General features: G+C 43.1%; 5 long non-coding RNA genes and 1 pseudogene across 5 annotated transcripts; 3 read left to right on the top strand and 3 right to left on the bottom strand.

Annotated features, from left to right (window-relative positions):
• Positions 1-30,052: 30,052 nt before the first annotated feature.
• Positions 30,053-35,601, bottom strand: LOC118496973. The gene is made up of 2 exons (XR_004899511.1): positions 35,414-35,601; positions 30,053-31,925 (listed from the first exon to the last, which is right to left on the bottom strand). It is a non-coding gene; the product is annotated as an uncharacterized LOC118496973 (long non-coding RNA).
• Positions 35,602-43,482: 7,881 nt separating this feature from the next.
• On the bottom strand, positions 43,483-45,702 carry LOC118496968 (annotated as a pseudogene).
• Positions 45,703-46,147: 445 nt separating this feature from the next.
• On the top strand, positions 46,148-105,267 carry LOC118496970. The gene is made up of 5 exons (XR_004899508.1): positions 46,148-50,594; positions 59,273-59,378; positions 66,980-67,096; positions 82,603-82,733; positions 105,094-105,267. It is a non-coding gene; the product is annotated as an uncharacterized LOC118496970 (long non-coding RNA).
• Positions 85,481-89,844, top strand: LOC118496971. Its single transcript, XR_004899509.1, has 2 exons — positions 85,481-88,026; positions 88,271-89,844. It is a non-coding gene; the product is annotated as an uncharacterized LOC118496971 (long non-coding RNA).
• LOC118496974 lies at positions 102,797-112,158 on the bottom strand. The gene is made up of 3 exons (XR_004899512.1): positions 112,146-112,158; positions 111,035-111,042; positions 102,797-104,893 (listed from the first exon to the last, which is right to left on the bottom strand). It is a non-coding gene; the product is annotated as an uncharacterized LOC118496974 (long non-coding RNA).
• Positions 106,234-126,338, top strand: LOC118496972. Its single transcript, XR_004899510.1, has 3 exons — positions 106,234-106,703; positions 108,936-108,948; positions 126,328-126,338. It is a non-coding gene; the product is annotated as an uncharacterized LOC118496972 (long non-coding RNA).
• Positions 126,339-144,179: the final 17,841 nt, after the last annotated feature.

The following is a 144,179-nucleotide window of genomic DNA, read 5'->3' as shown; positions in this document are numbered from 1 at the left end:
ATTAATGAAAAAGAGAGTTAATGGGTATTTTTAGCATATTAATAGTTAATAGTGGTACTGTAGGGTTTGTCATTCAAGTATGAGAAAATTAGTCCTTAAGATCAGTAAAATTTTTTTAAATGTTGAAGTCCAGAATACATTTTTTTTTCTTTCTTTATTTATTTTTAGAGAGGGAAGAGAGGGAGAGAGAGAAACATCAATGTCTGGTTGCTAGGGGCCATGGCCTGCAACCCAGGCATGTACCCTGACTAAGAATCGAACCTGCGACACTTTGGTTCGCAGCCCACGCTCAATCCACTGAGCTACGCCAGCCAGGAAGATCAGTAAAATTTTAAACCAAGTTACAAAAACAAGTATGTTTTATAATTACATGTAGACATTTAATTATATCATTCATCTGAATCTTCTTTAATCAGATAACAGTCTCTTCTTCATTTATTTTGAAAGAAAGACATTTTATTTATACAATTTTCCTTCTTTGTTCCTATGTAATTTTCTCCTAAAGAAACCATAGTCCACTCTTGTTATGAAATATATTAACAGATTATCATTAAAGTAACATTATGTTCTGAATGTAGACCTTAAAACAAAGTCATTGGTGAATGTAGTCATTCATTTGGAAGTGAAATTTTCTAATTAAAAAATGTCCCATTTGTCCATTTGAGTTCCATGGATTGTTTTACACTTCACATAAACTCCATCTGCATTTACAGCTCTGTGCCAGGCTTTGTGCTATGTATTTTTGTATACAATCTCAATTATTTCCTACAAACAATAACTCTATGAAATAGTTATTTTGGAGAGAGGTTAAGTTGCTTATTAAGGCCACACGAGAATGTAGTTGGGCACAAATCTTGTGTCACAACTTTTAAGTTTACGAACACTGGTGATTGAGAGCATTTGTAGCAGCCCTTGATTTGTGACAAGCTTTGCACTAGAAAGTACTGGTGCAAAGGCTGGTAGTCATCTGTGTTACTGTAAAGTCAGGGTTCTCTGCCTCCCCTACACACTGAAAGATGTACCGGAAGTACCGTGCTTCCTGTCGCAGCCGAGATGGTGCCAGCTGAGATGGAGCCCCTCTCACGAAGAAACCAACCAAAAGGCGTCAAGGAGAAGGGACAGGCCAATCTGTTCCTCACAGCAGCAAAGCCAAACTGGCTTTCTGCCTCAATCTTTTAATGCATTTAAGAAGGTTCAGACATCCTTTAAGCCTGGGAATACACAGTGTTTTGATTTGGTGACCAGCAAACTAAAAGTCAACCTGAGAAAGTTGATTTCTTGACCTATTTCCATCAGGGGTCACTTGTTTCATCCCAATGGACTCAAAGCTAAGAATTAAAAACCCCAACTTTAGTAAATTATATGTTTGAAACACCAAGAGTTCTAATTAGATGTACATCCCAAATGCCAGTAGAGCCCACTCTATTCATTTGCTCATAACTTCATGAAAAACTGTTTGTTTGGGATGTGGTTTTTAAAAAGCAATTTACCTTCAGGCTGAGTTAAAGAATGGAACATGTGAGAAAAGAATTTTCCAGCTTTTGTTGACTCAGTGATGAAAAGGAAAAATATGTTTATAAAAATTTGGCTGCTTGGTAACTAAAAAATAATTGATCTAAGAACCTTGAAATTTCGCACATTAAGGGCTAAGTCCAATTACAAATTTCAAACATAATTTTCCAGTGCAAACCCTTGTTCTAGCTTCTAATGCTACAAAATCATTGTGATGGACATCAGTTAGGCATCAAATTATTAACTATTCCTATAAAGTTGTGCTTGAAGTTACTACTGGAATATTTTATTTGTGGAAACACAAATACAGTTACACAATACCTTGGAAGTAGACTTGAACTAAAGGATCTTAAAAATAAATAGGAACAACAAAAATAAAACATGACTAACTCTCCTGCCACCATCAAAACAAATGTTTCCAAGGACTTGAAGCCAAGAACTAACAGAAATCCATAAACATAAAGGCCAAGATAATCTGTTGAATCTACAAGGTCTCTCTATATGTGACACATCAAAATTCTAAAAACCAAATGAAAACACCCACCTGCTTTGAAGGAAAAAATGTCAAAGAGCATTGACCTTTTCTGCTTCTCCGCCTACCACAGGAATCCCAACTTGCAGTTAATTTTAAAGTTACCGAATCTCCCAAAATTGTGGAAGATGGATGTCTTAAAAGTGCAGTAGGTTTGATCGCATAGGTCATATCCACATTAGTGAGGTTGTAATTACTGAGGGAAGGGTAATCTAGTTCATCCACTTTAATAACCAATTCTTTGTCAAATTTGCCACGGAGCCAATGCAACTTAATTATTAAGGCACACTCATATTAGATTGAACTATTTTTCAATCCAGGAGTTTTTATTACGGAGAGAAAGCTGGAGCAATGTAGGCAATTGCGTGCTTCCTTTCTCCTTTTCTGTATCTCCGTTCTTGTTTATGTAGAAGGTATTGAACTGAACTTCTTTCACTCTTAATGCTTCACATCTTGTTTTCTTTTAGAAAAAATTGAACTAGATTTTTAAAAGCTGCAGGGTAAGTGTTGGTGGCTTGCTCCCAGACTGCTGATCTGGAGAACAACAGACCAAATTCTGGCTGCCCAGAGAAACCCTGCATACACAACTAACACATCATCTAGATTTTATCGGACCTCTCCCAAGCACTTACTTGGGTGCCCGACCTCTCCTTGAATCCACGCACACACCATTTCTTTTCATTTGGTTGCAATGTTGCTAAAGGGCATGGTCACTTGAAAGGAAGCTGAACTTGGAGTCAGAATCCATGTGTGAGTTCCAGCTCTTCAGAGCACCAGTTAAAGGCAATTTAGTGCAGTGGGTAAGTGCGTGCCTGCTAAAGCCACTTTCTAGCTACGTGACCCTAGGCAAGTTATTTAAATCTCGTGCCTCAGTTTTCTCATTTATAAAATGGTGACGATATCAATAATGACCTCATAGAATTGTTGTGAAGGTTAAATGTCTTAATAGGGCTTAGAACAGAGCCTCAGGTATCCTAAGCACTCAGTAAATGTCAGTAATTATTATTACTAGCTGCATGACCTTGGGGAACTCACCTCACCTCTACAAGACTCTATTTCTTCCTACAAAAAGGGATCAGAACTTCACATGGTCTTTATGAAGACCAAATAAACTCACACAACATAGATGACAATCATTTTTAAAAACATATCCAAGTATCAGACAACTCTTTCAATCAACTAGAATTAGTTCCTTTCTGCTGTAGTTCTTAAAACATACACATGTAACACACACACACACACCCCCGCTGGAGCACTCATCACATTGTGTCATAAGAATTTGCTTACAGGTCCATGTCCCCCACTAACAGTGCATCCTCTGATTCCCCTCTGCACTGTCAGCGAGTTGGACATACCTTGTACAGGACAGGTACTCAATAAATATTTGTCCAAACGACTGAGCAGGAATTCTGAATGCTTTTGCCAAGAATGATGGATTATCACTTTCTGCCAAGTGTCCTCAGCAAACCACCCCAAAATGTGCTTGTTTTTCCTCAGCCACAATATATTGAGATTCTGTCATATCAAATGCAGCTGTGTGGTTGCATCCACTTATTTCTTTTACTTAATAAATAATTATTCAGCATGTATTGTGTGCCAGGCCCTATGCTGGGCTCCATATACTGTACCACAAGTGGCAAGTGCCCAGGCTAATTTAATTCCCACATACTGTATTGGAAGGACCTATCAACTATTGAATCCTTTACAACTGGAGATAAGTTCCTTGGTTTGACTACTTCCAACAGAATCTTAGGGTAGGAACAAAATGGTTTTTCAGAAGTGGTAGCCCTTATAGAATAATAAAGGTTGGGGATCTGACTTCCTAAATTCAAATTCTTGCTGTGTTTTGTACAGTAAATCCTTGGATAAATTACTTAATCCCTTTAAATCTAACTTTTCTTGTCTCTAAGATGGTGCTAGTAGAACTGATGTGAGTATTAATAGCAACCCATATTAATTGCTTATTACAATACCTACCAAATAGTAAGCACTTGCTACTGTAATTAATCCAATCCAATATACTGGTGTTTGAACTTCCATCACAAATGTATTCAATGAGTGGGGCATTCATGCCCAGCTTCTGCTTGAATTACCAACAGGGTTAGGACACCTAAAACCTCTAGCAGTTTTCTACTTGATTGCTGGGAAAATCTCATTGTTGAACATTCTAGTGGCTTGTAATATACATGCTTACATCTTTCACTCACGGGTCCTTGATCTGTCATTCAGGATTACCGAGGAGCAATCGAATCTCTCCTCTGCAGGACAGCCTAGCTCTCGCCCTCCTCCTCACACACCCACACACAACCTGAGCTCCTTGAATCATTTCTGGTATGACACTGATGACCAGATCCCTTAAAGATTTTATTTATTTGTTTTTAGGCAGAGGGGAAGGGAGAAAGAAAGAGAGAGAGGGAAACATGAATATGTGGTTACCTCTCATGTGCCCCCGACTGGGGGGACCTGGCCTGCAACCCACACATGTGCCCTGACTGGGAATTGAACCAGCAACACTTTGGTTTGCAGGCCGGTGCTCAGTTCACTGAGCCATACCAGCCAGGGCATCCTTTTTACCCTTCTTGAAAAATCTTTTCTTTATCAATGTCTCTCTAAAGGTTGAAGATCCAAATTCATGAAACAGAACAAATGTGGCCTGATCACCAGTGAGTACTAGAGAACTACTTTCCCACTTGCACACTCTGTTTCTATTAATACAACAAAAGATTGATTTTTTTGGAAGCTATATCACACTGTGTCAATTCATCATCTACTCATAATCAACGGGAGACTAAAGCTTCCTATGTGAGCAATTGTAGGCCATCTTGCCCTCTACCCGTACTAGTACAATTGAAGTTTGGGATCTATGAGTACTTTATATTTGTCCTCATTGACTTTATATTGTCCAATGTGATTCATCATTATATTTTGTCACGCTTTGCAGGGCAGGGGAATTCTGATTGCAGCACTCAACTTATTTGTTATTCCTTCCAGTTGTGTGTCATCTTGAGATTTGTTCAGCATACTGTCAATGTTATCATCTTTGGCAGCAATAAAACATTAAGGGGACAAGGCTGCAAAGCAGACTTGCATAGATCCCTAGGGATCCCTAGGTGTGCATCAGACTCTTAAATTTTTTTAAGACATCATTTATTTAATCAACAAATATTTATTGAGTGCTTACCATATATACCCAGTGTTAAGTACATAGTGGCAAAAAAAAAAACCCCATCAAAATCCCTGCCCCCATGAAGCTTACATTCTAAAAGGGGAAATAAAGAATAAACAAATAAGAAGAGAAATACACAATAATGATTTTTAAGTGAAAAACAAAGCAAGTAAGGGGCTAGAGAAGGTTACCAGCCCCTTAGTGGGTGGGTGGAGTGAGGGGTTGTCCGTAGGCAGTAAGGACAATGCAGAGTTGTTTGAACTTTGAGTGCCCCGCTCATGTCCTGCATTCCTAGTGTGCGTCTGGCCTCCAAGGTGTCCCAGAGTGGGCTGCAAGTCTTTCTAACTTCTCAAAACTCACTTTTCTCTATGTGTGAGTCATATTAGGAAAAAATCAAGAGATTAATGATGGGGAATTTAAATAGTCACGAAATAAAAAAGAAAATATGAAAGGACATAATTCCTTAAGAGACTTCACTACATTGCTTCACATGCATGGGACATTCAAACATTGTGAGGCCAGCTGGGCTAGCAGGGAAGCCAGTCACGACTCCTGATGAGGGCTCCAGAGAGAGAATTCTAAAATTACTGCTCTACAAGGATAGTATATAGTGGGGGGACTCAACAATAGAGGAAAAACAGAAAAGCTAACACTTACCTTACTCCAATCCCCATGTTCTCTAGTATCGACTGGGTTATAAATCCAATTGTTTGCAGAAAGTCAGGAGGATGGAATGCGTGGGTGGCGCAAACGCGGCTCAGCGAGCCTGGAGGTTGGCCTCTGGAAAAGAAGTCCATAAGGGACAGGTTTGAAGTCTGCCTCTATCATCCACTCTCTGCTCATGGTTCTAACGTTAATGAATTCTTCTAAATAGTTTCAGATACTCTCCAGATAGTTTACATGTTGGAGGGGTTTGATAAATCTTCATTTTGTACAATCCTAATTACACCCTCGGATTGGAAATTTATTTTATATTCTCACAATTAGACTTTTTTTCAATCACAGTTGACATTCAACATTAGTTTATATTAGTTTCAGGTGCACGGCATGGTGGTTAATTAATTATACAATTTAAAAAATGATCCTCTCCAGTATGTCTACTACCCACCTGGCACCATACAGAGTTATTACAATATCATTGATTATATTCCCTATGCTGTGCTCTACAGCCCCATGACTATTTTGAAAGTATCAATTTGTACATCTTTACCTCACCTTTTTCATGCAGCCCCGCCCCAGCCATCTCCCAGCTGACAACCATCAGGTTGGTTTGTCCTCTGATCTATGAGTCTGTCTGTGTGTTGCTATGTTAATTTATTTTGGTTTTTAGATTCCACATATAAGTGAAATCATATGGCATTGTCTTCCTCTAACTTAATTCATTTAACATAACACTCTCTAGGTCCATTCATGTTGTTGCAAATGGTAAGGTTTCATTTTTTTTTTTATGGCTGAGTGATATCCCATTGTGTACATGTACCACATCTTTATCCAATCACCTATTGATGGGTACTTAGGTTGCCTCCATATCCTCACATTTTAACATTTATAGTCATTCATTCCCTTACTGAGCAGCTATTTTGTACCAGATATTTTCTTGGTGCTTAGAATGCAAAGGCAACTAGGAAAATATGGTCCCTGCTTACAGGACCTTACAGTAGAGGGTAAGATAGAAACAGAAAAGGCAGCTCTAAGAAAGCAGTGTGTTATGAAGAGAAAATCACCCAGAGCTCTAAGGGAATCACCTAGCCCAGACTTTGGCAGAATTGGAAGTTAGTGACGTCTCCACGAAGATTTACAAGGCTGTGAAGCAGTCTGTCCAATCACCTAAGGGGTGAGGCAGGTCTCTGTCAGCAGATGCAAGTGTTGGAGGTGACAGAAAGGGCTGTGCATGCTGTGCATCTAGCACTGAAAATCATTCAGTGCAGCTGAGGCAGGGTGGTCAGAGAGGAGCCTGGAAGGTACATGGGACCAATTATTCATAATCTTACAAGCCATGTCACAGAGGAGGTAGAATCTACTGAAATTTGTGATTGCTTGAATGTTTGAGTTTTAAAGGGAAGGAAGTCAAGGCTGCTGCTCAGATTTCTGACTTGAACAGCTGTGTGGACAATGCTATTGCCTACTGACAGCAAAAATACAAATATAAAACCGAGGAGATCTGGAGGAGGAGAGGACAAGTTTGGCCTTGGTCGTGTTTGGTTTGACTCGTGGGGGACATTCACAGGGTACCAGTAGGCAGTTTGATCTGGAAGTCTGAGGATACAGGTTGAGGAATCACCAGGATACAACAGACAACAAAAGAATCTGCAGGGATGAAAGAGATACCCTGGGTGAATGTCGGGGAAGGAAAAGGGGGACCAGGGGAGGAACGCCAAAGCTTAACGGATGGGCAGAAAAGAGATCCTTTCTTTAACTCTTTATTTTATTTTTTAAAGTATATTTTATTGATTATGCTGTCACAGTTGTCCCATACCCCTCCCCCCTTATTCTCCTCTGCCCTGCACACCTTCCCCCACCTGCATTACCCATCCCTGCCTTAGTCTATGTCCATGGGTCATACACGTAAGTTCTTTGGCTTCTACATTTCCTATACTATTCTTAACCTCCCGCTGTCTGTTTTCCACCTATGATTTATGCTACTTATTCCCTGTAGCTTTTCCCCCATTCCCCCCTCCCCTTCTCCACTGATAACCCTCCATGTGATCTCTATTTCTGTGATTCTGTTCCTGTTCTAGTTGTTTGCTTAGTTCGTTGTTTTTTTTTTTTTTTTTTTTTTTTTAGGTTTGGCTGTCAATAGCTGTGAGTTTGTTGTCATTTATTGTTCATAGGTTTGATCTTCTTCTTTTTCTTGGATAAGTCCCTTTAACATTTCATATAATAAGGGCTTGGTGATGATGAATTCCTTGAACTGGACCTTATCTGGGAAGCTCTTTACCTGCCCTTCCATTCTAAATGATAGCTTTGCTGAATAGAGTAATCTTAGATGTAGGTCCTTGCCTTTCATGACTCTGAATACTTCTTTCCAGACCCTTCTTGCCTTCAAGATTTCTTTTGAGAAATCAGCTGACAGTCTTATGGGAACTCCTTTGTAGGTAATGGTCTTCTTTTCTCTTGATGCTTTTAAGATTCTCTCCTTATCTTCAATCATGGGTAATGTAATTATGATGTGCCTTGGTGTGTTCCTCCCTGGGTCCAGCTTCTTTGGGACTCTCTGAGCTTCCTGGACTTCCTGGAAGTCTATTTCCTTCACCTGATTGGGGATGTTCTCCTTCATTATTTTTTCAAGTGAATCTTCAATTTCTTGCTCTTCCTCTTCTCCTGCTGGCACCCCTATGATTTGGATGCTGGAATATTTAAAGTTATCCCAGAGATTCCTAAGCCTCTCCTCATTTTTTTGAATGCTTGTTTCTTCATTGTGTTCTGGTTGAAGTTTATTTCTTCCTTCTGCTCCAAATCATTGATGTGAGTACCAGTTTCCTTACTGTCACTGTTGGTTTCCTGTACATTTTCCTTTACTTCACTTTGCATAGCCTTCACTTTTCCCTCTATTTTGTGACCATACTCAACCAATTCTGTGAGCATCCTGATTACCAGTGTTTTGAACTCTACATCTAATAGGTTGGCTATCCCTTCGTTGCTTAGTTGTATTTTTTCTGGAGCTTTGATCTGTTCTTTAATTTGGGCCATATTTTTTTTTTGTCTTGTCTCGCCTGAACACAGTAAGGGGTGGAGCCTCAGGTATTCACCAGGGTGGGGCAACCCATGTCGTTGTATAGTGATGCTGTATGTGGGGGAGGGGTCCACGAGGGAACAGGGCCACTTGCTCAGCTCTCTGCTGGTTTTCAGTCACTTCTTCCACTAACTACAAGCAAATCAGGTCCTTCTGGTGCTGATTCCTGGGTGGGTGGGCTTGTGTACATTCTAGGACCCTGTGTGTCTCTCCAATGAACTCTCCTGTGAGGCTGGGAGTTTCTTCTGCTGCCGCCTCAACCCCCACAGATTTTTCAGTCAGAGGTTTTGAGGCTTTATTTCCCCTTGCTGGGGCCCTGGATTGCCCGGTCTGTCTCACTCCCCAGTTGTTGCTCCTGGTTTATCTGCACTTGAATGCTGCCTCACCTGGTCCACCAGCTGCTGCCTTACCCGCCCTGGTCCTCCAGCCGCTGCCTTGCCGGTCAGCCCTCTCTACCCGAGCTGCCCATCTCTACCCCTCCTACTGGCCTGGGTGAATGTTTCTTTTTTAACTCCTTGGTTGTCAGACTTCCATACAGTTCGATTTTCTAACAGTTCTGGTTGTTTTTTTGTTTTTAAAGTTGCTGTTGTCCTTTTGGTTGTGCACAGAGGCACAGTGTATCTACCTATGCCTCCATCTTGGCTGGAAGACTTCCCTCACGAAAAAAGAGATCCTTAAAAGAGAGAGTGAGGAGGTGCAGCCCAAGGGATAGAAGGGAAACAGAAAGTGTGAAGTATCACACAGGACAAGGGAAAAGCGGGTTTTAGGTAGATTTTGACCAACAAAGGCAAATGCTATCAAGGATCAACCAGAAGTGCCCATGGAGTGAGCACCAAGAAGATGTTTGGCCTGTTGGGCAGAAGGCAGGGTCAGTAGAGGTAGAAGCCAGGTCACAGTGAGTTGAACAAATGGAACCAATGAATGCAAACAACAGTTTTTAAAAATTTTCCTTAAAAGTGAAAGAAGGAATCCCTGGATTTCCTTCCCAATGATAGGAAAATGGGGCCACCATGAAGTCTCCCTCGCCACCTCTACACTGGCTTCACTGACTACGTGGCAATGCTTTTGGTGGGCGTGGCCTCTTTATCAGACAGGTGTCCCCAACCAGTGCTGGATGTGACGCAAACTAGAGTAAACCAGGTCTGCCATTTGTGCTCTCCTCCTAAGTCTTCTTCTGCACTCACCCCTCCACTGGGTCTATAAGGTCCACATAGACTTCCAGGACCGAAGGTCTACTGTGTGTGTGAATGTGCACCTGAGCAGCGCACCAACGAAATGATCTTCACAGGTAAAAATCTGGTCAGAAACGCTGTCGCAATGTCATTATCACTCACCTATTGCCATAGCTCATGTATCGGGATAGTCAGAGGGAGGCAAGAGGAGTTTTGGTCACCTTGGAGTGTGGAGCAGGCAGCTGGCCCCACAACTGGCCGGGCAACTGTCCAGGCAGGGGTGCTCTCTGAGAGCAAAATCCAGAAGCCAAAATAAATGGCTCAGGAGGAAAACAGATGACCACAACTGCGAGCAATGCTGAAGGTTCGTCCTAAGGAGTCAAGGTGAGCCAAGACATAATGGATGAACACTGTAAGGGGTTTGGAGGAGGGGGAGGTGCAGAGGGCAGTCCAAGCGCAGGGACCAAGAACCAGAAGTTGGCTGAAGCTGTTATGCATACACAGAGGCCAGGTGCAATTATGCCGGGCAGGTGTGTGAACCCCGCCAGCTCTGTTACCCTGCATCTTTCCCCTGTGCTCTTTCAGTTCTCAGGTCTTCATGATACAGAGTCAAGGATTCATCACAATCCCCCAAAGCATCCAATATGTGGGCCACCTGCATCCCAGGATGGCTATGAATGCAGCCCAACACAAAATTGTAAATTTACTTAAAACATTATGAGATTTTTTTGTTATTACATGTCGCAGTGTATTTACTGTGCGACCCAAGACAACTCTTCTTCTTCCAGTGTGGCCCAGAGATGCCAAAAGGTTGGACACCCCTGCAGCCAAAACCCTATTTTCACAACCATAACTCTGTCACCATGACCCTGTATTCCAAGAAGGTAGAAAAGCACCGGCCTGGGTAGTACCAAGAAGGTAGAGCACAGAAGCTTGGCAGCCACTAACTTGAAAAGGTCTCAGTGAGAGCAATCCCAAGCCTGAGAACCAGGAGTTGAAGTAAAGGCCTGACACAGTCCCTTTAGGCCCTGAATCAGTAACAAAACCGGCTGCGTGGCTTGATTAGTTGAAACACTATTTCTAACTTGTAATCATTCCAGGATATTTACGGTTTCTAAAATGCACATCGTGACTGAACTGAAACCTGTCTTCAGTTTTGAATAGAACACAAAGACAGGATAAGGAATAGTGGTAAACATCGCAGATGAACACAATATCTTTGGCTTGTGCATAAACTAGCTTAGCTGCATAAACTGAGTTTACAGCTCAATCTTTTTTCCATTTCATTCAAGTCAATAAGCATTTACCTGCTGGATAGTACTTAAAACGGAGTTTTCATCTAATTTTCATTTAACAAAATCGAAAAGGAAGAACTAAATAATAACACCTCATTTGTGTATAATTCTTGTATTTCAAAGAGGACATCATAACCCATTTTATACTATCTAATTTACAGTAACAACACTTTTATAATGTAAATACTAGCAAGGGCTATTATCATTTTACAAATTATGCATGAAAGGAACCAAAGCATGTGAGAATAAAATAGCTGGTTTGATGTAACTTCCATTTTAGAGGTGTAATAACTGTTTTCTTTTCTTTTTTTTACAATAAAGCCAAGCTTTAGATAAACATGTCTATTAAGGTGTATCTTACCCTTAAATTTTAAAATGAAAAAAACCTTGCTTAAGAGAAGTAACTAAGACCAAAATGTCTCTGTGCTCAACAGACCAAATCTCTCTCCCAAGTCTAGATCAAAAGCAATCCATCCCTACCACCCAGCTCTGAGTTTATCAACACCATTCTCACCATTGAGTGCCACGCATATTAATAGTCACCTGAGTATAACACTTCATGTGCCTTGGGCTGCTATGAGCCTGTCATCTCAAATTGGATTTGAAAAGTAACATTACACACATACACTCTGCATGTATGTGAAGTCACTGACACTTTATGCTCAGATTGGCTTCCACTTGGGGGTTAACATGTTTCTGATCTTTTCATGTATTTAGCCATTCATTCATTCATTTGTGCATCCATTCAACAAACATTGCATGTATGTCCAAAATGCACAAACACTACTCTAGATGTAAAAGATAAAAATAGGAAGAAAAGAATCACTGACTTCAGGAAACTCACACCTCAGGGAGGGACCCAGGTAGAGCGAACAATTGCATCTCAGTGCAGGAGATGTAGAGATGGAGCCACACGTGAAAATGGTTTGCAGAGCCCAAAAAGGCAATCAGTCTCTGTCTGAGAGGGTGAGGAAGACCTAGAGAAGGCGCTCCTAGATCTGAGCACGCCAGGAAGAAGGGAAGTTGTGTATTCCACATGCCTTCTGAAACTCTACTTGAGGAATGTCATAAGGAAAGCAACACAAAATCAAAGCTTGGGTCTGGTCTACCCAGGGTCTGTATTCTTCACATTTTATTACTGTTATACTCCAGGGAGTGAGGGTAAGAACAGACTAACTAGTTATCAAATATGTGTGATCTCTTAGCCCATCTCTGTTTTTATTTCAGTGTAAAAATTTTATATGGAAATATTACAAATATAGCATTTTCAAATGCATTGTGTTGGATGGGTCAGATTTTTTCTCTTCCCCTCTTTCTAACCATTCACAGTTGGCGCTGCCCAGACTCAAAATAATGAGAGCCAGCCTTATAGGCTTCTTAGCACCATCCCCACCCCACACACTAGCAACAGGTGTTTGGAAATAGAGTCTGAAAATCCTCCAACTAAGTCCCTGAAGGGACAGCTCTTCCTTGAAACCTCTGAGAAGTCCTGCATGAAGATGTTTGTGAACTGGGCCACAGGATAAAATGCAAGCACTTGAAAACTCATCCAGAACCTTCCCCCCAGACTAACCCCACTGCCTTGGGAATCCTACTCTGAATTCCATCATCTCTTAAGAAAAGCTTTGCATCCCTAAATCACATCCTGGTTTCTAACCGGAAAATTTTCAGAGTTCAAAATAACTCATCTATTTTGGTTCCTAACCAATTACAGAATCCTTCTCAGACATAATTTTTTCAATTACCCCAATACTTTACTCATTCAACAAACATCAACTTTCTCACTTCTGACTCTCTTGAAGCCAACCCTTCAGTCCTGCGTCTCCCATTACTTCACTGAAAACATATGTGAAGCTCGCAGTGACCTCTAGGTTGTCCTGTGCAATGGTCAATTGTCCAGCCTCATCTTACTGCCCTCTCAGCAGCTCCTTTGCACCAACACTCACTCTCTTCTTGTCGAGACATTTTCCTCACTTGGCTTCTTCATAACACACTGGCTTTTTTCTCTGACCTCATTGATTGTTCCTTTTAAGTCTTTTTTTTTTTGCTGTGTCCATCTTGATTTCAGAATATTGCTCTCCTTCCCCCGTTTACCATGTCATTGCACTTCATCCTGACCTCTACCCTACTCCCAAACCTGTATCTGATCAATAACTATGTATCCATGCTACTTCCAAGTCTCCTGTGGATTTGTCACTACATGCCATCCACTGGTGCTGCAGTGATTCACACCTTAATCCCTTCCTTAGACTATTACGAGTACAGTGGCCTTCTAATTGGTTTTCTGGGCATGGGGATCTACAGTTGCCCATCTAGCCCATTGCTTTAAATACCAAGCCTCTTTCCCTAAGTCTGACTTGGAAGCAGAAAAGCATTCTTCACCTAGAGTGCTGCAGTTTTGATTGGGCACTGAAGATGAGTTGGCCAAGGGGAGAAGATCCCTGGGGGAATACGATGAGAAAAGATGTGAAAAGGCCAATGGTGTTCAAAGAAAAGAGGAAAATATGGTGTGGACTAAAAATGACTGACAAGGTAAGTTGTAAGCATATTGAAAAGAACCTTGATTTACAGCTAAGGAATTTGGGCTTTATACTAAAAACAATAAGTATTGTAAGAGATTCTTAAATAGGAGACAGATGTGATCATTCATATTTAAAAAATAATAAAACTTCTGCAGCAAGATGAAAGCTAAAATAGAGTGAGGGGAGACTGGAGCCAAGAAAGCCTGTTAGAAGCCACTGTCCTTGTATTAGTCTTTTTAAAACATTTATTTATTTTTTAGGTATGAATCACCACAGCAGGGGTGGATGAAAAGTAGTGACAAATCCAAGGGAGATTTAGAAGTAGTATTAATACATAGTTATTAATTAGATATGAGTTTGGGAGGGGAGAGAGGTCAGGATGAAGTGTAATGACATTAAGGTAAACAGGGGAAGGAGAGCCAGTGTGGAGGGGATGGTGAGCAGCCAGTGGTAGCTGAGTCCTCAGAATGGATGGGACATCCTGAGGAGGGCAAACATGACAAGAATGCCAAGAAGAGTTCCCTGGGGGCAAAAAACAAACAAACATGCAGGCAGCTGTCCAAGGAGGAGGAGTCAGGGGAGAAGACTGGGCAGGAGCCTTTGGAGAGGCAGCAAGAGAAAGGGGCAGGGTGAGGTATACAAGGAGAAGAGACTTCAAAGAAGGAATGATGACCAACACTGCTACCTGGGGTAGGATGAGTGATAAGATTAGATGTGGTCATAAAACTGAGGAGCACAGTTTCTAGAGTTAGAAACCAGGCTGTAGCCCTGGACAGGCAGCTCAGTCGGTTGCTCTGTTGTTCTCTTACATCACGGTTATGGGCTTGATCTCCGGTCAAGGCAAATGCAAGAAGCAACCAATGAATACACAAAGAAGGGGAACAACAAATCGATGTCTTTCTCCCTCTCTCTCTCTCTCAAATCAATTTTTTTAAGTCAGGCTGGAATGGATTGAGTGAAGATTCCTCTTTGAACTTTGTGAGGGACACAAGTAATGGCTTGGAAAAAGGTGGAGTTGGGCAAAGTGTTGGATTTTTTTAATGGGATGGGAGTCTTTAGTACAACATACGGCTTCTGCTCCAATATCTCTCGGGAACTTACTACTCCACAGGACAACCATGTTGCACTTTTGAATGACAATTGAACATCTAATTCAGTTCAACATTGGACTTGGCATTTCAGTGCCTAGAAAATATGCAAGACAGTTATATTTTGGTCTTTCATTTATTGGCCAAAATCTGCCCCCCTCTAACCACAGTTCCCTGTCTCCTGGAGCCACAAACAACATAAGAAGAATTTCTTCTATGTAGCAGCACTTCAGCAATCTCAAAATGGTTTCAGCTACCTCTTGGGTTTTCTCACTTGTTTAACTTTTGTGAAACAATCCAGTCTTTATGTATGTATACCTGCATGTATGTATGTATATTTTTTGTTATCAACTGGCTGCTCTCCTCTGGAGATCCATAGCCTAGTCTATTCCTTTTAAAATGTGACACTCAGGCCTACCTGTGAACCAAAGGGTTGCCGGTTTGATTCTTAGTCAGGGCACATGCCTGGATTGCGAGCCAGGTCTCCAGTTGGGGGCACGTGAGAGACAACCACACACTGATGTTTTCTCTCCCTCTTTTTCCCTCCCTTCCCTTCTCTCTAAAAATAAATAAATAAAATTTTAAAAACGTGGCACTCAGAATTAATTGCAATTAATTACAATTAATTGCAATTCTCCTCATTTGGTATAAGCAGTGCACAAACCAGTAGGGGCATTCTCCCCCTTTTCTGGGACATGGTTCTTCCGCTAATGCCATCTGAGGCAGTAACACTACTGACTCATAGTACTTCACAATCAACCCAAATCCTGAGACCTCTTGCCCTTGAAATGTTGACTAGGTCTCCCAATTCTTATATTCATACCATTGACTTTTTAAAGCCAATTGAAGGATTTTGCACTTTTTCCCACTAAATACTGTATGTTTGTATTTGATTTTTATTAGCCAATAGTAAAAAAGAGTAAAGTCTTAGGAGTCAGACATAAACTCAAATTCAAATTCTGATTTTATTATGTAGTCCAGTGACCCTGGGTGTGTTGATTACTCGCCCATTCAACTTGTTTATTGGTGAAAATAGGGATAATCATATTTACATTATAAAGTGTCTCTGAGGCTTAAACAAGGGCAGTCCAGTGCCCAATTATTAGAAGAGCTCAATAAATTTTGGCTTTCTTGCCTTCCTTTTCTTCTGTTTCCTCGGATTTGTATTCTTAGCAGACATATGCATTTTAAGTCATGACTTAGGACTAATAAACCTCCCTTTAAATAAAAAAGAAAAAACAAGTTGAGCAAAACAGGAGCCAAGGGCCAAAAATACACACTTTAGTATAATAGTTAAGCATATGGGCTCTTAGGCAAATTTTCTGTGACAAGTCGCAGCTTTTCTACTTACTAGTTGTCTAATTGGAAGCCAGTTCATTAACTGTCCTGAGCCTTGGTTTCCTCATCTATAAAATGGGAATGGTAACAGTGCCTGCTTTTGTTGGGGAAGAGTAACTGGAGTGATGGAAAGTACTTTTTTGCACAGAATTTTGCATTTAATGAGTACTCAAAAAGTAGTTAGTAGTATTATTACCACTAGAAACCTGCAGGTAAACATAATGCTCTTTTAATCTATACCTTTTGGGTATAATCGTTTCGTCTACTAACAATACTGTGCAATATCCCATTCCATGTTCCATTACATATTACATGAGAGGATCCCATGAAAACCTCTGCCCAATGTCAGGAATGACCAACATGTCTGTAATCTTTCAGACTAGCTATGGGATCTTGGGCAAGTCACTTGACATCCCTGGGCTGAACCTCTGTGCAGTGGGAATGATAATAATACTCAGATGTCTTGGATGAGGATTACATGATGAAAGCACATGGGGGGACAAGGAAAATGAGTGTAGTTTGGAAGGACTTAAGTGGACCCATGCTACGTCCTCTTAATATTGACTTTCTTTTCCTAAGTCAATACAACTTACCAGTTTAGGTTCTGGAACCCACCTTTTTCTTTTCTAAAAACTGGTATATTTGTCTAGTTCCAGCCATATGGTACTTCTGTCCTCAATGGTTCCTTATAGCATGTCTATGACAATATCTGGAAGTTCTTTTGGATCCTGGAATGTTGTTTATATGAATCAGAAGGTTTGAATCTCATTTAAAAATGTGAAGTTCTTCCTTACTCTCTCATCATTCACCTTGGGCTCCATTTTCACCTTATATTTCTTTTTTATCCTGACTAGAAGAGCACTACATGTCTGTTGAGGTAAATATAAAATATTCAAAACTCACTAAGAAGAAAATGAATTGTAGGACTTCCGGCAAGATGGAGGAATAGGTGGACGCACTGTACCTCCTCGCACAACCAAGAATAGAAAAACAATAATTTACCGGCATAATTTCACTCAGAACTGTCAGAGGATTTATCTGAATGGAAGTCGGACAGCCAAGAAGTTGAAGTAGACCCGTACATCCAGACTGGTAGGGGATGACGAGCCGGGCGGGCGCGGGCGGGCGCGGGCAGGTGCGGGGCTGGCGCGGGTTGGTGGCGCGCAGAGGTCGGGGGAAATTTGGCGCAAAATCGGTGCGACAGCCATCTGGGGCGCAAGAACGCAGTGGTGATCCCTGAGTACGCGAGCTGCGGCTGGGGGAACCAGTGGGGCAGCAATTGTGGACCAGGGCAGAGTTCGCGGCCCAGGATCCCAAGCAAGGAAGTGTCTGAGCCCAGGAGAACGGAACTACCGCCATCGTTCCCTCGTCCCTGCTCCCACCCCTGCCCCCGCCCCTACATATAACGTCACAATCTAGCGACTGGGGTGCCCAGCCCGGGTGAATACCTAAGGCTCCGCCCCACACCGTAACAAGAGCGACAAGACCGGAAAAGAAAAAAAAAATAATAGGAGAGACAGGGAAAGACATAAGACATGTTTCCAGCAGAACGGACCAGTCTCCCAGGACTCATCCTTTTGAGCGACCAAGAATTAGCCAATCTATCAGATGTGCAGTTCAAAACACTGGTGATCAGAAAGCTCACGGAATTGATTGATTTTGAGTGCAATTTAGATGAAAGGAGGCAGGTTACCATAAAAGAGATGCAGGAAGATACACGGAGGAGAACCAATAGTGAAAGGAAGGAATCTGAGTCTCAGAACAATACAGTGGACCAGAAGGAAGATAGAATCAACCAAGCAGGAAAGCATGATGAAATAAGAATTCAAAAAATCGAGGAAAAGCTTAAGAGCATCCAAGACACCTTTAAACGTTCCAACATCCGAATTATAGGGGTACCAGAAGGGGAGGAGCAACAAGTGGAAAAGTTATTTGAACAAATAATAAAGGAGAACTTCCCCAATCTGGCAAAGGGAACAGTCTTCCAAGAAATCCAAGAAGCTCAGAGAGCCCCAAAGAAGTTGGACCCAAGAAGAAACACACCAAGGCACATCATAATTACATTAGCCAAGGTAAAAATGAAGGAGAGAATCCTAGAAGCAGCAAGAGATAAGGGGACAGTCACCTACAAAGGAGTTCCCATCAGACTGTCAGCTGATTTCTCCAAAGAGACCTTACAGGCAAGAAGGGGCTGGAAAGAAATATTCCAAGTCACGAAAGACAAGGACCTACATCCCAGATTGCTCTATCCAGCAAAGCTCTCATTTAGAATGGAAGGGCAGATAAAGTGCTCCTCAGATAAGGTCAAGTTAAAGGAGTTCATCATCACCAAGCCCTTATTTTATGAAATGCTAAAGGGACTTATCTAAGAAAAGAAGATAAAGAAAAGACATGTATAGTAAAAGGACAGCAAACTCACAAATATCAACAACCACACCTAAAGCAAAACCAAAAGAAACTAAGTAAACAACTAGAACAGGAACAAAACCATAGAAATGGAGGGCACATGGAGGGCTAGCAGCAGGGGGGTGGGAGGAGGAGAGAGGGGGAAAAGGCATAGAGAATAAGTAGCATAGAATGTAGGTTGAAAATAGATAGGGGGAGGGTAAGAATAGTACGGGAAATGTAGAAGCTAAAGAACTCATAAGTATGACACATGGACATGAACTAAAGGGGGGAACGTGGGTGGGAGAGGGGGTACAGGGTGGAGGGGAGAGAAGGGGGGAAATGGGACAACTGTAATAGCATAATCAATAAAATATATTTAAAAAAAGAAAATGAATTATAATTCCACTACTAAGATATCACCATTATTAATATTTTTCTATGTAACTGTCCAGTCTTTCTGAGAACATATATATTTTTATATTTATATATATTTTAATCCTTACATGAGGATATGTTTATTGATTTTAGAGAGTGAGGCAGGAGGGGGAGGGGTGGGGGAGAGAGAGAGATGCATCAGCTGCCTGTCATACGTGCCCTGACTGAAGCTCAATCTGCAATGCAGGTATGCTCCCTGACTGGGGATTGAACCCATGACATTTTGGCATAGGGGACAACACTCCAACCAGCTTAGCCACCCTGCCAGCACTGAGCAAATATATTTAATAATAAATGACCAAAACTTTCTGATGTCAGGACATTTTCCATAATTTGCTTTTTATGGATGCATAAATTTCATCATAGGTGTACATTACAATTTATGCATTATTTCACTTTGGACACTTAGGTGTTCAATAGTATAAAGAATGCTATACTAAATGTTCTTCTACATTAAATTTTGTAAGTGATTCTGGTTTGTTTTCTTAAGATAAAACCTTCAGTATGAAATTACTGTGTTAAATGGTTTGCATATGCTAAGGTTTTTTTTTTTTTTTTATACACGATGCCAAATTGCTCTCCAGAATGCTTGAACCAATTTAAATGCCAATATTGTAGGAGGGTGCTTATTCCCTGCATCTTTATCCATGCAAGATATCGGCTTAAATTTCTTGATAATTGCTAGGCACAAAGACATCCGGCTTTATTTTAATATTCATTTGTTTAGTTGCTAATAAGGCTGAAACTTTTTCATTTTAATTAACCAATTGAATCCCTTTTTTATTTTTGCCTTTTCATGTTCTTTACCCATTCTTCTTTTGAAATGTTGTCTTTGTCTTATAAGTTTGTAAGAACTCTTTATATATTAAGGATACTATCATATACATGTTTATGGTCTAAAATCTCTCATTTATCTTTTAATTTTGTTTGTGGTACCAATTCACTGGTTGACTTAGCCTGGACCACATGCCCTATCTCCTGAGATAAAGGAGGAGTCTACTTCCCCAGAGCTAAAAGCATATCCCAAAAGAAGGAGCGGCTGGGAAATGGGATATATATATCCCATTCATTCATATATATATATATGAATGAAGATAACTAAGGTAAGGAGTATATCTTTAGGTATCAAGATAATTGTTTTTAATAGAAAATGACAAATACTCTGGCATTTGAAAACTTATTCGTTTTACCACTATCAATGTGGCAGAAACTACAGTTAAAATCATGAAAAGACATGTTCCCTCCCTAGGTACTAACTTCTTTGCATTCAAGCTACATAAGGGTCACATGGGTGCATCATAGTTTCTATGGTCTAATCAAACATGGCTACAACCTTTTTCTCCATAACCAAATGATGTTAGGTTCTCTGAATTCCTTCTGTAATACCGGTTCCATAGACCCTGGAGGCTTAGGCCCCAGCTCCTCCTCTCTGCTGAATTTATTCTGGTAAAGTCTCTGTCTCTTGGCTACTTTGTTCTCTGGTTACTTATTTGGACCATTCCTTGTCTTTTTTTTCTTTCTTAAACTCAGGGTCTTACTTATATCACTTGGCAATGTCTTTGTCTGGTTTGTGACCCCAGACCAGTATCTTGATTTAAACATGTTCTCAGAGGAGCCCTCTGTGGGTCAACTGGAGCTACCCAAGCTGGGCCTCGGAGCGCTGGGGCTTTAAGTCAATCACAGCGGTGATTCAGAAGAGGCAGGACACAGTAGCACCCACATACTACACACCAGTCAGAGTTCACAATGTTCTGCCCAGCACAAGCCATTATCCCCCTGCCCCCATCTTAAACATTGTTTCTGAGTATCTTTGCAGCAGTTCTGTTATCCCTTCCTGCATCTTAGCCATGCCTGGTCTTTTTAACACACATCCTCTCCCTTTCCCAGATTCATATGTTGAAGCCTTAATCCCAGTATGATGGTATTAGGATGTGGGGCTTTGGGGAGTTAATTAGGTCATGAAGGTGGAGCCCCCATGAATGGGATTATTGCCCTTATAAGAAGAGACACCAGACAGATGATGTCTGTCTTCATATACGGATACAGCAAGAAGGTGGTTGTCTGCAAACCAGACACCAAATCTGCTGGTGCCTTGGTGGTGAACTTCCTAACCTCCAGAATGATGGGAAATAAATGTTTTTGATTAATTCACCCAGTCTATGGTATTTGTTGTGGCAGCGCAAACAGACTAAGACACATTCCTTCTGCCTTCTATGACAGTGATTTGGCTTCTGTGGGGCAGCCGTGGCCTCCTTTTACCCCTTCTTAGAGGTTTTGACCACAGCATTCCTGTTTCAGTCCTATCTCTAGTATTTGCCACTCTTCCATTCCTCAGTATGATCATCCACCCTTCTCAGCTCCTTCCATGGGCATCACACTTCTTTTTTTTTTTAGATTTTATTTATTTATTTTTAGAGAGGGAAGGGAGGCGGGGAGAGAGAGAGAGAGAGAGAGAGAGAGAGAGAGAGAGAGAGAAACATCAATGGGTGGTTGCTGGGGGTCATGGCCTGCAACCCAGGCATGTACCCTGACTGGGAATCGAACCTGCGACACTTTGGTTCGCAGCCCGCGCTCAATCCACTGAGCTACGCCAGCCAGGGCAGCATCACACTTCTGACAGTGGCCTCCAAATTACTTTATGACTCTCTCCTATCTTTGTTGGCCACTGGCACCACTGCCACTTTTAGAACACCAAGGGGACCCCTCATCTGCCAAAATAGAGTAATAGTAGAAGAGCCAAGTAAAAAATAATTCCATATTTCCTCTAAGACCAATTTATTGTATGATATACCACCATTTAATTGCTATTTTTAGAGCCCTCTTCCCTACAAATACTACCACATATCTATTAAAAATATCTATTGAAGATAACGATTTTAAAGCTACAAAAAATGTGAGGGAAATGCTACAGCTGAATCGTTCTGTTTCTCAGTTAACTATTAACATTAAGTATGCCTCATTCAGTAGCACTACCCCTTCTTCATAATATTCTTACTATGCCCATAAGCAAAAAACAAACAAAAACTTGTTGTCTTCAACACTCTCCACAGACCCTACTTGTCTCCACATGTTACCCCCATCATTATTTTCACAGGTTTGAGCACTTCTTTTGAATGAGCTCTTGTTATATACTCTAATTCCTACCTTTTCTGTGTGTCCTCTAAAAGTACATACTTATCTGGAACTTCTGACCAAGATAGAGGCATACATAGATACACTTTGCATCCTCACACAACCAAAAGAAGAACAGCAAACTTAAAAACAAAACACAGCTCTGGCTGGTATGGCTCAGTGGTTGAGTGCCAACCTGCAAATCAAAGGGTCGCTGGTTTGAATACTGGTCTGGGGACATGCTTGGGTTGCGGGCCAGATCCCCAGTGGAGGGTGCTTGAGAGGCAACCACACATTGATGTTTCTCTCCCTCTCCGTCCCTTCCTCTTTCTAAAAAATAAAGAAATAAAATGTCTAAAATAATTTTTAAAAATATTTAAAAACAAAAGAAAAACCAACTAGAGCTGCCAGAAAAATCAAACTGTATAGAAGTCTGAGAACCAAGAAGTTAAAAGAAGAGACACTCATCCAGCCTGGTAGGAGGTATGGAGGCTGGTGGACAGGGCAGGGAGGGCATGCAGCAAGGCGGCAGATCAGGCCAGGTGAGGCAGTGGCCTGGTGGACCAGGCAGACCAGGCAGTCCCACATATGCTTGATAAGCCAGGAGGAACAACTAGGAAATGAGACAGACAACACAACCCAGGGTTCCAGCACAGGAAAGTAAAGCTTCAAAACCTTTGGCTATAAAAACCTGTGGGGATTGTGGCAGTGAGAGAAACTCCCAGCTTCACAGGAGAGTTTGCTGGAGAGACCCACAGGGTCCTAGAATATACAGAAGCCCACCCACCGGGAATCAGCACCAGAAGGGCCCAATTTGCTTGTCACAAGTGGGGGAAGTGACTGAAAGCCAGCAGAAAGCTGAGCAAGTGGCACTGTTTCTTCTTGGACCCCTCCCCCACAGACAGTGCCACAATGCAGCTACATGGGTTGCCCCACCCTGGAGAATACCTAAGGCTTCATGCCTTACTGTGCAACAGGCGAGACAAGACAAAAAAATATGGCCCAAATTAAAGAACAGATCAAAGCTCAAAAAATAGAACTAAGCAACAAAGAGATAGCCAACCTATCAGGTGCAGAGTTCAAAACACTGGTAATCAGGATGCTCACAGAATTGGTTGAGTATGGTCTCAAAATAGAGGAAAAAGTGAAGGCTATGCAAAGTGAAATAAAGGAAAGTGTACAGGGAACCGACAGTGACAGTAAGGAAACTGGTACTCAAATCAAAGGTTTGGAGCAGAAGGAAGGAATAAACATTCAACCAGAACACAATGAAGAAACAAGCATTCAAAAAAATGAGGAGAGGCTTAGGAACCTCAGGGACAACTTTAAATATTCCAGCATCAGAATCATAGGGGTACCAGAAGGAGAAGAGGAAGAGCAAGAAATTGAAAACTCACTTGAAAAAATAAAGAAGGAGAACTTCCCCAATTTGGTGGAGGAAATAGACTTCCAGGAAGTCCAGGAAGCTCAGAGAGTCCCAAAGAAGCTGGACCCAGGGAGGAACACACCAAGGCACATCATAATTACATTACCCACAAATAGAGATAAGGGGAGAATCTTAAAAACATCAAGAGAAAAGAAGACCATTACCTACAAAGGAGTTCCCATAAGACTGTCAGCTGACTTCTCAAAAGAAATATTGAAGGCAAGAAGGGTCTGGAAAGAAGTATTCAGAGTCATGAAAGGCAGGGACCTACATCCAAGATTACTTTATTCAGCAAAGCTATTATTTAGAATGGAAGGGCAGATAAAGAGCTTCCCAGATAAGGTCAAGTTCAAAAGAGTTCATCATCACCAAGCCCTTATTATATGAAATGTTAAAGGGACTTATCTAAGAAAAAGATGACAAAAATGTGAACAGTAAAATACAACAAACTCACAGCTATTGACAGCCAAACCTAAAACAAAAACAAAACAAAAACAAACTAAGCAAACAACTAGAACAGGAACAGAATCACAGAAATGGAGTTCACATGGAGAACTATCAGTGAGGAGAGGGAGGGGGGAAAAGGTACAGGGAATAAGAAGCACAAAACAAACATGGGGAGGTTAAGAACAGCATAGGAAATGGAGAAGCTAAAGAACTTATATGTATGACCCATGGACATAGGTGGGGGATTGATGGAGGGAGGGGGCACAGGGCAGAGGGGGATGAAGGGGAGAAAAAATGGGACCACTGTAATAGCATAATCAATAAAATATACTTTAAAAAAAGAAGTAATTGCCAGTTACAAAAAGAGTCATGGGGGTGTGAAGTATAGCATAGGAAATGTAATCAATAATATTAAATAACTCTGAGTGGTGTCAAATGAGACTTATTGGGAGGATCACTTTGTAGGTTATACATATGTCTAATCACTATGTTGTACACCTAAAACTGATATAATATTGTATGTCAACTGTAATTGAAAAATTTTAAAACAATTTTAGAAGAAAAGGAACATTAGGTCAAAAAAGAGAAAAATCTGAATAAACTATGAACTATACTTCATTTTTTAAAATTAAATAAAAATATGAGCTTATCAGGACACTTCTTGAGCAGCCACATTGACCTATACCAGATGCTCCCTTTTCTTCATGGAAGTCATGGCTTTATAAAAATTTAAGTTTCAAGTCCTTTTACTCCTTTTGAGCTTTCTGTTTTAGTTCCTAGCCAGACAGACCCTCATGTCCATATCTTGTCTTAACTTACTCAATCAAGTCTTCCTTGTGTCAGATTAGAAAGTACAGAATCACCTTCTCTGGCTACTACAAGTTCAAGGATGCTGTGGTCACTGAAGTTGTTTGCCACTTCCACTTCACCAACACATTCTTCTTAGCTGGTTAGAATTGAGTACAGAAGAGTATCTCTTCAATAAGCAATTAGTTTAAATTTAAGTCATGCCAACTTGATTTGATGCTCACTTTCCTGCAGAATGAGTTTGTCAGTAGATGTTAGAGTTCTCCATTAACTCTAAATTATGCCCCTGTGCCAATAATTTTGTCATTTGCATTGGAAAAGCATTATTGATGTTGCCATAACATCACCAGGCTTGCTAGAACTAGTTGACAATGCATAGCCAGTGGGTTGAAAGTGTGAACCAGGCCTAGGGTTGGGAGTGCTCTCAGGGCATGGGCTGTGAATACAGAAGCTGGCTTGGATTAGAGCTGCTGAGCTGTGGAAGGCTTGATGTCTCACACCATGTAAAGTTCGGGAAGCCTTTAATGCTAAACAGTTGAGTGTGAAGGCTAAGTCACATGTGTACCATAGTTTAAGGGGTGTGAGCAGCAGAATACAGCCCTCTGGGGAAGAGGAAATGGTTAGAGATAAGCTAAAGATGTCAGAGTCATGGTGAAGTAGGGCAGGGTTCAGGACAGGGTCCCAGATCTACAGGGAGACTGGTATTCATGGCAGAATGACCAGAGACTGAAGCGTAGAGGTCAAGGTGGAAGTCCAGAATTGGACAAACACAGGAGTGAGAGGCATAACAGGAGGGAGCTGCAGGTGTGCCTAAGGCTCACAGCTAACCTCACTGGAGGGAAGCAAGATGCTGGGGATCATCTTCACACTGATGATCCACTTTCTCCCCAGTCAGAATTGCAGCTAAGTGCTGGGGAGGTTGGAGAGCTAGACCTATAGGTGGAGCTCCTAAGATAACCCAGCAGCTGGTCACTAAGGAAGCAAAGGCAATACAACTATCCAGCTGCCTTAAGTAAGCTCCTGTGACAATGTCACTTCTGCTTTTACTTTCACCCAAACCTTTTCTACCAGTCATCAGTCCTCAGGTTTGTGACTTTCCATTTGTGTTCGTAAGTTCTTCACTCACTCTGCTTTGCCTTTCGATCGTGTGCTTCTTTTGAACAAATGATATACCTTTGTGTTGGTGAAATACAGCAACAGCTCCCGTTAACTGATTATTTACCATGTACCGGGCACTGTGCTAGCTGGCTTACAAGCACTGTCTTATTTAATTCCCACAACTTCCTTAAGAGATGGGTATTTTTATTCCTGTTCTAAAAAGAGGAAACTGAAGCTTATATGGCCACACATCTGGGACACAAAAAAGTTCAGATTTAAACTTAGTTTTGTCTACCTCCCTATCTGTTGCTTAAGTGACTATATTTATACTGTTTATACTGTGATATATCCAAACAATTCTCACTGGTGCCTATCAGCCACTAGATTTTTTTATCTGTCTATCTATCTATCTATCTATCTATCCATCATCTCTCCTCTTTTATCACTAACTGCATAACAGTATGCACTATGAAAGAAGTAGATCACTATTAATAGTACTTACTAAATGAATTTAATGTAGTTTAAAAATGTGATTAGAACTCCTATGTCCTCTCTTGGTTTGGGTATTTATAAAGTCAATTAGTAAGAATTTTTCAGTTTGCTCTATAAAAATACTACATTCATGCACATTCATTCATTTCAAGGAAGAGAAGGGGCAAAGTGTTAAATGAGTACTAAACTGAGTAGACAAAGTTTATTTCCAAATAAATCAGATGTAGGCATATGTGTTGATATGTTCCAATACACTTGAGAAGTTAAAATAAATGGGGCATAGCTGTATATGAACAGATTACTTTCTTCACAAGTATGAATCTGAACATCTTTTTTTAAGACATGATTTCCCTGTTGTCTAAATCAGAAGGTGTCAAACTACTGTCCACTGGCTAAACCTACCCTACCCCATATCTTTTTATGGCCTACGAGCTAGGAATGATTTTCAGATTTTTAAGTAGCTGAAAAAGATCAAAAGAAAGATACTATTTAGCCCTGCCTGGTGTGGCTCAGTTGGTTGGAACTCTATCCTGTAGACTGAAAGGTCATGGATTCGATTTTTCAGTCAGGGCACATACCCAGGTTGTAGGTTTGATCCCCGGCTGGGGAGCAAATGGAAGGTAAGAGATCGATGTGTCTCTCTCACATCAATTTCTCTTTTTTTCTCTTTCTTTCCTCCTCCCTCCCTCTCTCTCTAAAAGCAATGAAAAAATGTTCTCAAGTCAGGATTAAAAAAAATACTATTTCATGACATGTGAAAGTTTTATGAAATGCAAATCTCAGTGTCCATAAGTAAAGTTTAATTAGAACAAGCAATGTTCACTTATTTAGTCACTGTCCATGACTGCTTTCACTCAACTACAATGGCAGAGTTGAGTAGCTGGGACAGAGACTGTACGGCCCACAAAGCCTAAAATATTTCCCATGTGGCCCTTTCCAGAAACATTTTACTACCCTTGGTCTAACTAAATAATACAGAATGTCATAACATTTTAAATACTGTTTCAACTACATCTGCTAATTTTAGTTTCTAATTCAAGGACATTGTACCAAAAGGTCATGGCATCTCTTTTGTTATATAGATTTCCATGTTTCCAGGACAAAGGCAGAACCTTTTCTCCTTTTGTATTCTCTACATTCTCTCCTAAAGCACCTTACTGTGGAAACAGTAACAGATTGAGAAGCTGGTGGTTTCTCTCAGAGGTAATACATCTCTTCCTGCCAAAAGTCATCATTTTCTCTGATGGGAAACTAGGGCTGGGCATCCTTATGAGCGGTTACTGCGTGTTACAGAAGCGTAGTGGTGCTGAGATGGATTCTCCAGACTCCATCAACTGATTTAAGGTGGGAGGACAGAGTTGGACAGACAAGGAAAAGCAAATCGCTCTTTTTGTCATCACCCAGGATCTAAATAAAGACAAAAATGACTCAGAGTTACCAGACGAAGGTGAATATTACTTCCCAAAATGTTTTCAGGAGGCACTGAACATCACCACAACATGGCACTGTGAGGGCTCAATCAGTGTGTTAGTTCAAGAGCAAAATCAAGGGAGCGGAACCTCCTTATTTTTCTAAGATCAGGTTTGGTTTGCAATAAAGTTCAAGGGCATCTGTCTTTTTATTTATCTATTTATTTACTTACTTACTCACTCACTCTTTGGGACCCAAAGACACTTCTATTATCTTTCTGTATCTCTGTCTGTCTGTCTCTGCACAGTATCTCTTTTTTCAATTTAACGAAATTTTGGTGATTATTTATTATGTGTGAGACACAGGACAAGCCCTGAGGATACAAAAATAAGTAAAATAATCCCAACTTTCAAGGAATTTAGGGTTGAGGAGAGAAACAAGTTGTAATGACCTTCTTGGACCTTTTGGCAACATTTAACTGTTCTTCTTTAACATATTCTTCTCTTGCTTTCTTTGGCCCCATAATCTTCTGGTTTAATTTTTCTGGTTTCTGATTCTCAGTCTCCATTGTCAGCTCTTTCTTTCCCCTCCAGTCTCTAAATGATAAGAGTTTAGTCCTGAGCCTGCTTTTCTTATGATTCCATCCACCCTCTTTAAACAATCTTCTTCCAAACTTATAAATCCAGTCCCAGCAGTTTTTCTGACTTAAGCCCTGTATTACAGGTCTGCAGAAGGCATCACTGCTTTTTTTCTCTCTTCCCCAGAACTGTGTTACTGTCCCAGGATTGTCCATCTTGGTGACTGACACCTGTACGCATGCATCTGACCTTGGACTAATTCTCAAGGCAACCATGACATTACTTCCCTCTCTGTAACTCACTGTTTCCATTGAATCATCAAGTTCTTCAAAATAACTTTTATTTTTTTTATTTTTTTGTTAAATATGTCTTTGTTATATTTTCCCATTGCCATTTAGTCTTCTTATAACCCCCTCCTCCAGTCATCACCACCCTCTTGTCCATGTTCATGAGTCCTTTCTCTTTTTTGCTCAATCCTTCTACCCCCAAAACACCCTCTAGCCTCCTCCCAACTCCAATTCTGGGAATATGCCTAAAGGAACCCAAAACACTATTTGAAAGAACATAAGCACCTCTATGTTCACTGCAGCATTATTTACAATCACCAAGTTATGGAAGCAGCCCAAGTGTCCATCAATAGATAAGTGGATAAAATGACTATGAGACACTTACACAATGGTGTTCTACTGAGCTGTAAAAAAGAAGAAAATGGTACCCTTTGCAACAGTATGGATGGACCTGGAGAACATTATGCTAAGTGAAATAAGCCAGTCAGAGAAAGACAAATACCCATATGATTTCACTCATATGTCGAATTTAACAAACAAACTGAACTAACAAGCAAAACAGAGACAGATTCATAGATAAAATAACTCTTAACTCTGATCATTCCTCTTCCTGTACATGCCACCGCCCCCAGACCAGGAAGACATCATCTCTGACCTGAATCACCGAAATACTGTTTCAACTGGTCTCTCCACACCTGCTCTCTCACTGCTCTATTTTCACTTCTCACAGACATTTTCAGATAAAAATAAGTTAATAATCTTTAAAAAGAAACACAATGCTAGCAAAATACATGGTGTTCTTCATCCTTTTTTTTAATGCAGCAATGTATCACGAAGATCTTTTCACATCGGTACATCTAAAACTGCCTCCGAAGGTTTTAACCACTGCCTACCTTTCACCTGTATAACTGTACCATAATTTATTTAATCACTTCTTTGTCAGTGGGCATGAAGGTTGTTTTGTCTTTAGCATAAAAGCTTCAGTGAAGATCCTAGGTGAGTCATCTTTTGATATGTGTGTGAATGCATCTATTGGAAGAATACAGAAAGGTGGAATTACTAGGTCGAAGGTTTTGTACATTTAAAAATGTAATAAATACTGCCATGTTGCCCTCCATAGAAGTTGTATCGATTTTCACTCCTACTGACAACGTTTGCCCTCTTCCTAGCATGGCGAACAAACTATGCTATTAAACGTTTTGATTTGTGCCAAAGTAATATGTAAAAACTACATCTCATTGCATTGTAATTTGTGTATCTCTTGTTATGAGAAAGTATGAGCATTTTTACATATTTTAAAGGTCCATTTTCATTTCCTTAACTGCAAACTGTCAAACACTTTGCCCAGTTTCCTAGTGTTTTCAATTCTTTTCTTATTGATTTGTAGGAGTGCTCTGATTTCTTCTTAAATAATCTAATACCCAGGGTCTTTCAGGAACTCTAGTATTTTTTAAAAGTCACAATTTGGCCATTTTTCCCTAATAATAATCAAATGTTAACTCCATTACAGGAAAGCCTACATGAAGAGATTGTCTGTAGAGGTTATAAATTGATTCACAGAAGTTCCTGACTTCCTGCTAATAGCTTGGCAAGGCTGCCTTATACCTATAACTATACTATTTAATTTAATTTTACTGATAACCTATATTCACAAAGTGAACCTCGGAAATATGAATGCCCAACGTCACACAGCTAGTAACTCCTCTACTTCTGGAATCTTAAAAGCCTAATAATCCATCATCCCCAGCAATTGCTCAACCACACCAGGCTTTGATCCTTGATGCCTGTAATTCTAATAATCTGTCCTCTCTTTTTCCTTCTATAAACACCCAGTGAACATTTTTAAGTACCTACTATGTGCCAGGAATCCTCATAGGGTTTAAACTTTAGAGGGGTTCTCAACCATAAACAATAAAAACAAATAGTAGTTAAGTTCTACATAGGATGGTTGGGAAGGTGGACAGAGAAGGGCAGTCAGCAAAGGCCTCTTTGAGGAGGTGACATTTAAACAGAGATTAGAATGAAGAAAAGAGTATTCCAGGAAGAGGAAATATCTGGGATGAGCCCTTTAAAACAAGAGCAAATCCAATGTGTTTAAGGAATAGAAAAAAGGCCAGAGTGATTAGACTCGAGGGAGAGAGGTGGGAGGCGAGATTGAAAAGGTGGTCTGGGTTGCCACCCAGGGCTCTGTAGGCCAGCAAAGGAGTTATTCCAAGTGCAATCAGGAGACGTGGAAGGGTTGCAAGAAGAGAAGCAGTAAGATCTGATTTATGTTTTATGCTTCCTGTCACTCTGGCTGTGCTGTGGAGAACAGGAGCAAGAGTGGAAGCAGGAAAACCAATTAGAAAGCTATTTACAGAAGCCCAGAAGATGGTGCTTGTGTTAGGGCGGTAGCGGTACAGATAGAAAGAAACAGATTGTGAAAATGTTTTGGAGGTAGGGTTGACCTGAATTCCTGATAGACTGGATGTGAGGACTGAGGGTAGGAGACGCATCATGAATGTCTGCATGTTCATTTGTTTTTGACTTGAGCATTGGATGAATGGTCACGCCATTTAATTTGAAAGAGAAGGCTTCAAAGAATAAAAAAATTTCGTGTTACTGTATTATTTCCTTCTTCCCCTACGCAGCCTTAACAGACCATGATTTTATTCTCTTCCCAATACCTTTATCCTCCCCCGCCCAGTTGCCCTTTAGACCTTCTTATCCAAAAGAACTTCCTCTACTCCTCAATCCACTGCAGTCTGGTTACCACCCCAGAAAACTACTTCTTGCCAAACACAACAATTGCCCTCCTTGTTGCTAGGTCCGAGGACTGTCAGTCCTCATTTTTCTTGACCTTTCTCTAGCATTTAATACTGTTGACAATTCCTCCCTTGGCTTCTCTTGGCTTTACTTGTTCTGGTTTTGCTACCGCTCTGGATGTTCTTCCTCTGTAGGTTTGTTTCCTCGCCTTTTGAGTGTGGGCATTTTCATAAGGTCCTCTGGTCTTATGCCATACTTTTCTGTTGTGGGTTTCATCTGCTTCCATAAACCATCACATTCTGATGGTTCTAGCACAGATCCCCTTTCTGAGTTCTAGACTTCCCTGTTCAATTAGGTCACAGAAAGCTTCATTTTGATGTCCCGTGGACACTTCAAGCTCAACATGTTTCAAATTAAACTAATCACCTTCCCTTCTCAACCTACACTTCCTCCTAAAGTCCCCATCTTGACACGCGGTACCACTAACCTCCCATTTACCTAGTCACAAATCTCCTTCTACTCCTAATCCTGCAGATATAATCAATAACAACATTCAGTTGGTTCTGTATCTTAAATACGTTTTTGAATCCTTCTCTATTTACATTCTTGCTGCCTCAGTTTAGATGTCCATCATTTCTTTCCTACAGTGCTGATCTCCTAGCTAGTCTCCCCGCCTATAGTGTTATTCACACTAACAAATTCTCCAAACTGCAGTGGTCTTTCTCAAATGGACAGACTTCTTAAAATTCACCAGTGGTCTTCCATTGGCCTTAACAATAAATGGAAAATTCTTAGACATACAAGACCTTGCTGATCTTTCTGGGTGGATCCTTCAGTACTTCTGGCATGCATTCGTACAATGTATTTACTGAGAATCTACTACTTCACTGGGCACGGTTCTTCCCTCTCACCTCTCTGGGTACACATGTTTACCTCCAGGACTTTATACATAGTACTCTCTTTGCCTGGAATACATTTCTCTTTAACTTGCCCATTTGTCGGGATTACTTCTACTTATCTTTCAGAATGCCTTTCCAAATTCACCTGCTATGGTTTGGGACCCTTACTATGGAAGTTATGGTTCGGTACCCCTCCAGTGATCTCTCTTGTCGGCATCATCTCACTGTTGTGTGCCCAATTCCACACTCATCTGTCTCGCCATTATACTGTCAGGGCCTTTGGAGCAGACTGTCTTGTTCATCTTGGTATTTCCAGTGCCTAGCACAGCACCTGACTCCGAGCAGGCACTCAATAATGAATAAATACGGTGGCAGAGTTGGGTTTCAAAGTCAGGTCTTTTCTCTCTGGCACAAATCGCACATTTGTTTATGCTACTTCTTAATATTGTGAATCTGAAAATTTCAAAAATCTGTGCTAGGTATATTTTTGCCTATCCCTAGTGAAAATACCAGTAAATAGATTATTAGCTGCAGGAGGATTCTATTGATTATTTCTTATGTAGCCCTTCCTCATCATTCCATTGTTTTGCTTGTAAAAGTATTTTGGGTTAACTAAATCTGAAATGACTGAAAGCCCTCTCTATACAATTTTATATCCTTTCTGTTGCTTCTACAACACCACCACATAAGCAGAGAGGAAGTACATTGAGAGTAAGTTCAATGTCATTGGATTGTCTGGCAATTGACACTAAAAAATGATGCATCAACAGCAAATCATTTCCCATTTCAATTTCCTCCAAGGTCTCTACGGGTAGATATTAAAGTTTCAGTGTCAAAATTTAACATCGCAAAATCCAACTAAAACTGAAATTTTTATGTAGTGAGTTCAGTCTAATCACAGAGTCTGGTAAACAGAAGCTTGGACATCTTTTAGTCCGTCCAGTACTGTTGTTGAGCTTCTATGAGGAATCTGCCAGGAGAAGACCCGGACTGGCTTGTCCAAGGTCATAGGTCAGTAGAAGTGGGAGCGAATTTCCTAACTTTCAGTCAGCTGACTTTTCCTCAATGCCATATACACTCTATTTTTTCCACCTAAACAAATGATCTACATCAGAACCCACTGAACTGTTTACATAATGCTTATCTTTATGATATTGCCTTTGTGATATCCTTGTTATAAAGAGGAAGGAACTGAGAAAAAAAGAGCAAGGGACATAGGGCATGGGTAAAAGAGACAATTAGTACTCAGAGTGACGGGCTCCTATCTCTAGTGCACCCTGTGATCACACTGTTCTCGAGCGCCCCGATGCTAGCTCAAGCTTATTTGTGCTCCTGGGGCCTGGATGCCATCCAATTCTGTGCCTTATTTGGTCTAAAAGATTTCCCCAGCTTCAATGTGTATTTTTTGAGCTTCATTTTAGAAATATCATCCTTAAATTTCTCTACTTCAGTTTGTTTAGTTTCTACTGCTGAAGAATGAAGATTTGGGGCAAAAGATAATAAAGATGCTGGGTTTTTCTAGGCTTTATATTTCAAGGACGATTTTTTGCTCAAATGGCAACTGTCAGGCTACTTTATTCCTCAAATGATGCCGTTTTCCATGGGAATTAGTATTTAATTGGGCTAATTTGTTTTCACTGAAAGCAGATTTCTTTCCAAGAGGATCCGTGTGATAATGTTTTACCAGCTAGTGCTACGAGACCAAATATAAACTAGTTCTGAGAAACAGGAAGTGAACCTGACTGGTCTGGTCTGCGTGTCCCTGGCAGTGACGCACATACAGAAATCGAATTAGGAAAACAAGATGTGTGGGTGTGAGGCAATCGATAATAATCCAGGAGGCTACAACACAAGCAAGAACACTTTTAACCAAATGCCATTCATTTTAATACACCCTGAGAAGTTTGACTTCCACGGAACATGCTAATGATTAGAAAGCAGATGAGCCTGAGTTCCCTAGCAACAGCATGTGCTTTTGAGACAGTCATTAGCCTTTCTGTTAATCCCACCAACCCTTTCCTTTTCCAAACATATGACTGACATTAAAAAAAAAGATAGACTTTAGAAAGTTCTTTGAAATTTCCAGGGTGAAATGAAAAGGAATAATACTAGTAACAGAAAGGTTTCCCTGAGAATTGCACTCAGGAGAAGTTAGTAATGTTCGGATGTGCCCAGCCTGTCCCTGCGTTCACTGCTCCTAGTTCGCTCTGTGTTTCTGAGTCCCCCGTGGCAAAGGGCAGCGGAGGTGAAACTGCTCAGAGTCCTGAGCAGTCCCCTCATGCAACATGAGTCACGGTCCGACAGTGGGGTGAATAGCGGGGTGCACAGTCTGTGTTGGGTGGTGAGGGTGTAGGGGAGGGAATAGACTTGCATAGTCTTTCTCCTTTAAGCAGAATAAATTACCCTGGTTGAAGGAGGATGGTGAGGGGAATGAAGCTATTTTTCCTATTGATTGTTTAATTGCACCAGTGGCTGTTTGTCTGAGGGCCCTGGCCAAGAGCATTATTTTCATGGCTAAAGTGAGGCTGGGCAGGTTTCCATACCCTTCCCCAGTTTTAAACAAGACAACTCATAAAGCTCAGCCAGGCTAGAGGAATTGGTATGGTATATGTTGAGTTTTGTTACCCAGCTTTACCCTAAAAGCCAGGGCTGGTGGGATGATGGGTCTCAGACCCCAAGTGATTGCCTCTAGGTCTGTCTTGGGTTCAGGATGCACAAGTCTTCTGTGTAGCCTGAGTCAGCTGCGGGCCGTTATTCGAAGGGTAATTATTGCTGCGTTTTTCTGGTCATCCTTATTATGGCCTGGGTTCCTTTCAGCTGGACACTGGGATCCTTCAGTTTGGCCCCAGTGACTCCTGGTTCTCCCCACCTCCCCACCTAACCCCCCTGCGCGCTCCCTTCCCAAGGCGACCACCTGCGCCGCCCCACTTACCATCTGCCCCGCGGGGAGGGCCCCCCGGGGTAGCGGAGCCCTCCCTGCTCCCGGGCGGCTCTGGGGGAGCTCGGTGTTTGCCTCCAGCCCTTCGCTACCGGAGAGATCAGGTTCCTCCCCTCCTCCCCCTCCAGCTCCCGCCGCCCTCCTTCTTGCATGACACAGCAGAACCGCAGCTGCTGCAGCAAGTCCCAACCATCCGCCCAGGAAGCGCCGCCACCCGGGCTCAGGAGGGGCGGAGGGAGGCGAGGCAGGGGGCCACCGCGGAGGGGGGGTTCTTGCCCCCACTTTGCACCACACACTCCTTTCCCCGCCCTGGGGCACGGGCACAAACTCTGGCTAAAGCCGACCAGGCCGAGCAGTTGAGGAATGCTGGGTTTGGCGTCAGAAGAGATGGGACCGGAGAGAAGGGTGTGAAGGAGACCCCAGTAGGGACAGGGTATTGCAGGTAAAGAAGGGGACGAAGAGGCGGAGAAGTCAAGGGCCAGGCTGTGAAGGAAATAAAGGAGGTCAAAGAGAGGTAAGGGGGTAGAGCCTCCGAGAAGGGAGACCCGGCTGGAAGGGGTGGGGGGCGGTGGAGTGGGGGGAACTGCAGGGGAAAGAGGACTGGGAGGGAGTTTTTTTTTGGGGGGGGGGGCTGAGCTGAGCACTTAAGCAACACGGGGGCTGAATTGGGGGGCAAGAGCAGAAAAGGGGAGAGGGATGGGAGAATTACTCATTGGATAGGAAGGTACAAATTGGGGGATGTATTATGGAGTTTTTGGAAGGGATGTAGTGGGGCTCATTCATCACGGCTGACCAGGTGGGAAGGGACACAGTGAAGGCAAAGCCAAGAGACAGGGATGATCTTCCACCCCAGTCTTCACTTGTCTGCGAAGTTTTAGACAATTCTGCCAATCCAAGCAGGGAGTTTTCCTTATAAATGGAAAAGCATGAACTGAAGCATAGAAATAGTTATTCAACTTAGATTTACAGGATAAAGTCTCCGTGGTCCACACACACTTTAAGGCAGAGATTTGAGTTATAGCCACCAGCCTACAAAGGGGCTGTGAGTCAATGATACCAAAGAAGCTCAAAAAACTGATGTTACAGTGTCTGCACATCGCTGGACTTGAGTAAGTCTTTCAAAGTGTTTGCTAAATGTTAGGAGTGATGACAAACTTATTGGCAAAAATGCTCATGCTTTCCTCTCTTTCTACACACACACCCCCCTATAATTTCTAGTGTGTAGCATGTGAAGTATGATTAAGGGAAAATATGTTTTTGTGATTATTCTATTTCCTACCAACCATACTCTACGCATTTTACAGCAGACCAGCTGCTTCTCACCATTTCAAAGAATGTGGTCAGAAAGTAATGAAAAAACTGCCACTTTGGTTTTGTCTGTACCTTCCAGGTCATATCTTCGTACCTCACTTCCTGACACAAACAAGTTTTCACTGTTGTCAGCAACAAAGCCCTAATATAGCTGCAGAAGAGAAAAACTGCATCGCATTTTGCCTCCTGCAAGCATCATCCACAGTTACCAGAGGAATGTAGTTCCAGAAAGCTTTAAAGCTGGTGGTGATGGTAATTATGTATCCGATGCCTGATTCTATTTCTGTTATTATTGTTTTGTCATTTCTGTTCTTCTCCCCAAGAGCTGGCTAAACTTACACAGGTACAGATCCGGCTTTTCTGTTTGATTTGGTAGCATTTAATCAGACCTAATAGAGAACTCATCGCTCTACTGGAAAATAAAGTCGGAGCCACGAAATGTCATTTTAACAGAGCGTGGGTTTTGTGACTGTGGAAAAGGATTTAAGGACGCTCCTTCTGTTCGGTATCCTATGCAATAAGCAAAGGCTGCGCGCACGCACAGACGCCACAGCTCCCGGATGCCCTGGCTGCCTTATCTGGACTTGGGCAGCGCCAGAAGCCTCTCCGGGATGCTGCGAGGGGCTCTCGGTGGGTGGTGGTACAAACGCCGCGTCCTCCGCCGCCAGTCCTGCTGCTGTTGTTGCCGCTGCTGCTGCAGTCACGTGGGAGCCCCTTTAAGTTTCCATAGAGAAGCCTCTCCGGTGTCACATGATGGACATGATATAATGAAACAACGTTGTGGAGAGGAAAGCATTAGGGGAGCCCAGGCTACGAAAACAAGTGAGTGAGAAGAGGTGGGAGGAAGAGAAACTACGCCACCTCCCCTGCAGCCGAGCCGCGCGCAGCAGCAGCCCGCGAGGAGAAGGGGGCGACGCCAGTAGGTGGAGGGGGGGGCGCGCAGGGAGAGCGGGTCCTCAGCCCCGTCCTGGGGACCCCGCCGCCCACCGCGGAGAGAACAACTTTTAGCCGGCAGCCTCGGCCAGCACTGCACCTGTCTCCGGAGCCTTCATCGCTCCCCGTGATAACCAAAGGGAAATTCTAGAAGAACATGCTCTACAAACGTACATGCGCATCGTTTTCCCCCTTGCGTCTCGCTCTGGAGGAAGGAAGGAGAAAGGGATTTAAGCAGCAGCGTGGGTTCAGCCCCAAAGGTAAGTTCTGAAGGGAGGGGAAAGCCCGGCCCACGGCAGGACTTGGGGATGGGAATTCTGTTCTCCGCTTAGACCTCTCGTGGGGAACGAGGCGTCCGCTCGCTGCCGGCGAGGAGGATGGGTCCGGTGGTCCAGCAGAAACATTTCCACTGCGGACTCTGTTATTTCCTCTTTCGCACGCCCCAAGGTTCCACCCTCGGGCTCCCCGGGGCCCCCTGCCGCCCCTCGGGAGGGGCCCGCAGGTCACGGCCGGCCGCTCGGGAGCCGGGCGAGGGAAGGTAGGGGTCGCAGCGTCTCCCGGGAATGCCGGGGCGATTTCGCCATGTTTGTGTTGCCGAGAGCACTTTTCTCCCCTTTGAGGTGGCTAGATGCCACATGGCTCCTCCGGAGCTGCTGCCGGGTTGAGAGTGTTTTTTTTTTTTTTTTTTTTTTTTTCAATGTCCGCATTCCAGCTAATGTTGCGCAGATAAAATTCAAACTTGAGGTAAACAGAAGAAGAGGAGGAGGGGAGGGAGGGAGGCTGTTTCCATTTCGAGATCCCACCTCTTCACTCCGCGGAGACCAACATCCCGAACCTCGAGAGCACTCGCTCGCTTCTCCCACCAACCCCACCTTGCTGTCTACCAGAAATAAGGCGGCGCGCGCTCGGGGGTGGGGGGTGCTGACAGAGGACGCGGCGCCTGGGTTCTTAAAGGGAGAAGCACCCGGCTCTCGGGCCTCCGGCTACTCCTTTCGCTAGGAGGGACGTAGGATGCCTTGCTTCGCTCTCGAGCTGCGGGACCGGAGGACTGCGCTCCCGGGCGGGGCGGGGTTGGGGGGGGGACACCTGTCCCCTCTCACTCCCTCTTTAATTTGGGGAGCCGGACGGTATAGCTCCCACCTCGGCGGGGCTCGGGCTCCTGCGGGCGGGCTGGGTGGTTCTCCAGGTGTCCAGAGGGCAGGTGGAGTAGCAGGTGTGTGGTGGGTGGGCATTTCTATTTGTAAATCGCATTGGGTGGGACGAGGGGGGGAGTCGGAAGGCAAGCGCAAGGGCAGAACTGCGTCTCGTGTCTTGGCGAATTAGGGAGACAATTCAGTACGTTCCCACCCTGCTGCTACCCCGGTTTAAGTATCTGATTTAGCTGGAAGCTAGGCTGAAGGGTGAGTGGGGATGTTTAAGGGTGAAGGGAGCTTCGTCATGTGGAAAGCTGGGCTTCTGACAGCTTCGTAGGCATGCCCCCTCTACCCCGTGAGAGAGGTGGGCTGGGTGGTTCCAAAGGGGTGGCGTCCCACGGGGTGGGAGCGGGCTCGGGGTCCCGAGGTGCGTGAGGGTCCGCAGCCCTTCGCGCGGGGGAGTGCCGTGGCAGGAGGCGGCCACGTGAGGGTGGTCTGCGGAAGCGCTGGAGCTGAGACAGGAGGGTGAAGTGCGTAGCAGAGTCGTGACGGGGGCTGACACGGAGCCGCCGTGGGCGGTGGGCTGAGAGGGAGCGCGGGCTCGCGCGAGCCCGACCCCAGAGCTGTGGCGACGGTTTTATTTCGAGCAGCGTCCTGGTCCGCGGGTGGGTGCGCACTCCGGCCCTCTCCCGGGAGACCGTTTCCGGGCGGGGACCGCCCGGAGCAAGGGCTGTAAACAGGGTGGCGCCCTCTGCCCTCACGCCCCTGGTTTGCCCGGGCGCGCGGCCGGCGGCGCTCGAGGCGCGGCCGCGGCGCCGGGCAGTGGCGGCGGGGGCGCGCCCGTTCCCGCCACCCCCGCGCGCCCCGCCGCCGCTGCCGCCGCCCCGCTGCCAGGCCTCCTCTGTTTTTGTTTTGTTGGAGTCCGCGTGCAGCTGGCGCGTGTCGAGTCACGTGCCGTGGGCGGGAGGGGAGGGCGCGGTGACGCACGGTCCCGAGGGCCTGGCGACCGCGGAGGCTGCGGGGGAAGGGGCGAGGGGGCGTGTGCCGCAGACAGATCGCGATTGCCCCTGAGGTCACGTTGAGCCTCCCTGAGCAGTATTCGGACGTGGGTGTAAATCCCGCCGCACTCTTGAGTTCGTGGTCGCAGCAGCTAGGTGAGCCTTGTCCATCCGGGTTGGGGGGCTGCCTGCGCGCTGCTTCGGTCAGAAGAAATTAAGTAGACTTTACCCTTGTGTGTATCTCTGGGCTTATAGAGACCACCTATACGTGGTTCTTAGTCTTGGCTGCACGTTATAAACAACTCGAGAGCTTTGAAAGGACTGCGGTGCCCCACCCAGTTCAGACCAATTGAACCCAAATCCAAGTAGGGCTTGGACGTCCTGCCTTAAAAAAAAAAAACAAAAACAAAACTCTTCCGTAAGTGCTTGTGATGCACTAGGAGTGACAATTTACAGAGGTGGGTAGCTTGATGGAATAGTTGTGAAACCATCCATCTTTAGGGATGAAATGGTAAAAATAGCTAGCACGTATTGATCAGTGTCTATGTGGGGTCAGCAAGTGCGGGCATTGTGACTGCGCAAACACGGATGTATGTACTTGCTGTAACATTGTTTCCCCATTTTACAGTTGGGCAGATCGAAGCTCCCGAAGTTAAAATGGTCAGTGACGGTCTCTAACTTGTACCCAGGTAGGCTGACTCCCGAACTCATATTCAACCAACCATTATATATACTGCATTAAAAATATGCCTTTACTTAAGAACCACCCGTTTGTGTGACAAGGACTAATTATATGTTTGCCTATGAGCCAGAGAGTTTATGTAGATGTATTTGTATGTTTATGTATTTTTATCTGGAAAGTTTTGCTTGTGTTAAAGCAAGGAGAATCACTGGGTGAATCTGTTAAGGCCTATAGACTGCAAACATTTCAAAGAGTGTTTTTTTTAAGAGAAGAGCGAGGGGACCCCAGTAATGTGAAGAAAACACGTTCTATGGGTGTTTTTTTGTTTTGTTTTTGAGACTTGAACATACCCGTGAAGTGCAGGGTTGAGAGTCTAGAAGAGGCAGGTGTTTTCTGAGGATTTACGTGGGCAGACACAGAAGTCCTTCACGTTGCTGGACACGACACAGTTTTGGTGGTCGCAGGCTGGATGTCCCAGGAAGTACCAGGCAGTGTACAGAGTAGCGTACATTAGGCCATGTCAGTTTTGGAGGAAAACCACCATTTTGGTCTGCAGTACAGAAGCAAAGCTTCTCCAGCGCCTTCTCCCTTTGATTTATTTCATTTCTCTCCTGGTCAGATAAACTCTCAGGGGGACTATTTAAATACGAGGTAATCCATTTGTTTTGAAAATGTGTTCAGTGATATATTTTCTGGGGATATTCCAAATAAAACTCACAGGAAATACGGGTATTTCCCTGGCAGTGGAGGGTTTGGTGAAAATGTTTTTTAATTATTAAATATGTATTACTAAATGGTACTCTGTCACAAAGAAATGTCTTGGTGTCCCTGCTAGTGATTGCTATCTGATATTGTGAGTTGTATGGCAGGCTAAGCATATTACTTATCAAGTTGTAGGGATTGGTTTTCATGTTGCTTGCAGTTTTGGTGAGGAACGTTTACAGACCTGCGGAGGCAAGTCTGACGTAATCCTGAGTAACGTCATGTTGGAGTCTGCCGTGGAGGTAGCTAGCTCTACAGCCCCGCGGCCCTCGTCCCGTTCTCTTCCCCATCGACCACCAAAGATACTTTTCTCCAGCAGTTGCCAGATTGCTTGTGGTTCCTCTGCACAGCTCTGCCTAGGTTTCTCTTCTGCTTCTTGCGTACCTCCTTCAGGAAATTTCCCCTGGTTTCCTCTTAAAGGACATTTTAAAAATATCCTCCCCGTGTCTCCTCTACACCTTGCACACGCGTGCCTCATTGCCTGTGTCACAACATATCACACTGGTTTTGTTCCCGTGTTAGACACCCCATCTAAGTTGAGCTTGTGAAAGGTGCGAATGGTGATTATTTTATTTACTGTGTGTTACTGGGATACAGTAGACACTTAAGCTTATTGCGTCAGTCCAAATTGAATTTGAGTTGCATTGTTGGTGTTTGCCTGTGTCACCCATCTTCACTCTTACTTGTCCTCGCCAGCTCTGCTGCCAGTTACGAGGCTAAAACACATCCTTGCACAGACAACACAAAATACTGCCAGCGAGTTCTCAGGAAAGGAAGAGGAAGGACGGGGTGAAACCGGTTTTGCACTTGTTTCCTAGTTTCCTTCTCAGCTGACCAGTCGGCCAGCACGACTTGTCTTGGTTACTTGCATGCACTGGGAGAGAAGCTCAGCACGATCACTTTTCAGTTTATTTAGGAGGGAGGAAATGGCGCCGCATTACTGAAAGACCTGAAAGACGTACTTTTGTACTTTTCGTGCCTTAGCCAGCTGCAGGTGCTCCATCACGTTCCATTGCACTGTAACTTTCAGATTTAGTGTTACCAGAGGCATTTTCGAGGCAGCACTGTCCTGTAGAGTTGTCTCAGATGACAGAAGAATGGTTATAATGATACATTTTTAATGACTTAGCAGTGATGGTCACTAGCCACTGGAGGCTGTGGAACACTTGAAGGTTGGTTAGTGTTAGTAGGAAATGTATTTCTCATTGGTTTAAATGTAAATACACGCAAGTGGTTAGTAGCTACTATATCGGATGGGGCAGTTATAGATGATTTGTTTACGTTAGGTCTGGTGTTTGACAGGTAAACACTTAGGCTAAGGTGTTCTGCCTTTAAAAGAAAAATCTTGAATCATTTTTTAGGGCTTAACACGATGCTTCCCATTCCCAGGTGTTCCTGGATGATATTTCTCACTGTATTTGATGATGGATTGAAAAATAAAGTCCCAAGAAGATTCGGTGCTCAGGTCCTCCGGAGAGAGCTGGAAGTGTAAATCAGATGAGTAGTCGTCTCTGTCCTGTTGTGCACTTGATCATGCGTCGTCTTCAGAGATAAAATCAGGCACTGAACTCGGTTAGTTAGAGTTTGGTTTATAAAGTCGAAGGTAACTTACACATGTTCATGGAGTCTGAAAAGAGGACTGGAAATACCTTCAGTGTGCCGTGGCGTTGAGAAAACAGCGTCAGTATGAGAAACAGGACTGGAAACATTTATTTCTTAAACCTTGAAATCTTCGTCTGTGGTGATCCCGACACCCAAGTTATAAACTACTCGAAGAGGATATGTGAGACGTAAATAGAAACAGATGTTTAGCTGCGCAGATAACCGCCACTGGACTGAGAAATGTTTGTATAAAAAGGCACGAGATGCATCCAGCACCTGTTCAGAACAAGGGCCCTGAGGCCGAAAAGCACAGACTTCGTTTCATGTGGTCAGTGCTGTGTCGGCGGCGGGTGGATGGCGCAGCCCAGCCTGGGGTCCAGCCCGTGAAGGGGCTGATGCCCACTCTGCTCCCGCGCTGTACAGCAGGCTGACGCACCTCGTGGTGCTCTGTGTGGCTGGGTCACGGGCCTGTCCTTGTGTCCCGGACACAGGCTGGCTTCCTATTGTTCTGCCGTCAGTGTTCCACAGATGAAAATTAATTTTATTCTACAGTAAGTAAAACATAAATGGAAATATACATCTGTTGTTTAAAAATATGGTACTATGTATTCCAAGGTAAAAAAAATGTGTAGTTTTCTTTTTGGGGGTGGGAGAGATGTTACTTTCTCTTTTGGCAATTTCTGGCCTCTCTGTGCTTTATGATTGCTCTTTTACTTTCTCTTTTAGCAATTTCTGGCCTCTTAGTTCTTTATGACTGCTCTTCAAACACCTTTGGTGTGAACCTTTTGGTCGGGGAGAAGCCCACAAACCAAGAACAGGCTATCAAAAACATGTACTCTCTGAAGGGCTGCTGTTGCCCTCAAAACCGAACCAGAACAAAACAAAAGAACACAACCATAACAAGACAAAACCCACCACTGCTAATAGCAATGGTAGTTCACCCAAGTAACCAAACAAATAAAAAAGCCTGGGGGATTTGAGTTGTTGCTTTGAGGCCAGTAATGTGAAGTCTCTTTTTAGATATTTAATGTAAATTACTCATAAAAAATTGTACGTGTCTCTGACTGTATAGCAGTGATAGGAGAATTCACACTGCCGTGTAGATCTCTTCAGCCTAGAAGATCCTGTTGGGCTGCTCGGGTTCAGATACTGGCCAAAGAGTCATTTCGAAAGTTTATTGGGAACTCGCTAGTGACCTTGGTCACTAACCTGACAGCAGCATTGAGGGAAGTTGCTGGCTGCATCTCTTCTCGTCGGTGGAGTGGTTGGGTCGGAGGAGGAGTGGTGCTCAGGCTTCTGTGTGCGCTAGAGTCACTGAGCGCTTGCTAACACCCGATTGCTGGACTCCCACCTGGAGTTTCTGACCCAAAGGTCTTGGGGTTGGCGGGGGGGAGCTGATAATCTGCACTTCTCACAAGTTTTCAGGTGATGCCGCTGTTGCTGGTCGGGGGACTGTGTTTTCAGGACCCGTGGGGTAAATGTTTTCTCTGAAGTTCGGTAGTTTTGTACCTGATTTGCCCCGTTTTTGAGGAGCAGCACCTGTTCTTTGACGTCTGCAACGTTATGTCATTTAAAGATGACTGTCTGGCAGATGGAGTTTTAAAAGGTTGAAGTGGGTTGATTTTTTCGATGTTTGTTCTTATTTGTTATTCTTGGGAGACCTCACTTTTGCCTGGGCTCAGACTTAGAGGTGGAAGCTGTCAGAGGGGGACAGCCTGCCTCTGTTGGCAATCTGTTCCTGGCGTTTTCCTTTGGCCTCCTTCATTCTCTTAGCCAGGAATTTAGCATATTCTGCAGCCTCTTCCTTGTTTTTCTTCATATGTTGTTTCTTCAGAGCCGCAGGCCGGCGTCCCCATTGCAGGACACGTGGTGTAACAAGACGCTGAATCTTGGGTGCTTTGGTCCTAGGTTTCTTACCATCTTGGTACAGGGGCGTTCTTGCAGCATATTGGTGGACATCATCTTTATAGAGAGTGAAAAACTTGCGGGTTCTGCTCGTTCTTCTGAGCCCCGGGTGACGAGGCACATTAGCATCTGTGAGACCAGGAGTATCTTTCTCCCCGTTTTTTTTTTTTTTTGCAATGACCCAGTTGAGAACACTGAGCTTGGTGTTCACGATGCAATGCTGAACAAATTTGCGCTTTCTCCATCCTCCTTGGTCTACAGCAGAAATGCCCCTTACTGAGCAGCTGGTGGACGTGGGCCAGGACACCCTGCCCCATGGGGGAACCTTGTTTGTTGTTCCCACCACTGATTCAAATGACATACCCCTTCCATTCTTCACCTGGAGCGTCAGCAGTAACTTCTGTGTCCATGCACTTCTCATGAAAAGTACGAGGTTTGCACTCATTGTCCACCACAATGAGCTTCTGGCAGTCAGTGGCTGGGAAACAGTTGTTCAGCTTCATCGTGAAGCAGCCGACCATTTCCAAGGCACCACAATAAAGAGCAGGTTCGTTAATTTTATTTTGGGAGTTCTTAAGAACTGTATGTATTTTGCAAAAACTTGGGTCTCCTAAAACTCAGACTGCATATTTTTACCCAATACTAAGTAGACTCTCCAGTTAAAATACATTGAGATATTTCCGATGTTATTAAATAACAAAACTAGTTGCTGTTCCTTAAACCTAAATGTAGTGTCAAATCTAATCATGTAGATGCACAGCTACAGGGTGTGATGGGGGCACATTATATAATTGTGGGCTCACTAAGTAAAATGGTTATGCGTGGGTCCATGGTAGTAGACTCTGACAGCGTTAACCCGGACATCCTCTGAGGGGAGCTGCCTCCTAGAGTCATGGCTGCAGGACGGAGGTGCCCCTCGGGGGTGAAGAGCAAGTGAGGGCACAGCCATCCCCGATGTTGAGGACTTGGGGAACAGTGGAGGCTCTGCAGTTTCTAAATGAAGGGGCTGCAGGGCTGGAATTTGGTGGGAAGGAGGTGGAGATATCAGGAGATGTCTTAAAGCCACACTGTTCTTATCCAGAGTGTGTGCTTGTGGGGGGACCCTTCGGGGAGAGGTGCAGGGAGAGCCCAGGCATTCTGACAGGTGGTGCTCTGGAAGCACTCCAGGTTCAAGTAGATTCCCAGGTGCCGAGCGTCAGATGGACTCAAGGTTTGAGGTGAGTTGAAGTGAGGTTTGATACTACATTCTAATATGAGTGAATTTATTGGAGAAAAAGAATAAGAATTTGGGGGGAAGTAATTTCATCTGAGACAGGAAAATAAAAAAGAAGAAATGGGTGAGGCGTAGGGAATGGGAGGGTAAAAATGACAGATTTTAAGTTTTTAAATGTTCCAAAACTTTCCTTGTCATTGTTGCTGAATACTTCAAAATATCCAGTGCCGCTCTTTGACCAAAGTCAGATGCCTTTCCGGAGTTATGCCCAGGATTCACACTCCGTTCACTTTTTTAGATTGCTTTATGATGGTTAACTGGTTTAAATCAAATTTCTGGAAGGCACGCACGATGCTTGTTCCTGGGTGTGTTCCGTGGATTAGGAAACGTGACTCGTGTGGCACAGCCCACAAAGCTGGGCTGAAGCTGAGAGATCTCATGGCTTTTACATCTACTATCGTACCATTGCCTTAAAATTCTTGTTTTCTAGCTGCTTTTATAAAATGGTTGAACCTTAAATTTTAGAGTTGATTTGGCATCCGTGTATTTGATTTCAAACTACTTTTCATAGATACGGCCTTGGATTTTGAGCTCCTGTTTATTTCTTAGAAAAGTATTGATACTACAGGTGATTTGCTACACAGATGTGCAGCCCACCCTCTCTCTCCCTTCCCTCCCTTCCTTCCTCCCTTTCTTCCTTTCTTTTCCTCACCTGAGGATATGTGCATTGGTTTTAGAGAGAGGGGAAAGGAGGGAGAGAGAGAGGGAGAGCAACATCGACCAGTTGCCTCTCGTCTGGACTGGACTGAACCTGCGACCTAGGTATGTGCCCTGATGAGAATTGAACCTGTGACATTTTGGGCTACATGTATGACACTGCAACCAACCGAGCCACACTGCCCGGGGCTGCAGTCATTTCTTGACTCAAATGTCTGTGACATAATCTTTGTAACTAAATCTTGAAGCTGTTTTGAGTTTTTTAGACTCTCCAGTTTGAAGCTGAGGTTGGCCGTCTGTGTGACAAGAGTGCTGGGGGTGGCCCACGAGCCAGTTTCCACTGGGAAGCCGGAGGGAGGGAGGTTTGCTGTGTGATCCCTCTGCCCGTCTTTCTTGAAGTTTCCCCCCACCTTCCCCAGGACCTTTTAAGGCCTCTTGTGCTTTAGAGAGTTAAGACACTTTTCTTGGATGTAATCGTACTAGCACTTGACAACATCTTTGTCCTCCTGTGTCTCCTGGGGGTCCTTTCTTCCAGCTTCTGATATTTCTGTTTCTCTTACAGCCAGGCTTCTGGCTTCTGGAGGGCCAAATGTCCCTGTGGATTTCCTTTATGGTCGGTCCTGTCTCCACGTTTGCTGCTTCCTCTCCCTGTCAGAAGCCCTCTGTGCTGTGGTTGATCTCTAGTTTGGCGGAAAGAGTACTGAGGCAGAAGAGTGTTTATAATAATGACTGGTGGGTACCTGCCTTTTTGGATACTGTTCTAGTGCTTTCCGTGCTTCCCACTGTGTTCCAGCTCCCACGAGCGGCTGAATCGTGGGAGAGTGTCCCAGTCTGTGCCGGAGGCTGCTCGTTTGTAAAATAACGTTAGTGAGTTTCTGGCCCTAAAGCACTGCGATTGAGTTTGTTTACATCACGATATGATTGTAAATCCCGACCAGGAGTACCCTAGCTTTTTGAAGGATACCTGTTAAGCAAGACTAGGCTCAGTGTGGAGTGCTGCTTGAACCCCAAGATCAGGAGATCCAGGACTCCTTAATTAGACTGTCGGCGGGCTGGCTGGCCTGCTTTTTCCTTCCTTCAGGAGTTTGGGGTGGGTCTCAGGGGCACTCTTTGCCGTTCTTGTGCTGTCTGCCTCAGGAGACCCAAAGTTGAACCCGAGCACTCCACTTTGGAGAGCTTGTTGACCCCGTGTCTGGAAGATGCTGCTGCTTCTCATCTCCGTGATGGAGGAGCTGGGCTTCTAAAGCATCCTTTTCTTGATGGTATTTTCACAACTAGGGGAGTTTCTGGGAACATGCCTAATACTGCTGTTTGTTCTTAAACAACTCATAAAAACTGCTACCTCAGATCTTTCTCTTGCAGATTTGTGCACGGCCTGTGACCTTGAGTGCTTGCTTCCTATTTCTAGGGGAATTTTTGTTAGTGCTGAGTCTTGTTGTAATGCTCACGACTACACCAAGCTTCTTATCTGCCCCTTGTCAAGGTCACCGACGATTGTTTTACTTTGTGTGTTTATATTGATGTAACAGGCACTCATTGCACATAATGTCCATTTTCTAAAAATATATAATTTTTTGTTTTATGCTTCCAGAAAGATTACATATTTTTATCATTTTCTATTTTTTAGCATTTCAAAATTGTATAATGCCTACTTTTTATAAGCTCCGAAATGTGTTTTCTGCTTTATGCCTTTTAGTTTGTGCAAGTTTATGATGCTTGCTGCATTTGTAGACTTCTCCTGTTTTCATGGCAAAAGATACCCAAATCCCCCTTTGCTTGAATTTTAAAGGGTTCGGAATTAAGATTCCTTCTGCTACTAATCTGATTCTTCGGAAAAGGTGCATAGGAGTTTGGTCTTTGTCATAGATCTTGAGCAGTTTGGAACAAGGTTTTTATACGGTAAATGAATCAACACCCAATTTAGTCAATTCATGTTATCTGCAGAATGAAGATCCTTTGAGATTCTAAACAATAGGAATATCCCAACAACAGATTTGCTTTAAAAAGATTTTTAAAGTGATTATCCATCTGATTATCCACATAATAGCTAAAGAGCATTTGCTCTTGTGTAGAGGACGTGATAGTGGCATCCTGGGCTTGTTCTGTGTCCAGTGGGCCCCAGCCCTGGGTGGAGAGGGGCCCACATTGCTGGAGCAGCGGTGCCCAGGGAGTCCGACTGGAAATGTCCCCTTCTGACTATATTTTGTTGTTGTTTTTGGAGAGTACCAGTTGTTTGAAAGCACTGAATTGCAATTATATGTTATGAATATACATATTCCTTGCTAATACACCTTTTTGGACCACTGTGCTCTTCTGGAGTTAAGAGGTCCATGTGCTGGGAAGGTGACTGATCAGAAACATGCCAGGTCCTGGACATGCCAGGTAGACAGTCCAGTGTGGTTCGGATCGTTGCACTTTCTGTGTTACTTTTCACACGTTGCATGCCTCCTAATTCTCGACATGGAGTCTAGGAACAGGCACAAGTAAACATGTCCTTTCTGGGCAAAGTTTCTCTCCAAAACTGAACAGAAGGAAACAAACAGACAAAAGCACTTAAATGTGTCTGGAGTCCATCTGAACAGTTCGTGGGGTGCTGGTGCACTGAGGCCCTGGGGTGCTGATGAGGGTTCTTGGCCATTCCCTTCTTGCTGGCTTATTCTCTTTCCTTCCTGACTTCTTTACTCTCTTGATTTCCTTCCTTTTTCCTTTTTGGGTTCTTTTTTGTTTCTTCTGTTCTTCTTCCTCATTCTTCGGCTTTTCCTCCCGTTCCTGGTGTGGATAGCCCTGTCACATTCTATGGTTACCACAGGCATCTTTTTAGCCTACTAATGGCAGACCAGAGCTAAAGACAAGTTTTAAAACTCTGACATTTAAGGCTATTGTAGTCTGTAAAATTCCATGCTCGGGCAAACTCTTTCTAAAGAATTTAACGTGTTTACGAAGCGTATTACATGTTGAATGGAAAAGGTATGTGAAATGTAAAACTTCCCACACTCTTTGGGATATTTGAATAGACATTCAAATTGGTTTCAGATTGAAGTTCACATTTTGTGCAAAAGGCCATTCTTCCAAAATTTAGGTAATAGTAGTCATGTAGACAATGAATTCCAGGATTCTTTTGCTTACGACATTTTTGGTAAACACAGGTGGTGTTCCAGTTAAAATAATGCCTTTAGACTCCCTAAATTGTAACAGAGTTTGGTATAAAGAATGGAACAGCATCAGATTTGTTTTAAATACCCAACTATTACTTATGTCACCATCGAGGATCAGAATATATTACAGCTCTAAGAGGCTTCAGAGCTAGTTTAATTCAATCTGAGTTTATGGATGAGACAGTTGACGTAATGTTACACGCCTGGGTGATGGCATCATTGACCACAAGCAGGTCTTGCACTTTCCTGCCCACTCTGCTTTTTTTGGACGGAAGGTTAAATTTATGAAATTGAGAGGTAAGATGGGCAGAGAAGCCTGAGAAACGTATGGGAGTTCTAAACCTTGCTTGACCTCTTTAGCAACGAAATGTCGGACTAGGTGCTTAACCTCTTTGAGCTCAGTTCGGGAGGGTTGAACTCGGGTCCCTTCCAGGTCTGTGGCTTGTTCCCGGGAGAGGAAATTGACACAGACATGGATTCATGGATTCTTTCTATTGTGCATTTGTGCAGTTTCAGTTTGTGTCTGTTTCAAGTTAGATGTGGTTCGTGTGTTTTTAAGTAGGTGTCATTTGTAATTTTTGTTAGTGAATCAAGTTTTCCGAAGTGTAGTGTTCCTGGACACAAGTGGTTGTGGGCATGGCAGCAGCCTCTGGGTTCCGACGTGTCCAGCTTTATCTTGACTAACGGAAGTTAACGCCTTCAGAGGCAGGTCCCCCAGCTGCACACCGGTGGGCAGGTCCTGCAGAGGGATATTCCACAGACAGGTAATTGGCAGGTGCTTTTTTCAAATGGTTTACAGTTTCAGTGTCAGAGAGTCATGTCACATAAATAAAATTTCAGAGACTTTGGCTATTCTAACTTCGAGAGTGGCTTTATTTGGGGTTGTGAAACAGGTTTTTCCATTCTCAGTAGGACACTCTGTCATTGTTTGTGTCAGAGAGAAGGCAGTCGTGACCACGCGCAAGGGTAGGAAAGATGAGAGGAGTGCGGAGTGTGGAGAGCACGCTACGGAGACTGCAGGTGCTTTTCTAAGAAGACTGTAACTGAGTGTGGGGACCTGCCCAAGTGCTCGGGAGTAGTTCCCATGCTCTTTGTTTAAAAAAGCCCATTCTTTCAAAAAAAAATTTTTAACACCTATCATGTGCATCACATTTAGCTGGAAATTACAAAAGTGTTACTCATCATGAGTTTCCCCTGGGTAGTTTCCAGAGCGTAGGCCACAAAACGATAAGATGCAAAAATATCTGAGGACCCCCAGGACTGGTCTGGATGAGGACAGGGAAGGGGCGAGGACCCCTGGGAGCCAGGACCTGGGAGCAGGGTGCAGGACTAGCAGTTAAGAATAGGGAAAGAGCTCATTTTAATTTTCTTTTGGGAGAGTGCAGCGGATGCAGTTGGGCTATGTTAGGACATGGGCTTCAGAGTGGGGAAATGACCACTGTATGTTTTAAGGTGGCAAATGAGGGGACCCTGTGAAATACCAGAGCCTTTTTATCCCCCCTTTTTATTTGGAAAATTTCAAATCTGTAGAAAAATAGTACTCTGAACACCTATATGCGCTTCTTCTGGAGTAATCAGCTAACGTTTTGCTACACTTGCCCACACGCTATGTGCACGTGTGTTTAGAATCAGATGTGGTATGTGTATTTGTAGCTCTTAGCCACTTGAATATGAGTTGCAGGAATCTTGACATTGTGCCTTTAAGGACTTGCTAAAGAGGATTTTCCTCAGTATAACCACAGTACAGTTTCCGCATCCAAGGAGTTGAGCACTGATATCTCATAACAGGTCAAACTTAATAGAAAATCATTAAATTTGGGGGTTGAATGCATATTTACTTTTCTTTTTAAAAATCAGGCAGACTAGTCTGGTGTAATGTGTATTGAATGAATTGATGGGATGAGAGACTAGAGCACATACTGAAAAAGTAATGTATATAGCCATAAAAATAGAAAGAGGAAGTTTGTGAATATTCTGGTATGCTGTATTCTTAAAGATACAATCTTAAGTAAGGACAAGACGTAGAGTATAAAAAAGAGAATTTGTAAAGTGTTGCATGAGAATTTATAAACAGCTGTTACACATCTATGTCTACATGTAGATAGATAAAAAATGAACTAATATTTTATGCCTTTCAGAGAAGGAGGTAGGTGGCTGGTGGACAGGGAGACTTTTCCCTAAATACCCCGCCCCCACTTTTTTTAACCTTTTGAATTTTCAACTCTGTGAATTAATTATTCAAAAGTAAACAGTAGGCTCTGGCTGGGTAGCTTAGTTGGTTAGAGCATCGTCCTCAGACACTAAGGTTGTGGGTTCGGTCTCCTGTCAGGGCACCTACAAGAATCATAAATAATGCGTAAGTACGTGGAACAACAAACTGATGGGTCTGTCTGTCTGTCTCTGTCCCTTCCCCTGCCGCCTCCCTCCCTGCTTCTCGCTCTCTCAAATCCATATAAATAAGTAAATAGCAAATAAGCAAGCATAAATTTATGTTGACACTATTACTAGGTTTGTAGCACACAGGACACTTCTCTTTTATAAGGAAATTTGGAGGATGGGACCTAAAGCAAAGATGTGGAGGAAAATTTTTATCTCTTCAGTTTTGAAGGAAAAAGGATGTCATGATGTAAGATTTTTTTTAGAAATATATTCTTTTTCTAAGATTTTATTTATTTATTTTTAGAGAGGGAAGGGAGGGAGAAAGAGAGAGGGAGAGAAACATCAATGTGCGGTTGCTGGGGGCCGTGGCCTGCAACCCAGGCATGTGCCCTGACTAGGAGTTGAACCTGCGATGTTTTGATTCGAAGCCCGTGCTCAATCCACTGAGCTACGCCAGCCAGGGCAATGTAAGATTTTTTTGCAGGAGCTGCTGATGTGGAGAGGAGGGACGTGATGGGGGTCTGATGTCCAGGAAGTCTGGGGTTTCACTGAGAAAAGCAGAACGGAAGATGGTGTAGAACACTGTGTATTCCTCTTGGAGTGAAGGATAATTTTTCTTCCTCATCTCAAAATGAGAAACAAGGATTTGAATTTTGTAGTTTGTGTCAGTGGGAAAGTACAGAAGACAGCAAATGGGACTGAGAATTTACATTTTGTTTATATTCATATCACCTTTGATGATAAAATATAAGTACATTTAAAAAACTGCTAAGTGAAAACGAACACTTAGGAATAGTGTTTGGCTATTTTCTTGACATTTTTTAAAAGACAGATTCTTGGGTATTATGTGAAAAATTGTATGAAAATTTAAAAACCTTATTGAGTAAATATTAGTATTTTACTTGATAGCAATCTGATTATTTTGTGTGACAGTTTTTATATAATTATATGGTGAACTTGTGATATTTATGCTTAAAAATTATTTTGCAGTGTTTTGAAATACGTTGCGTGAAAGGTTAAGATTAATTTTGGAGTTAACTCAGCCATAGTTTATTTTCTGTTTTCATATGATTAACACAAAGTTATTGATTGGTACTTAGTGCCTTTTCTCTCGAAGGCCAGTGTTTATTAATCAGTGAGTGCTGACTTGCTCCCGGTGTCCATTAGGCATCCTGGGGTTAATGGAGACAGATGGTCTGCGCTTGACAGATGCTTCTGGAAAGTTAACATTTCAACAGCGGTAGTTAAATTCCTGTCCGGGAGGGAAGCCACCGATTGCTCAGGCCGGCCCTGGAGAGGAGAGGAGCACCGCACTGTTTGATCAGGCGTCTGGGGTGAGACTTTGCAGGTGAAGCAATTTGATTTTATCAGCGCATTCAGAGTTGACGGGGACTGTGAGGCTGAGTGAAGCTAACCAAGCTCCGCAAGTTTACAGGAGATTAAATATCCGAGTGTGTTAACTTACAGTGGCAGATGTCCTGTGGCCAGCTTGTTGGAAGGAGAAACTGTAGATAGTAACTTGACTTGGTGAACGTAGAAATAAGGTGGGGAAGAAATGGGCATTTTCAATCGCTATTTCCACCAAGATACACGAGCTTGATACAGAACGTTTTTTCACTCCAGGGCTGGCCTGCTTTTAAAAACCTGGTGCCTCATATCAGATCTTTACTAGAGTGTGGTGCTGGTAAACCGTGATGAATTCTTCTCCGGCTCCCTTTGTAATCCATTATCAAAGGCCCCATGCCCCTATACTGGATGTGTTTCAGTACAAGACAGAAATAACAGTAACAATAATAACGATGAATGTTTACCGTGTGTTAGGCACTTGACTAAGATGCTTTTATTTCTCTACAAACCCCAGTGACCCTAGGGAGTAGACACTGTTACCATTCCCCCTTTAAGGAGGAGAAAATCAAAGCTTAGGAAGGCTTAGGGCTTGGAGTCCAAATTCAGAGCCAAGTAGCCTGACTCTAGAGAAGCTAATGATCTTACCCACATGCAGCAGAATTTCTTCTGCAGGGTTTCACTTTCTTCCCAGTTGTGTTTTCCTTAGGATATAACATGGTCATTTTGAGTTATCTGACCTCTCAAATGAACGCTTGAGAAATACAGTTATTTTTAAAGTATGTTAAACTCTAACTCTTAAGGTAGTTTTTTTAAAGATTATTGATCTTATCTATTTCATAATTCTGAATAATTTTATTTAGAGGATGACCACTAAAAATTAAAAAGTTGCAGAAAACCTGAGGATAATGCAAAGAACATTTATTTTTACTTGTTAACATTTCCCCATTTACTTTATCATGTGTGCGTGTTTTCTTGCTGTTTATATTTATGTACGTATATATGTATATATTTTCTGTGAACCATTTTAAAATGTTATATGTATTATGGCCCTTTACCCCTAAATATTTCAATGTGTATTTCCTAATAGGGATAATTGCTTACCTAATAGTTACTACTTCATGAATTTGTATTCTTAAAATACTTTCACCTACTACGCTGTCTCCATCACAACCTTGTCACTTGGGCTGAGAAAGTCCTTTATCACAGTCCTTTTTTCCTCCTTATGGTATGAAATCCAGTCTAGGGTTATCTGTCACATTTAGTTGTCACATCTGTTTAATACCCTTTAATCTGGAATATTTCCACCATTTTTCTTTGCCTTTTATCAGATTGACATTTTTGAAGATGAGAGTACCCGGCCTTTTTATTAGTCTTGGAAAGTTTCTCATTTTGTGTTTGTCTGACGTTTCCTCATTGTTAGATTCATGTTATGCATTCTTGGCCAGAGCTTATTTTTCCCCCACCTAATTAAGTTTATTCTTCTTCTTCAATAAAGTTTATTCTTTTTCCAAAATTAGAAAGTTAGCACTGACACCACAATATTATCTAAATGCAGACCTTCGTCAGATTCCATCGATTGTTCCCAAAATGTCTTTACAGTGTGAGAGTCCTGGGTGACATGTTACAGGTGTTCTCCTTTTATCTGAAACAACTTTTCGGTCTTTAGGTTTCATGGCACTGACATTTGGGAAGAGAATGAGCGAATTATTACCAGCATGCCTTCAGTGTTGGCTGGTTTGGAGTTTCCTCACAGTTAGATTTGGGTTTTTGTTACCCAAGGGACATTGTGTTCTCAGGGCACCGGATTCAGAGGCACTTGACATCTGCCGGTCCGGTCCTGCTGCTGGTGACGTTAACTTGGGTCACTCGGTTGAGGCGCGGTCTGCCAGGTCTGTCCAGGGGGGGTCACTCTTTCCTCCCTTTCAGATGGTGCATCTCGTGGAGTAGTGTTTCTAGTTAACACCCTGTTATTCCTCAAACTTTTACTGGTAGGCTTTAGCATCCATGGGTGGTTCCTGCCTGAATCGGTTATTCTTACGATGATTTCCTGATGGCGATGTGAAATTTCATCATTCCCCCTTCATTTTTTCGTTGGTTTTCTTCCACAAAGAGGGCTGTTCCCTTATTTCTCATTTATTTACATCAGTGTAGAAGCATGGGTTCTTATTTTTTAAATTATTTTATTATCATTACTTATTTTTGATGTTCAGATTGTCCTGGATTTGGCCAGTGGGAGCCCCTTCGAGCCGGCCACAATGTCCTTCTGACACATCCTCACTCTGGCACGGAGCGGTCCTCTGTGCGTTCCTGGCCCCGGCCCCGGAAGCTGCCTCTCTCCAGGGAGCTCTCTGTGAGAGTGCCTGTTTCCCCGCGGCCTACCCAAGAGGGACTTGTTATGCTGTTTTATTTCCGTCAGTCTCGTAGGTGAGAAGTAGCTCTCTGTGTGGTTTCGATTTGTATTTCTTCTATGAGTGGAATAGAACATCTTTTCACATGTCTAAGGGAGAGATGTGTATGACGGTGTGTGCACAGGTATGTATGTGTGTGCATGTTCATCTCCCCTGCCCATGTTTCTGCCAGTTTATTACTCTTTATTTCCTCAATTTTAGTTCTTTATGTATTGTGGATTTTAGCCCTTTGTCTCTGATATGAGGCAGATATTCTCTCGCATTTTATTTATTGTCTTTTGCTAATAATTTTTTTTCGTAAAAAATGTTGCTGGAAATTTTACATAATCAGCCCTGGCCTCGTTGCTGGTCAGTTGGAGCATCGCCCCGTACACCAGAAGGTTTTGCGGGGTTGACACCAGTCAGGGCACACACCTAGGCTGCGGGTTTTATCTTGGTTGGGGCATGTACAGGTGGCAAAAAAAATAAAATTACATAATCTAATTATATAAGAATTTTACATAATCAAATTATGTGTTTTTTCTCCTGATTTTGATTTAGCACGTTTTTCCTTACATCAAGGTTATGAAAGAATTCACCGTGTTTCCTCTCTAGTGCTCGTGTGACTTCATTGTTTTACATCTAGATCACTTGGCATCTATTCTTGGGTGTGGTATAAAGTATAGATCTCACTATATCTTTTTCAAAACGGCTAATCAGTTATTTTAGCTGTTCCACTAAAAAGTCCATTTTACCCCAGTGATTTTTAGATGTTGCCTTTTTCCCATCTGTATTGAAGTTCCATTTGTAGCTAAGCCTGTTTTTGAACTTTCTGTGTAACTCCACTGGTTTGTCTACTATGGGTCAGTAGCACACTTTTCATTATTGAGGCTTTGAAGTATAATTTAATGTCTGGAAGGACCAGTCCTCCTCTCTAGCATTTAGTGTTTTTCTGGCTGTTTGTGTATGTGTATTTTTAATAGGTTCAGTATCAATTGTCTAGCATTATTATGGGGATTACATTGAATTTATACATCTTTTGATACTGACTTGTTCTATACCAAAATAAGAAATGTTTTTCTAGTTGTTAATGTTTATTTGTGCCTTTTCAGGAATGTTTTAAAGTTTTTCTCAGATGGGTTTTACACAGTTAAATATTTTCTTTGTGAAATTTTCTTTGTCTTTTCTTATGGCTTTTAAAGAAACCACACCCGAGGAAGGATATGTTTATTGATTTCAGAGAGAGAGAGGAAGGAAGAGAGAGAGGGAGAGGGAGAGAGCCATCAATGTGAGAGAAAAATATTGATTAGTTGACTCTGTATGCGTTCAGGGATTGATCTCAAAACCTAAGTATGTGCCCTGACCTGGGATTGAACCTGTAACCTTTTGATGTACAGGATGGTGCTCCAACCAACTGAGCCACCTGGCCAAGGCAAAACTTGCTTTTTAAATTTACTGTGTCGTAGAGGTCTGAACAGGTCAGTACCTGCAGACTTAGTGCATTTTTAAAAATGGATCCATGGCAGTCCATTGTACCCTAATTTAATTTTTCCTCTGTTGATGTATTCCATGTTGCTTCTGATTTATCCCTGTTACAGACTGTGGACAGTATCCTTGTGCCTCTGTTTTTGCTTACCTGTGTCATTGCATGTGTAAAACAGATTCCTGGAAATGGAATTGCTTACTCACAGACCATATGTATATATCTTTTGTGATATATTCTACCAAATTATCCCCTCAAACTGACACTTTTAAAATCAAGTAAATTTTATTACATGTGTTCATGGTAAAAGACATTTAAAATTTTTCTTGAAAGAAACTTCATGCAAGTTAATTCTAAATAAAAAGTGTATATTTGTTCATTAATATGGGGAAAATATAATGATATCAAAACCACGATTTATAGCTTATATTACTTACATATAGTTTTAGAAATCAGATGTTTCTTGATATGTATTAAAAAAAAGAAAAATGTCTTTGGTAAATAGGCTTTGAATTTAGACTAAAAGAAAGCATTGAATTTAGTTTAGTGGAGAGAAGCAAGAAGGACATTTCCTGTGAGATTAGGCAAAATTTTATCATGTCATGTGGGGTCAGTGGACTCACTGGCCTGACACTGAAGCAGTGTGTTTATTTTCAAAGGTAAAGTAAGGGCAGTTAGTGGAAGACCTTGAGTTCCTTAAAAGTGTGAGCTTGATCTACTTGGCTGCAGAGAGCCCTTCTGAATCAGTAATCTATTGCCATGTAACAAATTACCCTCAAATTTAGGGCTTAGAATCCCAACAAACATTTATTATCTCTACTGGTTTCTGTGGGGCAGGGATGTGGGCGCAGGCAGTGCTGTTGCCACATTCTGTGCTTAGAAGCAAGCCAGAGAGTTCAGTCCACGTTCAAGGGGAAGGGGGCTGGGTTCCTCCTTGAAAGAAGAGAAGTGTCAGAGAATCTGGGAAAATGCTTTAAAACTACCACACTTATCTGCGTTCTGAAGGAGAGGTGCAGTGGTATGATTTTGAAGAGGAAAAACCCATGGTAGCCAGCAGAAGATTAAACTGGTAGCAGTGTGGAGATGAACTGAAGACAGGGAGAAATGGGAGGTAGATCCTAGTGAAGTCATCCAGCAGTAAGGTAGTGATGGAGTCGGTGGAAGGAGATGGGAGAGGGATGGGTAGGACACAAGAGGGTGCAGCAGGATGAGAGAGAGGAAAATCAGAGTAAAAAGTAGTCTCCAGGCGTCCAGATCTGAAGAATGACCAGGCATGTACTAACTGGAAAGAGAAACCAGTTTGGAGGGGACTAGGGTGCTCATTTGGTTTTAGACACTTAAGGGGAAATCCCCAAGCAGTTGAAACTATAGAACCTCGGTTCGTGCTGAAATGTCTACCCAAAGAGGGAGAAGTTCACATTTGTCCTTCCAAAGTGATGGTTGAGTTCTGCAGGGGATGAGTATGCAGAGAGGCCCGAGCTCGGAGGACCTCGCCTTTCGGGAGGCGGTGGTTGGGAGGCTGATGAGGGGCAGGAGCAGGCTCTGCAGCCTTGGAGAGGACGGAGAGCCAGCTGTGTTCCTGTTGGGAGCGGGGAAGGTGGAGTGACCAGGAGCTTCATCTGTTCCAGAATCCAGAGAGACTGATGCTTGAGACCAGTGCATTTGCCTGTAAGATTATTAGAGGTGACAGCAGTTGAAGTGGAGTAGAACAATTTTGGAAATTGGATTATAACGTTTAATTTGATGATTCACTTTCTAAAAAGTGCTGGAGGTGGGAGGATGAGTGGCTGGCCTGCCTTTCACCACTCCGACTCGGAGAGCTCACACCCATCTTGCTTCCTTTCAGCACCACCAAGCCTACCTGGAACGGCAGTGCGGCTCAGCTCCTGGGTGGAGGGATGGAGGAGGACGTTACCTCTTGTTTTCTGGGAAAACACTTTTCACTTTTAACTGTAAGTGAAATTAACTTAGTTGATACATTTTTCTGCTTTGCTTTGAACTACTCTTACCTGTGCTCTTCCCCTCCCCCTTTTGTTTTCCTTCTCCCCCCCATTAGTATAACTTTAAGATCAGATTCCCGATAAAGGGTTACCTATTTTTTCTCTCCCTTTCCTCCTAATTCCAAGCACAATTGTATTATTGATATGCTTTGTTAATTGAATTTGTAGGGATGCAATGAATACATGGTAAGTGTTAAATAGTAATTGACAAATGTAAATATTGAATTGAAATATGATTTTCACTTTTATGTTCCATATCTGTACATGTATTTAATCAGTTTTTAAATTAGAAAAAATAATTGTCAATAATATGTAGCAAAAACATGAAAATATTTCAAAATTTACTTTATGTGATGTAGTGTATTTCAAGATTTCTATTAAGGTTTGAGATTACATGGACCAGGGTAATTATGTAGTAAAACAGTAACAAAGCCAGAAATTAAATACTGAGTTTTCACCGCTACGTGGATGGTGTTGATTGTTTGAGTTTTCTTTTCTGCTAGGGTTATTTTCTTTCAAGATAAAAACTTTAGGTCCCCCAAAGACTTAAACAGACTAAATCACAGTAACAGTAATACCTGTGGTTTTAAATCAAAAGGTAGACTTTATGCTGTGAAAAAAGAACTGCTGTTATAAATTCTTTTTAGCATGGAGAGGTATGCTTGTTCTCAGCAACGTCACCGTTGAGTGAACAGGGGCATGAACTGATCCAGCCTGGTTCTGCCGCATGCCTGGGAGGCGAGCGCGGGAAGAGCAGGCAGGGGTCAGAGGACAGTGAGCAGGGATTGGATGCGTGAGGCAAGCCCGAGAGACTTCGGTGAGGACAGCACAGAACGTGAGTGAAGGGGCAGTGAAGAGAGAGGCATGGAGTGCACACGTGCCAACATAGCCACGGAGGTTCTTACCAGTGGCTTCTGTTACATGTGTTAGGTTTTTCTGTCATTGGGTGTCAGACAGAGGACAGAAGAGAGGGAGGGAGAAAGGAGTGTTCCAGGTGATCCCAGACTGTGTGGTTTGTCTTCACAGTTCGAGATCTGGATATATTTGCTAAAAGTCGTGGTATGGTATGATACAATCAGGTACATATTATATCAGATGGATATTTATTATATTATGTCATGATTCTTACCACTTGTATGGGGGCATCTGACAAAAACTTAATGTGGTTAATTGGTATATTTGGCACTCGCTTCGGGTGCCATCAGGCCCAGAAGATCCCTCCAGGGGCCTTTTCTATCCTCAGCGCCTCACGCTTGCTGCATTAGCGGTCCTCCCCCCATGCCTCTCTGTCTCCAGAATGTCCTGGGATAACTCTGTCACTGGGCTTCTGCAACATGTCGCATGAACGTCTGCTCGTGAGCTTGTTTTCCCTGCTAGACTGGGAACTCTTTAGTAGGAGGGGTCAAGACTTACTCATCTGGGTATCCCACATCCAATACATGCTAGTTAAATAAACAGACGACTGATTTTCCCACACTTCATAGTAGACACACATAGTAGACACAGTCCATCGGTGTGGCAGTGAAGTCACTGAGCTTTGATGGTTGGGAGATCTGGGATGAGAGAGAGACACCAACCTCATGAGCCTCAAAGAATCTGGGGGGCGCTGAAAATGAGCAAGGACAGATCCTGGTCTTGGGGTGTTCCACTGGGTAGGTTGCGGTGACGGCTTGGGAGCAAGAGGCAATGAGTGGGATGCTGTGTGGTAAGCGTTGCCGCAGAGGCCTCGTCTACGGACTGCCCCGGAAACAAGTCACTAATTTGTCCGGGGGAGGTCTTTTGGAAGACTGGCATTTGAGTTGAGGCTTTGAGAGGATGTAGTTGCTCACCAGGTGGAGGAGGAGGAGCCTGTACCAAGCTGTAGAGGTATGCGGGTCAATTTTTGAGAAGCTGAGAAGCTCATGAGAGCAGTGGGGACATGAGAGCAGAAGGAGGCCTGTGTATGATGCTGGTAGCTGGCCTTTGCTGCGGTGGCCATGAGGAACTTCGGGGGGGGGGGGGTTAAAATCAGAGGAATGGCACAGGTTCACATCTTAGTTTTTATTTATTTAAAACATTTTATATATTGATTTTTACAGAGAGGGGAAGAGAGGGAGAAAGAGAGGGAGAAAGAGAGGGGAAGAAACATCGATCGGTTGCCTTGTGCATGACCCTAACCAGGGACCTGCCCTGCAACCCAGGCATGTGCCTTGACCGGGAATCAGACTGGTGATGCCCTTTCTGTTTGTTGAACGGTCCCCAGCCCACTGAGCCATACCAGCCAGGGCCAGATTCACACTTCAGTAAGATGCCTGACAGCCGTGTGAAAATTGGGCCAGAAGGGAAAACTAAAGAGAATAGACTAGTTAGGAGGCTTGTGCAAGAGTCCAAATGAGTGGGATGGAGGGCCTGGATTGAGGCATTGGCCGTGGAGATGTGGAAGAGAAGACTGTGGGGAATATGATTTTGGGAGGTAGACTCTGTGAAATTAGTGACTGGAGCTATAAAGATCAGTTGCGAGAGAAATGGGAAAATAGAAAACTGTTGTAGATTTTTACCTCTGGATAGGAGAGTACAAAGGAAGCCTTGGGTTTGGCCTGGATATTTGGGAATGGGGTGTCCCAATGGTAATAAGCAGCAGACAGTTGGAAACGTGACTGGAGTCGAGGAGTGAAAGGTAAAGAGTGCGCATCACGCAGCGAGCGGGTGATATTGCGAAAGGAGAGCTAGCTGAGCAGTGTCAGAGGGCTGAGCAATGGACTCCAGACTCCTCACCACTTAAAGGGCCCACTCAGGAAAAGACTGTCTGAGAACAGATTCAGAAAGGGAAGTAGTGAGTATCCTATGCCACGGGGGGTGGTGGAGAGGAGTGAGAAGTAAAATGAGGCTTTTGGATTTGACCAAGTCAGAGGCGCTCAGTGAGAATAATTGTTACCTAGTGTCATTTGAAACTTCCTTTCAATGAGGAAGCACAGTGGTCCTTAATGAGTCGAGACAATGAGCATAGACTACATTTTTATAAAAATGAACCTAAAATAGAGGTAGATTACAGATAAAGAGTAGAGGAAAGGTCTTCGTTTTTTTTAAAAAAATATATTTTTTAAATTTATTTTTAGAGAGAGGGGAAGGGAGGGAGAAAGAGGGGGAGAGAAACATCAATGTGTGGTTGCCTCTCACGCACGCCCTACTGGGGACCTGGCCTGCAACCCAGGCACATGCCCTGATGGGGAACCAAACCAGTGACTCCCTGGTTCTCAGGCTGGCACTCAGCTCACTGAGCGACACCAGCCAGGCGTGGAAGGTCTTTATTTTAGTGTCAGGCATGTGGCATAAGTACGCTGTGATGGTCTGAATGTGTCACACGTGGTTGGAATAGCCCTTGTAGGAATAGAGAAAGAGAGCAGAGTGGGGCCAGCTCTCAGGGCTAAAGTTTTTTTTTTAACCTATGAATTTTTTGAATATTTCAATCCTCTGTGTTGTGCCAGTAAAAGACATTTTCCTTTAAAGATCTAAGCAATGACAGTGACATATCAAGGATGTTTGAGTGAATGATCCTGACCAAGGAAAAAAGTCAGGCACAGAGCAATTACTTGTAGAACTTGGGACCCTCACGGGAGGAAGCCAGTGGGCTCTGGTGTCGTCAGACGGCTGTGCTTATCTCTGCAACTTCGTTCAGTGTCGTGCTTTGAAAGCTTTCAGCGAGTCTTTGAGTTTCATCCACATTCTGTGACCAATTGTTAAAGAAACTCAGAATCTTCAGTTCGTGTTGGTTTTAGAAAGTCAATCTCTGAAGCCCGTTTCTGGAAGGAGTTTAAAGAAAGAAGAGGACCAGAAGCCAGGTTCAGTCTTCTGGTGGATGCTTGGAAAGGGATAAGTGGCTTCTGGGATCAGGAGAGCGGATCGGATTACCTTGTGAAGTAGCGATGGAAACAAAGCATGCATCAGAGGGACTGTAAACACCCTGCATTCTTCCTTCGGGCCAGTAATACCATATCATCGATGACAGATAATTTTCTCTGCGTTTTATTTCTTTTGAAGGTTGGCAGAACTAGAACATGTTACAGTGGTACGTTTAAGTGTTTTAATATCCAGGTGATTAGGGAGTGCAGAATCTCTTCTGCTGTATTTTCAAGGCTCTTCTCTTGTTCTGACTGAATAAATTTAAAAGCAACTAATGTCTGTAGTGGAACATTTCTCACTGTAAAAGTCATGGACAAAGGTGGGGGGCGTTTGCCTACCTAGAGTTGGGGACTTAAACTGCAATCAAATGTTCAGGCCTTATTTTCTTCAAGTGTGAAGGAAAGAACAATGCTCAAGATACAGCTAAGGTATTTTTAAAGTATGCAATTTGTGTGACTCTTGCTGAGTCAGGTGAGTGGGTGATGCTGGCAGAGTCGTAGAAGAAACTGACTTCTAGCAAGGGATGAGAACCCACGCTAAACAGCACAGGAGTGGGGCCGAGAGTGTGCTCAAGGAGAAGGAAGACTCGGAGTGGTTTGATGGGGGGGCCGATGGCTGCGCAGTGACTCGAAATGACTGGACCTGGGGCCCAGAGGGAAAAGGACTTGCTCTCTTTACCTCAGGATGTGAGAGGAGAGCTCATCTTGAGTCTGGGAGTGGAGGTAGAGTGGCCTAAGAGAAAGGACTGACTCAAAAAAAGAAAAGAAAGAAAGGACTCACTCCAAGGAATTGCTGGCCGGAGGGAAAATAAAATTGTGGAAGAACAAGGACAGTCCTGTTAATGCTCTAGACCTACCATAAAATTGCTGACTGTGAGATTATTGTGCTTAAAATGTAGTCCAAATGGACAATAACATGTGTACCCCAGGTTGCACGGTAGTAACTGTCTTGGCGCATTTGAACAGACTGGCCGCCTGTTACTCATTAGGAGCACCAAGAAGGGGGTTCTTGCTGGCAGACAGGAGAGAGCAGGATCCAGTGTCTTCACAGAACAAAACTTCAGTGCATTTAAGGCAGTGAGGGCAACAAAACCTGGGTGTGGCATCTCTGGGGGTGGGGTTGGGGAGGGCTGGTAGAAAAGAATCTTTTTTTACACAGCATTTGATGCTTAAAGTCATTCTCTAATTGTCATTTCTCAGAACATGGCCGGTTTTGGCCCATTTAACCACAATATGTTCAGGAGGGGCAGAGACCTGGAGTTTATTTCAAAAGAAAGCCCAGTAGTTGATAGAATATAGGGGTCTGACGATATGATAATAATATTGATTTCCCTGTAATGTAGTTGGGATTGTCAAGACTAGGAAAGATATGAGGTATGCAGGTTACATGACTCTAGTTTAATTACCCTCTGGTTTTCATCTTCATTGTCTGCACTGTTAAGTTTTATGAAACTTAGTGCAGTGTTCTCTAGTTTAATTTGAAGCAGGAATTATTCTTTGATAATCAGGCAATATCTCAGCTAGTTTTCGCACTCAGAGTATATTAATCAACAGATAACTCTTGATAACATACTAAATACAAGTGCATTACATGCTATAAGCAGGTACTAAGATGAACCAGAGACAGACATTTATTTCTCACGTTGTCAGATCTAATGGGAGAAGAGGATGGTCTGTTGAATGGTGGTTGGGAAGTGGGGTTATGCAATCAGACCCAGCCCAAGTTCAGATCCAGGTTTCAATATGTATTGGATACATCACCTTGGAAAAGCTATTCAGTCTCTCTAAGCCCTGTCGAGTTATATATCTAGTGCCTCTCAGCACCAGGGTCTCTGTAATAGTACCTGCCTCAGAGGAGTGCAGGAGGCCTAGGAGATCATGGTTGTAAAGGATTTGGAACGCAGGAATTCCTCCATGAACACTGACAACACGCACAGATGGAGAGAATGCTGCTCCTTGGGCCCGCGGCATTACGACTTTATGGAAGTTCAGCGTTAGACAAATGACTTGGGGAGCTCTCTATATGGAAACAGTGACACGGAATGACATTCCCAAAGGTGAACATAAGAAATAACAGGAGAGAACAAAAAAATCTTATATTTTTTTAATCCACAAAAGTGGTATAGCAATTATATTTATTTTCTGTAGTGTTTTGTTTGTATTACTTTCTGATAACACAGATGTTAAAGGAGTTGAATCAGCCTGAATCGACAGGGAAATAACTCACCAATTCTTTTAATACACGATTATTGAGCCTGTTCTGCACACGTCTCGTGGATTCAGGCACTAGATGTAGTTTATCAGCACAGAAAATAAAACCGGTTAAGGAGCCGTTTCGGTGATTGGCTCTCAAACACAGGCATTTGGCTGACTGTTGAAGCCGGGCAGCTACACATGCTGGAGGATTTTCGGCCATGGATACCTCGACTATTTCTTTCGGACATCTCAACTTGAGTATCTGTAAATGTTCAATATCTCTGATTACCCTGTGATGTGATTTATTCTTTAACAGGTTATGTAATTGATAACATGCAAAAGGTTATATAATTCTATAAATTAATAGCACATTATTAATACATTAAAGCTGCTGTGTGAAGAGGAGCTTAAGTCATTTACCGTTATTATGGCTTACTAAAGATACATTAGTCAGTAATTAAATACTTGTTGAATGCCACCTCTGTGTCTCCTGTCAAAGGTCTGGTGATGGGCCTTGGGCATTTCTTGGTCATAGGTCCAGTATTTGGGGAAAAGAGCTGAACATGGACCAAAGGGGTGTGAGGGTAAGCGGGAACCCAGCAGTGTCTGTGTCTGTCACCACCTCTAACCAAGAAGTAAATAATGGCTTCAGAGAACAACAGCTGCTGATGTAGTTCCTCCTTTCAAATCTCAAGTACATTCTTCTTTTGGCCAACTCTGACCTAGAACCATTTATGGAAGGGAATTCTGGGAAATGTAGTTCCACCTTGCCCAAGTTACTATAGTTCAAACCTCCTTATGTTCCTGTACTTATTTGTTGTATTATAAATAAGAGAGACATTCAGAATTATTTATTCTTAGAAGATATCAGGATATTTAAGATATCAGAATACTTTAAAAATAAAATTTAACATGATTATACAATTGTTTTCTTTCCATTAAACCATGTCTTTATTTTCAAAGCCATGAAATAGCTTAAAAACAGGAGTAATATAAGCCTACCTTCTTCTGTTGCAAGAAAACATTCTTTTAATTTGCTAAGTTGGATCTGTGCTAAAAAAAATTTTTTTGAAAAAAGTTATCTAGTACAGTGCCATCTAGTGGTATGTTAATTTATTTTCTGGTTATTGAGAATAGTTCACTACCGCATTTTACTTCTTGATAAATCAAGAACTTTACTTTTAATCATGCCTAACTCATAAGACATAGGGGACTGTTTTTAAGTAAATCAAATATTTGTAAATAATTAAAGAGAACTAGAAAAAAAGCTGGAAAAGTGGTTTTCTTTTTCCCTTTAGATTCTATTCTACTTCATTTTCATACATAGCGAGTCACTATTTGTTCATTTATTTGATACCATTTGGATCCAGGAGGAAAGTAAGTTTTTTGTTTACGAAAAGAATAGGATTATTTTAGAAATGTGCTGTGGTGGAATGAGTATGGGTTTTAGAATCAGACAGGCATGGGTTTGTCTTTCAGCCTCACTCGGCTTATGTTCTGGCAAGCAGTGTTCCAAGAGCTTTATGTGAATCATGAAATATTCACAAAAACCCGATGAGGCGTGCTACAAGTGGGGAAACCAAGGCCCACAGAATGGTTAGTGTTAAGAGTGTGTAATCTCATTGCTTTTTGGTTGTGTGTTTACCTGTTTCTCTAACACAGTGACCTTTTGCAGGAGGATCTTAGTTCCGTTTTCCCAGCACCTCATACGGATTCATGTGTTCCCAATCCAGTGGGTGAATATTTGACTTTCTTTTTGCTTCCGTGAAGAGCCACAACAAGAACAATAGAAAATTAAATTGTAGATAAAATATCAAAAATATTGTTTTCTCTCTATTTTCTTTTTAAAAGGGATTATACAGTTAGAAACTCTAGGCTTTGTTCTCTGATTGGTCACTTAATTTAATCTCAATCTCAGTTACATATGCACAGGATTTCAAGAGCCTAGGAGTTGTACAAGGCTTGTTGCAAAACTCAGCAATCTCCCAGCTCTCACCCTCTTCACTCTCCTCCCCCAGTCCCTGCTCTTGGGGGTTCATCTTGGAGACCTGGTTCTTATTATCTCCAAATCTCTAGCTAGCTTGTTGTTCTTTCCAATTTTTAATTTTTTAGCCTTAGGCATTACCTTTGACGTATGGTAGATGAAGAGACTTTATCTTTCTTATACCCCCTTATCCTAGGTGAAGGGCCCTCCTCCATTCTCATTACAATTAAATTTTGCATAATCAGTGTTTATATTAGTATAACTATAAAACATTATTCACAGCGTGGTTACTTGTTCTTTCTAACACATTGTGTTTGTTTATTTTCCCTGGTTTGTGTTGTCTTTTTGGAGAGGAGGGTATTGTGTGTTCACTTAGATTTTCTGTATTTATCACTTACTCATCTTAAGCTATTTTCCAGGTGCCTAAATATAGTTAGGATATGTGACTTTGAGCCAGTTCAGCTCTTCTGGTAGAATATTTTGTCATTTATAGACTGAAGGGTGCAGAGGACATGAAGATATAGGCTGCTTGTATTCCTAAAACTTGACGGTTCCCTGGAATGGACACCTGGACGTTTTGTGCTGAGCATGTTGTTAATGGACCCCATTGCCAGTCCTTACCCAGCCTTCCTCTCTGACCTGATGGTCTTTTCTTGGGTTGGCTGGAACATCTCTGCCGCCTCCCAGAGGGGCTGGGGGATTCAGGGTCTGGCTGGAAGTGGAGCCCCATTTGTGTGGGACCAAGACTGCTGGTCAGCAAGTACACATAATGAGCTAGAAATGCCCCCAGTCCAGCCAGAAGATCAGAAATTCTTTGATTAGGAAGAGTTACTTGAGTCTTTTGACAGGTAAAAGCACTTATTTTTTTTATAGTGAGTAGTCATGGAGAAGCAAATGTACAAATAAAAGTTGCCAGGGGTGAAATAAAGACTAAATGGCATGTAAGATATGAGCAAGCAATAAGTAAAATCTTGTTTGAAACAAAGGTAAAACAGGAAGATCTCTAGCAGTAGCTTCTCATAGATTGCTGTAGAAAATAATAATGCTGGAGATACAAGCGTGAATGATCTAATGACTCTTAGCTTTGTAGATACTTTGATTACCTCCATCATAGCTTTAGCGAGCTTGTGAATGGTGTGTGAAGTGTTATTTGGGGGGATGTCATTATAACCTGATATAAATGTAGAAGAAAAAGTAGAGGACAGAATGAGTCTGTCTGTATAGGCAAACCTTGGAGATACGGCAGGTCTGGTTCCAGACCACTGAAGAAAGCGAATATTGCGATACAGTATTGTATCGATATAGTCTGCGATACAGACTATATGCTATAGTCTATTAAGTACGCAATAGCATTGTCTAAAAAGAAACCCAAAACAATGTACACACCTTAATTTAAAAACTTTTATTGCTTAAAAATGCTATTATCTGAGCCTAAATTTAGCAAGTTGTAACTTTTTTGTTGGTGGAGGGTTTTACCTTCAATTTGTAGAAAACTCAGTATCTGTGAGGTGCAGTAAAGCGAAGAAGCGTGATAAAAGGAGGCACTCCTACACAATTCTAAGAATTTGCTACTGAAGCTGTCATTCTAGACGGTGAGCACTAGGAGGCCACAGAGACCACGATGCTGGTGGACTTAGGATTAGCTGTGCACCTTTCCTGATGGAGCTGAAAAGGAAACCTAGGGCATAAAGCCCATTGAAGTGCTGTAAAAACTGGTTAAAATTCCGGATCACTTAAACTAAATTGAAGGTTACCCATCCTGTTTTTCATAATGTAGTAATAAGTGAATCTAAAATGCAACACTTTTTAAATATGCTTGTGACATTGCAAATAACATAAGTATGCATAGCCACCGCTTTGTAAAATTGTAACTTTGATTTTTAGTTCTTGAACCCCTGGATCAAGGCCCTGATTGCCTTTAATACCTGGATGATTTTAGTAGTTTCCCAATGGATGACCCTTTTTATCTTATTTTCTTCCAGTCCATTCTCGTTAAAAATAAGTTTTTCATCAGAAATAGTTTTGGTCGTACATGTCCTCTGATTAGAAACTTTCGGTAGTTTCCAGTCAAATAGTGCTCACATCCAAGCCCATCCATCCATCCATCCATCCATCCATCCATCAAATATGTATCAGTGCCTTTATACAGCAGGACAGGTAGTCGTGGGCGTGTGTTTGCCCATGCATTTTCTCAGTGTTCTCCACAGAGTCTCTCTTACAGCTGAGTAAACATATCTATTCATGCCTAGAATTTTACCTTTGTGCCTTTGAACATAAATCAGCCTCTTGGTCATTTCATAATTCCCTTCTTTCAGAACAGCCTCTGGTTATTTAAGACCGGATCTCCCTCGATTACTGTGTGATCTCCCAGCCTTTGTGGGACGTAGTTCACACTGTACTGGTTTCATTTATTTTTAGTGTTTCTCTGTTAAAATCTAAAAAATGTAAATTTGTATATGCTTAAGAATAAGGTGGTTTTTTTCTTTATATTTCTTCTTAGAGCCAAATACAATACTATATAAAAACGAAATACTACCTAATGACAATAGCACATAGCTTTCCCTGCACCCTTCAGCGCTGTCTTCTTTTCTGACTGAAACTCAGTTTTGTTTGAGAATCTACTCCTTTCTGCGTGTCCATGGACTTTGGGGAAGGCAGGCTGAGGCCCTAGCCTCTGGCGTCACGAGGGTTCCATTCTTGACATTTGACATTTGAGCGTGAGCATGTGACCCGGTTCTGGCCTGTGGGACAGGAAGTCAGCTGTCCTGCCGAGTTAACCTGGGAGTTGTGCCCACTTCGGGCTGAGCGGCGGCCGCCATGCAGGGACCCCACCCAAACACTGTCACCACACTGAGGAGGGAAAAGTAGAAAAACAGGAGGAACTTGGGCTTTGTCTGGCCTGACTTAGCCACCCTTCCTTGGTGTTTCTTGTTACGGGAAGAAAAGGAAGCTTGGTTGGTTCGGAATCCCAAGTCTCTTGTTTTCGACGAAGGCATCTGGCTAACTCCTCATCCGTCAGGTCTTGGTTTAGATTCCCAGACCTCTCCCAGCTCCTGTGACATCTCCTGCCACACCTGGCCACACTGTGTGGTGACGATTGTTTACGTTCCAGTGCCATGGCTGACGGTGAGCGCTGCAAGACTAGGCACTTCCTCTTGTTTACAGCTCTGTCCTTAGGAGCTAGCGTAGTGCCCAGTGACTGGTAAGTTTTTCATACGTTTATTTATTCATATTCTCCTGGAAGTCACCACAAGGTTTCTGGGGCAGGGACAGATTATTATTACAGCAATAAGCTAAGTCAAGAGTCTCCTAATTTATAAGCCCTGGAGTATCCCAGTGGCCCTGGTTCATCCTTCTGAAATGTAAGCACTTACTCAAGGGGGAGAGACCACTTACTTTCTCTTCAGTCATCTTTGAAGTTTTAAGGCTCATCCTTTAACCCAGGTCTTCATAAATGTGCCCAGAAAGCTCTTGCTGTGCAGAGGTGTAAGAATATTCTCTTTCTGACAATGACACACAGTAGGTGCTCAATAAACTATTTGTTGGGCATTCAACAATTTTAAAGAATAAATTTAACCAAGTTATTTGAAGTGGGGAAGGGGTTGGAGGCTTTGTTGGTGCAATGGGGGGGGTAATGTATCAGAACTATGAGGGGGGATTTTTTAAATCAAAAATATACTTTCCACTCAGAGATTCTGATCTGCTATTTCTATCATAATTCCTTCAGGATTTGTGGGGCAGTTTTGTTGTGCTTTTGTGTGTTTGTGTTTGTGGCCACATAGGAGGTGAGAGAACCCTGACAGCTTGCCCTGCTTTGGAGGTGCCCGACCCCCCCCCCCCCCGCTGCTCCACCCCCCTCCACCCCCACCCCCACCCCACCCTCACCGTGGCCTTCCCTGTAGGAGTCAGTGTCGGAGCCTCACGTGTCAGTGGTTAGTTCCTGCCAGCGGAGTCTTTGGTTTGGTGTTCACTAACATGGATTTGGTGGGATCTTTTTAAAAATAATTTTTTATTATTAATTAATGGCTTACTTTTTCTTACAGAGGATTTGAGGCAGTTCTACAGCAAAAACACATAAAATGACATATAAGTAGAAAATCAGAACTGAGAAAAAGTTTACAAATATGTTGATTGACTTTTCATTCAGATTTGACTCTGGTTTTTTTTAACTGAGATCTAATTGATATACAGATTATATTAGTTTCAGGTGTACAACATAATGAAGTGATCACAGTATGTCTAGTTAACATTTGTCACGATACACAGTTAGATTTTTTTTTCTCGTGATGAGAACTTTTAAGATCCACTCCCCTAGGTCATTTAAAGTGTGTAACACAGTATCGTTACCTATGGTCCGCACGCTGTGTGTTATAACCCCGTTGGACCCCTTCACCCATTTTGCCCACCCTCCCTCTCCCCGGTTCAGACACCAGTCTGTTCTCTCTGTCCACGGGCTCAGGGGTTTTTGTTTTGTTGTTTTGTTTAAGTTGCCATTTTTAAGTGGGAGCTTTTTCTGTTGAAATTACAAAGTAGCTGGGGTTTTTTTTTTGGCTTTTAGGTATTATATTATTCTTTGCATATATACAACAGTATTGATGAATTAATGTTTTATTAGTTTAAACAGCTTTCCTTCATAATTCTCCATATAAACAGTTAACACTTGGAGATTAAAAACAGTTTTGTCACTTCATTAAAATTTGTATATCTAATTTCACTTATTAAATTGACTAGGACCTCTACGTTATTAAATAGAAGTGATGGTTGTAGTCACCTTGATCTCATTTCCTGTTTTTTAAAGGAAATACTTTTATTATTTAATAAGTATGACTTTGTTTTAGGTTTTTGTAAAGAAAATTATTTTCTATTCTTGATGTGCTAGGAATACTTTTAAAATCATGAGCAGCAGCCTGGGCAGGTAGCTCAGTTGGTTAGAGCGTCATCCCAGTATGCCAAGGTTGCAGGTTCGATCCCTGGTCAGCGCACATACAAGAATCAACCAATGAATGCGTAAATATGTGGAACAACAAATCAGTGTGCCTCCCTACCTCCCTCTATTCCTCTTCCCCCTCCTCTCTCTCAAATCAATAAATTTTTAAAAATGTGCGATGGTTAAAGGATTAAGAAAGCTATTTCTCGACTTCCGGCAAGATGGAGGAATAGGTGGACGCATACTTCCTTGCACAACCAAGATTAGAACAACAATAATTTACAACAATAATTTACAGACAGAATAATGCCCAGATCTGGCAGAGGATTTATCTGAGTGGAAGTCGGGCAGCCAAGAAGTTGAAGTAGACGCGTTCATCTGGACTGGTAGGAGAAGACGAGACGGGCGGGCGCGGGGCGGGCGCGGGGCTGGCGCGGGTCGGTGGCGCGCGGAAGTCGGGGAAAGTTTGGCGCGAAATCGGTGCACAGCCATCCGGGGCGCAAGAACGCAGCGGTGATCCCTGAGTACGCAAGCTGTGGCTGGCAGACCCAGAGGGGTAGTGATTGTGGACCAGGGCAGAACTCGCAGCCCGGGAGCCCAGAGAAGGGGCTGAGCCCAGGAGAACGGAACTACCGCCATTGTTCCCTCCCATCCCCGCTCCTGCTCCCGCCCCTGCCCGCCCCCACATATAACGTCACAATCTAGCGACTGGGGTGCCCTGCCCCGGTGAACACCTAAGGCTCCGCCCCCCACTGTAACAAGAGCAACCAGACCGGGGAAAAAAAAAGGAGAGACGGGAAAAATATGTTTTCAATAGAGCAGATCAGTCCCCCAGGACTCATCCTTTTGAGCGACCAAGAATTAGCCAATCTATCAGATGCGCAGTTCAAAACACTGGTGATCAGAAAGCTCACGGAATTGGTTGATTTTGGGCGCAATTTAGATGAAAGGAGGCAGGTTACCATAAAAGAGATGCAGGAAGATATGCAGAGGGGAGCCAATAGTGAAAGGAAGGAATCTGAGTCTCAGAACAATACAGTGGACCAGAAGGAAGATAGAATCAACCAAGCAGGAAAGCATGATGAAATAAGAATTCAAAAAATCGGGGAAAAGCTTAAGAGCATCCAAGACACCTTTAAACGTTCCAACATCCGAATTATAGGGGTACCAGAAGGGGAGGAGCAACAAGTGGAAAAGTTATTTGAACAAATAATAAAGGAGAACTTCCCCAATCTGGCAAAGGGAACAGTCTTCCAAGAAATCCAAGAAGCTCAGAGAGCCCCAAAGAAGTTGGACCCAAGAAGAAACACACCAAGGCACATCATAATTACATTAGCCAAGGTAAAAACGAAGGAGAGAATCCTAGAAGCAGCAAGAGATAAGGGGACAGTAACCTAGAAAGGAGTTCCCATCAGACTGTCAGCTGATTTCTCCAAAGAGACCTTCCAGGCAAGAAGGGGCTGGAAAGAAATATTCCAAGTCATGAAAGACAAGGACCTACATCCCAGATTGCTCTATCCAGCAAAGCTCTCATTTAGAATGGAAGGGCAGATAAAGTGCTTCTCAGATAAGGTCAAATTAAAGGAGTTCATCATCACCAAGCCCTTATTTTATGAAATGCTAAAGGGACTTATCTAAGAAAAGAAGATAAAGAAAAGACATGTATAGTAAAAGGACAGCAAACTCACAAATATTAACAACCACACCTAAAGCAAAACCAAAAGAAACTAAGTAAACAATTAGAACAGGAACAGAACCACAGAAATGGAGGGCACATGGAGGGTTAGCAGCAGGGGGGTGGGAGGAGGAGAGTGGGGGAAAAGGTATAGAGAATAAGTAGCATAGAATGTAGGTTGAAAATAGATAGGGGGAGGGCAAGAATAGTACGGGAAATGTAGAAGCTAAAGAACTCATAAGTATGACACATGGACATGAACTAAAGGGGGGATATGTGGGTGGGAGGGGGGTACAGGGTGGGGGGGAGAGAAGGGGGAAATGGGACAACTGTAATAGTATAATCAATAAAATATATTAAAAAAAAACTATTTCTCATTCTCTAAGGAGAAATCTGACCTTGAATGAACTTTGTACTCATTTCCTCTGAATCCTGCTAAAAGTGGAAAGTCAATCATGTTACTAGGCAACATTGCTTGTGGTAAAAGTGATATTTATTTGGTAAATGTATTAGCGCTGGAAAGAACTACACATGAACCCTAAATTCTTGGTTAGAAGAAATAATAACTGGGAGCACATTTCAGAGGTGGTATAAACTTCGTGGGGACCCTGGAAGCTGTGGCTTGAACCAGCGAGGTACTGGTTTCTTTTGGGGACATAGGGCTTCCAAGCCAGCATGAGTCTGTACCTGCCCTGGAATTCTCGTTTCCTTGCACCTGAGCTCTCATCTGCATATCAGAGAGCAGCTCTGGATGGCCATGTGGACTCCTGGGAAAATTCTTCAAGCTGCCTTACTGTCATGCCTTGTTTTCTCCTTAGGTGTTTCGAGTAGATGGCTGCTGTGTGTGGCCTCTGGTAATTGGATTGCTCAGAATGTGTAGTTAGAAGCCCCACGTGGGCATTGCCCTGTGCATTTAATCACAATACAGAAATAAAGTGTTTACTGGGGTTAATCTAAGTTTATTACTCAGAACCTTCAATTTCTAATTTTTATTTTTGAAAAACTCAATCTCATTGACTATAAATGAATATTATAAACTCAAACTTATAAAAATGAATATGTACAGTTTACCATTTTTTTTGTTAGAGTCCATGTATATTTGCCAACCCAAAAATACATTAGCTATTAAAAAGAGTTTGGTAAGGTTTTAGACCTGTGTGGTCCAATGGGTAGATACTTGCTTTTCTAGTAAGGCTATTAAAATTAAAATTAAATATAACTAAAAATTCAATTTCTTGCTTATACTAGTGTTGTTTCAATAGCCACATGGGACTAGTGGCTGCCATATTGGAAAGTATAAATACAGAATGTTTTCATTATTGCAGAAATTTTTTCTTGGACACTTTTATTCATCCAGATTATCAACAGTTTTATATTTTTACTGTTTATGTTACATGCTATAAGAAACTGCTAAACTAATTAGGATATCTCAGGGACAGTATTGAAGACCCCATTGTATTTTTTACATAATAATCTGTTAGAGATATGTTTCTTGGATTTGCATACCAGAACAAATTCTGTTTTTCCTGAGACTTACCAATCCATCATGGCCAGTGTGAATTTTGTAATTGATTGGTTTTTACTTTTTGTTTTATCGACCAGACAGTGTAGGGCCAAATTTATGGCTAGATTAAAGAAACCTTCTGGCCTACGTAATTGTATGCTTTTTCATTGTCTGTATTTTTATATTTATAAAATATAATTTTATGGTAAAGTTTGGATTTTTATAGGCTGTTTCAAATGCTTTGTGAAAGGAGACAGTATAAATATGGTAATAAATAAATACCTTCAAGATTTTGATGGATACTTTACTGACTTGCTAGTCGGGTCACTTACTGAGAGCCACTTACTACCGAACGTCAGTGCTGAGAAAGGGGTGAAGGAGCTGAAGACAGTTCTTGGCTGAAAATGATTACGACACCCACACAGGGGAATGGGGGCTGCTTTCCAAGGGAAGTGACTTACAATGTACACCTGTCATAAAATCAGTTTGTCAGTGTTCTAAAATGCTTTTAGTTTTCAAAGTAATGTTTGAAGAACTTGCTTACAAAACATAGTTTATAAAATTTTCAGGCATTTTAGTATTGGTAGGGAACTTCAATCAAGGCCGTATCTGAGTATTTTGAGCTGGTGAACTAGGTTCCCGTAAATCGGGGAGGGTGCTGTTTTGTTTCTTTACGGAAACTTTTGTATTTCGAGGGTAGCAGAAAATTTAATTCTGGGCATTTATACCTTCTCAGTGTAAAAACACCACAGTGCTTTTCTTTTCCCATTTTATTCTGGAACTTACAAGCAGGTCGACATTATATATGTTGTTCATGTTTTGCAGCTTTTTTTGGTTCTGAAAACACTTAAAGCAACTTACCACATTTCAGGCCAAAAGATGAAGCAACTTTATTTAAAAAAATAAAGGCAACTTCATGTCAAAGAAGTTGAAAGATTAAGTGCTCCTGTGTCAGTTTTCAGAGTAGATTTGGTCATGTATTTGATTTTACCTTTTCTGCATGCTCAAGTGAGAAACAGAAACAGAATTATATCGTTTTCATGTACTGACAACCGGAAGCATATAAACATCTGCAGAAACCAAACATTTCCTGGAACTAAACTCGAGCAGAAATTTGTCACGTGAATCTTTGTTTAAAGAACCTGGTGAAAAATATCTCCAACCACAGTTACGTAAAAGGCCCAGGAGCAGGGTCCCGTGGATCAGGTCTCCAGAGGCAGAGGCGCAGGAGTCTGGGGCGCAGTGCTCAGGAGGTGCGTGTGCTGGCTGGCTCGGGGCCGGGGTGCAGAGCAGCTCGGGAGCAGGAGCCCAGCTCCTCTGCTGGTCTGAGACCAGACATAGGAAGGGAGCTTAGAAAATCACAGCCACCAGTAGGACCGTTAGATTGGCTTTTTTTTCCTCTAGAGTACTAGGTGTTGTCAGTGTTTTTTTGGTATAGGTGCCGATTTTACTCTGTTCATCTCAAGTCATCTGACAAACACCTGCAGTGGGAGATGGTTTTATTTTGATGACTAATGTGAAGCTTTTAAGCTTTGAAGGAAGCAAACAACATTTTTCATGGACTTTTAAGGGCTGGGCTTCTATTTTTGCCCCTTCGGAAGGCTAGTTCACTTTGGAGTAAAAGACAACAATGGAATCTTTTTTTTTTCAAGGAGCTTACGCCCATTAATATGGGCGTAACAAAAAGTAATGTAAGACTTCAGAACTTACATGACATGGAAAAAACAACTTTTGCCTGAATTATTTGAGGGAAAAATACAACAAACTGTCCACCTTCTGAAAACCTGAACTGGAAAACTTAAGTATGGTCATCATAGTGCAGTTTCTTTGAAGAATGTTTGTATCCTTTGAAGAAGAAAGTTTGCACACTTTCAGCCTACTAGGCTGAGTTAACTCAAAAAGTTTAAAACACTTTAGCCTGTCCTGTAGGTTTAACATTGATCTTTCCATATTTACTAGATACAATAGTTCTGTTATAGGCATTAGATATTAGCTCCTTATTTTGGTAAAAACAGACCAATTTCTTCTTCTTAAGACTGAGCCACATGTAGTCAGCATGTAAAAGGATGCACTGGTGGGATTTAGGGAGGCGCCGTGGGGGGGTTAGAAGTTTGGTGCTGAATACCTACCATATAAGGCTGTTAAAGGATTGTGTATGATGATATGGATAAAATACCTGGCGCATAGTAGGTACTTGATTAACATTGAGGATAACACCATCCTCTCATGTTATGGATGATGGCCATACATACAGTTCTAGAATTTTTATACGAGGTCATATACTTTGGCCATGTTGGGATTTATCCTCATTTTAGCAATGTTTTATATTGATATTTAAGAGCACTAACAGCATGTGTGGAAAGTGTAGTTTTTATTCAATAAGTTGTAGGTTGATAATGACTCAGGAAAAATGCAAAGGGTTTGGAATTGCTTGGTGAAATGAGGCAAGATTTAACAGTGTTCAAGGGGCAAATAATTATATTAGAATCCAGCTTTCTCTGGTTTTATCTGTGGACTGTAGTTCAGCGCATAAAGATGTTGCATTGATCAAATATTTCTGAGTGGGATCCACTAGGAACCTGGTGGAGCCCTGGAGTCTAGGGTGGTTTGGAGATGTACGAGTGTGCAGGCTGGTGCAGCCAGTGAGTCGTGCCATTCTTGGAAGACAGGCTCACTCATGAAGAGGACCTTGAAATCATTTGCCGGTAGGCTGAGAAATGTCTTTGGGAGAGTTAAGGCAATTATAGATATACTTGAGAAGTTTAAGGAAGAACCTTATAAAAAGATAGCAGCCACAGCCAGTGTCTCAGGCACTGTTCTTCTACCACGCAGGTTAAGCCTCTGCATGACTGCAAGGTCTCCCTACAGGTAGTGCAGCAAATCACGTGGTGTTGAGAGCTCCAGAGGGATTCTGCAAGGACAACCCTCACAGGCGAAGCGTTAGTAAATAACCATGTACCTTCCCAAAGGAGGGAGCGATCGGGTGACTGGAATGTAATTTGAGCAGTTGGAATTAAGACCCAGATGCTATATTCTGAAATACTCTATTTAACTCTGAAAGTTAGTAATATTCATGTAATACAGGAAAACTGTCAATAAAATATCAGTGGGAAATATGGTCATGAATGATAGAGTCATATGAAGATTTTGTGTTCAGGTTACTGTGCAAAACTGGATTCTAACTGCAGGGCCCATGTTCTTCAAGAGCGTTCTGATAAGAACCGTAGGGTCTGGAGATTTAGTTAAATTATCTGCCCGTGATATTCTCAACCATTCATTTTATTCATTAAATATACAACATATTAGAGATCTGTTATGTGCCAGGCATTTTCTTGCTGCTGAGAAACAGAGTATTGAACAAAACAAAAATTTCTTCCTTTATGAAGCTTAAATTCTATAGAGAGAAGACAGAAAAAGGTGTGGAGGTACCAAGTGGGGGGTGTTATGAATGAATGAGTGAGTGAGTGAGTGAATGAATGAATATAAACAAAAGTAAATCAGGGAAAGTGGAGTAGAAGGGGTAATGGTAGGGATGCGGTGTTACGTGATACCCAGTGGCCTCAAAGCTGCTCTTGAGTGAAGGTCTGAAGTCGGTGTGGGAGCACTGTGCAAGTGTCTGTGAAGATACACCTGAAAAGTGCTTTCTCCAGAGAGGGATCAGCAAATGCAAAGCCTCAGGCCAGGCCGAGTGTGTTTACATCCTGGCAGAGCATGAGAGAGCTGTGGGGCAGCATCTCTGGTGAGATGAGCAGGGCAGAGGATGGCAGTTGACGAAGTGGGAGATGTTACCGTTCCCTGGGGCCAGATGTGGACCCTGTAGAAGGCCTTTACAACACCTTTTACTCTGAATTGGTGGGAAATAATCGGTGGGTCTTGAGCAGAGGAGGGCCACGTCGTCATTTTGCTCTATCAGTATGACTCTGGACTTTTGTTTTGAAATCGGTGTGCAGTGAGGCAAGGGAAGAATCAGCTGGGAGGCTCTTGGGTACTCCCAATGGAGATGGTGGGGGCTCGAGTGGCAGTAGTGGTGGAGGAGGGAGAAGTTCGAGTTTAGACATTTTTAAGGCAGAACCAGCAGGATTTGCTGATGGCTTGGATATGGTGTGGGAGGAAGAGGAAAGTCAAGGATGACTTGGAGGATTGAATTATCATTTACTGAGATGGGGAATCTGGAGGAGCATCAGTCTTGGAGGGGAAGCATCTTTGAGGGGAGTTTGGACAGGGAATGGGAAGTGGGAAATGTCTACTCCACACACAGGGGACGATGACACGGAGGCAGCTGAAAACAGGAGCCTCAAGTTCAGGGAAGAGGTCCAGGCTGTTATCACAAGACCCAGTGAGATGGCCTCCAGGGGAGGAGTACAGGTGGAAAGCAGTTTGAGAGGTGAGACCCTGGGTCACTCCAGCACTAAGGGGTTTGGATAATGAGTAAGCTAAGAAGAAATGGCCAGCGACGTAGGAGAGTCAGGAGAGGGTGGGGTCCTGGACACCAAGCGGAGAGAGTGTTTACAGAAAGGGGAGTAGTCCACTCTGTCGGATACCGCTGATGGGTCTGGTAAGATGAAAACTGTTAGATGTAGTAAAAAGAGTCTCTGATGCTTTTTTAAAGTTACTGTTTTAGTTTCATGGAGAAATAATTGACATTTTAAAATATTCATCTAAGAATGTATTCATTAATGTCAGAGAGGGGTGGAGGGGGAGGAGGCAGGGGAGAGAGAGAAAAAAACACGGATGTGAGAAGGAAACATCCATCAGTTGCCTCTCCGTCTGCCCTGACCAGGGATCGAACCTGCTACCTTTTGGTGTATGGGATGATGCTCCAGTCAACTGAGCCACCCAGCCAGAGCTCTCTGATGTTTTTTTACTCAAGTGGCCTTGAATGAATTTAGTTAACCTTTCTCCGAGATAGCAATGGTACCTGCCTCATAGGGTGATCGCGGTGAGTGGTTTAAATGGATGAGATAATTTGTTTAAAGTGCTTGCCTCAGTACCTGGCTGTTGGATAGTTTGAGGTGGAAGTCATTGGTGGCTTTAACAAGAGTAGTTCCAGGAAAGCCGTGAGGACAAAAGCCTGATTGGAATGGTGGGTTCGGGTGAGAATGGGAGACAGCTCTTTGGAGTATGCCAGGAGAAACGGGACAGTTATTCCTGGGGATGTGGGGCCCAGAGAAAGGTGTTCTCTCTGTCTCTGTCTCACTGTTTATATGCAGATGAGACCCACCCTGTAGAGAGGGAAAATCAATGTATTTGGATTTGGGATTGTGAGGTGGTTTGGTCGTAGAGAACAAGTTGACTGAAATAATTGGATTTGTCCTTTGTTTCCTTGCCCTCTTCTGCTCAGTCTTTCATTCTTCCATTCACCAAATATTTATGGAAGGTTCAGAAGGTGCCAGGGACTGAGCTAAGTTCTGGGGAGAGAGTGGGGATAAAGGGGCGCGTTAAGTAGGAATGACCCTACGTTCTCAGGAAGTGGCTGTCGTTGGGTGAGGCTTGGCTTTCTAAAAGCACAAGTAAGTAAATGCAGGTTTTGATGAAGGCTTAGTAGGAAAAGTACAGGGTACTTTTGAGAGAGAGAATACCATGGTGTGATTTAGACTGGCGGCATTAGAAGGCCTCAGCTATGCCAGGTGGCGGTGGGTGAAAGGAACAGAGTTCCAAGCAGAGGGGACAGAACACACGGTGGCCCTGGAGCAGGGGAGAACTGGTGCTTTTGCGGATGGCCGCTGCGGCCCAAGAAGTAGGAGCAGACCGGTGGAGCGGAGCTTTGGTGCCTATGTTAAGATTCTGGGTTACACCCTAAGAGCCGTGGGAAGCCGCTGAAGAGTCGTAATGTGGGAAGTGACAGGATTAGATTTGCACTGGGAAAAAGCCCATCTGTCCTGCAGTGTGTCGTGGTCACTGGCTCGGAGTGGGCAACATTGGGGGGTGGGGAAAGAATACCAATCTAGGGGAGAAGATAGTATCTACGAAAATATTTAGACTGAAATATTTATCATTTTGCTATAAAAAAAGAATCTAAAATATCCTTCTCTTTAGTAGAATTTGCTTTGAGTTGACCAGGTTTCTCAGTGGCTGTGAAAAGAGCATTGCCTTGTTAAAAATAGTATCGGGGGCGGGGGGAGTCAGGCGAAGATTCAGTTTAACAAGAGACGAGACTTCGTGCTGGAGCCAGGTGGCGCAGTGAGTTGGAGCGCCATCCCGTGCACCAGAAAGGTCGTGGGTTTGCTTTCCCGTTGGCCACGTAAGGGAGGAAACTGATTAATGTTTTGATGTTTCTCTGTTTCCCCCTTCTCGTTCTCTAAAAATCAATAAACATATGCTTGGGTGAGGGTTAAAAAATATGAAACTTTGCAAAAAATTGTAGTAACTTTGTGAAAAATTAAAAGTAATAAGACCATGTCAACCTTTTTTTCCCCAGGAAAAATACCAGTGACACAATATTAGAGATAGACTCTAATAAGAAAACAGATTAAAGTATACGAATGTGTGCTAAGAATAATTAATCTGTTTATATTTTAAGTGTTCACATAACATAAAGAAATCTTAGAATTTTTGCTTTGATGTAGTGAATGTACATTATTTTTATTTTTTAGAATAAAGACAACGTATTAACAGTTTATTGGTTAATAAATAATCTTAAAAGTACCCTTTTTCACCTTCAAAAGTGTCTTGGTTTGTGTGATAAATTATATGGTTAGAGATAGAGGGTCTCACCAGATGAAGGGGCAGACTGGTAAAAAAAGTTGCAGTACAGGATACACATGTTATCGTGCTGATTTCAGCTTTTCCCCAAAGACGTTTCTTAAAACAGAAGGGCAGTTGTAATACCAAGTATTGCTATAGCAGGTCACCTGCAACTCCCGGGCCGTGAATTAACTTATTTTGAGTCCTCATTTTTAAAAAAGGAGAGAGAGAGAGAAAGAAAAGAAGAAACAGAAGTTATTCCCTGTCTAGACAGTCTACTTGCGAGAGTTCTGTCTTGGTTGTAATTCCAGTTTTCTTCCTCATGCAGGCATTTTGTAAACGCTTTCCAGAGTCGGAAGAGTTGGGACATTTTACCATCTGGAGTTTCTCTGCCTGGCTGATCTGAGCTCCAACCTGCCAGTTTGTGGGAGATGGTAGACAACACCCTGTAACAGCTGAGTAAGTAGCTGCTGCTGTGTGTTTTCTTGTTACTGTTTCTTAAAAGTGAAATTTTATAACTTTAAAGTTTTAAATATTATGCATTTTAATTGGGTTCTTTAAATTTTGTTGTTGAATAATCATGGCAATTATTATCATTCCAATAAGTGAATATTTGTAAATAATGAGATTCTGGAAGAAATTAATCCCTTGCTGATTAAAAAAATAAAACATTTCCATGCATAATACTTGAGCTATTAAGAAGCATAGTGAGGATTTAAGTGCATATATAAAAAATTTAAAGGCATTCTCCTTAGTGGTTTTTTTTTTCACTTTTATATAATGAAATGCAAAATTATTACTAAGGCAACTGTTCCTAAATTTTTAAATGCAACTATATACAACTATATCTGTCTTTTACACAATGTATTTTGGTTAACTTGAAATAAATACTGTTTTTAGTGTAAATTGAATTTTAATAGCTTTTTCTATTTGGAAATAATGACTTTTTCCTGCTAATGTTGATAAGAGCACAGAATTTATCGAATTTAACTTTATTACTGAGGGAATAAGGGCATTCATTCTTTCTAATCAGAATATCTGAATGAAATTTTTTAAAATCGAACCAGTTATTTTGATAATAAATTGTTTCTCAGAGTGGAAACTATTATTACTCTTGTTATAGCTGTTGAAACTGTTCTGACAAACGAGGAAACGATGAGGTGGCGGTACCAGGGCCTTGTTTTGGAATGTCAGGTTTAAAAACAGTAACGTACGCGATGTTCGCCACACGGGGTTATGTGATGGTTATCTGCGTCCTTGCTGCCCCGAGTGGCAGTCACTGGCCACGTGGACCTGTGACACGTGATGGGCAGCTAGTCCCAGCTGAGATGTGCTGCTGCACAGCACATAAAACACTGCATTTCAAAGACTTAGTGTGTAAAAGAAGCCTGAAATATTTTACTCATCATTTTTGTATGAACCACATGCTAAAGTGGTAATATTTTGGATATATTGGGTTAAATAAAACATTAAAATTAATTTTACATTTTTATGTGACTGCTAGAAAATTGAAAATTACTTGTGGCTTACACTATATTTCTAATGGACAGAACTGGCCTCTATCATCACATACAATGAGCATTTTTAGTCATCCATTATTCAGCCCTCTGTAGGCCTTTAATCTTCTGGTCCGTGTATGGATCAATTAACATAAATCTGTATTGTTTGAAAAATATGATTCTTTGATTTATCAAATGTTTATTGAGTACCTACCATGTGCCAGACACTATTCTGGGCACACTGGGATACAGTAGCGAACAAAATAAGCAAAACTCCCTGCCTTTATGGAGTTGACATTCTATTGGAGAGGCTAAAATAAGTAAAAAAGTAAAATACATAATATATTAGAAGGTAGTAAGTCCTCTGCATAAAATGTAAGAGAGAAGTTCACTTACTGAGAAGGCGATATTCAAGCAGAGAGATGAAGAAGGTGAGAGAAAGAGCCCTGTGGATGTTTGGGGGAAGAGCAGTCTAGGCCAGGGGTCCCCAACCCCCAGGCTGCGGACTGGTGCTGGTCGGTGGCCTGGTGGGAACAGGAACTGGGCCGCACAGCAGGAGGTGAGCGGCGGGCAAGCCAGCGAAGCTTCACTCGCATTACTGCCTGAGCTTCGTCTCCTGTCTCCCCCAGCCCCCATGTGTGGAAAAACTGTCGTCCACAAAACCGGTCCCTGGTGCCAGAGAGGCTGGGGACTGCTGGTCTAGGTGGAGGGAATAGCACAAGGAAAGACCTGAGGCAGGCGTGTGCCTGTCTGGTTGGAATGGTAGAAGGAGGCTCAGTGAGCGTTGGAGTGGAGTGAGTGACGGGGAGAGGAGGAGATGAAAGGTGATGGGTGATTGCATCACGTGAGCAGTGGTTATTTTAAGGGTTTCAGCTTTGAGCCAGATGAAAAGGAATTGGTGGGGTTTGAGAAGAGAAGTGAGACGGGTTTTCTATTGATGCTGCTGTGATTCGAATACTCTGGGGTGAGGGTGGGAGATGGCAAGGGTGAAGCAGAGAGGCCCAGTTCAAGGCTACTGCAGTGACCCAGTTGAAAGGTGGTTGCTCCTGAGACCATAAGCAAGGGAAGGGGTGGAACTCCAGTTACAGTGCGTCGCTGTGAAATTGCGCGTGGATGGGAGAGTACGAGTAGTGTCGGTGTCGACTCAGCTTTTGGCCTGAACCACTGAAGGACGGAGTTGCCTTTTATGGAATTGGGGAAGACTGGGGGAGGCATAGATTTGGGGCAGCACCAAGAGCTCAGTTTTGGACACATTAAATTTGAGATGCCTCTTCAGTCATCTAAGCAGAAAGATCAAGGAGCAGAGTCCAGTTCAGTGAGAGAGGTCAAAGCCAGCAGCATTTACAGCCCCGAGAAGAGGTGGGAGCAGCAAGGGCGTGAGAGTAGGTGGCAAAGGGGAGAGCCAGGGACGGCTGCAGCACTTGGAGGTTGAGAAATGACATGGGTTCCACAGAGGTTGAGCGGACCTGAGGAACGGACCGTCAGGCGAGAACTGGGGTATTCTAGTCGCCAAGGAAACGGCATTTCAGGGAGGCAGGAGCGACTGACCAGCCCGTGGGAATGCTGCCGGCGGGTGCCGGCCGGGTTTAGCGATGAGGAGGACGAGAGTGTCTCAGCAAAGCGGGAGAGACTAGAGCCTGAGCAGAGTGGATTGGAGGGAGAGTCGAAGAAAATGAATCAGAGAGGCGGCTGGGGGGTGGGGGGGGATGTACGGATTCTCTGTGCAGAAACTGTAGAGTCAAGAGGGGTCAAGGAAGTTTTGGGTTTAGTTTTTTCAAGGAGAGATATTACCTGTTTCTCTCAGTGCATGCATTAGGAAGATTTTAAGATCTTCTGCAATGACCCACCAGATTTGTGATACTTAACACCATCACACCATCACCTGTGTGTGTGTGGGGGGGGGGGTGTGTGTCAGTGTTTCCCACTAGGAGGGTTTCATAGAGTTGTGTTTTGTAGAGAATGTGTGTGTGTGCGGAGGTGGGTAGGAATTGGGTTAACGGTTGCTTTTGTAGTTGTTATGAAATTTGGCTTCATTTCTTCTTGCTCAGGGTCTGCATTCACATCCTGATAACTAAAAATTTTAAGGAAACAAATGTTAAGCTAGTTTACCTCCGCTGGAAGTGTTGAGAGAACTAGTGTTTGGGGGTAATTTCTTTCCCCCAACTTAAAGGAAGTTGCCAAAAGTATCGGAAGAAGTTGAGGCAGAGACACTCCCAAGGCCCTGAGACGAGACGTTGCCAGAATACCTGGGTCTCAGGTCTGATCAATAACTATGTGGAACACTGAACCGCTGTGTCTTTCGGTTCCAGCAGGTATAAAGTGAGGATAATATTTGCTCTACCTACTCCACGAGGTCTTTATGAGGATCAAATAGCATAGCGGGTGAAAGTGCTTCGCCAACTATAAAGCATTCTGTAAATGTTAAGTAATAGTGTTAAAAACAAGGTGGGCTTCAGGATTTAGTGACAGTATTTACAACAACTGGAGAAAAATGGGAATGTAACAAAATCGGGTTGAGAATAATTACAGTACATAGTAATACCAGTAGAATCTTCAAGAATTTGCCTTTTGTGTACGTCAGGCTTTGTTAGTAACACCCCAAGTCCGCCGTATTTGGGCCATCATAGAGTACCGTGGTCGACAGACGTGGCCGAGAGCCAGAGAATCAGTCAGCTTGTCCCTGAGGAACCTCGGAATCATGAACATCTGACTGTTTTGGCACATAAACGTTGGTTTGCTGAAACTATGTGGAAGAGCCACTCTCTTCATGGAAAATATTCAAACTATGATGATAAATTTGATGTCAGGCTTGAGAGCATTTCTATATTTGATACTCGAAGTGGAATCATGGTCATACTTTATTTTCATAAGGATTATGTGATGGGAAATTGAGAAGTTTAAAATGGGTAGCCAAGGTCACTCCCGTTGATGATGTGAAGACGATGAGCGATTCTCAACAAAACAAGTATAAACCTGGACAAAGTTGACAAAAACAATCATTTCTGGTCACTGGAAAAGTGGGTGATAAACATGTTGGTGTTCTGGGTGAGAAGAGTGGGAGTTTGTGGCCTCCTTGTGTGGGGCCTCGTCTGTTCCCCCACCCCCACCTTAGTTGGTGAGAATGGCAGTTTTGTCATCCTCCAGTTTTTACCGGAAGTGAGGGACTTGGTAGTGGAGGCTGGGGTTGCGGGTGAAAACCCCACAGCTAAAATTGGCATACTCAGTTCAGGAAGGATGGGGGGGACCTACAGCTTGGCCATCTCAGGTTTTCAGTCCTGGTTTGGGGCCACCAGGCAGAAACTGAACAGGGTGAGCCTGGCGACGGGAGAGCCATAGAAGGTCTGCGATCAGCTCTCCGCACTTCCTTGGTGACTGCTAAACTCTGTTGTGGCCAGGGGACGGGTACTCAAGACAGTCACACAAAAAGCGAAAGCCCAGAGAGGCCCCTCAAAAGCTTGAGTGCAACTTGGAATGCCCCTTGGCCCACAGACAACTCCATCAGCCGAGTGGGGAACCCTCACAGGTGCAGAGTGTTTGGGCACCACCTCTGCCCAGACCTCCGGCTGACGCTAACCTGGGCAGACACAGAGGTGATGTCTAGGGAGCCAGGCCAGAAACTAGAAATGAGAATTTTGGAAACTCAGCAAAATCATCAGGGGCTACACTTCATTGAAAGAGACAGGTTCTGTAGTTTAAGTTTAGACAGATTACTAAAAGAAGCATCAACCCTTAGAGCCCTGAGCTTTATCAGCTGATGAGGAGATGAATAAAATGTAGTATATCACATAATTAATACTATTTGGCAATAAAAAAGAATGAAGTACTGAAAGATGCTACAATGTGGATAAACTTTAAAAACATTATGCTAAGTAAAAGAAGACAGTCCCAAAAAGCTGATTATATGATTCCAATTATATGAAATGTCAAGAAAGATATCCATTCATAACAGTATCAAAAAGACCAAAATACTTAGGAATAAATTTAACAAGAGAAGTGTAAGTCCTGTATCCTGAACAGTACATTTTTCTGAAGAAAATGAGTGAGAATATACACTGAGTTTATAGGTTGGAAGACTCAATTTTGTTAATGCACCAGCTTTCCCCAAATTGATCTATAGATTCATCAAAGCCATTGTCAAAATCTCAGAAAAGATTTTTGGAAAAGAATATTTCTAGAAATTGGAAAACAGATTCTAAAATTTATGTGGAAATGCAGAGAATGTAGAACAGTCAACATAACTTTTAAAAAGAAGGGTACAAGCCCTGGCTGGCGTAGCTCAGTGGATTGAGTGCGGGCTGGGAACCAAAGTGTCCCAGGTTCGATTCCCAGCCAGGGCACATTCCTGGGTTGCAGGCCATAACCCCCAGCAACCGCACATTGATGTTTCTCTCTCTCTCTCTCTCTCTCTCTCTCTCTTCCCTCTCTAAAAATAAATAAATAAAATCTTAAAAAAAAAGAAAAAAATGTAAAAGGCTAAATATTTATATAAAAAAAAAGAAGGGTACAGTTGGAGGATTTAAACTACCCGATCTCAAAACCTACTGTAAAGCTGCAGTAATAAAAACAGTGTGGTATTTGCAGACAGACGTCTCAGTCAGTGGAGCAGAATATCCAGAAAGAGAACACAGAAGTGGTCAGTTGCTTTTCAACCGATGTGTTAATGTGGTTCGATAGAGATAGCGCTGCCTTGTCAACAAACAGCACTGCCACAGTGGAAAGCCACGTGAAGTGAAATGTACCTTGGCTTTTTACCTTACCACACACACACGCGGATGCACTAAAAATGGGTCGTAGACCAAAATGTGAAGACAGAAGCATGTCAGGAAGTCTTTGTGTCTTTGGGCTAGACAAAGATGTAGTAATAGGATGTAAAAAGCGTGAAGTGTCAGAGAAAAAATGATAAATTGGACTTAATCAGAATTAAAGTTTTGGTTTTCAAAAGACACCACCATTAAGAAAGTGAAAAGTCAAGCCACATGCTAGGAAAACATATTTACAAAATACGTTTGATAGAGGATTTTTATCTAGGAAAAAATCCGTCGTAAGACAGCAACCTGATGTAAATGATGTGCACAAGATTTGGATAGACATTTCACCCAAGAAGATGTATGAATGGCAAAGAAGCACATGGAAAGAGTTTCAGCATATGTAATTAGTCATTAGAGAAATGCAGATTAAAGCTGTAGATAAGATAATTGCGTCACAGTCACTCTAATCAATAAAATTAAAAAGATTACGATCCCTGTGTTTGTTGGCAGGAATGTGGAAACACCCGAAACCTCACACGTTGCTGGCGGGAACATAACGTGATGCAGTTGTGTTGGAAGACAGGCAGTTTCTTTACAAGCTTAACACACAGTTAAGCAGTTCCAATCCTAGGTGTGCTCTAAGGCGGGGGTGTCGAACCCATGTTCACCGGGGGCCACGTCAGCCTCATGCTTGCCTTCAAAGGGCCGAATGTAATGTTAGGACTGTATGAATGTCAGTACTCCTTTACAGTTAAGCGGGAGCTTGGTGCGGCTGCTGGGTAGAAACAAGGTGGAGGGCTGGATTTGGCCCGTGGGCCTTGTGTTTGCCCCCTGTGCTCTAAGGACAAATAACAGAGTGTGTTCAGATAAAGACTCGTATGCAGTGTTCATAGCAGCTTTATTTGCAATTGCTCAGTGATGAAAAGGAGTGGATTATATATATATATACACACACACGCACAACAATGTGGATGAATCTCAAAATAATTAATGCTGTATGAAAAATTCAGACACCCCCTCCTCCCGACGATGCTCCATTTAGGTGAAATTCTAGAAAATGCAAACTAATCTATAGTGACAGAGAGCAGATTAGTGGTTGCCTGAGGATGACTCGGGAGAGAAGGAAGAAGAGGATTCCAAAGGGAAAGGCACAGTGAAACACTGGGGGTGATGTATATGTTCCTTTTCTTGTTTATGCATGATAGTTTCATGGTGTATACATATGTCAAATTGTACATTTTAAATATGTGCAATTTAGTATGAAACAATTACAATTTAATAAGGTTATTCTTAAAAACATGCCCATTCAAAAACAAACAAACAGCATGTTCACAGCAGCATTATTCACAGTGGATAAAAACTGGAAGCAACCCAGATTCATCAACTGGCGAATGAGTAAAACAAAATGTTGTCCACACAGTGGAATGTTGTTCAGGTATGAAAAAGGATGAAGTCCTCCTGATGTATATGATAACATGGGTGAACCTCAGAAACATCATACCAAATGAAAGGAGCCAGAAACAAAGGGCTGCATATTACACGATACTGTTCATGTGAAGTTTTAGGGAAGGCAAAGCCGTAGAGCAGATTGGTGGAGCAGATTAGAGACTGGTACAGAGGAACTGTTGGGGTGCTGGACGTGTTCTTGGTATAGCCGTGCAGTCGTGTACATTCACCAAAACTCACCTAGGCTTTCATGGCATATACATCGTACCTCAGTAAAGCTGTTAGAAAATGTGTAGCCATGGAAATGTTAAGTTCTCTTTAATGTGACCATTCAAGAAATTGGAGTATATTGCTGATTTCATTGTAATATATTGATTTGGAATACTTTGGTGTGAGACTTACTGAATTAATGTTCTGTGTCACATACTCTTTAGGTTTTTCAAAAATTAAATTTATTGGGGTGACATTGGTTAATACAATTTAACAGCTTTCAAGTGGACAATTCTGTAAGGCATCATCTGTACATTGCACTGCTGTTCACCATATGTTTAACTCCCTTGACCCTTTACTGCCTTCTCCCTGCCCCCTCTCCTTCTGGTCACCAGCATTCTGTTGTCTGTGTCTGAGTGTGTGTTTGTCCGTCTTGTTTGTTCTTTGTTGCTTTCAGTTTTATATCCCCACTGACAGTAAAATGGAAATACTGTAGTTGTCTTTCCCGGAATTTTCTGATTGGTAACAGCTTTATTTCCTTTGCATATGAACATTGGTTTAGAATGATTGGTTTTATGTTTGATAACACTCCCTATTTTTTGTTAACACTCCCTATTAAGAGAAATGCTAGTTTCTTAATATTTATATTCTATTCGTGTAAAGTAGCTCAAATGTGTGGTGGGAGGTTGTCTTCACCATTCAGTTCTTCAGGGAGGAAATTGATGGCAGCTAACACCTTTGTCTCTTTTAGGTACAGAAAGGCACATCCTCCTAGGCCTAGGGTGTCCACTCACCTGCCCCCAACCCCATATATGTGAAGACATCGGGGAATCTGGGTGGGAGATCCTTGTGGGTGTGACGGTGCGGGGCACAGAGCGCAGCCAGAAGGGAGGAGCGCTTCTGGAGCACTTTCCAGCCGGGTCGAGCCTTGTTCTGCGGCAGACTAGGAGCTGGGGTCTCTGGGTCTAGAGGCTGCATGCCTTTGCTCCTGTATATCCTCCTACAGAAAATAGGAGATTGAATTTAACTTCCTTAGGTAAAAGTGAGCATCTTGTAGGCAGAAAATTTTTTTAATGAAAAATCAACAACCCTAGAAAAAGGTTCTAAAGAAAAAGACTTTTTGCTCATGATTCTACCCAAGTTCATGCAAATACAAAAAAACTGCAGAAACAACTGATTCCTTGACTGAAATTCATTAAGCCATTTTTCCAAATAAAGTGCCTGTTCTTTAAGCAAATTCTACTTTTTCTCCTTTCCCCTCTTCCCAAAACATATCCTGTACTCAACAAAGGTTTGTGGGACACTCGTATTTTTCAGTCACTCGGAAGATAAGACACACCTGCGAGGATAAAGAAGTGCAGGGTGTGACATAAGCGTCACATGCACTGGGGGGCACATGAAGGAGACAACTCACTATTTGGGAGAGAAATCATGATTTCTGCCATGTCCTTTTGAAGGGAGTACTTCTGGCAACAAGTAGATCCACAATACACAAAGCAATACCTTGTCTTTGTACTTGTTGAGAGTGTTGGAAATAATTGGGAAAATAATTCCTTGTTCTTATGGAAAGTTCTGCCCACTATTCACTTGCTTATTTTGTTAGTGATCATGAGGATATAAACAAAAAATACAACCTAAACTGTTGCTTTGAAACTACATCAAACGGTAAGAGTTAGAAATAGGTTCTGCTTACTGCTTCAGACTTACCTTTTTGTAATGTGTGGTCAGATGCTACATTAAATGTATTGGTTGAGCTACCTTGAGGAAGTCAGTTGCTTGAAGACATTAAGTACCTGCTCCACTGCTGGAAAACAGAAATGACTTCCTGGGCTTGAGTACCAGTGACAGGCAGTTTTCTTTTGTGCCACAAGAGGGCGTGCCTACGTTGTCATCAACCTGAACTTGTCTGAATTCCCTTCTAAAATGTGCCTGAAGAGTTAGGATCCAGGTGATTGCTGGGAAAATGCTAAAGAAAAAGACTTTTTGACAGTGTCAAGGGGCAGAAGTACTCAAAACATATAGCGATGAAAAGGACGAGACTGTGAATAAAATTCCTTTAAAATGGGAAAGCTTTTGTCAAACACAGATCATTACAGATTTCATTCCAGGTAAAACAGTCTTTTTTTTTTTTGCCTATATTTGAGAATTTTGATTTTTAAATTATGTTTTCCTCCTCCTTTCCAACTGTGTCTAGAAATCTTTTCTATCAAACAAATAATAGGACACAAAGTTTAGTTTCTTGGTACTGGTCCTGAATAATTACAGTTGTCTAAAGAAAAATTTAGATGGTTTGTGCTCGATGCCTTGAATCTGTATGAAACCTGTGTTGCCCTAAATTAGTAAATTAGGAAATCTTTGAGTTTTTCATCCTGCCCCCCACACTTTTTCCCTTTGTTCCAGCTTCTGAATTACTTTATGTGATGTTTTGCTGTCATGCATAGCTCAGAAGGTTGGGTGGGAATGTGGAAAGACATGGTTTCTGTGGACCAACTTCAAGGGCATGGACGTAACTTTAATATACTTGGACATTGGAAATGAAGATCAGAGATAAACAGAGTGAAGTTGGCAGCTGTGGAATTATTCTAATTTAGGGAAACAGTTTTATGTCAGCTATGTGAATGATTCATGTCAATGTGTTTTTTTGATTTAAATTATCCAGGACAGCTTTTTATTTTGCTAGCATTTGTCTCATGCACACATTGTGTTTTACATAATTATGATTATACTTTAGCAGCTTTTTAAATTGGGAGATGTTGGAATTTAGAAAGAGCAATTCTGGGCATCTCCTTTCATTCTGAATACTGCTTTTAGAAGTTTCCTCTGAGGCTGGTTCCTTGTTCACAGTCATACTGCCTTGATTCAGATTGTGGCGCCATTGTGTTTGAAGCTTGACAAAAGTAAAGTTACCCCTATAATTTTACTCTTATTCCCTTGAAATCTGATAATTTCTTAAGCAGGAGGAAGAGAAGTAAAATTACTATAGAAGTTATACAGGATTTTATCTGTGTAGGAGCCTATTTAGAATGATCATTGCTGATACACTAAGGAGTTTCCAACTTGTAAATGCTTTTGAGATTGCAACATGAAAAGAAGAAAGAATATAAAAAAGAAAAGAATGCTGTAGCTCTTTTTTTTATTTGCTTCCACCACAAAATTTGTTCTTATTTCAGAATTTGGTAACATCCAAACACAATAATCTGTTGTCCACATGAATGTCATCCCTCTTGTTCATCGTGGTAAAAAGACGGTAGAGCATAAATGGTAGAGGGACAAGTTGTTCTTTTCTTTAAAGTTACTTTTTTAAAATTACGGAATATTGCAGGCATGTGAGGAAAGCATAAGGAAGATTATGGAATTAAAATGTTATACAGCTATTAAAATATGATGTGTGTTCTTCCACAAGAGGTAACTCTCCTGAATTTGGTGTTGATCATTCTCACATATGTTTTTACACTTTTACTAAGTGCAGATGTATCCCTGAACGTAAAGAGAATGGTGATACTCTCTTTTACCTTCGTAAATTCCTGAGTGTACAGTACATTATTGTTAATGTAAGCACAATGTTGGATGGCAGGTCTCGAGAACTCTTCGGTTTTGCATGACTGAAACTTTATACACACTGAACAGCAACTCCTCATCACCCCTGGCAACCGAGGTTCTCCTTTGAGTGTCTGCAAGGGGGACTGCTTTGGGTACCTCATGTAAATGGAAACTCATGCAGTACTAGTCCTTCTGTGATTGGCTTATTTCATTTAGCATAATGCCCTCAAGGTTTCTTTAAAATGTCGAATGTAGCAGGATTTCCCTCTTTTTAAAGGCTGATTAATATTCCATTGTAAGTGTATACCACATTTTCTTTATCCATTCATTCGTGGATGGCTGTTTTCATGAACTCATGCCTAATAAGAATAATGCTGCAATGAACAGTGGTACAAATGTTTCTGAGACCCTGCTTTCAATTCTTTTGGATTGAATATATCCAAAATATAATTGCTGGATCATATAGCAGTTCTATTTTTAATATTTTGTGGAACCTCTATCTTGTTTTCCACAGCAGCCGCACCATTGTACATTCCCAGCAGGAGTGTACAAGGCTGCTGCTTTCTTCACATCCTTGCCAGCACTTGTTATTTATTTATCCATTTATTTTGGATAATGGCCATCCTAACAGGTGAGATGATATCTCATTGTGGTTTTGATTTGCATTTCCCTGATGATTAGTGATGTCAAGCATCTTTTTTTATACCTGTTAACCAATTGTATGTCGTCTTTGGAGAAATATCTATTCAAGTTCTTTGCCCATTTTTTAAATCATTTTACTTATACACTAACTATTGAATTGTAGGGTGGTGTCTTTATAGATTGTGGATAGTAGCATATCCATAACTATATATCCATATGTGGTTTGCAAATATTTTCTCCCATTCTGTGGATGTTCTTTTCACTCTGTTGATTATTTCCTTGCAGTGCAAGATCTTGTTGGTTTGTAGTCCCTCTTGTCTAATTTTGCTTTTGTTGCAAGATCAATGTCATGAAGCTTCCCCCCATGTTTTCTGCTAGGAGTTTTCTAGTTCCAGATCTTATGCTGAAGTCTTTAACCAATTTTTGAGTTGATGTTTGTGTATGATATAAAAATAAAGGTCTAATCTCATGTTTTTATTGTTTTTTTCAGATTTTATTTATTTTTAGAGAGGGGGAGGATAAAGAGAGGAGAGAAACATTGATGTGAGAAAGAAAGATCCATTGGTTGCTTCTTACCTGTGCCCTAACTGAGGACTGAACCCCCAACCCAGGCATGTGCCCTAACTGGGAATCAAACCAGTGACCTTTTGCTTTGTGGGATGACACCTAACCAACTGAGCCACACCAGTCAGGGCTCCAGGTTGATTTTTTAGCATGTGGGTATCCAGTTTCCTAGCACCATTTATTGAAGAAAGTGTCCTTTTCCCCTTTGTGTATTCTTGGTGCCCTTATTGAAGATCAGTTAACTGTATGTGTGCGCTTCTATTTCTGGCCTCTCTATTCTGTTCCATTGGTCTACATGTCTGTCCTTACGTTTGTACCAATTTAAGGAAAGTATCTTGATAGTTAAGGAAGGTTTCTTGATAGAAAAGAAGTATTTGATAGAATTCACCAGTGACAACTTTGGTTCTGGGCTTTTCTTTGTTGTGAAGTTTTTGAGTACCAATTCAGTCTACTTACTAGTTGTAGATTTGTTTGTTTTCTATTTCTTCATGATTCAGCCTCGTTGGTTGTATGTTTGTAGGAATTTATCTATTTCTTCTAGGTTATCCAACTTATTAGTATATAGTTGCTTATATAAACATTTTATTTCTGTGGCATCAGTTACTAGGTCTCCTCTTGCATTTCTGATTTTATTGCATTCTCTATTAGTCATTGTCAGAGTTTGTCAGTTTTCATCTTTTCATAAAATCAACTCTTAGTTTTGTTTTTTTTCTATTTATTTTCTACCCTTGATTTTGTTTATTTCTGCTCTAAAATTTATTATTTTCTTCCTTCTGCTAACTTTTGGCTTAGTTTATTCTTTGTTTTCTAGTTCACGGAGGCATGAAGTTAGCTTGTTTATTTGGGATCTTTTTTTTTATTGTAGGTGTTCACGTCTGTCAACTTCTCTCTTAGTGTTGCTTTGGTTGCATCCCATAAATTTTGGTATGTTGTGTTTTCGTTTTTCTCAAGGTATTTTCTCATTTCCCTTTTGATTTCTTCTATGGCGTATTGTTAATTCAAGAGTGTTGTTTATGTCCCACATGCTTGTGTATTTTCCAGTTTGTCTTCTGCTGTTGATTTCTAGTTTCATTCCAGTGAGGTTCGGGAAGATACTTGGTATGATTTCAATCTTACATGTGTGGGGTACATGTTTTCAAACAAGATATAAATCATATTTGTTGAAAGTTTACGAATTCTGGAACTTTCGGGTTGGAGAAGATAATCCCCAGATTTCTTTCTTGATTAAAATTCAAGACAAGGAAAGCAGTCCCACCAGGCAGATGCGCACCACGCATTTACTGTGCAAAGACACTGTTTTCTGTGTCGAGCAGTGCGTTGGAGGCTTGGCCCCCGGCTTTCCAGGCAGGCTTGTGTGGCGCCACCTGTGCCCGGGGTGAGCAGATTCTTGAAAATAGTCGGTAACATCTGCACTCCTGCTTTCCCCCTGATTTACCCTTTCTTAGGTGAAGACATGGTGCACAAAGCCTGCTGGGCGTGCGAGGGAAGTCTGTGTAACTCTTGTTCACAGGGCCTGGGTTCGGGCGGGGGTGGGGGCTAGTGAGGGGTGGGGGCTGCTTTTGTCCTGTGCTTTCACAGTGCCTGCGGCTCCAGGCCAGCCTGGTTAGCCTTTTGTCTTTTTTCTTGCATAAAACTGCCTGTTTTTCACTTCAGATGGAAGTGTTAGGTACTTCAGAGATGTTTGTTTTTGTCACATGCGTGCCATCTGTGGTCTCTTGGCAGCTTAGACAGGCTCCCAAATTGACTGAGGTGTCTGTTGGTCACTGCCCAGAACGGTCGGGATCCTGCCCTGTGTGTGTGGTTGTGAGCGGTGCTGCAACACACACGTGGTGCTGTGGGCTCCGTTTTTAAAAGTTGAGATAAACCCTTTATTTAAAGTAGTTTTAGGGTTGGAGAAAATTTGCGAAGGTAGTGCAGAGTTCCCATGGGTCCCTCACCCAGTTACCCCAGCTGCCGGCTCTCACAGTGTTCTGTTGCCTTTGTCACAGTTAGGGAACGAACTTGGTTGGGTACATTACTGTTAACCAAAATCTACACTTCCCTCAGATTTCACTAGTTTTTCCCTAATGTCCTATTTCTGTTCCAGGATCCATCCAGCCTCTGCTGTTACATTTTGTCATGTCTCCTTAGAGTCCTCCGGGCTGTGACGGTTTCTCAGACTTGCTTGTTACCGATGACCTTGACAGTAAGGAATGCTGGTTAGATAGTGTGTAGGATGTTCCTCAGTTTTGACTCTTGCTTCTGTTTTTCTGATTATTAGGCTGAGATTATGGGTATTTGAGAGGACACCACAGAGGTGAAGTGACATTCTTATCCCCACTGTCTGAAGGGAATATGAGACCCACTTGACCTTGATCTCTGGGCAGGGGAGTAGTCACTAGGTTTCTCTCCCACAACTCTGTCCCCTGCCCCCCTTTCTGTAAGTAAGACACCAGGTACAGTGTAAACTCGGTCTAAGAACTTTGTTAATTGTTTTGTTTATCTGTACCCTGTTGTGTTTGAATCATGGCTATACTCTTTTTGGCCACTGTATAGATTTTGTGTTTAAAGTCTTAGGAATTAATAAAAATAGTTAGGCCTAAGAAGGATTAGGTGGTAGTTAGTAGCTGTGTGGAGTCTTTCCTCCAGTCCTTACATGTTTGGTTTATTGGCTTTATTTTAGCATCTTTATACCCTGCGCAGGGCATCCTTGTGCCACCTGGGCCATTCTGCTCCTGGGGCTGCACAGCTGGTACTTAATTCTTCCAGCAAAAGGAAGTCTCGTCTTCCGCAGGTGGGGAAAGAAGGTTAGCAGGAGAATGTTTTATCCATTCTGAAGCTTATCGAATCAGTATAACAAAATATACTTAGTATTTTGTCCTTGTCAGCCTTAGAACCCAGTACTAGGGGAAAACGTTTAAAAAATTAAGAGAGCTTTGCTCACTTCATGGTTCCTTGGTGTGACAACTCAGAAACAGAATAGTGCTTTTAATCAACCATAGGGGAAGTCCTTTCCCTGGCCCCTCAATTCTGCTTTCAGTCACTTAAAAGATTCTTAAATTCATCAGGGGGATTCCCACGTGTTCTATAATAAGCCCCCTTTGAGGTTTTCATGTGTGCGAAGAATGTGGCATGGCGTTAACATCGCACACGTCCGATAGCTCCGTTGCGGGAGGGCTGTTCAGTGTGCCGTTACTGTGTCTGAATATTACTCATTCTTTTTTCTGTGTGTGGCTGTGTAAGAATGAGAAGAGCTGAGCATGATGAAATGAAATATGAAAAATGTGTTCTCAGGTAGGTTAAAGGCCCATTAGGTATCTGATCTTTGGTTATACCCTGGCTCTTTTTTTCTTCAGTAAGTAACGAAAACTGCAGAGCTTGGGATACAGTGGGCCCGTACCTGCCCTGTTCCACACTAAGTGTGCCCCTCTCCCACCTGCCGCCCCGCCCCGCCCCTCGAGCTGCAGGCTCTCCTGTCCTTCGAGCTCAGAGTCAGGCAGGATTCTGCCACTCTAATCTGGCAGGGTTACTGTCTGCTGTTACTGTAGAGGTCAGTTTCTTGACGTGGTCTTAAAAAAGAGGATAAATGTGGAGCAATTTTTGGGAAAATATCCTGGGATGAATCCCATGACATGGCGTGTGCAGGTAGTGTATTATGAAAAAGTCAGAAACCTCCAGTGTGGACCACCTGTGCTGTGCCTGTGCTTTCCGAAGCTTCTGTGAAGGAATGCCTGGCCTCTGGGGCTTACATACTCACCTGTCTCCCCAGGATCTCGGGGAAAACCCCAGCCGTGAACAGGAGCCTGCCGTCCGCCCACTCTACCGCTCGGCAAGCACACCTGCAGAATTAGCCACCCAATGGGTGTTTTCATAAATTAGAGGAAAACCAGTAACTGGTGTAGAGAATGCGGTGCCTGGGGGGTCATCTGCCTCGTCCTCTGCCAACATGGTGCCCAGGCTTCTGGGCGGTGTCTGTTGTTTAGGACAGTTTCCGAGAGAGAGGACTGACCGATCGGGGAAATGGGCGGGGACCAAGGCTGCATTCCCAGAAGGCTTTGAGAAGTCTTCCAACCTTCATCCAAAGCCAACAAACAAAAAAGTTTCTCTTGTGTTTTCCTAGTTCATCTCTCAGGCCTTTACATCTCAAACTTACCTGACAGTTTCATGGAAAACTGAGGTTTTATGTTCTTCTGCCAGGAAGATTCAGCTTTGTGAGGATACTTTAAAGCTGTTATCCATGTTTTATATCTCCCCCTTGAATTTTGCTTCTTCTGTAAAATACCCTGTATTTTCCCTCTGGTTGTAAAATTTCTTGAAATTTTACATCTGAATCACCTCCTGTTTGCCTGTCTGTGCTTTTCAGTGGACCCAAGTCAGCCCTTAAGGCCCGGCTCTGTGCGGGGTTTGTCGGAGGGCGCTGCGGGGGCGGTCGCGTGGGTTCCCGGCCACCCTGCCAGAGAGAGGCTGTCTTCAGAACCAGCCAGACTGAATCTCGGGGACGGTTTCTAGGCTGCGCAGTGGTGACCTCTTTCAGGACAACTTTTTTCAGCTTTGTCATACTAAGATGCAGGAACAGAGCCTTAAGATTAGATTATCCCATCTGATTGTGTCTTGGTTCTAACTCAGAGCATCTAAAAGTGGGGTTGACTTCAGACCTGAGCTTACAAACATTTATCGTGTGCCCACTTTGAGCCAGGCTCTGTGATGAGGTGGCAGGTACAGAAATACAAAGGCCAGGGCTGTCCCAGGTGAGCTTGGAGTCTAGTGAGACACGGAGCTTGCAGTGTGGCAGCGGCTGTGGCTGAAAAGCAGCCCAGATACTCAAGGCGAGCCGTTCTGGAGGCACCGACGCAGGGCCTGGCTTCGGGAGGGCGGCTGCCAGGAAACTTAGAGAAGATGGGGGTTGTGATAAGTCGGGGGAGACAGAACCAGGGGTGCCCTCAGAGCCCTCTGTCAGGTTCTGGGGCTGCTCTTGGGGGAAGTTGCTGCCTGTTCAGTGGCTTGTCGAGGCCGGAGACCCAGGAGCGTGCTGGAAACTGCAGGGTGTTAGGACCTACTTGACGTTGGGGTTGGTTAAGAAAACTTCTCAGACAGTTCAGTTATGAGCACGAGTCAGCGTTTCGTTGCAGTTTTGCAGCGCAAGGGAAGGGGCCCCTGGTAGGTTCACTCTTGGTAGGAACACCTTATAGGAAGAAAGAATGATTAAATCATTGAAAGGAATGTCTGGTTAAAAATCTGTTACTATTTTTTAAAAGTTAGTAATTGTGTATTTTTTCATGACAATTTGTCTCCCCTGTACCCCTCCCTCCTCCACCCACCCCTCGGCCTCCAGCAGTCACAACACTGTTGTCCGCATCCACAAGTTCTTCCGCTGTTTTCCTTTATTGCTCGGTCCCTTCTCCCTAACCCCTCCCCGCCCTCGGCTGTCATCCTGCTGTTTGTCTATGAGTCTTTGTCTACTTTGCTTGTTAGTTCAGTTCGCTCATTCGATTCCACACATGAGTGAAATCATACGGTATTTGTCTTCCTCTAACTGGCTTATTTCACCTAGCATAATGTTCTCCAGGTCCCCCATGCTGTTGCAAAGGGTAAAATTTTCTTCTTTTTTTTACAGCCAGGTAGTATTCTATTTCGTAGATGTACCATAGCTTTTTTAAATTCATTCATCTACTGACAGGCACTTGGGCTGCCTCCAAATCTTGGTGATTATAAATAACATTGCAGTAAACATAGGGGAGCTTATATTCTATCAAATTAGTGTTTTGGGTTTCTTCAGAGAAGTTCTTAGAAGTGGACTCACTGGATCATAAAGCAGTTCCATTTTTGATTTTTTGAAGTAACTCCGTACTGCTTTCCACAGTGGCTGCACCAATCTGCATTCCCACCAACAGTGCACAAGGGTTTCCCTTTCTCCTCATCCTCTCCAGCATTTGTTGTTTGTTGATTTATTGATGGCCATTCTGACAGGTGTGAGGTGATACCTCATTGTGGTTTTAATTTGCATTTCTCTGACGATTAGTGGTATTGATCATGTTTTCATATGTCTGTTGGCCATCTGCATGTCCTCCTTGGAGAAGTGTCCAGGTTCTTTGCCTATTTTTAAATTGGATTTTTGGTTTCTTTGGTCTTGAGTTTTAAAAGTTCTTTATAAATTTTGTATATTAATCCCTTATCAGATGTATTAGTGAATATGTTCTTCCATTCTGTGCGTTGTCTTTTCATTTTGTTGATGGTTTCCTTTGCTATATAAAAACTTTTTAGTTTTATGTAGTTCTACTTTTTAATTTTTCTTTTGTTTCCCTTGCCTGAAGAGAGATATCAGAAAAACTGTTGCTATGAGAAATGTCTGAGAGTTTGCTGCCTATGTTTTCTTCTAAGACTTTTATGGTTTTGATATAACATTAAGTTTTCAATTCATTTTAAGTTTATTCTTGTGTGTGGTGTAAGAAGGTGGTCTAGTTTCATTTTTTTTGCATGTATTCAGTTTTGCCAACACCATTTATTGAATAGACTGTCTTTAGCATATTGTATATTTTTGCATCCTTTGTTAAATATTAATTGAATATCAATTGAATATCAATTGAATATTAATTAACCACAAGCCTGATAAACCCAGGCTTATGAAGCATGGGTTTATTCCTGGGTTCTCTGTTCTATTACATTTATCTATATGTTTGTTTTTGTGCCAGTACCATGCTATTTTGATTACCATGGCCTTGTATTATAGTTTGATACTAGGTAGCATGATTCTTCCAACTTTGTTCTTCTTTCTCAGGGTTTCTGTTGCTGTTCCGGGTCTTTTGTGTTTCCATATAAAACTTTGGAATATTCGTTCTAGTTCCGTGAACCACTAGTCCAGGGCCTTCATTTGTTGGGAGTTTTTTGATTACTGCTTCCATTTCACTAGTTGGAAGCTGGACTCCAGATTCTCTGATTCTTCCTGATTTAGCCTTGGAATCTGTACATCTTTAGAAATTTATCCAGATTGTTCAGTTTGTTGTCATGTAGTTGTTCATAATATTTTCATACAGTATTTTGTATTTCTTTGGTGTAAAAGTTGTTACTTCTCCTTTTTCATTTCTCATTTATTTGGGTCTTCTCTCTTTTTTTTCTTGAGGAGCCTGGTTAAAAGTTTGTCAGTCTTGTTTATTTTTTCAAAGAACCAGCTCTTGGATTCATTGATCTTTTGTTGTTTTTTAGACTATTTCATTTATTTCTGTTCTGATCTTTATTATTTCTTTTCTCACTATTCACTTTGAGCCGTGTTTGTGGTTCTTTTCCAAGTTCCTTTAAGTGTCAGGTTAGATTGTGAGCTTTTCTGTTTCTTGAGGTGGGCCTGTGGTGCTATGAATTGTCCTCTTAAGACTGCATCCCTGTGTCTCACAGATTGGGGCGGTTGTGTTCTCATTTTTGCTTGTTTCAAGGTATCTTTTGATTTCTTCCTTGGTCTCACTGTTAACCTAGTCATTGTTCAGTAACATGTTATTTAGCTTCCATGTCTCTGTGTGTTTTTCAGTTTTCTTAAGTGGTTGGTTTCTATTTCATAGCATTATGGTCAGAGAAGGTACTTGATATTATTGCAGTTTTCTTAAACTTACTGATACTGTTTTGTGTCCTAATATGTAGGCTATCTTAGAAAATGTCCCATGCACACTTGAAAAGAATGTACATTCTGCTGCTTTGGGGTGAAATGCTCTGAAGATACCAATTAAATCCATTTGATCTAGTGAGTCATCTGAGGCCATTGTTTCCATCTTGATTTTCTTTCTGGGAGATTTATCCATTGATGTCAATGGGTGTTAAAGTCACCTGCTATGACCGTATTACTGTCAGTCTCTCCCTTTGTGCCTCTCAAGATTTGCTTCCCATATGTAAGTGCTCTTACATTGGGTGGGGCTATTGCTCCCCCCCCCCCGCCCCAGGCTGATGTGGTTTGGAGGGTAGTATTCCACCCAAGAAAGGTGGTATCTGCCATGTGGGAAAGTCACTCCACACAGGTATCCTGGTAGCTGTCCTTTCAGTTTTCTCCCAAGAGCTGTCAACCCCAGACTGTCCTCATGCAGCTCTAGTCCACTTTGCTCTTCCTCTGCTGGAGCCCAGGGTAAGTAGCTGCAAACAAAATTGTGTGCATTGGCTCTTTAAGTGGGTGGCTGCATCTTGAGCCATCTTGCCCTGGTGGACAGGAGCCCCGCGGCTTTTCACAGCCAGATGTTATGTTGGCGCCTTTCCCCGTTCTGGTGACCTAGACTGCAGAGCCCAGCTTGGAGTTTAGGCCCCACACTTCGCAGGGGGATCCCCCCTCTGCTGGGATATGCCTTCAGAACTTCAGCTGCTGCTTGTGGAAGCCCTGCCAGCCCTCTCGCGCCTCTGCATCTCCTACCAGTCTCAGTGTGTCTTCTGTAAGTCCTTTCTTTATAAGGCATCTCTCCAGCTAGTCTTCAGCTGGTGATTCGGGCTGCCTTCCCTATAATTTAGATGTTATTCCAGTTTGGTCCTGGGCGGGGGTTAGTGTAGCTTCTACCTCATTTGCTGCCATCGTGGACCCCAAAAAGCTTTAGACTCTAACTGACAATTGAGAGTTGAACTGGAGAATGGGAATGGGTTGTCCAGAACAAGCCTCAGTCTTCTTGAACTTCATTAGAAAATTGCTGTAGAAAAAAGCAATTTTATCTGGAATGCTGTTGATTTCTCCCCACTAGAATGCTACGAATTTTGTGGTAGGCAACTTGGTTCTGTTCCAGACCAGGTTTGGGGAAGTTTTTCTTTTATAGGTTCAAGGTCGTCATGGAGTGCAGTCAAGTTTTCAGCAGTCTGTGGTGAAGAGCTGTGTAAACTAAGCGGAGGAGAGTGTAGATATTTCACTCTGAGAGCGTCAGGTAGCTGCTGAGGGAATTTGGAAGCCCAGTCATTAGCATGGGGAGTGCACTAGCTGCAGTGTGAGGCTGGAGCGGCAGGGGTAGGTGTTAGCAGAATCCGTTAATTTTCCAGGGAAAAATGATGAGGGCTTTGAGTGCAGCCTGTCTGTCCCTTTGCCCTCTTCCTTCCCCAGCCCCTCCACCTGGAATAGCTCTGAGACAGGAGCATAGCTGGGGAGTGGAGGTGGGAAGTAGTAGAAGTAGTAGTTGCTTTTTCTCCAGAGGAGTAGGTTGTAACTTTTAAAATTGAGATGGTGATTGTTCTTACCACAATAAAAGAGAGATGATGATGTTAAGATGAGGATGAAAAGATGTTAGCGGAAGCAGCCAGACTGAGATAAGAGCTCAGAGAGAGGAGTCAAGGCCCTCGGTGGGGGGTAGGGGCAGGCAGACTCTGCCTCCAGCCCTGGGCCCAGCTGCCCTGCCCCCTCCTTCCCAGCTGATCCCATCTGTGTCCTGAGGTCCCAGGAGCAGTTTCAAGAGCAGAGGCTGCAAGGCAGGCCCCTTTTGGCCTGGCTCAGGACCTGTCCAAAGCCACTTTCTCCCTGTTTGATTTGTCTAAGCAGGCCCAGGGCCAGCCCAGATGCTAAGGGGTGGAGAAATACATTTCACCTTCTGATGGGAGGACTGCCCCGTGTCACACTACAAAAGAGTGTGGACACAGGGAGGCATTAAACAAAGCAGTTCTAGAACCATGGTATCATCTGGCCTTGGCCTTGGCCTTGGCCTTGAGGCTGTTCTCAGTTATTGCTGCTATAATTTGCTATAATTACGTAAGATTCTACCCTTCCTCAGAAATCTGCAGGCTGAATCTACTTTAGCCCTCTGCGGGGCATCTGCCAGGGTTAAGATAGAACCGTCACATGTGCCCTTGTCCCAGGTGACATACCTGTTGGCGCATGGTGATCTTTGCTGTGTTTTTTTTGTCACTGTTAAAGGATTTGGGGCAGAGGTGTAGCCAGGTTTCGAGAAACGTGAGGGAAGCTGACCTCAGGGTGCCGTGCGTTTGCAGTGGTTTGGGGGGTCAGACCCCTCAACTCACCTTTGGTTTCTCGATGGCCTTACTGTTCGATATTCTCTTTCATTGTATCACTGTCATGTTAACAGGTTGCTGTAAAAGTAACACTGCATATAGGTTGTGTGGGCACATTTGAGAACATGCCTTTCTCTCCTACACTTCATGTGGAGAGCGCATTGTCCTTAACTTTTATTCCTGTTAGAAACCTACATTCAAAATGAATAATTATTCTCATTTTGCTTTTCTAATGTCATGAAGGTTGCAAAAATATCTGCCTCTAAGGACTCAGGAGGACTTACTTATGGGAGCAAAGGTAGTGAGTGAGTCATACCTGCAAGCTGGGAAATGAGAGTTCACTTGAGCCCTTCATCCAGTCAGGAGGTTTCCTAGGCAACCATTTATGCAGTAATTAAAAGATGAGGAACTAAGAGGTATGTACTTGGAAATTTTAATCCTCGGATGCAATCCCTGTCAGATTGAGACATCAGTATTAATTTTTTTTCATTTAAAAGCTTAACACTTAATTGTAGAAAAACACACTACGAAGACTTGTGTGTTGTGCTTTGTCCTTCTCTTTTTACTACTTTTTCCTCTAATGGAAATGTTTATTAATGCTGGCTCATTTGGGGAAGCAGAAGAGAAGTTACTGCTGAAAGTGATTTCACTCAGCTGTGAAGTTATTTGGAAAAGCACATCATCTTTTCTTGTGCTTGTTCGAGTTTTTGTTGTCATCAGTAGAAATTCTAGGGTGTGGAGAAGAGAAGTTTATTCATCATTTGTTTGTTCTTTCAGTGCTTGAGTTGATACTCATTTATTCCAAGGGTTTAGTTATTTGAGTCTATCGTAGACAATGGAAACATACCGCTCCATGGCTTGGGAGAAAGGAGCAGGCTCGTCCATCCGCGAGCAGGAGTGAGGACTCTCGGCCAAGTACGCACCAACAGCCTGCATTTGCTGAAGGTTTTCCTTTGTCTCTTCACTCTCATCCTTTTTATATAGGTTTCTGCTTGGGTGTGGCGATTGTTTCTATTCCTCTCTGAAACACTAACGCTCTCAGACTTGATTTCACATGGACTTTCCCGAAATTCCCTTTTAATAAGTAAGGGGCATTAGGAAAGAGGAAACACCTACTAGTTATGTGACAGACTCATTTTCAGTAGAGCTGGAAATCTGAAAAGAACCAGAATATTAAAACGCTAACAGTGCCAGTTTTAAATAGGGTTGTATTATGACCCTAGACCAGCTGTTGTGAGGAAATGTGGAACTCCAGCTAAAATACAGCAGCAAAGGGCTGCTTTCTCCTGGAGCCTGGAGGAGCTGGCTCCCCGCTCAGAGCACCCGTGGGTCTCAGGAGCGTCTGGAGCTGGTGGCCACGAGAATTTGAATTTTCTTTTGAATGTCGCTGCTGCTTCCCTTCTATCACCAATGACTTTGAGACTCTCCGGCAGAAATGGGGCAGATTAAGTGGGTGAACTTCATCGTTACCCTCTTCTCCTCCTCCCTGGATCTGGGGAAGAAATCACAATAGCAGGTCCTATTCTGGAGCGGAGGCTCTGGACACTGTTCTTTCTACAGTGAAAGGGAAAAAGGTTTAATTCTTAGACAAACAGTGTGTGTGAATGTACGTACTTAATCCTAAAGAAAACCGCTTTGACGCTGACATTTTAGTGGCATCAATGATGCAGTTCTGCCCTTAATTTTAACTTGTTCCATTTAATTACACACTTGAAATGCCAGGCTGTAGTTTGTGAACGGCCTTACATTATTTTTAAACCAGGTGGGTTATAAAGAAGGTAATGCTTTGGCTTATGATTTTTAATATACACATTTTCACATTTTTGTAAGATAAACATCAGTTTATTAGATTTGTTTGCCAGTTACTGTACTGGGCATAGGGGAAACAGAGATGAAGACCTTGTCTTTAGTTTAGAGGTGCTGACAAGTCCAAATGGAGAGACATTTAAATAACTACTGATGGGAAGACCTTGTGCAGCACTCACTGCATGTGCCAGGCCCTGTTCTGAGTGCCTTGTAGGCATTGATTTTAACTTGTGAATGGATACAAAAACCCTGTTACTTGTTATTGTTATTTTCTCTATTTTCCACATGAATAAATTAGGGCCCAGGGAGGTTAAGTACTTGTCTGAGGTCATAAAGCTTGTTCTGGTTGACACCAAAATGTACTGAGTGCCATCAACAGAGCTGTTCTTGCAGGGGAAATGGGGAGGAGAGGTGCGGGTACCAGTGAAATTTCCCCAAAGGAGGCCATCCCTGAGCAGGTCTGTTCCTCTATTCAGAGGAAAAGAACAGCCATGAAATACTGGGGTGGCCAAAAAATCTATTAAGTTTTCTCCATGAAATAAAAGACACACTTTTCATTTTCACCAATAACTTGACTGATTTGAATATTTTGAGTATGTTGGCTTATCTTCCTCATGGTGTAATGGTTATTGTTCTCTGTTAATGTCTGAATCTGACCGCTGTCGACATCAGCAGGTCTGCTCAGTTGCGGAGCGTTGTCCGGTGAGCAGTCTCCAGCGTGAAACCCCGCAGACCACTGTGACACGTTCCGTCAGTCATGGCACCTTCTCCACACATGGCACAAACCTTCCGTGTGCATTTCAGTTGCGTTTTTACCTTTCTTGAAATAATAAAGCATAATATGCCAAAAGTGTTGCTTATTTTTTTCTATCTTCAATATTAAAATGGCTACACAAAAATTCACCAATTTGGATGTTTTTAAAAAATGCATGCTGATATGACAGCTGCCACAGTACAGTCGAACAAAATTGCTGAGAATGAAGTTAAAGACAACAAAGTGCTACTGTCACTATCTTACAGAAAAAACCAGGGGAACTCTTTGGCCAACCCAATACTTGCTTAGTAACACAAAATGCTGCATCATAAATGGGTTCCTAGGTTGAATCGGTGACAAGATAATAGAAGATGGTGAGATAGTAAAAATGTACCAGATTCCTGCATCCTCAGTATAAAAGACAAGGAAAAAAGAGTTCCAATTTAAAGGCAAATCTTTGTTTCCAACTGGTGTGAGATGTGATAAAAACTTGGCCCTTAAAAATTCTAATAGAAATAACTGATTTACTTACTTAACTCTGTAAGTATGTGGGTAATTGTGTGACCCCTTTTAAAGGTACTGAGGTGAATTTCACAATTGCCAAAGGCTTTATCTTAGGTAACAATCTATAGAAATAGTCTACTAGTATTTATTTTGTATAAATTCAGGGGAAACACTGATTCATATCTTTTAGATTAAAAAATTGGCAGCAATTACCAATTAGGTAGATTAATTTTATTATTACAGAGATACGAAATTATTCAGAAGATGGAATTGCTGGTGCCCATCCATGGCCCTGCCGCACTAGGTCTTGGCTGCTTCACCTTCCTGTAATGAAGAAGGTGCCCTTTGGAGCATCAGCCATGTGTCTGACCATGCCTTTGCACCCCCTGCAATCATAACCTGCTGACTTTCTCATTACCCCCACTCTCCACTGATACCTGTGCTCCACCCTGACCCAGCCTCATTGGATGACCCACCTCTGTCCCTAACTGCATGAGTTTTGGGGCTTCTCATCGTCTGTGATCTCACAACCTTCCAGCTCCCCACTCCCTAGACCTTGTCTACCCACGGCTCAGGTCAGTAAGCCAGGGAGTCCCTGTTTGACCACACCCACCTGTCCATCCACCTGGTCCCAGAGTTACAACCCATTTCTCCTTTGATCTCTCTGAGCTCCCTAGTCTGCTGGCTCCATTGCTCTGTACCTGTCTGTTCCCTCCTATCTTCCTTTCCGTCCAGGTGAGCATCCATGGACCGGGTTTTAAATCTCTGTCTTGCCAAAGCCGTATACTTCCTGATGGTCTTGTCCTTTTGCTTGCACCCGGGCTGCTGAGCAGTGTTGGAGAAAATCATACAACAGGGCAGATTGGTGCCTGTTCGTGTGAATTCAGGGATTGCCCAGCACTGGGCGGTGGTTGCACCATGTTATTCAGGTTGCTGTCATTCCGATCGTGCATAGTGACCGTTACTAAGCCAACTCACTCTTCAAATGTATGATGCTTCTCCTCCCCCTTACTCTGGTCAGGTGATGCACTCGTGTAGCACGGCTCCATCCCACCTGCCACTGAGCTGCCTCTGTCCCTTGGGATCCACCACCTGATGACCTCCAGGCTTTTCTTCTTCCTGTCGCACTGCCTTTGTCATCTTGGCTGGTTTCATCTCTGTCAAACTGACTTCTCTCAAAAGGCAAGTACCAATGTCTGTTTTCTAACTGCAGTGAAACGTTCTTATGCTTCTCTCCTTTGCCTTCTGCTGGAGGAAAACTGGAATTTATTGTAGAGTGGCAGGACCCAGCTGCTCTCGTGCTGTGTGTATGAGTGTGCGTGGGACTCACTCTGTGATCTTAGCTAGATGCTACGCCAAGCCGTAGACAGTAACTGTCTCCCATGGCTGCTGAATCGTTTCATACTCTGCAGAAGTAGTCCCTAGAGGGGAAGGTTTGATTGGCATCTTTCAGATGAGAAGTGGGCAGGAATTCCCCAGATAGATCTGTTTTATTATTAGTGCTCTAAAGCGTTGCCTTCGGTGTGGCTCACCAGTGCTCTGCGGATCATGGCCCCCTCCTGCCAAGGAAACCTGAGATCTGTTCTGTTTTAGCCCCTGGCGTGCTGACCCCTTGGTCCGCTGTTGGAGGCTTGCTGCCCACTTTGCTGGTGCTCCTCGTAAATGCTGCCACTCCCACCTGCCACCTCTGTGAGGCGCGATGTTCCTTTCTTTTTTTTTTTAACTCTTTTTAAATTGCAGCTCTTTGTCTGGCTTTCACGTAAAAGTATGAACATTCAGGAGACATTATTCATTGATTTATCAACTCTTCCATTCCAGAACTGGACACTTGCAAGTGCAGATTGTGAGAATGACACACCTTCTGGTGATTATAAGGGAGAAACATCTGGCCATTGTAGTAATTCCAGCACTTGATCATGAAAGTCGGTGCTGAGCATTTCTTACACATCATTTTATGTGATCTTTAAAAAATCCTGTCGTGTCGCCAATTCCATCCTGTGCTTCCAGGGAGTGCACTGCGGCTCTGAGGCATTTGCAGTCACTTGATCAGTCTCTCACGCAGCAGCCGCACAGTGGGACACCGTCCAGGTCGGGCTGCAAAGCTCGTGTTCTCAGGTACCTTGAGCACGGTTGCTCTGCTCCCCACATCGCCTTTTTTAGAAGGTGGGCCACAAACAGAAGAGTTCATGGTCTCTGACTGACTGCGTAACATTGAACATTAGCTTTAGCGAGGAGCTGGAGAACTAGCTAGCGGAGAGTCATGCATTGTGCTATTTTTATTCCTCCATTTGGTTTCCACATAATTGCCGAAGGGCAGCATCTTTATTCTGCCTGAAAATTATACTGCCTTTATTCAGTTTATAGTGCAATTGTTAGCGCTGTGATACTCATGTGGAACATGTTCTCACCGAATTGTTTTATTTGCCCCTTTGTTACCCTCTTAAAGAGCCAGCTTCAAACTTACGCTTTAAGACACGTGGCAAACGCAAGGCCTGCGGACTGAATCCGGCCCTCCCCTTTGTTTTATCCGGTCCAGCACCTTGTTTCTACCCGGTGGCAGCACCGACCTCTCACTTAACTGTTAAGGAGTATTTACATTTACAGAGTCCTAAAATTACATCCGGCCCTTTGAAGGCAACCACAAGGCTGATGTGGCCCCCAGTGAAAATGAGTGTGATACCCCTGGTTTAAAATACCTCACCATGGGTTTGAAATTTTAAGTGCCTTACATCTGAAAGAGGTAAAAAGGCAGGCTTATCTGTTACTGACGATGTATAGGAACTACTTTCTAAATCACTGGCAGCAGTAGTTTCACTTTAATAATCCAAATGTGTCTATTTCAGTTAGCGGGAGACCAGCACCTACACACTTTTCTGGGGAACTTAAGCTGCTTGTACCGGGGCTGGCCTGGCCCTACTGATGGGAAGTAGGCTTCCGCTGTTTCTGGAGTGTGTTTCCTGTTTTCCGATCATAATGTTGGGTTGGCCACAAAGTCCATTTAGTTTTTTTCTGTAGAATAAAAGACGTATTTTTCATTTTACCAATAACTTTATTGGTTTGGATATTTTGAGTGTGTTGGCTGTCTCTCACGTGGTATAATGTTGATTGTTCTCAGTGAACGTCTCAGTCTGATCACTGTCCATGTCACCTGGTCTGCCTGGCTGTGGAGCATCGCCCAGTGGGAAGAAGTCTTCAGCACGAAGCTTCGCAGACCACTTTTGACACATTTGACCAGTCACAGCACCTTCTCCATACACCGCACAAATCTTTTCTTGTGTTTCAGTTGCGTTTTTACCTTTCATGAAATAAAGGATAATATGCCAAAAATGTCACTTATTTTCTTCCATCTTCAATTTTAAAATGGCTTCTCAAAAATTCACCAATTTTGATGTTTTTTTTAAATGCACGCTGATACGATAGCTGTCATAATACAATCTAACAAAATTTTTGTGAATGAAGTTAAAGACAACTAAGCGCTACTAACACCATCTTACAGGAAAAAAACTAACTTTTTGGCCAACCCAGTAGTTCCTACCCTCTCTCCCACTTCAACTCCTTTTGTTTTTATTGTTTTATTTTATTTTTCATTTTTAAGTATATTTTATTGATTATGCTATTACAGTTTTCCCAGTTTTTTTCTCCTCTTTGCCCCATCTCCACCCTGCCCCACCCAGCCCTCCAGCGTTGCCCCCCCCCTTAGTTCATGGGTTGTACGTACAAGTTCCTTGGCTTCTCTGTTTCCTATGCTATTCTTAACCCTCCCCTCACCTAATTTATGCCTACCAATTATGCTTCTTATTCCCTGTACCTCCCCCCCCATTCTTACTCTTCCCCTCCCCACTGATAACCCTCCATGTGATCTCCATTTCTCTGGTTCTGTTCCTGTTCTAGTTGTTTGCTTAGTTTTTGGTTTTTAGATTCAGTTGTTGATAGTTATGAGTTTGTTGTCATTTTACTGTTCATAGTTTTTGATCTTATATTTCTTAGGTAAGTCCCTTTAACATTTCATATAATAAGGGCTTGGTAATGATGAACTCCTTGAACTTGACCTTATCTGGGAAGCTCTTTATCTGCCCTTCCATTCTAAATGAAAGCTTTGCTGGATAGAGTAATCTTGGATGTAGGTCCTTGCCTTTCATGACTTCAAATACTTCTTTCCAGTCCTTTCTTGCCTGCAAGGTTTCTTTGAGAAATCAGCTGATAGCCTTATGGGAATTCCTTTGTAGGTAACTCTCTTTTCTTCTTGCTGCTTTTAAGATTCTCTCTTTGTCTTTAATCTTGGGTAATTTAATTATAATGTGCCTTGGTGTGTTCTTTCTTGGGTCCAATTTCTTTGGGATTCTCTGAGCTTTCTGGACTTCCTGGAAGTCTAGTTCCTTAGCCAGATTGGAAAAGTATCCCTTCATTATTTTTTCAAATAAGTTTTTAATTTCTTGTTCTTCCTTTTCCCCTTCTGATGTCCCTATGATTTAGATGTTGAAGTGCTTAAAGTTTTCCCATAGGTTCCTAAGCCTCTCCTCATTTTTTTTGAATTCTTGTTTCTTCATTCTTTTCCGGTTGGATGTTTATTTCTTCCTTTTGTTGCAAATCATTGATTTGGATTGGTTTCCTTCTCTTCACCGTTGCTTCCCTGTATATTTTGCTGTATTTCACTTGGGTAGCCCTCATTTTTTCCTTCATTTTGCAACTAAGCTCAATCAGTTCTGTGAGCATCCTGATTACCAGTGTTTTGAACTCTGCATCAGCTAGGTTAGCTATCTCCTTGTCACTTAGATTGTTTTCTGGAGTTTTGATCTGTTCTTTTATTTGGGCCATATTTCTTTGTCTCAGGGTGCCTGGCCCATTACCTTGTAAGGGGGTGGAGCCTTAGGTATTCACCAGGGTGGGGCAACCCTCTTCGCTGCATTGTAGTAGTGTTTGTGGGGGAGGAATCAGAGAGGGAACAATGCCATTTGCTCACTCTGCTTTAGCCCCACTTTCCAACAAACTCTCCTGTGAGACTAGGAGTTTCTCCCACCTTACAACCCCCACAGTATTTTACAGCTAGAGGTTTTGAGTCTTTAGTTTCCCATTCAGCCAGCCCCGCCCCTGCCAGTGAGCTCCACCCCACACCTCCTCTCCACCCCCGCCGTCCATCTCCACCTCTTCTACCGGTCTGGATGAACATTTCTTTAACTCCTTAGTTGTTGGAGTTCCATGCAGTTTGATATTTTGGCACTTCTGGTGGTTTATTGTTTTTAAACTGGTTATCCTTCTTTTGATTGTGCAAGGAGGAGAAGCATTTCTGCTTATGCCTCCATCTTGGCCAGAACTCCTATTGTTTTATTCTAGACAAACAATTTACAGATTATTTTGACAGCCTATTTTGAGAACTATTTATTCCATAAATATTTATTAAGCATTACTCCCAGCCAGGTACCATTCTGAGTGTTGGGGATGTGGCAAGGCTCCAAAGAGCATCTCTGCCCATTCTGAGCTTTTGTTCTGGTGTGGGACCCACGCGGGGCACCAGTAAACATGTGATAACTGTGTCAGATGGTGGTGAGTGCTGTGAAGAGAAGTAGAGCTGAGGAAGGGGGGAGAGGGGAGAGGGAGTGGAAGGGCATGCTGCTGTTTCAGCTAAGTCATCAGGTCTTTCTGAGGAGGTGACATTTAACCAAAGACTTGAGTGTCTTAATCTGGTTGGGCTGCTGTAACTAAAAGAGCATAGCCTGGGAGGTTTAAGAACAACAGACATTTGTGTCCCATAGTTCAGAGTCAGGAGTTTGAGATCAGGGTGCCAGCATGGGTGGGGCCTTGGCAGGAGGCCCCTTTGTGGTTCTCATGTGGAGGAGGGAGAGATCATCTGCCTCCTGTCTCTTCAGAAGGGCACTGATCCCAAGGATGAGGGCTTCACTCTCACGGCCTAATCATCCCCCTCCCAAAGGGCCCACCTCCAGATATGACACCTTGGGGGTTAGGGCTTTAACATTTAAATTCTGGGGGAACACAACATTCAGTCACCCGCACTGAGTGGGGTGAAGAGAGCATTCCCGGCACCAGGGACTGCCAAGTCCAGGGGTCCTGAGATGAGACTGCGCTCGGCATGTCAGAGCAGCAGTCGGCGGCCCCAGCGTTGTTGCTGGAGCCGATGGGCAGCAAAGGGAAAAGCATTTGGAAATGAAGTTGGAGGTGCTCTGGGTCCAGTTTCTTTAGGGCCCTAAACTGGGGGCCAGTTTAGCTTTGATTCCCAGGGCATGGGGACCTTTTCTGAAAAGAGGGAAAGACATGTTAGGAGTTTTAATTCTAAAAAGTCCCTTTGGATGCTGGGGTGGGGTGGGGGCCCAGCGTGGAAGCGGTGAGGTGTAGGTGAGAGGAGGTGGGGGCTGAGGCTGGGTGGGTAGCAGTGGGGGTCGGGAGTGGTGGTTGGGTGGGGGGGACTTGGGAGGTCTATCTGGTACAATTTGCTAATAGATCAGCTGTGGGACATGAAAGAAAGAAGAGCCAAAGACAATGCCGAGATTTCTAGACAGAACAGCTAGGTGAAGGAAGGTGCCAGTTACAGAGACGGGGAAAGAAGGGGTAACGCTACAGGGAGGGTGTTGGTGGGTGCTGTGTGAAAAGGGTTTTATAGTCAAATACGTTTCAGAAATGTATTCTAGAGCGTGACCAGGGCAGCTGGATTGGACGTGACAGAATGTGAGGGAGAGCCGAGGAAAAGCAGTTTTCTTCATCCCCTGCTTCGATCACCTGAAGAGAAAACACTGCACCTACTAAGCAGTCACTTTCTAGTTCTCCCCCTCCTGGCCCTGGCAAGTGCATTAACCTTTTCTGTAGAGCACAAGAAAGCAGCTTGGATTGTGGCTGAATGTAAAAAAATACTATCAGCATTCCCATCAAGGGTTACTGCCTGATGGTATAATACATCAGAACAGTCAGCTAATTAATTTAGCCCACCAGCAATTGGTTTATCGTTTTCTTGACCACAGTCATAATGATGGCACTGATTATTCACACAGAGTCAACCACAGTGGTCGGGTGAAGCCAGAGCAGTGAAGGATGCACTCAAGTTTCCTGAGGGATTTTCTCACCACTGTGGGAAGGGAACGGGGCATTTTCCCACAGTGCTAGATTCCAGGAGAATGCCTAGTGAGAGTTCCTTGGGGACTGTGGGTAGGAAACAGAGCAGCATGACAAAATATTGACACAGAGTAACTGGAGAGCAGTGGGTTTTACAGTGTCCCTCCGCATGGGCAAAAGACAAGATTTTGTTGGGAAACGGGAACACTCACAGGTCGATTGGTAGGGACTCGCAGAGGGGTGTGCTGGGCCAGCATACCCTGAGGCCCTCTGTGTAGGTCTGTTTGATGATAAAATGTTGCCCCCCCCCTTTTTTAAAAATAGATTTTTCACTTTTTTGAGGATGTACACAACATAAATTTAGCCATTTTCAAGTGAACGGTTGGTTGGCATTTAATGCATTAATGTTGTGCAGCTACACCTCTGTCGAGTTCCAGAATATTTTCATCACCCGAACAGAAAACTCTGCATCCATTAAGCAGCCACCCCCAGACCCCGCCTCCTCCTAACCCTGCCAAGCACCTTAACCTCTTCGTGGGGCACGGGGAAGCAGCTTTGAGCGTGGGTGAACATGCAGGCTGCCTAGGACCTGGAAGCCTGCGTTGGGGATGCCAGCTTACAGGCATTATTTGAAACACCATTCAGTTGTTGAGGGCATCGAGAAATTATGTAAAGTGATGAGAACATTGGATCATTATTATGTTCTTTTCAAACTGGAATTTGAAATATCCCAACGTCTTGAGACCATGGCCATTCTTAGAAACGCCACTGTGTCCCAGCCCTTCAAGAACCAGCTTTTAGAAACCTAATAGTACACATTTCTAGAGTTCCTGGTGAGCTAAGAGAATGGAGAAAAATACAGGAAGTAAAGGAATCTCCCTTTCTTTTCCTGTTATGAGCTGTATGTTTGTGTCCCCACCCCCGATACTCATATGTGGTAGCCCTAACCCCCAGTCTTACTGGTATTAGGAGATGCAGCCTTTGGGAGATAATGAGGGCTAGAGAAGGACTTGAGGGTGGGGCCCTGATGATGGGATTAGCTCCTTGTTAGATGAGAAAGAGGGATGGGTGGAGCTTGACCCCCTCTGCCTTGTGAAGACACAGCCAGAAGGTGGCTGTCTGCAAGCCAGGAGGAGAGCCCTCACCAGAATTTGACCATGCTGGCACCTTGATCTTGGATTTACAGTCTCCAGAACTGTAGGAAATACGTTTCTGTTTTTCAGGGCACCCAATCCATGCTTATTTGTTCTAAAACAGCCTGCTATAACAGCTTGCTTGACTATGACAACTTGCCTTTTTATTTACTTGTTTCATGGGTTACCCATGCCTGCTATACAAAATGAAATAATTAAATTCAAATAATATAGTAGTATATCCAGTTTAAGTAAAAAGTTGTCTTTTTTCCTTCTAATTGTGACCCCTCCGAGGTAGCTATTTTAATAATTTGAGGTTTATTCTCTTAGACTTGTGCCATCTAGTAAGGTAGCCTTTTGCCACTTGTGTTATTTACATTTAAATTAATTAAAATTAAATATGAATAAATAGTTCTGCAGTCATATGAGCTGTATTTCCAGTGCTCGGTAGCCATATGTGACTAGTTGCTGTCATGTTGGACAGTATAGGTTCAGAACATTTCCATCATTGCAGAATGTGCTGTTGAACCGCACTGTTTTGGGTGAATTCTGTTCATATACAAACATGTATGTGCATATGCATACACGGTCTGTCCAGAAAGTGTCCAGCCATGTACTATGAAAACTAGAAATGTTTATTGAGGAAGATACAAGACACATTGTATATAGGACAGTGACACCTCAGCCCCCTTCAGAGCAGGCACCTTGGGACCTCACACAGTTCTCCCAGATGTCATCAGCTGCCCCATCATATTTTCCTGAATCTCATCAAGAGTCTGAAATCTCTTCCCTTTTGAAGGTGATTTTAGTTTTGGGAAAAGCCAGTTACAGGGCACCAAATCTGGGCTGTAGAGTGGCTGAGTCACCTGGGTGATTTGATGTTTCGCCAAAGAATTCTGCATGAGATGTGATGCATGAACAGGTACATTGTCGTGATGAAGCTGCCAATCACCAGTTGTCCGTAACTGCAGCTTTCTGAATCATCTGAATATTTTCCATGGAGGGATGTTCAAGGTTCATGAGAAATTTGATGCAGATTCCTTTCTGTTCTTGCTCAAGTCATTTTGAGTGTGACGGCCACATGGTACACATGCTCACTCAATGGCATCTACCACCACCCCCACTAACTAATACAGTGAAGTTGCCATTGTTCATGCATGTGCCTTCCAGTACACTGTCGTTGGCTGCCAGGTTACGTGAGTGCTGTGCAAATCGTTCTGGTTATATTAGCAGTAGCTGGGCTTGTTTTAGACAGACCTCGTGTGTGTGTGTAGATGTATAGTTGACATAATAATTGTATTATGTACACTCTTCTGCAATTTGTTTTTTTCACCTAACAGAGTTAACTGTTACTTTAGTGTGACGCACAGGAAACATCATGCCAGGAAAAATTTTAAACAGTGCATAATTAAACAGAGTTCTAGTAATAAAACTATTTTTAGATTTTAGAGGTAATTGCAACATATCTTTAATGCTTGTTCCAAATTTAAGCAAAATATCTTTTGAACTAGTCCATTTGGCCTTGTGTATGTTAAGAAAGATGATTCAGGATGTCTTGAGCTTAATTTGGTATGCTTACCACACATATTCATACACACACTTTTTTATTGTTTTTCTATTTTATAACTGGGGTTTTCATCTTTTTCTATCTTCCCATTATTCAGTAGACCAGCACTAGCAGCCACTAGGCACATGTAGTTATTTAAATTAAACTTGAGGGACTAAGTTGTACTGGCCAATTTCAAGTGCTCATTAGCCACACGTGCTGGGTATTGGACAGTGTGGACGTGGAACATGCCAGTTTATAGAGGGTTCTCTTGGACAGCGTTGCACTAAAGCTTTCTTCAGGTTCTCATTAGATGCAGTGACTCGTCCACAGGTGAGGGCTGGGGACCCTGCCCAGGAGGACATGCCAGAATTTCTGGGCGTGGGTGGAGAGCTTGCTCTTTTGTGCCTGCCCCACTCAAGGTTCCGATTCTTCTCTCAGAAGATGCACGTTTATCTTTTGAGAACTAGTGTGCTATAGTAAGTTAATTATGGAAAAGAAAATTGGTTCAGATAGCTTCTCATGGTTAGAATTGGTGACTGTTTAACATACATACTGTTAAACAGCATCTGCCTATAAGTGTTACCATTCAGTTTAGAACAGAAAGTAGTAATGTTAGTTACAATAAGTGCTGACAAAAATGAAAATGACAAAATAATTGAATGTTTGAAATTTGTCCTTTTGTGCAAAACAGGATGTATTTGTGTTGCCATTTACCACCAGGACTAGTTTGTAAGAAACAGGAGTAGTTCCGTCTGGAAGAGAATCGGTACAAGAGGGAGACGGGTGGAACAGAGAAGGACTTCGTCACCGTACAGCCTTCTCTTCATGTGCCTTGTAACTGTGTGCTTGCATCACCTAGAAAAAAAATCAGTCAATAAAATAAGGAAGGAAAAACTAAAACACATCCTTAAAATGTGCAGGATGCAGAGTAGACTGTTTAGGAGGAAAAGGGCACTTAGGACAGAAAGAATTAGTTAGACAGCTGACTGAGAGCCAGGGCTGGGCAGGGGTTTCGTGTGACCGTCAGGTGACCGCTCAGCAGCCCCTGGGCACACCAGGACCAAGGTCAGCATGCCGTTTCTTTATGGGTTGGTTATTTTGTGGCAGTTAAAGCTATTTAAAACTGTTCTACCACGTATAATGTAATACATTTTAGAAGAAAAAATATTCCTAGTACCGAATTATTTTTTTCATGCAATCTTTCTTACCAGAGCTCAGGAAATGCTGATTTAAACTCTAGGAGATAATTAGCCCAGAAAGATGAGGTTGAAAAGAAATTGTTCTAGATCTGGGGCACCCTGCTCCATTTCCAGCCTTTCAAGAAGATGAATGCCGGTGTTAATTTCGCTTAATTTGAATAGTGATGCACCACTGCTTATTCAGCACATACTGCCCCCATGTGAGTCACATGGGCACTGAGGATGGAGTGCATAGTTTACATGGTCCCCCTACCCCATCCTTTGCTTGCAACTGTATCAGTGACCAAGGGACAGGAAGGTCCAGCAGCGTCGGGCCCTGGGCTCTGGGCACAGAGCTGCCTTCTTCCACCATCAAGTCTCTGTCCTCCAGCTTCCAGGGGACCAGGACATCAGAAATGGAGTGGTTGTATAGTGAACGGAGGTCTTACTAGTTTTTGAAAACAGAAACCTGTAATCCCGCAAAATTCTTTTTTTTTTTTTTTTACTTAAAGTAAGTTGCTAGTATCTGTACTTTTTTTCAGGAAGGAAAATTAAGGGGAGAAACTGTGTTAAAACCAGTTAGGGGGAAATTGTGTCCTAAACTGCATATGTTACAAAGGAAATCTTGTTTGTTGTGGAGGTTTAAAGCAGTGTTCCCCAAAGGCAAGGGCAGTTTTCAGAACGTGTAACAACCAGCACAGCATAGGAACCCGGACTTCCAGAATGGATGCCAGCCTCAAGTAACTGGTGTGACTGTTACCTGCATGCCCAGACCGAAGGTGACTCCTGCCCAAAGGTAAAGCCATGTGAGGTGGGAGCCATTTGGGGGTATCGAGGTGCAGCCAGCCTGCTGGTTGTTCCCCAGTATCCATAACCACTTCTTCCCTGAGTCACTGGGCCCCTACGCCATATCTGGGGCACGTGGCAACTTTCGAGCCTTGTGATGAAATTCTGGTTAATGGGAGATAAGTGATATTATGTGGCCTCTCCAGAACCTTCCTTAAGGGACGACATGTGTCCCCCTTTGCCTTTTATGTCTTTCTGGAATGTGGGTGTCACCCTCTTGGCCCGTGAAGTTGAGGTCACACGTGGTGGAGCAACAGTGTAGATGGAGATGACACTTGCCTTGCTGGACTTTTCCCTGATAAAGAAAGAAACTCCTCTTGGTTAAGCCACTGGGACTTTGGGCTTCCTGTCACTCTCAGCTAGACCTAAGTCTGACTAATGCAGTTCCTGACCTGCGAGGCAAATTCAGTTCTATCTTACTCAAAACTCGAACCATCCTGGGACCGAGGTGTTCTTGTTCTAGTTTGATGGACTGGGAGACTAAGGGTAACTTAGCCCAGAGACCCCCGGATAGAGCCAGCGTGCAAATCCACGTCCGAGCTCTCAGCTCTCCGACACACCGCCAGGAGCTCGGCCCTTGCTGCACTCGGTGACATGAAACATAAAGAAGGGCATGTGCCACAGGGTTTTGTAACATTCATGCTTTGGCAGAGTCCCAATGTTGTGGATTTTTTAAAGACGTTGGGTTTTTCAGAGAAATTCATTTGTGGCTTTTTGAAAGTGACAAACATGTTAACTGCCTTTCAGTCAATAATACTTATCAGAAAGCCCTTTTTTTTAAATTTCAAAGAAACCTGTCTTTTCCACTAATTTCCAGTATTTGCTTGTCATTTGCTAATCGGGACATTTCTAGGAAAATAAAGAGTAGTGCAAGGAGAGGTTTTGTCATTTATTTTCTCCAGTTATAGCAACATTGAACAAAATTTGGGATGTTTTAGGATTCTCCTTACTATGCAATAATAACTTCAGAACATTCCCCATATTCATTATGTGATAATGTAGAGATCAGGATGACAGTGGAAAGAGGGTCATGTTTTTTTTGGATTGTCACTTGGGGACAGCATCGGCAGCTGGCGCTTCTGCAAAATGTAGACATGGAACCTCAGGTGGCTGCTTGCCCTGCTGCTCTGGGCTGGGCAGGCTGGCAGCTGACACCTACAGGGCACGTGGGGCCCAGCAGCGCTGGGGTGGCTGGTCAGCTGGGTCCAGCGCAGAGAACTAGGTGGCAGCAGGGCCTTCGGTAGAGACAAAGGTCCTGACCTATGGCCAGTGCTGCTGTGGGTGCCCTGGGTGGTGCTTCAGGTTCACTCATTGCTGTCATTCTACAGTGGACTCTGAACTGAGCGTATCCCTGGGAACGCTGTGTCTATAGGATTTGCTCTATTAAAAAGGATTCTGTGGCAAATAACTTCGGGAAAGTGCTGAGTTCTAATCCTCCTTCTGGAAATTTACAGTGCACACTTAGCATTTTCTAAAGTCTCGGGTGTTAAGAAATCTTAACTATTGAGCACAGTTTGTGAAACTTAACTTGAAAATGGAAATTATACCTTTTTAAATGTAACCTCCTGTGGAACTACTTCATGATTCTTTGTACAGGCAGTTAATAATGGTCTTGGAAATTACTGTCTCACTAGGCTGAGTTCCCCAGAAGATGCAAGCTTTGAATCTTGTTGCCGACAAGGGACTTTCTTGCTGTCCTGTTTGCTCTCACGTGCCAGGCCACATTCTCTAACGGTCAGGGCCTTTCTGCTTGTGTGTATTTCACAGAAGCCAAACTGCAGTGCCGGGCCTGTCCTCTGAGGCCATCTCATGCTGCCTTCTCGTCTGCTGGCTGAAGAAACTAAGGTTTAGAAAGGCGAAGTCGCTTGCCACAGCCCAACAGCTTAATAAGTGAGGATGCCAGGGCCGAGGTCTCTTGATGTGCCTTTTGTCACTTCTTAGTAGAAATTACTTGAGTTTGTTTCTTACTTTCAAGGTTTTTTGTGGCATCTCCAGACTGGGAAGGGACAGGAACAAGAGAGTCGACGACTGATTTTCCGCCAAGGTCTGGGATAGGCGGGATGAGCAAGAAGAGGGAGCGCCCGTGGGGGCATAGATGGTGCCCAGTAAAGAGTGTTCTGGAAAGTCATTGTATTTGTGTGTGTACCAGTGACTTAAAATAAGCTGTCATTGCAAGAGAATGCAGAGCGTGAATTACTTCCAGGCGGCCCCTAAGCGATGAACAAACGCACAGTCAACAGACAGGACTGGAGCTCTTGCCGTAGTGTATAGGTCAGTGCCTGCCTCAGCCCGTCCGGAAGGGCTCGTCAGCCGTCAGAGGCGACTTTTGTCTGTTTTTTATGGAGTTAAGCGTTCAGAAAGAGTGATTTGGGGAATTTTTTACAAGGCCCAGGGTATTGATGCCGGTAAGGCCCGAATTATTTTAATTTTATCTTTCTTTCATGGTGAAGACAGTAGAAGACCCTTGCTCATTGATTACTGTGTGAAATTGGATCCTTTTGTTGTGAGAGGTTCTTTTTTCTGTTGTATTAAGTGTCAGAATAGCACCTGTCATAACTGTTTGTGAAGTTAATCTGAGTATTTTTCTTATGCTTTTATAAAAATACTCTCTCTAGTCTTACAATGAAACAATACTGTTTATGTGTTATAACCAGAGCTTTTGCTTATGCCCTCTTTTGGTGGTGGTGCATTCTGGATAAAAGCTGTAATTTGACCTCAAAAATGTAAGGGTATTAACTTTTTTTCCTGACAGCCAGAAAGGAGGAAAAATATCGTAAGATTGTAGCATCGCCATATTTCTGTTAATTACACCAGGAAGACTCCTAGAACGCCAAACTGCAGCACAGTTTCCAGAGTCTCTAGTCTCTGTTGCAGCCTCTCATCTCTTATGTAAAGATTTAAAAAAATTTTTTCCCTTGGTTAATGGACAGTAGCAATCAATGTCTATTGAAAGTCTAAGAATAAGTTTAAATTAAACCAAAAATGCAGAAAATGACAAAATAAGTTTTATTTCTTAAAAAGGGAGTGTTTTCCGCTTCTTTTAATAAGTGATAATGAACATTTGTGATTTTATATATATATATATATATATATATATGAATATACCTTTAGAGCAGATGTGGGTTCACAGCAAAATTGAGAGGAAGGTAGAGATGTCTTACATACCCCGCCCCTGAACCGTGCCCCCCACACTCAGGTATAGCCTCCCCCATTTTTAACATCCCCCACCAGAGCAGTACATTTGTTAGCCGAGACGAACCTACCTGGACACATCATTTGCACCCCAGGTCTTGGTGGTGTACTTCCTGTGGGTTTCAACAAATGTGTAGTGACGTGTAAGCATCAAATCCTCTGGGCTCTCTCTACCTGTTCGTCCCCCTGCCCCCCATCCCCTCGCAGCCCTGGCAACCCCTGATACTTAACTGCATCCATGGTTTTACCTTTTCCAGAAGGTCCATAGCTGGTATGTAGCTAGTAACTAGACCTTGAGTCAGATAGTTTTTCTCTTATTTACGCCCCAAGGGTAATAGATGAGGGCCTAAAATGCTGATTCTAGAGGCTTTTTCTGAGGCCGAAAACATCTCTAATTGTTGTAAGGTAAGTAATTGTTGTGAGGATATTACAGTTGGGAGAAAAGTAAATTTTTTGCATGCACCTATTAATTTTACTTCTGTGGAACCGGAGCCGGGGAGAGGCGAACACACAGCTGCTTCCGCCCCTGCCCCTCCACGGGCTGCTGCCGCTGCCCGGTCCTGCCACGCCAGCTGGCTCCCGCAGGCATCTTTGAAAGCCTAGTTCAGACCGTACCTGCTTGGCAAAAGCTTATTTGATTTTTCTCGGTGCAGACAGACCTTCCTCTAGTGTCTGTGTCCACAGCTTATCGCACTTCTTGTACTCCAGTGTAGGCGTTGACTTACGGGTCTGTCTCCCTCTCCAGACAGTGCCTTCCGTAGGGGTGGGGCCTGTGTTGTCTTCATCTTGTGTCCCAAGTTGGGCCGAGCACGCTGTCTGGAACACAGTAGGTCTTCAGGAGTTGTTTGTGGAACCAAACTTTCCACGTGATAGATACATGCTTTAGAATTTCTTTTCATTTTACCAAAGTCAGTCATTTTGTCTGTTTGAGATAGAATTAACTATCAGAATTGAAAAAATCATAATATTCTAAATTACTTATGTGAGTCTAGCCGCTTCTTAATGTTTTTTTTTAATCCTCACCCGAGGATAGTTCATAGATTTTGGGGAGAGAAAGGGAGTGAGGGGGAGAGAGACAGACAGAAAGACAGACATTGATGTGAGAGAAAGAAACATCGATCAGTTGCCTCCTGTGTGTGCTCCGACCAGGTATTGAACTTGCAGCCTTCTTGGTGCACGAGACGATGGTCCAACCAACTGAACCACCCAGCCAGGGCCGCTTCTTAATCTTCACAAAAATACCACTGATATTTTATCTTTACATTTTATTGTATAAGTATGTCCAGATTGTGTGTGCTCATTCTGTGGTAGAACTGACAATCTGAAGTTTATCTGTTGCTGAAAGATTTAAGATGAAACTGAGACAAGAACCTGCTGTGCTTTGTAAGTACGTCTTTAGGTCATCCTGCTATGAGGCACTTTCTTAGATTGAGTTCCCCTGAGAGAGGCGTGAAGGCCAGTGCACCTAGTTCTTTTGGAAGGAGAAAGAAACACCTTGAGACAGGGAAGCACCCATAGTGTAGCAAGCAAGTCACCGCTGCAGGCACTCGGAGCCCAACTTTGCTGGGGACTCTGGAGCCAGTGCATCAGCGTATCCTACCTGAGGGCGTAGGAGCTGGTCAGTCCCTGGTCGAGGCTGAAGGACAGTGCCGGCAGTAGTTTCTGAAACTCTGCCTGCCTTGTGGCCCCTGTGCTTGCACGTGGCATTGCCCTCCAGCAGAAGGATGCTGTGACAGGCCAGAAATAAGGCCCAGGAGGGTGGGTGGGGCCAGGTAGTGTCTGGTGCAGGCATAGCTGCGTGATTACTTGGTTGACAGTTCAGTCTGGCGCTCCATATACAAACAGTGTAAGCTTATAGTAAGATTCCGTGCCTTTTTGTAGCATAGCATGAGTAATGGATACATTGCTTGGCTAGCTTGTAATCAGTGGTGAGTAATGTCCAATATCCTATTTTGGATAATAAAAGATCACACTAATTGTGGACACAGTTTTTTTAAGATTAAAAAAAAAGCAAAAGTTGGACTGTAAAGGATCATGCTTTAGTATCTATTACTGTTTTCTCCTGTCCCAGGTTTGTTTAAAACCTAAATGACTGCTCCCAGCCAAAGCAACCATCCCTTAGCCGGCTCTGCCTATGTCAGCTGAAGTACATTACTGGGACGTTTCGTTTCATTCAGTGTGATCCTGCTCTAATGCCCACCGTGGTCTGCATGTGGGGAATGGCTGCATGTGGGGAAAGTAATAGTAGTTTTCAGTACATGAAATACACGAAAGTAAAAAACTTACTCTACATATTTTCATAGTACAATTTCCTATTTCATGAAGAAGGTTGAAAAGCTGATTTACAGTGTTGCCTCAAACGCTAGTCTGGAAGTGGCGCTCTCAAATTTCTCTTTTTTTCTCCCTTCCGTCAGCAGATGGCGTCTGACTGGCTCTCTTTTCTGTTTTCCTTGCCTTTTTAGTCCTTTCTTCTGCCCCCACTTGTGGCAAACATTTGTCACAAGAATGGATGCTGTTACTTAAAAGAAAGTCTCACTGTGCTGTGTCTTCCCAAAAGGACAGGAAGGGAAGGAAGAAACAGGTTCCCCTGCACACGGCACACCACACCTGCTCACTTTGTGTGCCATGAGAGGGGCGCTTGTTTTCCTGCAGAAGCAGGTCAGATATTTTGTGGTCACAGTAAACCTGCCTTTATATTTCTAAATCGTTTTGCATGTAAATGGCTCCTTTTTAGTTGGATGAGCACATTTGGTTATTTGACTTTTTTCCCTTAACACAAAGCTGTTTTCCAAAGAAAAATCCTTTGATGTACAGATAAGCAGATTAAAATACATCTGTACTTAGTTTTGGGAGGAAAACTGGCATGACAGTGATTCAGGCTGGTTGTTGCGAATATGAAGAACACGTAAAGACTTACGATTCGGTAGAGAGCACATACAACTTAATGAAAGATTGTTAATGACTAGGAGGATGTTTAATTAACGTGTATTATAAACCCAGACTGCATGTGGAACGGTGCGCTTGAGTTAAATATTCGAAGGAAGATGGCAAGCCCCCACAGCCCTTTTCCTATTCTTCCATCATCAGTAACTATTTACTGAATGCTTCCAGAGTTAATATTCCATAAAAACAAGTGTATGAATTTGTTTTTGCTGTCAACGACACAGTCTTATTGAATGTAATTTGTTACTTTGCCTTTCTGCTTTAGGAAGAATGCTAGGGTGAGTCTCGTTTAATCTTTAATGTATTATCATCTCCCATCTCTGCTTGTCCAAATCCAAGTTGCAGTTCAGCGCTGTCTTTTCTCATGATTATCTTAATTCTGCACCCACCCTTCCATTCACCCGCGCCGCCTCCAGAAAAGTCAGTCTTATGCTTCTCTAAACATTCTTAGCATTTATGCAAACTCTTTTCTTGGATGTGCCACTTTCTGCTTTCTAGTGTAGTTACATGTAGTTGCTGAATTTAAAGCATTTGATTCCCAGGTGTTCTCAGTGCAATACTTGTATAGAATTGCTGTTCATTGATTTATTGAACACTTATTGGGTATTAACTTTATAAGTTCATTGGCTCTTAGAATTAGTCAGACCTGACTTTGAAATTCAGCTCTGCTATTTACTAACTCTGAGTCTGGCCAAGCCATAACCCCTCTAAATTTCAGTTTTCTAACCTGCAAAATGAGGGTGATATGTGATAGAGATGTTGTAAAGATGAAAAACAATAGTGTAGGTAAAGCACAGTGCCTAGGGCATAATAGATGCTCAGTAAATCTTGGTGTGTATCCACATGCCCTCCTCAGACACACACACACACACACACACACACACACAGTATGTGCAAGATGTTAGACAGTAGAAGAAAGACCAAATCACACAGGTCCTATGCTTCATGGTGCTTACAGAAGAAATAAAACCACACAAGGAAGAAGACAATGGTACTGTTGGGGCAATAGAGATGGAATGCCATGGGAGCTGTTTCTGGGAACTTTCTTCTCCCAGAGAAAGAATTGGTGTGGTTTATGGGAGGTTTTAATGCCAAAGGTGGCAGTTGTGCAGAAAATAGAAGATGGGGTGGAGGGCTTGAAGGGTGAAGCTGCAGGCTATAGAGGCAGGTAAATATTTTTAAAGATTTGTCTTTTTAAAAATGATTTTACGGTACAATAGAACTTTCTGATTAAAGACTGATATTGGAGATGGATATTCCTGCTGATCTGCCCCTAGTGTTTTTGAGCTGTAAGTGCCTATATTATGTCCTCAGATGGCCTAATCTTTTTGGTCCAGGTGATGTCGTTGCCACCAGGGATGTTGGAAATGATAGAGTAGCTTGGCAACGACTTCACCAGTACCCCAACTCAGTGGTGTGTGTTTCCCATGGGCATGGAGAAGGGGGAAAGTTAACTTGGTAACTGTCCCTAAAGATAAATCAGCAAGAAGCTTTTCAACTTAATGATGAAATAATCAACTAGAATACAGAAAAGTCCATTCTGCATTCAGATTTTTCTAAGTGCTTTGAAGTAGCTAGGGAATAAGAGAAGCCAGTAATACTAAACCATCCAAAAAAAAAATAAAATGTTTTACACTTCTTGGGCATTGTATCATCCAAATTCAAGTGTGAACTTTAATCTCCAGTCTGCACTCTGTGAAGTTCACATTAGTGATCCCAACTGGCATGAAGACCTCAGCTTAGACCAGTGAATTCATGAGTAATGGAATAAGGTGTGTGCTCCACTCACCAGTGGGAAGTCTTCACAGTCAGGAAAGCCACTACAGCCACAAACAGTAATGTATTAGAGCACTTCAGAGAAGTTTTAAGAGTGGCCTGAGCACAGCTGAGTTGCCCACCCCTCATTTCCTCAACCACAGTTGTGCTGCTCCCGGGAGAACCTGCAGGAATTTGCTTAGGGCACAAGAGAGGACGCTAAACCATCTGTGCTAGAGCAGTAAAGTAGATGATGAATTCCACATTGAAATAATTGAACAGAAATTGCATCCCAGGTTAAGAGCTTTGGAATTGGTGGGTGTCTGGCATATATGACATGAATGCGTTCTGCTGACCTCATTGCCGATGCTGTGGCCAGGAAGGGGCTGGTCTCTCCTGCCCATTCCCCTTTCCTCCACTTTCACAGGTCTCTCCATTTCTTGGATGGTTTAAGTAGCGTAATGGGAAGAATTTATTTTTCCTTTGGCTCAGCAGTCCTGTCTTGGTTGTAAAGCAAACTCAAGACCAAGAGTTTAGTGGTATGACCTCTGAAGTTCTGTTGCTCATCCTGTCAATCACTAATATGTCATCTTAGATAACTCACAGTTTCTGAATACTTGCGTTTACTTATCAGTGAAATTAGGCTAATACCTATTTAACTGAAGAACATAGATTCCTAATGTGAAATTCACAGATGGTCTTCTTGAAAACTTGTACATGTAGGGTGTTCCCAGAGGGCGGGGACTGGACGGAGGAATACGGGCTGTGGCTCAGCTGTCATGTGGCCTGTGGTGTGGACCATGGTTTTAGGGGGGAATAAGAAAATTTAACATGGCCTGCTCAATACAGGCAATAATTAGCCTTAGCAAGCGAGCCCCCAGCTCCTGTACTTCTGGCTAAGTGGCTGTAGACCCGGCACTAGCAGCAGCCAGTTTTGGATCACAGTTTGGCTTCACCTGGGAACCTCCGAGCTTAGTACACATAGCAGCCACCTGCAGATTGCTTTGTAGTTCATGTTGGGTGGCCCTGGTGGAACACAGGTCAGGACTGACCCTGGCATTCACCACCTGGGAAATCGCAGAGCCTGCTCACCCAGTGGACAGCTAGAGACCATGTTGAAACACTCTGCCCCTGCATGTCTGATCCTCCACGGAGGGTGGAGGTTGATGATCCGTGGTCACAGCCAGTCCTTGCAGCTGACTGGCCTGGGTAAATCCCTCCCATTGACCTGCCAGCAGCAGTCAAGGCTCAACTTGAAGAGGAGGGTGTACTCAGCCCATACAAAGGGCACATCTTGAGTACCCAGCTTGGGTGATAGGGAAGGCTGTGTCACTGGACCCTACAGGACACCTACTGCATTGGGCCACGCTACCAAGACATGAATGGAATCAAAGCAGCTCCGTCTAGTACATAGAAACAAACACAGGGAGGCTGCCAAAATGAGGAGACAAAGACACCTGGCCCAGATGAAAGAACGGATCAAAACTAAAACTTTGTTTAGTTCTTTTTCTAAAAGGAGATGAGCCATTTCAGATGCATAATTCAAAACACTGGTTATAAGGATGCTCAGGGAACCTAGTGAGTTCCTCAACAGCACAACAAAGACCCAGGCAGAAATGAAGGATATGTCAATGGAAATAACAGTTTACAGGGAATCAGCAGTAGAAAAGATGAAGCTAAGAATCAAAGCAATGTTATGGAACATAAGTAAACAAAAAACAAGCAATCAGAACAAGAAGAAGAAGAAAGAATCCGAAAAAACCCAAGGATTGTGTAAGGAACCTCTTGGACAACTTAAGGTGCACCAACACTGGCATCATAGGGGTGCCAGAAGGAGCAGAGAAAGAAAAAGAAATTGGAAATCTACTTGAAAAAATGATGAAAGTAAACTTCCCTAATTTGGTGAAGGAAATAGACATACAAGTACAGGAAGCACAGAGAGTCCCAAACAAGATGGACAGAAACAAGCCCACACCCAGACACATTGTAATTAAAATGCCAAAAGTTAAAGATACAGAGATCATCTTAAAAGCAACAAGAGAAAAGCAGTTAGTTACCTACAAGGGTGTGTTCCCATAAGACTGTCAACAGACCTCTCAAAAGAAACTTTGCAGGCTGGCATGGACTGGCCAGAAATACTCAAAAGTCATGAAAAGCAGGGACCTACAGGCAAGATAGCTCTACCCAGCAAAGCTATCACTTAGAATCGAAGGGCAGATAAAGAGCTTCCTAGACAAGAAAAAAACTAAAGGGAGTCCATCATCACCAAACCATTATTACATGAAATGTTAAAGGGACTTATTTAAGAAAAAGAAGATCAAAACCATAAACAATAAAATGGCAATAAACACATGCTTATCAACAATTGAATTTAAAAGACAAACTAAGCAAACAGGAGGAACAGAGACAGAATCATGGATATGGAGAGAGTTTTTTGAAGGTTGCCAATGGGAGAGGGGCTTGGGGGAACAGTTGAAGAGGTGAGTGGGTTAAGAAGTACAAATTGGAAGTCACAGAGTAGCCATGGGGATGTAAAGTACAGAACAGGAAATGGAGCAGCCGAGGAACTTACACACATGACCCACAAACGTGAACAAAGGTGTGGAGATTGCCTGAGGGAGTGAGGGGTGCTTGGTAGAGGGAGCAAAGGGGAAAAAATTGGGACAATTGTAACATTACACATAATCAATAAAATATAATTAAAAAAAAACTATATATGTAGTTCTGTGTTTCTGGGGCCCATACCTTTTCTGGGGGAAGGATTTTTGGTGGGGGCTTGCAAACCTCCTCCTCTCAAGTTCAGAATCTCTGCCTTAGATGTTACTGTGAGTTTGATAAAAGATAATAAATATAAAATGATTTAACAATGTGAAAGCATTATTTCAAGTAGATTGTAATCATTTCCTTCTTAGACCATTTAATTCATATTTCAATTCTTTTGGAATCCCTGATAAACACATTTTCTGTTTTTTCAGTATGTCCCATCGTCTCTTCATTCTTCCATCTCTTCCTTATGTCTCGTTGCAGAAGATCTGGACTAGAAACCCGAGAACGATTTTCTGGGCTCAAATCATTATCAAACCTCTATCTGAATCCCAGGTTTACTTTCCGTGATAGTGGTATGTTTCTAACTTTTGTGCTTTAAATGTTTTAGCACTTAAAACTGAGTTAAGGTCTCTGATTTCCATGATAGTGTTCTGGTTGCGTTTGCCTTAGTGATTTATCATCCCTACTTCTATATTTATAGAGAAAAGATTGATTTTCTTTTATCAGTAACACTATCCAATTCTTTGAGAGATTCATCTTTAGTTACTCTCTATCTGAACTTACTAAACGTTCTTTTATTTATTTTATTTTCTAATTTTTTAAATTCTCACCCAAGGATATACATCCATTCATTTCAAAGATAGAGGAACAGAGAGGGGAGGGAGGGAGGTAGGAACAAACAATGTGAGAAGAACTGTGATTGGTTGCTTCCCATATACACCTCAACTGGGGATCCAACCCACAGCCCTAGGTATGAGCTGTGACCAGGGATTGAACACATGACCTTTCCATTTATGAGTGACACTCCAAGCAACTGAGCCACACTGGCCAGGGCACCAAATGTCCTTTTAAATATGAGCTTATCTTTTGTAACTCAGTGACAGAAGGCAGAAAAAAATTACCTAAGTCTCTTGCGTTCTAAATGGGAGGGAGGTGGGGAGGGGTGGGAGGGTGAGCTGGGATGGGATGGGAGTAAAGGACAGAAAACTGTACTTGGACAACGATTAAAATAGAATTTGAAAAAAAAAATTAGGTAGGAGGCAGTACCAAAATTCTAAGACAGCACTAGTCAAGCCTGAAGTAAGCAGGGACAGTGGGCTAGAGAAGAAGGTTAAGACAGAGATTTTAAGACAGAACAGGACTTTGTGATTCACCAGCTGTGGGGGTTGAGGGAGAGGGAGGACTCTGAGCATCTTGGTGACCCCCAGGTTTCTGATCTGGGCTGCTGGGTAGATAGAGCCAATCAAGATGGAAACAGAAGGAAGAGCTATTTTGGGGGTGAAAATGCTGGCGTCCTGCATGGAGCCGGAGCCTTCACTCCAGTGGTTGGCCCGACTGTTGGGATCCAGCACTCTCTCAGAATAACTCCCCTGGTAGATAAGCAGAGTTCATTGTGCCTCAGAGACCCAAACAGAACATTAAAAAGCCAGATGACATTATAAAATGGGCAGAACCTTGAGCAATCTCCTAATCCAAACCCTTCATTCCACAGTTGAGGAAGCTGAGGCACAGAGGGGGGAGTGACTTAGGGAAGGAAGGCCATGTAGATACCTCATCAAGGATGTAGGCTGGGCATCTGAGCCTCCCTTTGACCCTCCACCCCAGATCAGAGCTGCTTCCCTCTCTACCCAAGATGGTAAGGATTGAATCTACCTCAGGCCAAATAGCTTTTCTGAAAGAAGTTAGTCTTTGCTAGTTTGTCCAGCTGGGGAAATTTTTCAAGCTTTGAATATAACCTGTTTTGTTTTTAGTGAGTCCAAGTTTGTGGACATATAAAAAAAAAGAGAGATAGCTATAAGCTCCCTTTGGCTCCTTCATCCCTTCAATTCTATTGCCTTAAATTTGGATGCTGCCATCTTGGACCATGAGGTCAAGGTCATGTATGGACAAATAGTGTCTGGATGCCAGACACTGGGAACTACTTTCCACTTTTGACCACCCATCTTGATTTTATGTGAAAAGAAATAAACTTCTGTCTTTTCTGTAAAAAAAAAAAAAGTCTCTTGCATTCTAAACCAGATATAGTTCTTAGTTCTTTTTGTTACCTATTACTGTATGACAAACCATCAGAAAATGTATTGGATTAACACAGCTGTCCTTTTGTTTGCTCATGAGTTCCTGTGTTGGCTGGGGCTCTGCTAGGGTGGTTCTCCTGCTGGTGTGTCTATCTAGAGCGGTTGCAGCAAGATGGTGGCTGGGGCTAGAATATCCAAGATGACTTCTCTCATATGTCCATCACCTTGATTTGGTCAGCTGGAAGGTTTTGATCTCTCTTTCTTCCTGGCTTGCTTGGTCATCTGTATATGGCAGCTGAATGTCAGTAGGTATTCTAAGAGGAAAGCCCCAGTATACAAGTGCTTATCAAGCTTCAGCTTGCAATCATGTCTGCTGATATTCCATTGGTCCAGCTCAGAGTTGTTGTGGGAGGAGGGCGTGACCCAGGGTGTGGCTAGCAGAAGGCCACTGGGGACCACAGGGTTTGTTGGGGACCACTAAAACAACATGCCACGCTAGCATATCAGAAGAATTCCAATACTTTTTATTGAATGGGTGCTTAAGTTTTAAATGCAAAATAGCTCACAGTTCTTCACTGATATAACTACTTTTTGAGGTTAATTTGTACTCAAATGACCCGCTTACTGTTTTTTATCTTTATTTATGTACTTATTTACATTTTTAAAATTTTGCTGAATCAGTTGTTCTTTTCTGGTCTCCCCAGTCTGTACACACTCAAATATAATTTAAAATTTGTTTTAAATTTGAAAGTACAGAATTTTCCTGTAATTTCAGGCTTTCTCAACTTTTGACAAGGTAGACTGATTATTTTTTGCAAATATCTTTATGTCTATAAGTATTACCTAAATGGTAAACCGTAGGTATTTTTCCCCTTTACTTGTAGCCTCTCTGAGTATGTGACACCAGAGAAAATGAAATCTGTCCTTTGCTCTAAGGAGGATCAGGGTTAGAAATCTAAATTAAACAAGAGGTGAATTGAAAGAAGCTTGAGGCAGTTGAGTAGAGGATGTGATGTTGTTTAAAAAAGTCTGTTTGTTTCACAAATTGTGTTCATCTACAATGCCCCGTTCATATTTAAGAATTAATTCACACACTATTAATGACTTGCTTTGGAAAGAGAAAGGACACTAAGAGGTAAACGTAAATTTTCACATTTATTTTTCAGTTTAGGAGATTTTTTTTTTAAAGTCCCAGGAGTCACTATCATTTGAGGACAATTAGAAACAAAAATGAAAGCAAAGCATCCACGGTATATGGTCAGGGAAGGCTTGTGAGGTGACACACTCCCGTGCAGTCGGGCTTGTATACAGGTTGATGAGAGTCAGGTCTTTTCCCCAAGGAGAGGAGTAGCCTTTCTCTTCCTCTGAAATACTTAAGGAACATTTTCACTCACGAGAAAGATCTGGCAGATGATAACAGTTACAGAACTGAAATCTATACTTAAGTATAGACTTCTGGTTGTACTTAAGTGTGGTACTGCAGAAACGTGAATGTGCCTGCAGATCTGGGGGACCTCATTAAAACAAAGGTCCTGATTCAGTAGTCCTGGGATGGAGCTGGGGACCGTTCATTTCTCACGGGCTCCAGGTGACGCCATGATGCTGGTCTGCCGGCAGGGCTCCAGGGACCCTTCCAAAGTCTCTGTCCTAGCCAGGCCTTCGTGGTAAACCTGCCTAATTCCCCCCCACACACCTTGGTACATGGCTTTTTACTTCTGTCATTGACCTCCAGCAGGACAAATAGAAATCCTCTCGGCATCTTTTCACACGTGCTCAAGCCTTGCATTTCACAACTAGGAAATGCATGTTAATTTAAAACGGTCTCCTTTGTTATATGGCATTAAGTCATTTGTGTAAATCTGGCCTTTGTTAGTGGCTATGCTAGAGAGGACGAGGGTCTCAAGGTCTGGGCCATTCTTACTAAATGCTCTTCTTGCTAAATGTTAAAATGTAGCACAGTATTACGCAGACCAGCTGTAAACAGGATGAGCTTGAGGGGAGCCCAGCCTGATAAGTGCAGCACACTGCAAAGAAGAAGTCAACAGGTGATGGATGAAATACTGGGCATCAGCAATGGCTAAGCCTCCCTTGGGGAGGCAGAGCTTAGATAGGAATCTCTGTCCTCTTTACTCGCTGCAAGTCCGTTAAGTCTACCTTGAGACCACCATGTCTTGTTTTTGCACAGGGCACCTCAAGCGGCGAACCCCTGGAGTTCAAATAGTATTTGAAAACCAAAAAGTGCTTTGGTTGAAGTCAAATTCATTAGATGGTGAGAGATTTCTTCTCAAACCCCTCACATCTGGCTGTCCGACGAGACTCCTGCTTATTTCACGTTCCCCTTCAGAGCCGAGGTGCATAGAGGGCCATTCGCTCCGCTCTGCCAGCTTGACGCCCAGTGCCTGTGGACACGGGAGCAGGCTATCTTGACCAGCAGCGTGACCAACGGGCTGCCTGAGGCATCCCCAGGGCTTCGTCTGAAGCGGGGAAACTTTTTTACTTCACTCTCCAAGATTCTGTTCTTACATTGGGTTTCAGACACGTTTCTAGAAAACTGGCCTGCGTTGTTCTTATGCATATTTTTCACAGCGTTTTCTTTTCTCCAGTCTCCCTCTTCGAAGAGGGAAGCATTGTAACTGTGGCCCCATAGATCTAGAACATCCAGAAGTCCTACCAAAAAGTGTTTTTGTCAGTTAGAAAATATTTTCAATTGGAAAATTACGTACTAATCTCCACCTAAGGAAACAGAGCCAGTGGATCTCATGCTCTGAACAAAGGCAGCCTGGGTAATAGGAGTGAGTGCTTTGGAATCAGACAAACTTGGATTTGAATCCGGGCTCAGCTGTTACTAGCTGTGTGACCTTAGGCTGAACCTGATCAAACCATTTTTCTAAATAAATGAAATCTCGTGAAGATTCCCACTTTTCAGACTGTTGAAAACGTACTCTTTGTCATTGTTGAGATTCCTCCCGGAAGGGAAGAGGGACTTACCGGTCTCATCCATTCATGGTTGCTCCTGCTTAGGCCCAGACCCCTGTGGTCCACTCCAAGAGGGGCTCAGTTAGTGACTCTGCCCCCTCACCGAGGGAGTCTTTGCAGAATTCCCCCAAACTACGTGGTCGCTAGCATCCCCCCCGAGAACCCTGCCAGCCATCTTCATCAGAACTCCCTACTCCAGCAGATCTGTGAGTGGCCCAGGGCTTGCCCTTCATGAGACCCTAACACCTTCCCCTCTCAGTTTTGGGAAAGTCAGACCCCGGGGTTGAGTAGTCCCTTGTTCAAGCCCACAACCTTCATACCCATAGCTCTGAGGGATTCTCAATTCCTTTGGCCTCCACCTTCAAACACTCCAACACTCCAAGTATCTTACTTGGAGGCAGTTACTATTCTGGAAGACCATTAAGTATCTTTGTTTTAATTTACGTAACAATCTTAGATGGTGGTATTCCCATTTTTACACATAAAGAAATTGTGGCTTGCGGGGTTTGGCCAAGCGCCTACAGCTAGTGAGAGAGAATCCGCATGCGAACTTAGATCTCTTTGTACCTAAGCCCTGGAACCGTGGCTGCCGAGCCAAGGTCCTTCCACCTTGAGGATATTTCTGCAGTGTGCTTCCCGCACCTGAAAACAGACAGGGTGGAGTAGTTGCATCCCGCTTTCCCACGCCAAAAATCTGTGACTCTGTGCAACTGCTGCTTTGACTTCCTATCTGTTTAAGCCAGAAAAATACGGTTTTTAGACTGAAAGGAGTTCAGAACTGCAGCTGTCCCCTGGCAAGTGGAGCTCAGAGTGAGGAGTCACCTGCGGCTGGTATGAGAGAGTGGGTCTCCACTCTGCTCTGCGGGAGGAGCTTGCGGACGGCCTCCGGAGGCCCCAGGGTTGACCCCCTTGGAAAACCATGCAGAACTGCAAAGGGGTTGAACACAGGAGAAAAACAACCTTTGTCCAAATTTTAATTTTTCCTAAATTTGTGTCATGTTTATTGAATGTTTTTCTTAGTGTATATCTTATTTCTAGTTTAAACTTGAGGTTTCTTTTGTCCAAATTTTAAATAAGGCAAGACATTCTGGAAGCCAAATGGGTGCTCCGTGGCTGCTTGATCAGCAGTGAAACAGCTAAGTAGATGATTTGTGAACTTTGAGAAAAGTCGGTGGTGGTATTAATAGGTCCAATATGAGTTCACTAGAGGACATACAATGCAAAACTAACTTTGTTTCCTTTTTTGAAAGAGTTCGCATACGGGGAGGGTATGTTGTTGACAGATTTTGTCTTGATTTTATCAAAGCCTCTGACCAAGAATTCTGTGAAGATGGTGATGTGTTGATTAGATCAGTGGTTTCCTTTGTATTGTTTTCTTACCCCTGAGACCAGGCTCTGTCCTCCATCTCGAGTCTGCTGGGAAGGAATTACAAAGAACAGGGCCCGGGAATCCCTAAGTTAAAGAGCTCATCTGGGCAGTTGGTCCACAGATCGGTGTTCATAAGCTATACATTGGTTTTCAGACTTTCGGGGGATAGGAAGTCCTTTCCTCAAATGAGAGCTTGTATGAAGTCTACCACATAAAACAGATAAAGTAACATTTTACCAGTATAATTTTTTTATTCTTGCCCAAGGATATGCTTATTGATTTTAAAGAGGGAGGAAGGATGGGGAGAGGGAAAGAGAAAGAGAAGCATTGAAATATCAGTCAGTTGCCTCCTATACACCCCGACTGGGGATCGAACCTACAACCTAGGTGTATGCCATGATTGGGAATCAAACCCGCAACCTCCCGGTGCATGGGCCGACACTCCAACCAATTTAGCCACCCAGCCAGAGTTAGTATAAGTTTTTTGAAGCTTAACAATTACAATGTATACTGCAGAATGAGAACGAGACAGTTCTGAAAAAATTAAAATCTTAAATCGGGTGTTGACAATAACTGTATAATAGCTATATTCATATTATTCTTTGTTTAATAAAGGTATATACTTTGCTTTAAATGCATAATATTTTTAAAAACTGTTATAATTATTTGGAAATTGTAACAAAGGTTTTTAGTTTTTGTTTAGTTTTAAATAACCTGCCTTGGGATCCCAGGATATTTTTCATTTCAGCCAGTCTAAGGGAATATTTGTTTCAAAACTGTAACCCTGTAACTAAAGTTATGGAAACAGTTGCTCACATTCCTTATCATAAATCTAAAGTCATACAGGAAATATCTAATTCTTAGAACAAACATTTACCCTCTCTCAAGGAGGGTACCGTCACAAAGGACTTTTCAGTGCGATGTAGGCAGAGCCGTACCGGTGCCCCCGAGTCCTGCCTGGCACCTGATGGAGGCCCACACGCGGGTGGGGCTGGGCGCACGTGTGCCTGCTGGACCGGCTTCCTGAGAGCGGACCGGGCACACCAGGAGTTTGCACAAGGCTGACGTGGGCTCCAGCTTCCCCTGCCAGCGTCACACTTACCCGCAGTCCACGTGGCACAGAGAGGTGGCAGAGGAGTCTGCCGTGGGGACTGCCCAGCCCTCCCAGACCGAGTCCTTGGTGTGGGGTACACAGGGACGTCTGCAGGGGGTGAGAAGTTTGCACATGGGCCATTTTGGTGTAATTCTAAAAAGAATTATAGTTTATAAAAATAGCTAAAATATATTTAAACATTAGAAACATATGTCGGTATCCTCAGAGCACTTTCATGAGAGTCTTTTTAAAAGCGTTAGCCTAATATTGACTGGATGCTTGATTTATGTTAGGAAAAATGTCTGGTTTCCTGTAGAATACAGAGGTAAGTTTGGAGACAACTATGGAGTATAGAGAGAAAAACTACAATTCAGAAAGTGAGTTCATGTACACAAAGAAAGAACAGAGTGTACTGCCCTTGAGTACAGACTGGGGAGTTAGGTATCTAGACGGAAAATCAAGGAGGGCTTCCTGGAAGAGAAGACGTGGGGAGGCCCTGAGGACATACAGGACTTGAATATGAGAATATTAGGGAGAATAAATGTTCTAGGGCATTTTACCATTTGACAGATTATAATTTTAGGGGGAAAATGTAGGTAACACTACCCTCTTAAACACATTACCTTCTTCATTAATAAATTATCTCTATACTCATTTTAAAATGTAATCTATTAATAAGCTCCAAAAGGGACCATTCTTACGTATTTAAACATGCCTGAAGTTTTTTATTCCCAAAGTTACTACCATTAGACATCAGTTTGTTCAGATTTAGACCTTCCCAGTGATACTTGGCCTGACTGGGCTGCCCCTTTAATGTCTGCATGCATCATAAGTTTGTCCTAAGCCTGGCCTCTGCAAGAATTATGGCCGTTCATTCCTCCCACCCACCTGTTTGCTCACCCACGCTGGCGTATTGAGCACCTATTTATGTGCCAGGTCCTGGGGAGTTCTGGGCACCCGGCAGGGAACAAGTCAGAACTGGACAGGTGAACTGGATGCCGGGAAACCACCTGAAGTTCTTATCATTAAACTGTATTTGTAAGATAACAATGGTAAACTGATAACAGCATAAAATGTACACCCCCCCAGAGCTTTTACATTTTAACAGGGATCAAAGCTTTGCCTAGAAGTGCTTCTAATCAGCCGTGTGTGAGGGGAATTGTGGTTTGAGCCTTGGGACTTTGCCAGCTTATATGGCTTTTTAACAGCCGAGTTGGTACTGTCCTATCTGTACTTTGTGGCGGGGACTGGCTCTGATAATATTCTTCCCAGGAGAGTGGCTTAAAGAAAACTCCACTGCACAGGAAAAATCAACTGGACGTGCCATAATGGAAAAGAGCTCCTGTCGCACGCTGGGGCGGGCGAGCAGGGCACAGAGGGGGCGTGCAGCCCGGTGCAGGCGAGACTGCCAGGTGCTGTCGGGCATCGGACCGGTCACTCAGTCTCTCTGCATCTGTAAATGGGCACGAACTCATATGAGGATAGTACCCCTTCAAAGGACCGTCAAGGGTCAGATATGTTAATCTGTAGTAACAGAGTATTTACAATAGAGTGAGCATTCAATTAAAATTAGGTATTGTTTTCTTAGCTGTGTGTTTTTCAAGTTTATCCGTTTTCCTGAGAATATGTAGTAGGTACAGAGTAAGAGTGGGTAAGAAGCTAGGTCAAATGGGGATGGTTAATTCCTCTCCCCTCGCCTCACACTCCCCACAGACCCCAGAGTTGCTTATTTTACAAGACTGTAGCATTGTGTTTGAATGTATGACCTTGAACATTTCTGATTAAGTAGTTCTGGGCACAGCTTTAATAGTTGGAGAATAAATCAGGCCTCCCACACATACCTGCTCAGCCAAGAATTTGTTTGCCCCAGGAACTGTGGGCGGGCGGGAATGGAAGCAAGGACACACCCAAGCTTATGTGAACTCCCTGTTCTTGCCTGAGATTGTGGTGTCACCAGTGCTTCCCGGTCCTTTTTTTTCTTTAATTGTCACCGGAGGATATGCTTTTGTTGATGGGGTGGGGGCAGGCACAGGACAACATTGATGTGAGAGGCAAACATCGATTGGTTGCCTTCTATATGCACCTTTGTTGAGGATTGAACCTGCAAGCCAGGCATATGCTTTGACTCACAGGCTTTTGGTGCATGAGATGATACTTCAACCAACTGAGCCACCTGGCCAGGGTCCCAGTCATTTCTTTGCATTCTCAGTCTAGAGAAACATACAGGGACCACCCCAAATAATGCCCCTCTTTATTACAAAATCTTGAATTACAGAATCATAAGCATGTAAGTCTGTAACCTAACAGTATCACACTCAAACACACCAGGTAACATTTTACGTGAAGTATTCAAATTAAAACTATAAATTATTGCACCCATATTATTACCCTACCAAAACCACACTCAAGTATGTGTTACTTCTGCCGGACCCTGTATTTTCATTTCTAAAAAAATGCTTTTTCTCCCTTCCCGACTCCAGAGGAACAACCCCCTTCTCATTTGTGTGTGTGTTTTCTAAAGTTCGGCTCCGTATTTGGCCCTTGGTACTGCACTTGGGCAGACCTCTCCCAAGCCCCGGGTGGCAGCATACGGTGTACAGTGACCCACAGGGCTCCCTGCACGGATCCCAAGTCTCAAAGTCTGTGGCAAAGCCCTTTGGAAATGTTCTGGAACTTTCTGTCCTTGCAGTGGGGGCAGAGGCCCCCCAGTGGGGCCCCCCTTGCAGTGGGGGGTGCGCCGGGGTGTGCCGCAGGTGTTGCATCCTGGGGAGGTGGTTGAGGGTGGCTCAGTACAGCCCTGCAGAGAGGGATTTATTTTCCTGTTCCTGCGGAGTGGGCTGCATCGGGACCTGTGGTCTGCATGACCTTCAGTTATTGGCTCCCGGCTCGTTTCATGTTTTCCATTGCAGCCTGTCGAGCACTCCATCCCATTGTCCTAGTTAAGCCGTCTCCCGAGAGCAGGTGCATTCTTCCCGTGACTGTGAGAACGGGCGTGTGCTGGGCCCTGTCCTGTGGGAAGCCGTCTGGGACAGGGTGGAAAAGGGCTTCCGCCCAGGGAAATACCCTCGGCAGGAGCTACGCTTAGGACGCCATGTGACCTCTTTGAGGCTGCGGAATCATACTTCCTCTTCGGTTAAAAAGTGCCGCTCCCCAGCCCCCTGGGGTCCTCTCAAGGTGAATGGGAACCTGGGACACCTGGACCCACAGGGACACTGCTTTTCCTCGGTTTCCTTTTCAGATTATGGAAGCCATTATGGGGTGGTGGGTATTGAGTGCATTCTTCCTAATACGCTGGCCTGGCTTCGAGAGGGGAGACTGGCATTTGCCCAAGAGTCGTCAGATCCAGAGGGGCTTCCCAAGAAGCGGTCTTCTCCTCGTGGCTGACTGAGCAGTTTCAGAGGCAGCAAAACCCACTGCTCAGATATGTGAAAGAACAGGCAAAACTAAAAGTAAAGAAGATTTTGTTTTGAAAATTATACCCTACCTACCAGCAGCCTCAAATCTAGAATAACCACCAGACATCCTGTTCCTCCGTGTGTTTGCTGCCTGGCCCTGCGGTGGCCGCCTGGTTGTTGTCGCTGTGCTCAGGGCGTCTGTCGCCACATTCTCTGTCACTTGGCCAGCCCACCTCACTGTCACTGTAAAACCTGGAGGAGAGAAAGAGCTTTTTAAAGAAAAAGCTGATGTTAAAATGAGCGTGTCTGATGCTGATGATGGCAGGCCAGAAGACTTACGCCTGACACCCCTGAAAAACTGTCTTCAGGCGTTCTTGAAAGTTCCATGAACTGAAATAAAGACCTTCATGAACTCCTAGACTCGAAGGGTGTAGTTATGGAGGAGACCCACTGTGCTTCCCTCTAGAATAAGGAAAGGGGGTGGCAGCTCCACTGCAAAAGGCCCTGCCCCCCTCTGCCGGGAGGCTGTGGCCTCTGTCACGCCTTGCCCCGCAGCAGCCTGGGGTGGCAGTGGCACCCACAGGGCCCAGAAGCCACCCAGGTGCCACCCAGGGCAGCAGCCCAGAAGAGAACGTGGGACTGAAGGGAGCAGGCGGTTGGGAGGTAACGGGGGGAATGTATTCATGGCCGTCTGTCAGGGGAGGGGAGAGGGCACCCGGTGTGGGTGCGGGTGCGCGTGCTGATGCAGCGCCAGGCTCTGTGGGACGGTCGTCGGGTCTCAGGTGTGGGCTCACTTGTCGTCTTCTGCCCTTTGGGAGAGGAGCTGGCGTGGTTTATGGAAATCCTCCCCAGTAGTGATTCTTGTTACTAGCAGTGGTTCTGCAGTTCCCAGGTTGACTCACCTGTCACTCCCTTGACAAGTCCCAGTCAGAGTGGCCCTTCATGTAAGTGACCACAGAGCTCGTACTTGCCGTGTTTTGAAAATTGCCAGTGGTGGGCCAAAAAGCAGATTAACTTGGGTGTAGATCCTCAGGAAAATAAGAACGAACTGTAAAATAAACATTCCTTCGCTTGTGCTAATTAGCAATTAGGATAAGGGATGGCATGCATTGGGGGAAGTTCGAAGATGCAGTTTGCTTTCTGGTGTGCAGCGCTTTCACAGGCTCGCAGAGCATCGCTGGGTGCCCCGCCAGGAGCGGTCCCTGTACTTGCTTTATGACGTGCTCCGTCCAGGCTTCAGGGAAATGCCGTGGGCACGTTTTCTGTAGGCTTCCCAGTAACGATGGAGTATTTTTTTTTAGTGTGCAAACTTACAGGAAAAACTACTTTCACTATTAAGTGACACGCACACATATGTTTGTATTTATAGACATAAAATCAAATATTGGGACTATCTCTAAACAGCTATTAACAATAGTTAGATTAAAATATACATAAAATGATACACCTCGATGAAGGCCACAGGAATTCATGTCTTGCTACATAGAATAGGTTCTTTCAAACTAACTTCCTTCCCAGTATCAGAATCCCTCCTGCCGTATACATGACAGACGATAATGTAGGGACCGTCTTCTCTCTCTCTGCTTCCCTCCTGTCCTCTGCCTTCACTTGTCATCAAACGAGGGCTCCGTCCAGGCCACTCCGTGGGCGCTGCAGACACGCAGATAAGTGCCCCGTGATGGTCCTGCCCTCGGAGGCCTCCCAGTCTACGAGTGTGTGCAGCAGAGGGGCGGGGCGCAGGGACGAGGTATGGGCGATCACCCTGCGCAGAGCGGGGAGACAGCGCAGGATTCACAGAGGAGCGTCCCAGGCGCGATGCGTGCAATGCCGAGGGCGGTGAGACCGACTTTGGGGAATGGCAGGCACCTGGCGGGGTTGCGATGTGCAGATGCTGGGGAGGGTCAGCGTGGCAGGATGAGGCTTTCAGCAGCGGTGGGAGCTCACTACTTTGCAAAAAAAAAAAATAGTTCTGTGGTGGAGAAGTATATTTTGTTAGACAGTGTTTCCTTATATTGTGCCAAGTCCTCCTCTTCTATTTTACCTTTGGGTTCAGGCCAAAGGAGCAACACAGGAGGAGCCTGTCTCCTCTCTGCCATAGGCTTTTGTATGTAGGTGGTCTGCCGCTCCTGTACATGTTGCCCCAAGCTGTGCACACCTTTCTCCTTCTTACTAGAGTTGGTGAATAGTTTGCCTCCTTAATAGAACCCAGTGGTAATGCCAGTTGGCCTTTTCGGAGTGTACAAACAGTTGATTGTGATCTCCTGGGTTGATCTCGTAGATCTCCAAAGCAACCGTTGCCACCGGGCCCTCCTGTCTGTTGGCCTCTTTTCTGCTGGGTTCCTCCGTCGGGTTTTGCAGGCTCCCGGAGGTGGGGAACGGTCTGAGGGGTTAGTTCTGCCGCTTCCCCTCCACACCGTCTCCCTTTGTCGTCCTAGAGCTTTAGAGAAAGGAAAAGTTGGCCTTTCTCACACTTGTGCTGGGGATCCTTGTCCTGGAGAAGTAGTTTTGCTTGTTTTTGTTTTTGTTTTTTTTTTTACAATCTCTCCATTATTATACTTCACATGAAAACTAATAAATAAAAACCTGTGAGATGTTTTAACAAAAATGAATTGCAATGAATTAAAGTTACTCAGAAGAATCAGAGGGGAATGTTGTAACTCAGGCTCCATTTCGTCATGAATTATCTGTGGTTAGAAAGTATTCGGTTATATTCTGTAGGAGCTATCTGGCCGTGTGTGTAATGTGAGACCCCTCTGTCTGAAAGGGGCAGGACTGGGTCCTGGAGAGAGATTCTCTGGGGCTCACTGTTAAGCAATCACTGATAAAAATTCTGTACTTTCCCAGCCAAGCCCGGCGTGTCTGTGGGGCAGCCTCTGCACACACAGGCGGAGCTGGAGAATGGTCGTTCACTCCGGAATTGCGCTCCCCACGGAAGACGGGAGCTTGCTTGTTAGCAGTGGCCCTTTGTAGGGACTTCTGCCTGCATGGGAGTGGCC

The sequence above is a fragment of the Phyllostomus discolor genome, chromosome 10 (assembly GCF_004126475.2).
Source record: "Phyllostomus discolor isolate MPI-MPIP mPhyDis1 chromosome 10, mPhyDis1.pri.v3, whole genome shotgun sequence".
In the NCBI taxonomy this organism is placed as follows: domain Eukaryota; kingdom Metazoa; phylum Chordata; class Mammalia; order Chiroptera; family Phyllostomidae; genus Phyllostomus; species Phyllostomus discolor.
Note: the sequence above shows the minus strand (reverse complement) of the source record. Positions and strands in the feature narration are given on the sequence as shown.